The sequence below is a fragment of the Oryza glaberrima genome, chromosome 8, assembly GCF_000147395.1.
Source record: "Oryza glaberrima chromosome 8, OglaRS2, whole genome shotgun sequence".
Classification (NCBI taxonomy): Eukaryota; Viridiplantae; Streptophyta; class Magnoliopsida; order Poales; family Poaceae; genus Oryza; species Oryza glaberrima.
In genome coordinates this window covers 19,248,240-19,389,368 of record NC_068333.1, presented here as the reverse complement: position 1 = coordinate 19,389,368, position 141,129 = coordinate 19,248,240, and the positions used below count along the sequence as shown (strand labels likewise).

Here is a 141,129-nt window from a genome sequence, read left to right as displayed (position 1 = left end):
TATAGATATAGATAGGTTATAAACTGATAATAAAAAAAGGATTTGATGTCCTTAAATAAGGAGGCACCACAAGTTTAGCATAGATATTAGCACCTTAAGGTATCAAGAGCTACCGCAAATTAACATATTAAAAGCTATATATGGTAGCTTCTCATGGACCACAAAATCATTTCTTTTAGGTAAATAAACTCAAAAAATGTCCATTTAAGAATTTTCTGGCATGAAGAAAACTACCACTAAAAACTGTAAGATGGTTTTGTATGGCTTTACATGGACGATGTTATATTCACCAGGGATTGCATATGGTGGGACATGCAAGCAAGCACTTCGAATCTCTTTAAGGGCTTCTCGTTTCCCATGAGTCATTGTCAAAATTTAAATTTATGAATTAATTTTGAAGTTTATTTCAGAGTATTTTTCAACACTATTTTTTTAGCATTATTTTTAAGTAGTTAACAATAAATATATAAAAATTTTACTTTAAAATTGTTTTTAAGTAGCTAATAAGCCGTTACTGCTTATAATAATGTATTGCCAACCGATAAGGGCATAAACTCAATTCTCACATCATAAGATTTCTAGTTTTTTTTTTTACATTTTTTAGTTACTCGTTAAGAATCCAATTGAACAAGATGCCTTAAACGTGGTGGTGAATATGATGACGATGCACCCCTTTTTCACTCTTTTCCAAATAAAAATTTCACCGAGCAGTATGATATGCACAATGGACAAAAGCGTATTCTTTTGTTTTGCTTTTTTTAGTTACTCCCTCCGTTTAAAAAAAAGTCGGAGTTTGAATTTTACCTATAAAAAATCAACTTCTACCATTCTACGTACTCTCAACATGTAAAATGATAAGTTTTATTTTTTTCAATAACTTTTACGTATCTATCACTATTACTATTTTTTAAAATAATAAGGGGTATTTTGATTATTTTCACTATTCACTAATTTTGTATTGAGATGCTAGAGTTGGATTTTATATGGGACGGAGGGAGTATCTTTTTTGTTTAACTGTAGATTCCGTATCTATGATATATCGAGAGGGTCATTTCATTTCAGTCAGTCTAATCAGCGTGCATGTGCCTCCCTCTGCCCCCGACTCCCCTTTCCACGTGCACTTACAAAAATTCAAATCAAATTCAAAAGAGCTGCAGCGCCAACGTACGCCCTCCGTCCCTATTATGGATTTTGAGTTTTTTTTAGTCTGATCACTCGTTTTATTAAAAAAAAATTTATACAAATATAAAAATAAAAATTTGTGCTTAAAGTACTTTGGATAATAAAGTAAGTCAAATAAAATAAATAATAATTCTACTATTTTTTTAATAAGACGAGTGGTCAAACAGTGTAAGCAAAAACTCAAAATCTCTTATATTATGGGACGGAGGGAGTAGACAGGATCCATGAGGTCACCGTCGTGTCAGGCCTCCGACGTCCACCAGCATCGAGCGCCTCGAGATGCTTGACGACAACCACCGAAGGCCAGCAGCATTACCTCCGCAACTACCAGTCCGTCACCCCCGTCACTTGGAGAGGGTGGCAGAGCCGAAGCTTGCACGAAGGCAGCTGTGGTAGCAGTGAAGTAGCGAAGGCGGCGATGAACCCGACGTCGTCTCGAGCTCCCTCAGTGACATTTTCTCCCTTCACGCTACACAGACGACCGCCGCCTTCTCCACGCCGTCACCACTTTCTCTACCAGGACTACAACCATTGGCCTGGAGGAAAGGGGGTGTTAGAAAAAGGGAGGAGGGAAAACAGGATGGCCACGCGAATGGATCTGGTAGCATCTCGACCTCGCCCTCCTTCACCGCCACTGTCGTGCTTCATTGCCGAACTCCGCCGTTTCTCCCCATCCTCCCTGACCTCGGCGGCCTCTAATGCAGGGAAGCTGCAAAGCTCGCGCTCGAGGAGGCGGCTATCGATGTGCATCTCCTCCTCATCCTCCGGTGCAAGGATGTTGGGGCGTTTGAACTCGAGCTCAAGGAGGCAACCGCCAACACGCCTCCTCCTTGGTCTCCAACGCAAGGATGCGACAGGTAAGCACAAGCGGAGGGAGAGCGGCGTGCTTGTTGTGCTGAGGAAGAGGAGGAAGCCTAGCCAGTGAGTTCGACGGTCGGCCCCCGCCTCATTCTTTAGCAAGGGGAACCCGGGAGGAATCTGGGAGAAGAGAGAGGTAGAGGGGAGAGGGGAGAGATCTCACAGGACTGCCACGCATATACCACTAATTTTTAAAAAATATTTGTTGACTGGACTGTTATGCATATACCACATAGGACCAAAATTACTCCGAATTGAGTTAGGGGGTTAATTATTTGTTAGATTTTAATAGTTGAGAGTGTAAAAATATCTAGTTTTCAAATTTAGAGGGTAATTCGGTCGACAATAATAGTTCATGGGGTATTTTATACTTTTTCCATTAAAAGATAGTTTCAAGAACAAGAGAGAAAATAGAAAAAAAATACTGTACTTATAAAATTGAAAAATCGTGTGTATATGCTTTATATATAGAAATACATACATTATAAACTTTGTACCTATAAGCTTCTTTATGTATAAAAATATTATGTATGAAATATTTGAATCTGAATTCGAATTTGATCGAGTATGTAAACTTCCGTTATATAAAGTTGAGGCATATAATAATGTACTCTGAAAAAGAAAATAAAAACGATTGTTGTTGGGACCTACCGAGATTTTTTATTTTTGAACCTTTTTATTTTTTAAATTTTAAAATAAATATTTCCAAAACCTATTTCTAAAATCCGAACCTTTTAGCCCAGTCTAGCGTGGCAAAACAATACTAACATACCACATGTAACGAGCGTGATAGTTTTACCCTGTCACTGTGGCATGGTAAAATAATGTTGTCACGCTAGTCAGAGCGGCGTGGCCATATAACGTTGCCATGCCAGTCGGATCAGCATGAGCTGGTATGGCCAAAAGGTTCATATCTTAAAAATAAGTTTTGAAAGGATTTCTTATTAAAAAGAATTAATAAAAAAATCATCGATCGCTCATTATGCCATTCACAATGTGCTTAAAAATTAACTAGTAAAGGAGCTCTATTACATGATTCATCATGTAGTGGTATCATCTGGATAGTAGCTCTGCTGCCGGGCAATAAGCAATAAGTAAACATTAAAATTCTCTCCTCTCTTCTTCACCCATCCATTTCTCTTAAACATACTAAGGTGGTGTTTAAATCTTTTAAAGATGAAGATGAAAATAAAAATTAAGTGTTTCACGTAAAACGAGATAGCAATAATGTGTGATTAATTGAGTTTTAATTATTATAAATTTAAAAAAGGATTAATCTGATATTTTAGAACAACTTTCATATAAAAAGTTTTCACACGAAACACATTGTTTAGCGGTTTGAAAAGCATGCCACGAGAATCTAAAAGTTTATCTAATTTTTATTGGAGAAAAAAAATAAGGCCTAAAGATACATCCAACCTATTTCGATCGTTTCTCCCGGTGACTTTTTTTTTTGGGAATGCTAGGGGACGGGATACCGTCCCCCAACGGGATAGCTCCTCTTACACAACGCGATTTCTGCTCACTCGCTGCCGTCGCCGTCCCCCATCGCTGTCGCGCCCGTCCCCCGTCGCCTCCGTACGCCGCCGCCACCGCCGCCGCACCCATCCCCCACCGCCGCCGTTGCTGTCCCCCGCCGCCACCGCGCTTGTCCCCCATCGACACCGCCGCCGCCGCCACGCCCATCCCCCGCTGCCGTCATTGCTGTCCCCCGCCACCGCCGCGCCCGTCCCCCGCCTCCGCCGCCGCACCCGTCCCCCGCTACCACCGCCGTTGCCGTGCCCGTCCCCTGCCGCCGCCGTCGCCGTCCTCGTCTACAAGGGACGGCTGCAGGGGGCCAACCGCGCGGGTCGAGGTGCTCCTCCCCCAACGGGATGCCCAGCTATATCTAGTAGGAATCATCTGATACTTGGTAGTTATCATCCGATACCTCGCAAGTATCGCGCGATACATGGTAGAAATAGTCTGATACCTGACAAGTATCACATGATACCTTGCGAGTATCACGCGATACGTGATAGAAATCGTCTGATACATGACAGGTATCGCATGATACCTCGTGAGTATCACGCGATACGTGATTGAAATCGTCTTATACCTGACAGGTTTCACATGATACCTCGCGAGTATCACGCAATACGTGGTAGAAATAGCATGATACTTGCAAGTATCACCTGAAACGTGTGTAGAATCGTTTGATACCTGATACCTATTCGGGATCATCCTGTTGTGTCGAATCGTCTGATACCTGATAGGTATCACACCTGATACCTGATAGGTATCACACCTGATACCTATTCAGAATCATCCCGTTTTAAAACGGGATTCCGTTATATAGCTTGTTTGGTGTTACCTCTCCGTGACCGTGAGTGCCGCTTTCAGGTGGGCCACCAAGACCGACCACGATGATCTCGCTGTGCAGATGGACGATCGATCGAATCATGCAGCGAAGCAAATGCATACTTCACCAAACCAAACCACACTCCAGGAAAACAGCAACAATTTCGCTATATAGAGGGCTCGTTTTTTTCTCCAACAAGAGTTTGTTTGATGAAGATTAAAATTTTTATGGCATATTTTTCAAACTGCTAAACGGTGCGTTTCGTGTTAAAACTTTCTATATGAAAGTTGCTCTAAAATATCATATTAATCTATTTTTCAAGTTTGTAATAATTAAAACTCAATCAATCATACGTTAATACCATCTTGTTTTATGTGAAAATTTTAATCTTCATCTTTATCTTCGGGATGGGGATAAAAATGAAGATTAATTTTTTTTACGCAAAACGAGGTGGTGTTAACGTATGATTGATATAAACTTAAAAAATAGATTAATATAATATTTTAGAGCAACTTTTATATAAAAATTTTTTACACAAAACGTACCGTTTAGCAATTTAAAAAGCATGCCACAAAAATCTTAATCTTCATCCAAACTCTTCTTTACAGAAAAGAACAGAGAAAAAAAAAACACCACAAGAGTATTCCTGTCTCGCTCTCGTCACCCTCCCTCCCCATGTGGCACTAACCCACACATGCATACGCGCACATGTCACACCATCAACCGTGGAACCTTCTCGATCGCCGCGAAATTTGTACTCACAGCCGTTGTGATGATAGCAATAGAATACACCAGCACGATACGCCGCGCTGTGTCACCACCAGCACAGCAGCAGCAGCAACAGTAGCTCTGTAGCTGCATGTGTCCTGTTTCGGCGGCAACGGCTTTGCCGTTTTCTCCCGTAGCGCACGAAGCCGCGAATCGCCGAGACGAAGCGTCGACGAAGCGTGTGGGAGGCCAGGGACACACAGAGACGCGAACGGGCGGAGAGCGACGGACGGCGCGGGCGCCGGGCGCGACATGTGGTCCACCCGGGTTGAAGCAAGTACGAGTAGCCGTCCTGTCGTGTCGTGCCGTGGCCCGTGCTGTAGGCGAGGGCCTTGAGGCGAGCAGCGAGCTGAGCCGACCCGCAGCTACCACCCGCCGGCCGCCACCCGGTGACCCGGAGGCCGGAGATTGGACGGGGAGCCTTGGACCGGTGGATTCGGGGTGAGATCACGCGCGCGATTCGTACGCCCAGGGGTCCGACGAGGCGAGGCCGCGAGGGTGTCGCGGACTCGCGGGGTCGCTGTCGAGATGGCCGGGAGAACGGACGGTTTGGGCGCGTATAGCGTGATGGGAACAAGACGGCGACTCGACACGAAACGAGAGGGAAAAATGAATAGGTTAATTAATGGAGCTAGTTTTTCCACAAGGAAAAGTTAAAATAGGTTGATCAGGTCAAGCTTTGCAAGTCTGCTGTCTGCACATGTGTGCCAAGTGCCCAAGTGACAGATCTAAACAGTGTTTAGGAGTAGTAGTATTTTGTAATCACTGGTTTCCATGGAGCCATCTGGCTGTGTTGTTTTTTTAAGACCGACTAGGGCCTGTTCATTTTGATGTAATTTTCAACCATACCATTATTTTTGGTAAAGTTGCTAAAATTTTGGCTATGTTAGTTTGTTGTTAAATTTTATTAAGTACATACGAAATCTTGCCAAAATTTAGTAATCTTGCTAAAATTTTGGTAACTTTACTAAAATTTGACAACGTCAAAACTTGGTAAGATTGAAAATAGTAGCAAAGTGAACAAGCCCCGAGTCTTGAAGATCATTCACCACCTGGCTTACTCATCATAGGACAAACTCTTATAACTCTCTCGCTTCTTTTGCCAGGTAAAATTGACCGAATCCGAAAGACCAAAACTAAAGGTCAGGAGACAGACCGTTTTTTCAATCATTTTCTTTCTCCTTCCTGCATCTTACCCTCTGCTCATGCAGATGAGGTGAGTGCCGTGCCGATAATCATTATCGGTTAACTGAACTGATTGAATATACCGAAAATAACCCAATAGGGCAACAAATCCTACTACTACTCCCAGTCAGACCCCATGCACCCAATCACCACACACATACCCATACCCATGCGATTCTCGCAATCACCACAAATATCGCATCATGCTGACCGTTTACGCTGATAGCCGCACCGCTAGAGGTCCTGGCCGTTGAGCCCGCTCCACCGTCCTGCTGCACCGTCGTTATGGTGCATCCTCCACTCCAACGGTGGTAGCGACGATGAATTTGCGATGCCGCCTCCACGCTGGCGGTGGCCGATGGCAGCGAACGATCAAATAGTGGATATGATTTTTATTTTTAGATCCGCTAAAGTTTCTTGGTGATTTGTATGTTAATTTTGGGATCTTTATGAAATTTTGGTCATGACCGAGGCTCAAATTGTTCAGATATTGCAATTCCAGTTTTAGATTATTGGAATTTACTGAAAGACCAATGACCGAGACCGAGTTTGCTCTATTGTAAATTTTTAGATTTACAATAAAAATCCTCTACTTCTATTGTAGGAAAAATCCTCTTGTACGTTTCTAGGCACTACTCCTGCTATCCAAAAATAAAAGCATCAGTTGTATTCTAAGGCAATTTTAGTAGGGAGAGAAAATAACCAAAGTGTCGCTTATTAAAAAAATAGTATTGTTGGGTAGGTACGTAAAGAGTTTTGAATGATATACTTCTTGATTTATAGATCCTAAGTAGGTAAAATGATGTAAATTAACTTATTATATTTATAGAACAAAATTTAAACTTCAAAAATAATTTATTTTGAAATGGAGGAAATACTAGAAAACATAAAAATATGTCACATCGAATCGGTGGAGTAAAACCAAATCATTCTGATTGAAGTATGATAGGCAGAAATCAGGAATCATGTCGACGGTCAGTTGGTCGCTACACGAAAATGAAATGATTCCTCTGCATTATCCCTAAAAAGGAACGGAAGAAATTAGTTTGGTACACTACAGTACTACACTTATATTTTGGCTGATTGCTACTGCATATATCATTGGAACATCGATCATCTGGACGATAGGAACTTGACAGGAAATGTCCAAAGATATGCGCGTACCATGTAGAGAGAGTACGTCCAAGGCTACAGCTTATAGTTATACGTGCTGGTTTTTTTTTATAAGTACTGCTATACGCTCATGTACAAGAAACATCCAACCTAAATCAATCCAATGAGAGCATGTTCATATGGACTACCCTTTTATATCTGTTGATTAAATTCAATCGTACGTGAGTCGGACAGTTAGATCATATGCATATCAATTTTCTTTTTTTATATGACTTGTAACATTTATATAATATGGTATTTATTTGACTCAGCGTGGAAAGTATTTGTGTTGTAGCGTGACAGGAAATTATGGATGTGGAATTTTAACTCGAGAAATTAATACTCGATGTGCCGATAACGACTATGTTGGATTACATTAGAGCAATTAATAGAGATATACTCTACTGAAAGGAATCTATGTGTATGTGCTGAAATACATGTTTATACTTAATTCAAGGACCATCGTGATATAAAAGCTTGTTAGATTATAAATTTGTTTTAATATTAAATTAATATTTAAAGTATTAAAAGTTAAATTAAATCTTAAAATCCAATATTTATAGCTGTATAAAGTAGTCTTTAGTATATAACCATAGTTTGACTAACTTTAATCAACCTGACTCCTTAAAATTACGTAAATCAACACAGAGAGGAGTATAATTCTCTGTCAATGGCACTGTTGCCACCAGGGTACACAAAATTCCGACAAAAACCGGTCAAATTCCATAAAATTTCGAGGTTTTGATGAGGCTCGAAAGTAGAAATCGTATGAGATTTCAATGAGTTTCATCCAAATTCAAATTTGAATTGAGAAAAAAAGCAAAAAATCAAATAAAATCTTATAAATAGTATGATATTCATAAAACCTATTGGGATATAAATTTTCAAAAAAAAGATGTATTCCATGTATTTACTAAAATTTACAGTAGGAAAGAAAAGAATAACGAATTAAAAAAGGAAAACAATTTTAGTTTACCTCTTTTTCTAGTTACGGATTGAAATTTCGATGATTTCGCTCGGAATTTCGTCAAAGCCGACATGTTTTCGCAAGCTTATCGGTAAACTCAGGGAATTTGTATTCAAATTTTTGTTTATGAAATTTGTTCAGAATCTATCGGCTTTTCATCGGATTTCACGAAAACCATTATTCCGTGAGAACCCGAAACGGAAGGCCATCTCGGAATTGTAAATCTTGGTTGCCACTTGGGTTTTTGTCACTGTGCTTGTGCCACCGGAAAAGGTCTAATTGCATGTTTTTCTTGGCTCAAGTACGCGTGTTTGCCACTTTATACCGATACAAACCATGCTTGTTCAACGTGGTTGAACAAAAAAAAGGAAGACTACAGTCTACAAATCTACAATGTCCTCCTCAACGACAGGCCTGGAATCCGTGAAAAGCCGAAAGGTGGGAGAGAAAGCGCACACGCCAACACATCTCGTCTCCAACAAGGCAACAACAGATAAGCCGTAAACGAACCACCAGGCCCAACGAGGAAACAAAGTTGACACACACCACGGGCTCAACGGCCCATTACAACTTGAAACGGTCCACTTCGCCGGAATCAAACTGCTCAGTGCTCACGTACGGCTGTGTTCGGAGGTGGGTGTTGGGAACCCATCTCCTATGCACGGAAAACGGAGCAGTCCATTAGCACATGATTAATTAAGTGTTAGTTTTTATTCAAAAATGGATCAATATGATTTTTTTAAAATAACTTTTATATAGAAACTTTTTGTAAAAACGCACCATTTAACAGTATGAAAAACGTACGCGGGAAAAACAAGAGGGGAGTGTTGGAACTTGCTCTTACAAACACACCCTACTAGTCACGTTGTTTTTGCTGGGAATGAAGCGAGAAATCGGCAGCCGCGTCAGGAGCTCCCGCGCGGGCGTTGCTGCCGTTGCATGACAAGGAAACGAGAACGAACCAGCTCCCAAATTTAACCTGACTCCCTAAAATCTCTCTCCACCCTTGAATCCTCTGAATAAACAAGCTCTTCTCCCCCCTCACTCTCTCGCTCTCGCTCGATCCTCTCTCTCTCTGCCTTTGCCGATCGTGGTAAGGGCAGAGGGAGGGAGAGAGCGGCGGCGGCGACGCCGAAAACATTCTTCAGGCAGGGCGAGAAGGTCGTCGGCCATGTCGACGACCTTCTCGGACTTCGATCCGATCACTGAGCGCCGCCATGTCGAGAGGCAGAGGCAAGAGCGCAGGCGCGTCATGGTTGCAGCCGGCGCCGCGTCGGTCATTCTTATCATCATCGTCATGGGCGGCGCGGCCGTCGCCTACAACGCGAGCTTCGGTGATGGTGGCTCCTCTTCCTCCTCCGGTTCAGCGTCAGGTGGCGGCGCGCAGCCCAGCCTGCACGGCGTGTCCAAGATCATCAAGGCGATGTGCGCGCAGACGGACTACAAGGATGCCTGCGAGAAGAGCCTCGCCAAGGCCGCCGCGAACATCAGCGCGTCGTCGTCGTCGTCGCCCAAGGACGTCGTGCGCGTCTCCGTGGCCGTGATCGGCGACGCCATCGAGAAGGCGTTCGACAAGTCGAGCGCGATCGTCAGCGACGACCCGCGGGTCAAGGCCGCCGTCGCGGATTGCAAGGAGATCTACGAGAACGCGAAGGACGACCTCGACCGCACGCTCGCAGGCATCGACGCCGGCGGCGTGGACGGGCTCACCAAGGGCGGGTACCAGCTCCGCGTGTGGCTGAGCGCGGTGATCGCGCACCAGGAGACGTGCATCGACGGCTTCCCCGACGGCGACCTCAAGGACAAGATGAGGGACGCCATGGAGTCCGGCAAGGAGCTGACGAGCAACGCGCTGGCCCTCATCGGGAAGGCGTCCTCGTTCCTCGCCGCGCTCCACCTCCCAGCGTCTTCGGCGGCCAGCCACCGGCGGCTTCTCAGCTTCGCCTTCGATGAGGACGTCACAAAGCAGCCCGAAGTGAGCCGTTCGTCCGGGAACAGCCTCCGGCGACTTCTCAGCTTCGCCTTCGACGAGAACGCCCCAAAGCAGCCCAAAGGGAACGACGACGACGTCCTGGTCTGGGTGAACCGGCAGGAGAGGAGGTTGCTCAAGGCCAAGTTCCAGAACAAGCTCAAGCCCCACGTCGTCGTGGCCAAGGACGGCAGCGGCAAGTTCAAGACCATCAACGACGCGCTCGCCGCCATGCCCAAGAAGTACACCGGAAGGTGAATGCGCCTGCACGATCGACCTGAATGTTCAACATCTCTCATCAATTCTAGTACTACTAACCAAAGCTTTGGGCATGAATCGTGTTCTTCAGGTACGTAATCTACGTGAAGGAAGGGGTGTACGAGGAGTACGTGACGATCACCAAGAAGATGGCGAACGTGACCATGTACGGCGACGGCTCCAAGAAGACCATCATCACCGGCAACCGGAACTTCGTCGACGGCCTCACCACCTACAAGACGGCGACCTTCAGTAAGAGTCACCAGCACACGCATTGCACGCTAGCTTCTCCATCAATTTACATGGCCTGCACAGGCTGACGCGTGCACGCGCGTGCATGTACGTAGACGCGCAGGGCGACGGGTTCATGGGCGTCGCGCTGGGTTTCCGGAACACGGCCGGCGCGGCGAAGCACCAGGCGGTGGCGCTGCTGGTGCAGTCGGACAAGTCCATCTTCCTCAACTGCCGCATGGAGGGGCACCAGGACACGCTCTACGCGCACTCCAAGGCGCAGTTCTACCGCAACTGCGTCATCTCCGGCACCGTTGACTTCATCTTCGGCGACGCCGCGGCGGTGTTCCAGAACTGCGTCCTCGTGCTCCGCCGCCCGCTCGACAACCAGCAGAACATCGCCACGGCGCAGGGCCGCGCCGACCGCCGCGAGGCCACCGGCTTCGTGCTCCAGCACTGCCGCTTCGCCGCCGAGTCGGCGCTCGGCGACGCCTCCCGCCCCGCCGTCCGCAGCTACCTCGCACGCCCGTGGCGCGAGTACTCGCGCACGCTCATCATGAACTCCGACATCCCCGCCTTCGTCGACAAGGCCGGCTACCTCCCGTGGAGCGGCGACTTCGGGCTCAAGACGCTCTGGTACGCGGAGTACGGGAACAAGGGCGCCGGCGCCGCCACCGCCGGCCGCGTCAGCTGGCCGGGGTACAAGAAGGTGATCAGCAAGAAGGAGGCCACCAAGTTCACCGTGCAGAACTTCTTGCACGCCGAGCCATGGATCAAGCCGACCGGCACGCCGGTGAAGTACGGTATGTGGGCGTGAAAAATATTTGTGCAGACACCCGGGCACCTGCATGCGTGCGCCATGTACATATGCTTTCGAGAGGAGACGGTCCAATGTGAATATCTGATACCTGCCTGTTCCATGTACATTCTGTGTGATTTTTACTTGTGCGCCGTGCATGCATTTCAACCATTCGTTGTGCCAAAAACAGAGCACCACCACCAGAGAAGCATGGAACAAAAGCAAAAGGCAAACTTGTTCCATTAACCACCAATTAAACAGCTAAATAGCTCCCAGAATGCCATAATTCCTAAAGATTTTATACACCAGATCCTTAATTAAACCTCCCTCCAACGTAGTGTAAAGTGTAGTATGATCATGTGCTGTACTACTGTCGCACACAAGAAGCACGTACTCGATGGTGAATTGGTGATCAAGACGTGAGGCCGGCGGTGTACTTGACGCCGGTTGGCGGCAGCCACATGTTGCCCTCGATGAACTGAGCGACGGTGAAGTTGCCGGCCTGGGCGGGGCTCGTCATGACGTGGAACCCCGGCCACTTGACCCTGCCGCCGACGCCGGCGCCGGGCCCGGTGTTCATGTACTCGCCGTAGTAGAGCGTGTCGAGCGCGAACTGGCCGTCCCACGCGAGCCACCCCTCGGGGCGCACCACGGCGCCGATGTACGACTGCATGAACACCACCCTGGAGTACTGCTTCCACGGCCGGCCGAGGTACGTCTGCGTCGCCGCCGCCGCCGCCGCGGCGGAGCTCTGGTTGCCGCCGCCGGCGAGCGCGCGCTGGAGGTCGTCGTCGGCGGTGACGTTGCAGAACTGGAAGGCGAAGCCGGTGGTCATGTTGCCGTCGAGGCGGCCCTGCGCGGTGACGGAGTTCTTCTGGTCGGGGAGCGGGAGGCGCGCGGCGAGGGTGCAGTTCTGGAACACGGCGGCGGCGTTGCCGAAGACGAAGTCGACGGTGCCGGAGACGCGGCAGTCGCGGTAGAACTGGCGGAGCGAGTGCGCGTACAGCGTGTCCTGGTAGCCCTCGAAGCCGCAGCGGTAGAAGACGGAGAGGTCGGAGTCGCACCGGAGCGCCACCGCCTGGTGCTTCGACGGCCCCGCCGTGTTCTCGAACGTCACGTCCCGCGCCATGAACCCCTTCCCGTTCACAGCTGCAGAGGAGGTGGATGCAATCATGCAATGTCAGGCACTACTAGTAATTAACAGTCTGACATCATTAATTACTGCTGTTAAAAATGCAATCAAATGATTGAATCGAGTGAATGGTCAGAGGGATAGATGACTTCATGCATGTGATTTGCAACTGTTGCTTGAGTACATGCCGTGCAGGAGAGTGTGAGACAGGGAGGTGAGGTCTCGTGACTTGTTTAGGAAAACACAAGGGCCCGCAGATCATACCGCTACTTTAGTTGAAACTACAAGACTTTGTTAACAACCTCGTAAATGAGGGTGCAGGTGGCTGATGGAACCACGAGTTGGATCATTGTTTTGGCACACAAGTTGCGGACAAGCAGCGAAACAACGCGGTTTCATATATGGCACCCGGATATGACGAGATAAAAAAGATTAGCAGCATACTATGCAGCAGCTTTGAGACCAGAGCCGAAGATCATCTGCGTCAGTGATCTCTGTCCACTCCTACCTTTAGCTACAGTACTAATGGATGCATTTGGCTTGATAGTAGGTTAGGTTCCCTCACTTGTCAGTTGTCAGGACACGATATTTTTGTTTCCTGGCGGCACCAGCACCAACATTACTGTACCACTAATCCACTATACTTAGGGTCGTCGTTGCAAAGGGAAACTATTAAACGAAATCCCACACCGTGCACGGTGCACCACATGCACGAATTTTGTGGACCGGACCAGATGAAAAATGCACCGCAGCATGTGGCAAGTGGCATTGACATGTAGTAGTAAAAACAAAGAGGACTTTGTAGTTTGGGACAGCCGGCCCGGCGGCCCAGGCAGATCGCCGCTGGCTCAGCTCAGCTAGTTCATTGAATTCGTTGCTGGTGCACGGCAACCACTGGGGAGTTGCGTTAATGCAGCATGTGTGTATTTAAGGCTGGGAAGGTGGTAAACCGGTCGGACTTGAATGTACTTACGCGTCTAAGATGAAAGGAACAGTACCCCTTCTTCAGTTCTACTACTACTTCTCGGAGGCTTCCGAGTTCCGTCTACCATAGCAAGTCTGGTACATCCAAACATGAAACATGTTGGCATGTTGCTAGCTTGTCCATGTTTAATGCCATGTGCTCTGCTGCCCTTGGGGTTTTGGGTACGGTGTACTCCTATGTATCTCGCCCAGCAGAGCAAGATACGGACTGGACCCTACGTTGTCACGGCCCCACGGACCACAGTTCCAATGATGGTATATTGACCATCTTACGTAAGTACGCCCAGTGACACGACCGTCTCGTCGTGGTTCTGATGATGAGCTAATCCTAGGCATGAATCTTAGCTTGTCCAAGCCTCACGCATACAGGTACAACGCGAGGTGCAATGCAGCTACTAAAACTAGCATGCATGGCATTGACCCATGCACTTGAGAGCTCGTTGACCACATGATCTATACTCCTATAATAAGCACGCGACGACATTAGGATCGATCAAACCGTTTAAGTTTAATTAACCTAACTAATTAGCATACGTAATGAACTTCTAGTTCATGATCGAACTGGATGTTGGTGTAAGCTAGTTTGGAGGTGTGGATGCACTCACCGACGGTGGCGCTGCGGAAGGTGGTGTAGCCGTCGACGTAGTTCCGGTGGCCGGAGATGACGGTCACGCCCATGCCGTCGCCGACCAGCATCAGGTTCCACTTCTTCTTCTTGATGTCCACCGTCTCCTTGTACACGCCCTTCTTCACGTAGATCACGTACCGGCTCGCGCTCTCCGTCGGCGCCGCGTCCACGGCCGCGCTCACCGTCGTGTAGTTGCCGCTCCCGTCCTTGGCGACCACGGCGTCCACCGGCATGCCACCGGGGCCCACCGGCATCTGCAGCAGCCGGCGTTCCCGGGCTCCCAGCCAGTGCGGGGCGCCGCCGCCCTCGGCGAGGCCGCGGCGGGACGACGACCACGCGATCGAGGCCTCGCCGGCGGCCACCTGGCCGAGGCCGTCGGTGAGGAGCGACGTGACGGTCTGGAGGGCGGTGCCGACGAGCGAGCCGAGCACGGAGCCGGTGTCGTCGAGGCCCTCCTTGCAGGTGTCCTGGTTGCCCAGCGCGCCGCCCAGCCACGACCGGAGGTCGGAGCGAGCGTCACCGGTGCCGACGTGGGACGACGTGGCGGCGCCGGCGTTGGTGGGCTGGTAGGACGACGACGACGTGGTGGACATCGACCAGGACAGCTCGTCGGAGGACAGGTCGAGCAGGTCGAGGCAGTCGGCGATGGCGGAGGAGAGGCGGAGGTCGCCGCCACCGAGGATGCCGCCGATGGGGAACGACGAGATGATGGACGCGACGTTCTTGATCGCGTCCAGCGTCTCGCGCAGCGTGGAGACGAGCACCGGCGAAATGCCGGTCACCCCCTTCGCCGCCGTCGGAGGCGCGGCCGCCTTCCGCGGCGGCGATGGCGGGGCCATGGGATGCGCATTGGCGAGGAGGAAGACGGTCAGGGAGAGGAGGAGGATGAGCTGGGGTATCGAGCTCGAACACGTCGACGCCATGGCTTGCACAGTTGCACTTGCTAGCTTAGCTAGTGACAAAGTGTAGCTGTGTGCTTTGCTTTGGGCCGTGGACTGAAGGGTTTATATACAGAGAAGTTGATCGGTTTCACATGACACTCTTTTTGAACTCATGCACTGACAGTCATAATCAGGTTCGGGGAAAATTCTGAGGGGGGCCGACACCTTTTTGAATAACACATTTGTATTTTGAATGGCTTTTCAAATTTGATAAAATTCAAATAGTACCGGAACTTTTGGCCTGTAAAAAGAGTGTCTCAGGAGGGTCAGGGACATAGAGAGATCTCAGGGAGACTCTGATCTTTGGATGTGATAGAAGAAAGTGATGCGTGATGGCCTCTGCTTCTGTGGTGTCTATGGTAGGTACTGTGGAGTAAGTTGGTAACCACAGTTTGGTGCGTCTCGCTGCTAGATGGGTCAGGCAAGGTCAAGAGTTTGGACAGGAATGAAACTCACAACTCACAAAACATCTGCTTTTTCACGTGAGGCCGGGCGTCGGTTGCTGGCACTGCAGCTCCGTCCAGTTTGGGACAAGGAAATGACCGGCACTATACACAGATCCATCCTAGCTTTTGCAAACAGCATACCAGTAGACCAGAACTAATCAGGACATATTCTTCGAGAATCTCTGCCGCAGCAGGCAGGCATCCTATTGTGTGCGCATCAGCTAACACAAAGGGGTGTTTTAGATCAGGGTGTAAAGTTTTAGCGTGTCATATCGGATATTATATAAGATGCCGCATGTGGTGTTTAGGCACTAATAAAAAACTAATTACATGATCCGTCAGTAAACAACGAGATGAATTTATTAAGCTTAATTAATCCATTATTAGTAAATATTTACTGTAGCACCACGTTGTCAAATCATAGAGCAATTAGACTTAAAAGATTTGTCTCACAAATTAGTCACAATCTGTGCAATTAGTTATTTTTTAAGTCTATATTTAATATTTCATGCATGTGTTCAAACGTTTGATGTGACATGGTGTAAAATTTTTGTGTGGGAACGCCAAAGTGTTCTTGTATACAAAAGGGTTGTGGCTGCCATGTGCTACGAGTCGATACTAACGCGTTTTTGCTCTTTCTGAACGTTCTCATGTTCGATCTTAGCCATGAAGCATCGACCGATCGAGCACCGGGCCAAGCCAGCGACGCCGACGCGGCTCGTTGGACGCATATGCAAATTATGCATACGTGATAGCTGCGTTCTTAGTGTAAAGCACGGGAAGCTCGCTGCTTTCTGTGGTACACGCGCCTCGTGCTCAGGATTCTCTCCGACGGTGGACATGGACCAACTGGAGATCGATGCTCCTGGCTCAGGCTCACCTCACAGTTTCAGAATGCAGCTCATTGTCTCCAAGATGTTTCATTGTTTCGTCAGTTATTTTCGTGTTTATATTGGCGTTAGTTGTTTTGGAATATTCGTCAGGTAACCAAACGAAGATATATCCACCAGTGCAATTAGCTACTTCAACTTTGCATGGAACACACATACGCTGATCCACTCACATGAGTGTGAATTGACCAAATTAAACATCAGTAATGCACGTCATTGTTCGAGCTGGAGTAGATTGGATATAGTACAAGTTGTTCATGCCAGACCGACACTCACTCCCACAACCAAAACACTAAATGGATTAAATCTGCTTTTCCTGGTAGTCAAGGCAGTAATGGCAGCGGCATGGAATAATCGATTGAGGCCCATCGAAAGGTGTCCTTTATCCAAGTCAGGATCAGCAAGCCTGTGTGCCACCATGTGCTTCAAGTACTTATGCAAAAAGACTTTAAAGCGGAGAGCGCGCTATCAGAGTCTGTTTTCAGTAAAGCCCAGTTGCTTAGAGCATCCCCAGGAGCTCAGATCTTCCGAATACCCTTATAGATTATCATCCAAAAAAATTCATCATCCACATCCCTTCCAGCTCCAACAAATCATCCATATTACATCATCCTATATTTTAGTAATATCTTCCAACTAATCTTACATTTGTATTTTAAGGGATATATTTTGAACTGAGGGGCGGCGGGCGTGCAACTGAGGGGCGGCGGTGGCCAGGCGGGCGAGGTGCAGCGGCGGACGACGACCGGATAGGCGACTGGCAGTGAGGATGCACGCGGCGGCTGTGGAGGCGAGCAACTGGGCGGGCAAGGGCCGTGGATGGCCGGAGATGAGGCAGCCGCCGGCGGACGTGCGAGAGGCGGAGGACGCCTGTGGTGGCCGCGTGCATCGCGACAGCGCGGCGGAGGAGCAGCGGCACGGGTGGAGTCCCGATGGGGGCGGCACAGACGGCGGGGCCTCCTCTCCAGCGAACTCCAACGGCATACTCAGGGCTTATTTGGAATGGAGGAGAAACACAGGAAAAATGAAGGATTTTGGTTCCTATGGATTACTTTACTGTGGCATCATTCGGATCACAGGAAAACATTCGTAGGAAATACATAGGGAAAATTCCTGCGCTAGCCATACCACTGCAAGATCACAGGAAAAAAAAATCCACGCCGACCTCTTTTTTCTCTCCCTCCGCGTGGGAACGAGACAAATCATGCCATCAAGCAACTAAAGCATATTATTAGGTTGATTAATGTTGTTTAATTCACTAGTAGCATGTGATAATTTTGTAATAGTGCACCTATTTTCTTAAAGATTCCTATGTTTTTCCTTTACTCCATCCAAACACCTATTCACATGAAATTCCTATGTTTTCAAATCCTCTGTTTTACACTTGCATTCCTATCCTATTCCTACGTTTTTCCTGTTCCTATGTTTTTTCAATCCTGCATTTCGAATGAGCCCTCAGTATGTCCATCCTCTCCATTCCTCACGGTACAGTCTGGATGGTGCGTGAGTTCGTCAGAGGGAGGATAGCGTGAGAAGAGAGAAACACCAAATTTGGCATGGAGAGAGCTCGGTTTGGATGACATCTAAAGATGGTGTGTGTGATGGAGACTCTGGTGGACCTTGTTTTTTCACCTCCATACGCTAAATATAGGATGGATGGCCGGATGGAAGATCTGCTGGGCATGTTCTTAGTGCCGGCAGAATCCTTTTTCGAACCTTTTTAATTTTAATTTTAAAAACAAACCATTCCAAAACTCATTTCTAAAATCTGAATTTTTAGCACGCACAACTCGCTTAGCGTGACAAAATAACATTGACACACCACCCGCAACGGGTATGTCAGTTTTATCCTAATACATCAGCTACAATGATGTAATAAGACCACTACCATGCCAACTAGAAACAACGTGATTAATATTGCCACACTAGTTAGACCGGCGTGACAATATTGTTTTGACATGACTAAAAGCTTCAAAATTTTATTTAAGTTTTTAAAAAGTTTATTTTGAAATTTAAATAAAAAATTTCGTGCTAGCACACCCCTCGCCGAGTCGCATGACACATTAATGATGGAAGTATACACACATTTTGGCGCGATTAAAGCCTAAATTTATTCTAATTGAAAACCCATTTGTTTGGGCCGATCTACTTGTGATTTATTGCACTCACCAAACCTATCAAGAGGTTAAAAAAAGCTAAAGTTATGAAAAGTAACTATATTCGTTTCATATTATAAATCGTTTTGATTTTTTTCAAAGCCAAATTTCTTCAAGTTTAGAACCAAATTTAGAGGAAAATATAATAATATTTTCAACGTAACAAAGAGACTATTAAAATATATTCGGTATTAGATTTAATAACATAAAATTGATATTGTAAATGGTACTATATTTTTTTAAAATTTGATTAAACTTTTAAGAACTTTGATTTAAAAAAGGTTAAAAATCTATTATAATATGAAACAGATCTGGCACGTCATGGAGTATGTACGTGTACGGTGCACTGCAGCTTACCACCGACACGTGCGTACAGGCACAGCCGCACAGGCCCCTCGCGGTAGACAGCGATAAACACGCGACGCATATGGTTCGACGCCGACGCGACAGTTTGCATCTCTGCGGCGCACAGTGGCTCGTCCCCCGTGTCCGTCTAGCTCGTCTGGGCCGACGTCGCGATCGGAAGGGCGAGGAGAGAAGCACCGAAAAATCACGCGCCCGCGCATGTGCGCGTCGTGCATGTGATGTGTTGGGTGAGCCAATTAAAAGCTCCCCCCACCCAACTGTAACGGTAAGAGTAAGGATAATAGTGGGCTATAAGCAAGTTATATACTTACGTGGAAAAGAGAGATAAACAAAAGTGTAGAGTGTTGGCTCTCATACAAGAACTAATTGTACACAAACTCTAAGAAATATGCATTAAATTCATGGTGAGAGAAAGAGAGAGGATGAAGAAAATAAAGATAAACTTATAGTCAATCTACTATACATGTTAGTTTTAACATTGACTAATAATAAGTAGTGAGCTCTACTATTAAACTTGCTCTAAACTGCACAGGCGAGCGTGGCCGCCGACTCGTACTAGTGATTCCATTCGTCCACACGGTGCATGATATGTGCAGCTGACGAGCGGGCCAAGCCGCTCGATCATCTACCGCTCGCCGCGTGAAATAAATCCTGACCATTAATGCCATGTTCGGTCGCGCGCACCGCAGCCCAGCGTCGAGTTATCGAGTTGACCGAGCTAGGTTCGGATGCATGCATCGGTTGAGTATGCGCACCAACCAACTTCCTTTATGATTTAGGCCACGTTGGTCTGCTCGTCTAGGCCTTATTTAGTTGGTGAAATGAAAATTTTTAGGTGTTATATCGGACGTTTGATCGAATGTCGGAATGAGTTTTGGACACGAATGAAAAAACTAATTTCATAACTCGCCTGGAAACCGTAAGACGAATCTTTTGAGCCTAATTAATCCGTTATTAGCACATATATGTTATTGTAGCACTTATGACTAATCATAGACTAATTAGGCTCAAGAGATTCGTCTCGCGATTTACATGTAAACTGTACAATTAATTTTTCTTTTTATCTATACTAGAAAAAAATACCCATGCGTTGCAACGGGTCTTATTATCGTTATACGGTTTATTTAAGGTGAAATTTACCGTGGGAATTCGCTTGGATTTATTTTTTTTCTAGAAAATCATGAGCTGCAACCTGCAATTAGGAGCCCGATCATTTTAAGTTAGCATGTAATTTTTTTATTCAGATTTCTTATATGACTCCTTCTCTATTTTAAAAACGAATGAACTTAGAACCCAACTCAAATACGGATCTGTATTTCAAAAAACGAACAAATTTAAAAACCGACTCATACACGGATGACGTACCAAAGTACCGAAAAAACATCTTCAATTTTTATAATAGTAGAGATTTAATGCTTTATACATGTATCCAAAGATTCGATGTGATGTTTTTGGAAACTAAACAAGGCCTTAGTACTCAACGCAGCGAACGAATAAAAGATCAGGGTATTATTGGGCTCACACACACTGCCCAAACACATTGATTGTGTTTAGTTCCACGCTAAAATTAGAAGTTTGAAGAAATTAGAACGATGTGATGGAAAAGTTGGAAATTTGTGTGTAGGAACAGGTGTGTTTAGTTCACGTTAAAATTGGAACCTTGATTGAAATTGGAACGATGTGACGGAAAGTTGGAAGTTTGAGTGTAGAAAAGTTTTAATGTGATAGAAAAGTTGAAAGTTTGAAGAAAAAGTTAGGAACTGAACTAGGCCAAAGTTCGATATGACAAAAAAAAGTTAGAAGTTTGAAGTAAAAAATTTAGAATGTAGCCATTGTCTTCACGTGCATATCGGGGGGCAGCAGTCCTCACATGTGCAAGCTCCGGCCAGCTAATGCGTGGACAATGGTCAGCGTCTTCCCGCGCGCGTTCCGTGAATGCACCAGCCATCCTCTCGTGTCCAAACCACATATTTTCTATAGGAGCCTGCCCTTATCACTAGTGGAAAAACCATCTTTGGTCGATCGACTAAATTCCACAATAGTTCCGGTTGTAATAAAAACCGGGACTAAAGATTATCTTTAGTCTCTGTTGAAAAGGTTAGAGCTACTTTTTGATCTTTAGTCACCAACCGGGACTAAAGATCATTTTTAGCCTCGGTTCAAAAAAGGATAGGTGATGTCAGACCCCTCTAATATCTTTAGTCCCGGTTAGTGGATCTTTAGTCCTGTTGGTAACACCAATCGGGAAAAAAGATCGCCATGCGCGGAGAGATCGAGGCGTACGTGTGAATCGGATCGAGATAAATATCTCCTCCTCCCTCCCGGTTCTATCTCCTCCTCTCCTCACACCCTATCTATTCTTCTCCTCTCCTCCAATCCTCTTCTCCTCGCCATCTTACGCGTCGAGGATCCTCTCCTTCTCTCCTCTCCTCCTCCCCAACCCTCCGGCGGGCGGCGACGGAAGCAGCGGCGGGCGCGGGGCGGCGGGATGGAGGCCGGCCTGTGGCGGCCCAGCGCGAGGTGGCGGGATGAGAGGCCGGCGGGGCGCGGGGCGGCGGAATGGAGTCCGGCCGGCGGCGACCCGGCACGGGGCAGCGAGATGGGAGGCCGGCGGGGCAAGGGCGGTAGGATGGAGGCCGGCCTCGCCCTCCCCTCCTAGGCCCAGGTCTGTGGATGATTTTTTTTTTCTTTTCTTTTTTTGATGATTTGTGGATGTTGATTTCTATATGTTGATTTGTGAATGTGTTTGCGAATGTTTATGTGAATGGTTCTGTGAATGTATATGTTATAAATGAATATGTGTGAATGTATTTGTGATGTTGTGAATGAATATGTTTATTGTGAATAAATCGATATGAACGAAGGAAAAAACTGAAAAAAAAATAAAAGAGAAAGAACCGAAGGAGGAAAAAAAAGTCTTTAGTCCCGGTTGGTAAGATCAACCGAGACTAAAGATGCATGCGTCAGTCACGTGGCTCAACCATCTTTAGTCCCGATTGGTAACACCAACCGGGATTAAAGATGAATTTTTAGTCCCGGTTATTTCACCCGAGACTAAAGATGGGTATCTTTAGTCCCGGATTCGTAGTTCCGGTTGTATAACCGGGACTATAGGGGATTCACAACCGGGAGTAAAGCCCCTTTCTCCACCAGTGTATATACTCATATAGAGTCCTATGTACGGGATCGATCTGCCAATCCTTGCCGCTTTGGGTAAGAATATGGAACGGGCGTGTTTAGTTCACGCTAAAATTAAAAATTTAATTGAAATTGAAACTATGTGATGGAAAAGTTAAAAGTTTAAGTGTATAAAAAAGTTTCGATGTGATGGAAAAAGTTAACAGTTTAAAGAAAAAGCTCGAAACTAAACCAGGCCTACGTGTAGTAGTAGCAGATTAAGCAACGCAGGCATCCAGCAAAGGCGGCAAGCCGTCAACCAGTGGGCGCATCCGCTCCCACGTTGGCCACGTACGTGGTGCAGCCGAGCAGCTTGGCTCGCACCGCGCGCAAGGCCACAGATCGCGCGGTCACCGAGCGCATCACGACACGGGGGCGTGTATTTATGCACTTCTGAACAATCATCATCGCGCTCATCGATCTCGTGTGAGAAAGCTAATCCGCGACCAGACGCGTGTCGTGGAGAGGGGGGCGGCGACGGCACGTGATTTTTTTTGGAGCAGTTTCTTTTTTTTTCTGTTTTTCTTTCCGTATCTGTAGTTTGCGATTTTATTTTCTTTTTCTGTTTTTTCTTTCCGTAGTTTACGGTTGTTGCTTTTCTGTTTTTTCTTTCCGTATCATTATTACCTTTTTTCTTTTTTAATACGTTATACATGTATAAATACAAACTTTGTATACGCATATACAAACTTTACATACGCGTATACAAACTTTATATACACGTATGTAAAGTTTGCATACGCGTATATAAAGTTTGTATAAGTATATTTTTTAAGTTTTATACGTATATACACAAATTTAGTATACATGTATACAAAGTTTGTATATATATAATATATATATATATTATATATATATATATATATATATATATATATATATATATATATATATATATATATATTGTTTTCTATACATAAGCACACAAACTTTATATACATGTGTATATTTTTTATACAATAAAGTGTATATATATAAAAAAATTTATATATATACACGTGTATATATATACTATATAAATATGCGTATAAACTTTGTATACATAAATATAAAGTTTATATGTATGTATATATAGTATATATATAATACATATATGCATAGTACTCCTGTATAGGAGTAGAGACTAGAGAGGGGGGCGCTGATCGCGCGCGTGCGCGGCGCGCGACTAGTCGCCATCAGCACCCCCCGAACTCGTGCCCTCCTTTAGGACGGACGCGGTGAAACTTATCTTAGTCCGGGTTTAGTTTCTAAATTTTTCTTTAAATTTCTAATTTTTTTTATCACATCAAAATTTTTCTACACACATAAACTTTCAACGTTTTTCTTCAAACTTTCAATTTTAGTCAAACTTTTAATTTTAGTGTGGAACTAAACACACCCTTAGTAACACATTTGGATTTAGGGTGGATAGAATATATGCGATTCGCTACATCAAGCTAGGGCTGTAAAAAAAATCAAGGCTCGCAAATAGCTCGAGTTTGGCTCGTTCTAGACTCGATTCGAGCTCGGCTCGAGCTCCAAACGAGCCGAACTTGAGCCTGAGCAAAAGCTCACGAGCTTTACCGAGCCGAGCTCGAGCTTCTACCGAGTTTGACTGTATATAGATATTGCATGTTCACCTTATTGATATAATAAACTAATAGATAAATATATATATTAGTATCTATTTACACAATAAATTATCATTAAAATATATATTATACTACTTATAGTTGAGCTCGGTAGCCGAGCTCGACCTCGAATGAGTTCGAACCGAGCTTTGCCTAAAAGCTTGAAGGTGTAACAGGCTCGGCACGAGCTTGGACAGACTAGCCCGCTCGAGCCCGGCTCGTTGACAGCCCTACATCGAGCGCCAGACACTATGTCGTTTCAATCGGCAAAACGGCAGATCGTCATAACGTGTCCGTTGTCTTTGGATTATTAAATGAAACGGTCAACAGATTATATGCTTTGGCCTTAACTTCAATTGAAAGGGCCAAGGGTCTTCTGGTTGGCTCCACAAGGTAGTGGGCTAGCTGATAGGTTCGATGTCTCACCCTTCTATTAATCTGATATCATGTCTTTTCTTAATATTCGTGTTTTTTTTCTTCAACTCCAAACTTTAATTTATTCATTTTCTATTAGCACGCTTTTCAAATTGTTAAATGATGCTTTTTTTTTCAAAAAACATTCTTTATAGAAGTTGTTAAAAAATCAAATATATATTTTTTAAAAATTTATTATACTTAATTTAATGTGCTAGTTACCTTTTGGGAGTAGCTATATTTATGACGTCATATTTTAAGAAAAATAGTTAGCATGTATTTATATTGTAAGTCACAAAATTACATATATAATTTTAATATATTTACCATATAAGTCCCGTAATTTCACTAAATTACATATATAACTTTAGCGTAACTTACATTTATAATTACTATATATTTATAGTATAATTATATTTAATGTATCTTTGCCTAAAAAATTGTCGCCATGTTTAAAAGCTAACTGGAAGATCGGTGGATACAGCTGCCGCAGCATTTGCAAACATATCCAACGGACAGGAACCGATTGAGATTAGTGAAAAAACATATTGCCATCTTTATAGCAATTCCGTTACCTTTCTCGTTTTGCGTGTGCTAAAAATTTTCCTTAATTTGGACGGAACGAAGATATAAGTGTAATTGTGGGTTTTCGTGTCCTAAATAAGAAGAATATCAAATGTTTGTGAAAAATCAACAACGTGGGCTCTGTTTTGAATTATAACGAGGGGATAATAACCTGTGATTAATTGACTTTTAATTATTACAAACTTGAAAAATGGATTAATCTAATATTTTAGAACAACTTACGTATAGAAAATTTTCGCACAAAACACACCGTTTAGCAGTTTGAAAAGCGTGCCACAAGAATCCTAAACTTTATATCTCCTCAGTTGGGTTCTCTAACAGGACCGTGATATATTAAAATAAGTGAATATTTAAGTAGGGAATCATTTTAGTACACGATGTCACTAAGAGCAGGTACACGGTACAAACACATTTCCAGAAGATAAAAGATAAAAAAGAAAAACAGCGAGCTATAAATTTAGGCCATTTTTAACCTGAGACACTAGACATAGTTTTCATAAACTCCACATTATCAAGAAACTAGTACTAGATACTACTCTTCCAATGCAAACACCGTTATTCTATACTTAAATTTAATGCTACTTATCTCACATGATGTCTTGGATGTTACGTAGAAACGATGTCTTGTTTCCTTCTCTTTCCTCATTTATTCGCTTGCCACATCAGTTTTTATCGTAGGTGGCAGCTTATCTAATGCTATGGACACTATCCTCCGTTTTTTTTGATAAATTGATCCTTTTCAAAAACTTATTTTGAAACTAGACCTTGCAAAAAACTTCAACCAAAAATAGGCCATCGACTCAGCGCCACGGACATTGGCGCTGATCTATAACGTCTTAGCGCCAACGACATTGGTGCTAAGCTCTAATCCGAGGTGGCATGGATTTGCTGAGTCATCATAGCTCAAGATAGCTTGGTGGTTGAAGTCTTCAATTGAGAGCCCTAAGGTGCTAGGTTTGAATCCTGCTATCCCTCCTTTTTTTTTTCCTTTTCTCTTTCTCCTTGCATACTTTCCTATCATTCTTTTCAAATTAAAATGTTCTACTTATAAATTTATTTTAATTTTAAATTTACATGGCAGATTTTAAAACTTAAATTATATAATATTTAGATTACTATCTATTAAGATCTATATAATATTAGGAGAGTAAGACAAAATAAGTTTTTCTCTTGACTACTCACTCTTATTCTTTACAAAATGACTGTTTTGTTTGTTAATTTGTTTTATTTTGAATTTGGTTTTGAGTGCCAATATGAAAGAAGTATATGCTCCTTTCAAATTTCTATAATTTGTTTTATTTTAAATTTGATTTGAAATTTTGGTTTAAGTTCCCATTTGCCATATAATATACCACTTTAATACTTTTTCCAAATTAAAAAAAGTTACAAATAAAACATATCTTTTGAAGATAATATTACGAGAGAAAAAAGAAAAAATATAGCTAAAGAGAGAGAAAAGAAAACTAGATAACCGAAAAGAGAAAAACATATAAATAAATAAAGAGAGAGAAGAGAAATGGGAAAAAATATAGATAAAGAGAGAGAAAAGAGAAAGGTGTAAACTAGGATTGATGGGAATCGAACCTTCATCTTTGGGGGTATAACTAAAGCTTTCTACCATTGTGTTATTGGTGGTTCATTGATATGAATGCCTTTACATCAATTTAAATCGCTAGGACTTCAGCGTCAAATAGCTTGGCACTGGGCTATGATGACTCAACAAATCTATGCCATCTTGGATTAGAGCTTAGCGCCAACAACGTTATAAATCAACGCCAATGTCCATGGCGCTGAGTCGACGTCCTATTTTTGGTTGAAGTTTTTTACAAGGACTAGTTTCAAAATAAGTTTTTGAAAAGGACCAATTTATTAAAAATAAAGGCACTATTCTAGTCATTGGCTTGGGAATGGTCTTATAGTTAGCTGCAACACGGACTCCAAAATATATATGTGTATGATTGGTGGGACCAGATATTAATTATGTAGGGCTTGTTTGGTTTAGTACCCTACCAATATGTTGGTAGTGCCAAACTCTAGGTAAGTTTTGGTACTACCAATATTTTGGTAGGGTTGAATTGTAAATAAATGCATTTGGATTTATACCAATTGAGAGCTAAATTTCAAATTGCGGTGAAGAATATTCTAGAATTGTGCCAAATTAAGTATTGGCATTACCAAACATTTGGCTTCAAACCAAATCATCACATTTGCTATTTAAACCACCAAAAAATTGGTATGGCAATATTTTGGTATCAAACCAAAACGCCCCGTAGTATATGTTTGTAGATAATTATTGTAGTATATGTGAGTATAAATTAGCTATTAAATTAATTATAGATGATTTGGAGCTAGCTAATTAAACTTAGGGGGTGTTTGGGAGAGATGGGCTAAAGTCCCAAACACCCCCTTAAACTTGCTCTAGCAGCTTAAAAAGAAGTGTGTGGAGCGAGTGGTCCTGCGGCCACCGAGCCAGTGAGCCACCGACAGGCGACAGCCATGCGGCCACGCGTGGGCCGTGGGGTGGATGGTCCCCACACTGTAGCATGCTTACTTCACTTAAATTTACTAGTTTACCCTTAGGTCAACTGCTTCACTTCATATGTGAGCTGGGGCCTTTTCGGTAGTACGTGTATTTCCCTTTACACTGATGAGGTGGGACTTTTAATATTCTGTACAACTTTTAATATTCCTTTCTTCCCCATCCGTTCTCTCAGTATAATAATAAATAATAAATAAATAAATAAAAATAAACAATGAAAAAAAACGCGTGACGCACCGGATCGGCGGTTCCTATTCCATTTCCAACGCCGCTCGTATCGTCGAATGCGGTTTCTCTCTATACGTGAAAGCCTCGTCTACTCTTCTCCGTGTTATTAGTTACTTCTATATTTATCACCCATCTCTATCTCTTATCTCCAAAATCGATTCCCCAACCCTACCCCTTCCGTCCTCAACCACGGCGCCGCCTGGCGGCGCGATCTGACATTATCCGGCGAGGCTTGAGCATCCCGGGCCGAGCTCCGTCGCCTCCGTCGTCGGTGCACGGACGAAGGAAGCTGAGGCTTTAGTAGGGGCCATGGAGAGGAACGGCGGGCAGTCGTCGTCCCTTTTCTGTCAGAAAGGCGAACGTTATGGTTCGCCGCCGGACTTCGTCGGCTAAAATCATGGCGCCGCCGTGGCTGATGCCACCTGTGTTCGGCCGGAAGGGGTCCGGCACATCGCGAGCGTCGATATATGGGGGAAAATAGCTTTTGCTCGCCTGGTTACTGAGGTTAGCCAATATACTTGTTTCTACATGTAGCTTTTCAGATCTGACAGGATCTGACATACCGCTCTTTCACATAAGTTGTCATCGCATCGCGGCGTTGTGGCACGGCGTTTGGGTTTCTTGTGATGGTTTGACGATCTGCTTTTTCCGTGCCCTAATGGATGATCTGACAAGGAGGAACGCTATCCCTATGGCCGGTGAAATTTTTGGGGTTCGTATCTGCAGTTTTACTTATACGGTGAGTTTCGATGCGATTATAATTAAATCTGTTTGAATTTTTTCTCTCCGTATAGCAGGCCTTTTAGCCGCGAGGAGTTGGTACACGAAGATTGAATTCTGTCAGATCTTGTAGCAGCGGGGACTACCGAGGAGTTGATACGGGACGATTGAATCCATTTTTTTTAAATTGTTCATCAGATCCTGTAGATCTGAAGCAGTGAGGACAACTGAGTTGATACGAAAAGATTGAATTCATTTTTCTTGATAGTTCATGAGATCTTTTAGAAGTGAGGGCTGCTTAGGAGTTGATCGGGAAGATTGAATTCACTTTTCATCTCTACAAGAAGCCTCCCTCTCTTTTTTTTTTTGAGACATCGACAACTTCAGTTTTTATTTTCTTAGTGTTGGCCTAATCTTACCTTTGGAGTTCATGAGAAAAAAATGATTATGCTGCTGATTTATTTGGCTCTTGCCTATTCGGAGTTCATGAAAAAAAACCATTATTCTGCTCATTTGCGGCTTGCTTATTCATAAGGTGATGGCTCAAATCAGTTATGCTATACCCCTTGGAGGTGCCTCTCACTTTTATCAGTGCTTTGGAAGTGTGAGCGAGAGCGCTTGGAGGTCCCTCGGTTTGGCGTACCCTTGAACAGTGCTTTGGAAAGCGCGAGATAAACTAGATGGAAACTGTGGGGGAAGCACGAAAGGTAAACGATTCTTCTGTAGGGACATGTTGGCTGTACTTCCCATGCCCATAGATGAAGTTATCCATATTGGTTCTGGTATTTTATTGGATTATGTTATTCTGTTATGTGTATGGCACAAGCTTGTTGCCATCTTCAAGTACCCATTTCCGAACTGTCTCAGGCATTTGTTGTAGCCATCGTGATTTAGAGTTTATCTCAGCTTTCATGCATGTGTTGGACTTGAAACAATGTGCCTTGGAAACTGATAGGAACTGATCAATTGCTTTAGGCTTTGTTTAGTTCCAAACTTTTTCTTCAAACCTCCAACTTTTCCATCACATCAAACACTTTCCTACACACAAACTTCCAACTTTTCCATCACATCGTTCTAATTTCAACTAAACTTCCAATTTTAGTGTGAACTAAACCCAGCCTTACAGTGTTAGTTGCCTGTTAATTAGGAATTTCTGGTGGTACTGTAGCTGCAGTTGTTTCTTGCTTAGTTTTCACTGAATCCAGATTGGCTTGTTCTGGTTTGGGTATTAATCAAAAGCAAGGTAATCTGTGCACACCATGATCTTTCAAACAAGGCAATGGAAATAAACGATCGCAAATCTTGCTAGACAAGACTAGGCAACAGTGGGTAATGAACCTTCATTTTGTTCGATAAAATCTCATTGCATACATTTAATAGAACTGGGTAGTTCCCTCTACTGTAGTAAAAGTATCACAAACATTATGTCTATGCATCTTGAGTGTCAAGGCAGCTATTACTTTATTACATGCTCTTGACATTAGAACATCCTTTCTGGTCTAGGCTCCTTCGTACCTGCCATAAGAAACTATGATTAAAGAGCACTGATAAGAAAATATTATTAAAGAAGAAATATAAGAAAAAATAATTAGGAAAGTAGTGAAAACTTCATTTTAATTCGTTTCCCTAGTTCTACACTGATTCACAGATAATTGTATCAGTTCTTTTCGTGTTTGATACTATTTGGATGCAGGTTCCCTTGTTTTGCTTCTTAACCTGGAGATTTTAGAATTCTTATCAACATGTGTTTTTTCGATGGAATCTTTGGCGTCACTCTGAGTGATAGTAATACTTTTTAGAGGTAATTTTCATGCTCTCTTCAATCTTCATTTAAAATATTTCTTGATGCTGTTTACTTAGTTTGAGTTGGTAATATTAGAACAATTGATTTGAACACAGAACATTCTTGCAGCTGATACCGATATTCTTATTTCAATCTATCTTAATGTATTGTTACTATCTGATCTTTAGTTGGTTTCTTAATGTTGTGACAATATGTGCAGTAAATACAATGTCAAACATCCTAAAAGCACACAAACGATATTTTGGACTGCCATGTACCACAAATGGAGCTAAAATTCTCCTTAACTAACCTAAATAATGCTAAAAACATGTTTAGTTTGTCCCTAGGCATGGTAGAAAAGATGCATTAGCCTTTTCTTTCCATTTTATTTTTATATGAATATGTTTGCTTGGAACCCTGACCTATGGTATCAAATGATATTCCTATTCCCTGTATAAGTATCTGATTACCTCTGGTTTTTTTTTACCAAAGTACTTTTTAGAAAGAAAAAGAACTAATGGATGCACATTAAAATTTTCCTTTTTCCTCATGTTCTGTAGGAATAGATAGTAGGAGAAAAAGCAAGCAGAATTAAAATTTTGGCTGGTTAAAAAATATTGGTGAGTTATCTCTTCAAATTTGCATGGGCCTATTAATTTATTTGTTATTTAAATGCGTATTATGGGGTTGTTAGAGTCCAAGCAATCAACAGTAGTACCCCCTATGAAACACCAATCAATTGGTAAGCACAAAGCAAAACCATCTTAACGAGCCAAGCTTGAGCTCGTGACAAACTCAAGTCAAGTCTTACGAGTGGAAGACTAGCTTGAGCTCGTCATGAGCAAAGTTCATATCCAAGCTTGATAACACAATAACACTCTACGAATCCATCTAGAATAGGACTATTGTCTTAGCTTATAAACCCTTTTTCCTTGAATAGCTCAATCAATTTCATGTTCACCCAGGCACATACATACTTGGCGACAAGATTAACAGTACACCCTTAATCATTCAGCAGGCCAAACAAGCAAATCCCTTTACGCAAAGAAAACACACAACTGGAAAGAGACATCAAGACAGAAGTCGATTGCACCAAATAACTAGGTGCCTAGATAGATGTTGCCTCATCCATACAACATGAGGACATGCAGATATTTAACGCATTTTCTGGGGCATTGGGTCAAGGGCCGAGGCCTATGACTCTATTGGAGGGGCTTGCGCTGCATTGTTTCTTTGTGGCAAGGGGTTTTATTTATGTAGGGATTTTATTTCATTTGATTAATTTGTTTGTTTAATATATTTGATTTGATTTGATTGTATTGATCAGCCTATAAGAAGGTATTAGGTGAGTATTGGATAAAGTTAATCTCTTCCCAATACTCTTCATGCTGGTCATAGATATCCCCCTAAATGACCGATGCCACTTTTGTATCTTTTGCTGTGTTTGCCTGGTTATCTTAACATGACACTTTATCGACAGCTCGCTTCACCTTCCCCTCCGGCTTAACTCTTGACCTTAGGTTTACCACTTTGGTGACACATTGTCAGCTCCCCCTTCTCTGATGCACCATGGTGCTCCACATCTCTCCATCAACTTCATCTCCATCGCTGGCTCTTTTGCTCACTAGCTGTTGTAGATCCCCTTCACAAAACCTCCCTAACTGTGCTCCCCTCCTCTCTCCTCATATCTCGTTGTGTCTGCATCTCCCTTTTTTGTGCTGTGTGGCCCACCGCCTCCTTCCCTATTGGTCGTCTTCTCTGAATGGTAATGCGGAGTCCAGACCCAGATGCCACTGCTTCTGGCTGCAGTTGTGTCCTTTATTTTCGTTTCCCAAGCTACTCCATTGATACCCTCTTTTATTCTGTGAAGTTCAAGGTTGTGAGCAGGAAGAAGCAGTTCCACACTTGGCTCAAATGGCTTTGAGTCTTATCTATAATTAATCATTAATCATGGATACTGCTCTGAATGCTCTTCGCTATGTTTATCCTATTTCTTGACTGTAAGTGAAGGCTTTGTTTCTTATCTGCTAGGTTATAAATTTGATGAAGTGCAGACGTGCAGCAATTGTCTCTTTTAAAAACGACATGATACAAATTATTTACTATCATGCAACATATTCTAGTAAGGTATTGTTTTTCTAGGGTTAGTGTAACAGTAAATCTTAGGTTTATGCATTTAAAAAATGGTACTATCAAATCCGATGTTAGATTTATCTTTAAAAATAGTTTCACTTTGCTATTCTTTTGTAGTCTTCATACTAGTAATTGATAATCAAACAAATATTTGATTCAACCTCCATATCTACGTATTTCGATTCACCTTTTATAGGTTTTATATTATACCATTACAAGGTAATGAGTCTATATAAACTTATGAAATCGTGAGCCATATATGTATCAAGTGCAGGAAAGGAAGGAATGGCAAATTGGTCATTTCGTAGCCTTTGGAAGGAAAAAGTCACATCAATGGTATTTCCCAAGTCCCAACTCATTTTCTTTGCGATGGTACGGATCAGCTTTGGTTCTATGTGATTATATTTTCAACTATCATTTCTTTACAGTAGATCAGTTAAGAGTTATATTGAGCAAATGATCTTATTCAAGATATATTTCTTAGCAGGTTATCCTATTTCTGTATGGTGATTTCTCATCCTGATGGAAATACAATTTGCAGTTGCACAATGGCATGTGGCAGATCAGTTAAGAGTTTACATAAATTTTGAAATGATTCCTTGCAGGTATAATCCTAACATACCATGTCTGTCAGTCATGCGATGCAATGAGAGATCTATTTGAGCAGATTATGCTAGTATTATGTTCCTTTTTTTTTTGGGAATACGCAAGGAGCGCATCTTTGTATTAAGAGAAGTAAAGTTTATTTACAGTGTAGCCTTTAAATGAAAAAAGGGGAGGGGGACAGGATACAGGGTCGGACCTAGAGAACTAAGGCCTAATCTCCCACTAGATTTTGTGACCGCCAAGCCATGCTAGGCAGAGGTAGATCAGGCACTGCCACATTTGCTGCTAGTATTATGTTAGATTGACTAAATTCGTATTTCATTGAAACGATCATCAGCAAAACTTAAAAGTTAACCGAATGCATTATTAAGAGGGAAATAATTCCTCATACCTCTTGAATCCTTTTTTCCATACTGTCAATTGGATTCCTTGTTGCGAATCAATTCAAAGGACATGTAACTGGTTAGTAGAATTGTTGAACTAACTGATTGATTTCTCTACACAGTTCAATCCGCACCTTCTTAAGAGTCTCTTTTCGCTTCTCTCTCTTCTTTTTTGCAGTCACGAACTTGCGAGTTGTATTGCAATTATGTTCACCTTTCTCCCTTTGAGTCCCAAACTCACCCTCGCATGAGGCACAAGTGATGGGTGGTTTCTTGTCTTTTTTCGGCATGCTGCAATAACATGATAATTACATTAGAAAGCAACTAGACATAACATGATAATTACATTGGAGAGCAACTAAACAAAATAGAGCAGTCAACCCTAAATGCTAGAGTTTTTCGGCATGCTGCAGTACCATATAATTGACACTGGAGAGCAATTAGTCAAAATAGAGCAGTTTAATCAAAATAGATTCAATCAAAACTGAATCGAGGGACAATATCGCAGAATCGGAGGAATCGGATGGACAAAATAACGCAGAATTGGAGCAATGGGGGGACAAGATAACGCAGAATCGGGGGGACAAAATATCGCAGGAGGGAGGGCTTACGCTGGCGGCGGCTGCGGCGGCTCGCAGTATCGGAGGGAGGGCTTACGGTGGCGGCGGCGGCGGCTCGATGTGGAATCGCTTCCCTGCGGCGGCGGCTCCTGCTCGTTCGGGAGACTGGGGGGTGGGATGGTGAAGTGGGTTGGGCCGGGCCGGAGACTGGGGGTTGGGCTGATGAAATGGGTTGGGCTGGGGGGGTGGGATGATGAAGTGGGTTGGGCCGGAGACTGTGGGGTGGGATGATGAAATGGGTTGGGCCGGACCTAAATAATGGCCCAGGGATCCTAGTCGTATCAATTCAATTTGCGATTTTTGACGGCTGCACGTCTCTTTAATAATAATGTGTTGGAAAAAAAACATAACTACTCTAAAAACATAACTACTCTAAATTACCTGTTGCTGTTACTACTATTATTATTACTATTTTACTAATAGCTGGCCCATGCTAACGCTATGGAGGTATTTGCAGATGCAAATTATACCCATTGACATCGGTATTTTTTTTTCATTGTTTCTAGTACAAAATGTTACGAACATAAAGGTTCACGTTCATTTGCATATCCGCGGAGTCGCGCTGCAAACAAGAACACTTTCACCGAGCTCTAAACAGTATAACAATACGAAAAAAAAAAACCCACAATAATGTTGGTATCCACTGAACTTCATTCTCTAAATCCAATTTCAATTTTATGTTCGGCTAAAAGTGTTAGTATATGGATAGGATCGTATTGTATCCGGTTTGTTATGGTAGGATAAGATTAGTTTTTATCTCTATCTCTCTGAGTTTACTTTAGATCCAATCCATGTAACCTATATATACCAGCCTCTGAGGCTTATTGATCCAAGTCACACAGTATTCCTCTCCTCTCTATACTATCGAACAAAAAGAACCTAATAAAAATACATTAAGTTTCAAAACGCTAAAAGAACATGACATAAGTGCACATGTTTCAGATTATGTTCACTCCATTATGCACCCCGTTGTGATCTTCATGGAATGCCTTGCTTCACTTGTGCTGCAGAAAGAGAAACCAAAATCTTAAAAATAGAAAGGGCGGTTTCAATACAAGGAAAAAGGCTAGGCCTTGATCAACATCAATCAGTTCACTTGAATTTAGCATCGTCAATGTTTTCCAAGGATGAGAGAGCATGAGCACCTACAATAAATAAACAATATCATATCTTAAGGGGGACTATGTTTCCACTTCAAGCGCGGAACGATTCAATGATCAACAGTGCTGCAAAGTTGGGTAGCACACAATCATGCAAATCATGAGCTACGAATCGGTCAGAAATTGCTCTGATTATATAAGAAGAGACTATCATTAAATTGGTCGTGTGGCTAATACTGAAACTGAAATATAATGTGTTACTTCGTTATATTTAAGCACATCGTACGTCAGGTAACTTGTTTGTAGCAGATGCTTAATGAAAGTTGATTTCACACCCTAGAATATTGACCGAAGAGCGTAACCATCGAAATCATTGCTTGCGGGGCATTTACAAATTTCCCACCGTTTTTTTCAATATTGCAAGGACGTCACTCAAATGACAGTTCTAGTGGTATTTTTACAATTTTTTAGTGACAGTATTACAATAACGATTCAAAGTAGTGGTAAATTTACAATTGCCCCTTTTTAATGATGACAAGTTAGTATTGGAAAATAACTAAATTAGCAAAATAACATTAGTCAATGGAGTAAAACGATGGAATCGCTATGCAATCCCCAAAGGCTTCTGGTTTCTACACACAATCCTTTTAAGCTATCAATTACGAAGGTAAGAGCAGTCAGAGGCACCTGAATCTGCATATCAAACAAAAAGGTATGAAACCATTGAATTGTTGAACTGCATACTGCAGTGCACCACTAACATCATTCACCAGGTACCCGGGAGCAGATTTCTTACCATTTTCTTCTGGTTTACTCCCTTGGACTCTGCCTTTGATCTATCAAACTGAAGCATATCCGTTGCAACATCACAGTAAGATGTTTTTTTTAACGACTCGCACGAGACGATGCGAAGTTCTATTGATAAAGCAGGAAAAAATTATAAAATTACAACTCTGGAGGGTCATAAACAGGAAAAAAGAAAAAAAATATACCACCACCCACACACCGATAGCGCCAACACACAAGATCACGAAAAGGCTAACACCGGACCGGCCACCGCTAAACGTGACCGACCGCCGCTAGACCGACAAAGGAACACAGACGAGATTGCCTAAAAGAACCTCCTCATAATCAATGCAAAGCCAACTTCTAGAACGTGCTTGCACCAATCGATCAAGGGGCTTCGGCTAGGGGATGCCAAAACGACGTCTTCAAGAAGAGAAGCGACGGAAAACCGCCGCCGCCGTCCGTCAGGGCTCGAAGGAACCAAGATTGGGCTTTCGCCCGGCAACCACCCTAAAGGGATGAGATAGCGCGACAACGCCCTTGGGAGGGGGAATTAACCATCGTTGTTGATCCGGCCAAGGCTGGGCTGAGTTTTCACTCGCTGCTCACCACCTGCGAAACCAAGGCTGACGCACCGATGCTCCACCACCATTCAACCTTTGTCGACATGTGGGACCACTGCACCGGCGCCCCCGCCAGCCAGCCTTCGTGCGCCGAAGACCGCGCCACATCAACCGGTAGCTCCTCCTCGCACTGAGGTCGCCTCCTCCACCACCGGCCGCGCCTCCGTGCTTCGCTGGCCTCCTCCACCGGACGCGTCTCTCGCGCCAATCCGGCCTTCCTCCATCGGCCGCGCCTTTTGCGCCAAGCTGGCCTCCATCTCCGCCGCCCACGCCTCTCACGCCGAGCCGGTCTCCGCTGCCATCGGCTGCGCCTCTCTGCGCCAAGCCGGTCTCTGACCCCTCCTCCAAATGCTGTTGCGCCGGCCAGATGCAGTCGTCTGCCACACCCTCAGCTAGCCGTCCGAGGCCACCATGCCTCCTCCCACCTTAGCCACGGTCGCCACCATCATGCCTTCTCCACCACCGCCTACCGCTTCAGCCGCCGCAGCCGCCAGCTGCTGCCTCCGCCGTCGTCGGCAGCACCATCCCCCACTACTGCCGGCCCCCACTCCGCACCCGTCGCCGTCGGCCCGGCAGCACGGGGAGCCGTGGCCTCCTCCACCGCCGCTGCCGCTCCATCACCAATCCCGCCGCCGTGAAGAAGGCCGCCCACGCAACTTACTCCGGATCCGGCGCCAACGTCCACACGCTGCCCACTCACACCAGCGACCTGCCTCGAGCCGCCGGCCACAACAGCAGCTCCTCCGAGCCTGCCGCGGCCGCCCGCGCCTACGCTGCTGTCGTGCCTACCGCCACTTGCCGCGGCCGCCCACGCCTGCGCTGCCTCTCGCGCCTGCCGTTGCCTGCCGCGGCTGCCCGTGCCTGCGCCGCCGTCGCAGCCGCTTGCGCCCACGTCTCGCCGACGCCGTGTCCGCGCCGCCGCAGCCGGATCCAGCTGTGGGGGCGCCAGATCCGACGGTGGCGACGCCGGATCCGCCGCCATGCGCCTCGACGCAAGCACCGCTCCGGTCGGCCACCTCCTTTGCGTCCGCCTGCGCCAGGAAATCGGGAGTTGGCCGCCGCGAGGCTCGCTGCCGCCGTCCTCGCGAGCCGCAGGCTTTGCTGGCCGCTCGCTCAGGCGGCGGCGAGGCAGAGGAAGGGTGGCAGCGGCGGCTAGGGTTCCACCGCCCGAGTCGCCTGACGCGGGGATTGGTTCCACAATAAGATGTTGAAATCCATTAGAACTGCACCAAAGCTGTAGATTGTTAAACTTACAGCAAGTAGTTTGTCAAGACATTCGATCACAGCCGGAACCAAGCTACTTAGGTATACAAAACACCAGAAAGTTAAATGTCCACACAAACACACTCATACAGACATGAAACCCAATCTCACACAAGAAACCTGCAAGAAAAACAACCTTCGCGCTTCAAACTCTCATGGGACACGAGCTGTGGTTTGCCTTCTGCAACAGCAAAAAAAAAAAAAAAAAAAAAAAATCAAAACACGCAGCTGCATCCTTTTTAATCAGCAAATAATAATACATAACTGAATGAAATTGATACAAGAAAAGGTTTACATGACTCACCTTGGAGAGAGCGGAGAGCAGGTCAAACATGATGGAGAGCGATGGTAATGGGAAGGTAGAATTTTACTTTGAAATAAATTTAGCACGGTATCTACCTAAATGAAATGAAACCAAATCAGCGAGAGAGTTTAAAAACTAAATAAAATACTGCTGATCTCCTAAATGATGCAGTAATCACACTTATAGCAAAACAAACTTCATTCGGTTTGAATGTTTCATCAGCAACTTCACAACTCTGACACTACAATGTACAGGACACCTGGTGATATGCACATCAGTAGTACCTCTCCCAAAATTCAAGGCCGAACCAGAATTGGAAACGATAATTAAAAATTTATGTCTTCATTGGATTGACTCATAGCACATACAAAGGTTAGGCCCCGCAATTTAGTAGAAATTGATTGTTCCTGGAAAGCAATGCATTTTTTTTCCAGATGGTCATTTTAAAAAACATGCCTACAAAAAAAAATTTCTTTGTTCAGAGATCGTAGTACACAAGTTGATCTACAATGAAAATGCAGAAAAAGGGATTAGATGGTAGGCGATAGTGTTAAACTGACCAGATGCATCTCTAATATTTCTATTACAACCTAACCATGTAAGTGGGGTGATAATTCTGCAACCACCATTAAATCTAATTGTCATTATCATTAAGGTGAGTCAGTGTAGGTGCTGTTCAAGACTCATGTTGCTGATTGGCCATTGTACTACATTGAACGGCAACAAGATTGAGTTTCGTGTCCGTAAAAGAAAAAAGATTGAGTTTCGTGAGCATAAGATGGTAAAATAGCCCAAAAAATGGATCACAGCTTACCCAAATTCTATGGGAATATAGTACTGACCAAATGTAAATCTCACTCCAATACCACAAACGGTTACATTTATACAAAAGTTTGATTGTTTTATACTCACTATGTGTATTCCGATTTCATATTGCAAGCTATCATTGTCAGGCAATAACAAGCAGCCAAACTCATAAGAAACTATCTGGAAAATCTTAGTATACAGTAAGCAATGTCAGAACTTTTTTTTTTTCCAGATGGTAAATTTCAGAAACGTTAGTCCCCCTTGAAAAAAAAAAATCAGAAACACGGTTGTCCAAGGATATAAAAATTCAGATAGTGCAATTCAGCTTAGCTGCCATTTATAATGGCCATGATGAAAGGATAATTCATCAGCTGCAAAGATTGTATCAAGTTACACACTTCATGGGCACACTGTTCCTCATCGTGATATTACACACTGTTCATCGTTTGAGAGATGAGATACATAACGCACGAAATTGACACAAGAGAAGGTTTTCGTGACTCACCATGGAGATAGTGGGAAGCAGGTTGATCATGATGGAGAGCGGCAGTGAAGGGGAAGGTAGAATTTTGCTTTGGACTAAATTTATCTACCTTAATGAAATGAAACCAAATCAGGGAGAGAGTTTTAAAAATAAATTGTATATATCAGTAATAACCATATTTCTCTTCAATTGTATGTATCAACGTCAGGCCCTGCAATTTAGTAGCAATTGACTATTGATTATAGAAAGCAATGTTTGAACTTTTTTCCAGATGGTCAATTTCAGAACCATGGTCCCCCTTCAAAAAATTTCTTTGTTCAGAGATCATAGTACAAAAGTTGAGTGCCGTAATTAATTGAACAGAAATGGTCCATCTACAATGAAAATGCAGAACAAGGGATAAATAGTAGGCAGTAGTGTTATATTGACCAGATGCATCTATGATATTTGTCACAACCTGACCATGTAAGTGGGGTGATAATTCTGCAACCACCATTAAATCTAATTGTTATTTTCATTAAGGAGAGTCGGTGTAGGCAACGCCGCACGGAGTTCCTCTCCATCACCGATGAATTGCCTGCTCATGTGGATTCTAGGTGCTTCTTGAACTCTGAAAGCAGTGATGGAATTTTAACCCTTTTTAACTCTGAATGCAGTAGTGATAATTTACTTCTTTTTTTTTCAATGGCCAATAATTTCATTATGATCGTTAAGGTGCACAATTACTAAACATCTGAATCTGATGCTTCCAATGTGCGTCAATTACTGAACATCATTGATACATATCATCTCATAGAGCAAGCATGATTGTACGCATCATAGAGCAACCATGAATTGTGTACCTTGGCAATACCACTGCCACGGCTTCGAATGGATGCCACCATCTTGATCACGAAAAGATAGGGAATGTTATGCACAGATGACAGATAAACAAGAAAAACTGAAAAAGCGTCGTAAAGCCTATAAGAACAAAAAATTGTTAAGTACAGATGAAGCAAAACCGGCAAGTTCTAAGGCACATTATGCAAATTTGACACCTGAGCCAAGGTGAGCATACATAAGTAGAACAGTTGTATATTATAGTCAGAAAATTATAAAGAACAGCATCATCTTTCTCTAATTGAATTAAAAATAACAACAATTAATTAAGAGAAGGGACATATGTTTAGGATGAGCCCAGAGAAGGGACACGAAGGCTGAGCGAGGAGGACGGCAGGAGATGGTTTCGTAGAGTTGGAGGTTGGGAGGGGACGGGATGGAAGAGGCCGACGGCCTATTTGTACCAAAGGAAACGACCAGCCCACCACGGATTGTGTGCAAGGAAAACAGACAACCAGTTGCTTTCAGCCACCATAGTCCTGCAAAACAAAAAGGTGTTAATTACATGAAAAGCTCCGGATACATTAAATCAGTTGGAGTTGAAGTGATTATGTTGAAAATAGCGAGTGAATTGTAAATATTATCCAACAATCGGTCCGTTTTGCCTGTCCAAATTCACAAACTCAAGTTATTAAAAAGAAAATAGCACTCAAGCAGTGGGCATTCAAGTATACTAGATTATTAAGTCGCGCATTCGCGTGACTATAATCTCCCTCTATTAAATTTTTTTGGACGTTATTTGTATAACCTACTTTATAGGAAACATTACAATAAATAATTTATCATACACTTACTGACGAATTTTTAGTTAGGCAAAATTTGTTACAGGACATCGAAAGATTACGGTTTTTCTATGAGACACCCGAAGATCGTAAATCTTTTCGTGGACATTGTAAAAAAGTGGTAATTAACTGGCGGACACTGGCCGCATTATTTTATTATTTCCGGTGGACACGGAGAGAGAAACTTTAGTTAAAGACAAGTTTAACCATGGGCCCACTTGTTAACATCTCTTTATCTGTTCTTCTTCCTCTCGTGTCATGGTGCCCACCCGCGTCGCCATGGCGCACAGCCTCGTCGACGTCTACGGCATGCTCGGCGACATGCGCCACCTCCGCATGAGACCCGCCACGGAGGCGGAGATCCGCCGCTTCCACTTGCCGGAGTACGTCGACCTCATCCGCGACCTCACCCCGAAGAGCTACGCCAATGACGTCGTGCTTCGGCAGAAGGGGGAGGATGACCACGGCATCGGTTTACTCGGCGGCGACAATTATTGCCCCACCTTTGACCGCCTCTGGAAGTATTGCCGTGGCTATGCTGGTGGGTCGCTCGCTGCGGCGCGCGCACTCATCGACGGTGCCTCCGGAGCTCGCCGCCGCCGCATCGTGATGTTCCCGTTCCCGTTCTGCAGCCACATCGCCCCGATGCTCCAGCTCGCCGAGCTCCTCCGCGACCGCGGCCTCGCCGTCAACGTCGTCCACACCACCTCCCCCGACTGTTAGATAAACTAGAATTATCTTGTCATCTCATATATGGATATGCCTGGATGGTTTGTTAGTTCAGATACATGGAAGATAGGATTAGTCTAATCCTTGTAATTAGGATCCTGAACCAACGCCACCGCATGCATATATATGTGTAAACAGCGCGTTTTGGCGCATCTCAATTAACACGAAACCCGCGTACACTGTTGACGGTCCTTAAATCATAATATTTGACCGGCAATATCTGCATATAATGAAATAAAACATGGTATCCAACTTAGTGGTAGGTATTATTACTAATTATTTTCACTAGTGTTGGTGAAATATGTGTATGCAGGTAATTTGAGGAGAAAACACATCCGTCATGTGACAAAATGCACCTCCGCATATTCAAGACGCGTTTACATAGATTAGAGGCCCAATAAGTCAATAAAAACCATTTATAATTGGCCAAAACATAGCCTAGGTTATTGGGGGCTCATTAAGCAACCTAGCGGCCAAAGGAGAGGCCGGGAGGACACCTTTTGGGTTGTTCTGTGGCCGTTCGCCATCTGGTTCTACGTGGACGGCTTGGATTCCTTCCCAGAGGCGGTTGTAGGGTGTTTTGGACATTTCCCATACCCCTAACCGTCATTTGGAGCCTATATAAGAGGTCTTCATCTCATTCTAACACACACAACTTTGAGCTAAATTACAAGAGACTCTATTGTATCTTTTATACATTAGAATAAGGTAGAGAGTGAGGGGAAGCTCTGGAGGAGTGCCCGGAAGTTTAGCGCTCATCCGACTTCTACCTCGACGAGTGTAGCTTCCTAGGAGGAATTCTGGAGGAGTACCGGAGCTGTCGGTACACTCTGCTCCGGATTCGAAGAACCTTCTTCTATAATGTAAGCATTCGTGTTCCTTTCTTATGTTATTTAATTACTTTGTTTAAGTAAGATAGATTTCCATCTTTGCGTGTTCATTGTTTAGTTTTTATACTAAGTGCTCTAGTAATAGGACGCTGGATAAAGAAGGAAGTTCCTGCGCAAGTATTAGAGTAGTAATTAATAACTTGGACGTGGTGTCTAGGTTAAAGATTACCTTTGTTTGTTGTGTATCCCACGGATTTGTCAGAGGTAGGCAGCAGGTGGTGACAGCCCTGAATCCCGTCCTAGTAATCCTCCACGTTCGGATACATCATAGAGCTATAGCCGGAACCACGCTGGCAGACCAGCAGGAGTCGGTGCCCGAAGCAACAGATAGGAAATTGCCTTTGCTTAGCGTAGATAATTAAAACAAATAGAAAGTCCTCTCTAGCCTAGCCTACCTATCATCAGTTGTTGTCCTTGGATAGTCTTAGCCTTAGGTAGATTACACACGTTCCCGAGTTCGATATCCTTTTGGGGTCACCCGAAGGTGAAGTGCTACAGCGGTATTCCGTGCGCTTGCGGATTTATCTGTGGTCGTAAGAAATACCAACATCGACCGTGACGCTTTCCTGCTCGCTTCTGTTTTTTATACCGACGCCACGTGCCACCCGGAGCTCACCTTCGTGCCCATGCACGAGCGCCTCCCCGATGCCGTCACTGACGCCGCGCTGACCTGGTCGAGCAGATGCTGGCGCTCAACGCCGCCTGCAAGGCGCCGTTCCGCGAGGCGCTCCGGTGGGTGGTGCGGCGTGGCGGCGGCCAGGCCGGGGGTGGAGCGAGGTGGTGTGCGCGGTCATCGACGGGCAGTGGTACGCGCCGCCATGCTCCACTGCATGCTCAGCTACTCGCGCCTCCGCTCCCGGGCACCGACACCATCAACGAAATCCGTGAGGGCGTTGGCAAGCACTACAGCGTGAACGTGCCGCTGAACGCCGGCTGCTAAGCGGCAAAGGCGAGTTCTTCCCGAGCACCGTGCGTCGGGATGCCACGGTGCGTCGTTGCCGTCGGTGGTGAACCTCGGTGATGCGCCGCCGCCGCCGCCCCGTCCCGGCTCTGATCGGCCGCGTTAGCGTCTGCTCGGCTCAGCAGCACGCACGAGGAAGAAGAAGGGGAAAATAAAAGAAAGAGAGCAGGGGCATTTTGGTACTTACACAACTTTTTCTCTCTCCATTTGGAATTGAAATAATAAAATAATGGGAGGAGTGTCCAGCAGCTAATTACCACTTTTTACAGTGTCCACGAAAATATTCACGATCTTCGGATGTCTCATAGCAAAGGCCGCAGTCTTTCGATGTCCTGTAGCAAATTTTGCCTTTTAGTTATGTTATTTATAGTAATAATATTATAAGTAGGATTCTTGAAATGCCTGGCCCATATTTCGGCTGACAAAACAGTTTGGCTAGAGTTAGGGTTTTTATTTACTAGCAAACATACCTATGCGTTGCAACGGGTGAAAAAACGTAATATCATACATAACCATGTCGATGACAATCAAAAAATCAGAAAATTGGAACATCTTAAATGTAATGGCCCAATCTCGATGATGGCAACCTTACTATGTTTGCTATACCTAAAATAATTGGATTATTCATATGATAACATGCATGTAATTTAAAATAATCTTTTAATCTCATTCTTGCAGCCAATCAAATCCTACACTGTCTTTTATGGTCAAGTCTACACAAAATAGAGTCATTGTGCACTCTTCTCTAAATAACAATTAAAATATGTTTATTTTCTAATATTATTTCCATATAATATGTTATCAAGAATAATAGCTACACTTCACAAAAAAAGTCTGATAATTGCCTACAAAGATGTGCAGGGTGTCCAATACAGGAGAATAGATGACAAAACACAAGTCGTGTAGGTGATGGAAAATAAATCGATGGATCCTATCCGACCAAGTGTCCATCAATTTAGCGTTTTTTTCTTACAGTTTTTTCCTTGAATGATTATTTTTGCTTTTTTTACATACGATGGAAATATTTTTTCTCGCGTGTTTTTTTAAGGACTACGGAACTTTTTTTCTATTGCGTTTTATTTTGCGCTTTTTTCTGATATTTTTCCTCACGCGTTTTTAAACCGTATTTATTTTCTCGCGCATTTTTTTCTTTTTTTATATACGGTAGAAACTTCTTTTTTTTTAAATAGTTAGACTAGATTAGATTAGAGATAAAGAAGAGGTATAAACGGACTACTAAAATGATGAATAGAAATTAGATTTTTTTGCCGCGCTTCTTTCTGCCCTTTTTATTTTTTTTCTCATGCATTTTTTTACAAACGGTTTTTTCGCCACTTTTGTCGGACCTTTATATATAGATATAATAGGATTCGATTTTTTTACCACGTCACATATAATTCCTTTTTCTTTAGAATCGAACAATTTTTTTTTTATTTTTTTCGCCCTTTTTTTTACTGCATCAACGGAGTCGGAGTCGGATTCGTTTCGATTTTTTTCCTTTTTTTTGCCCCGCTTTTTTGGGACAGTTTGCTTTTTTTTTTCCCGGTTTTTTTCACCCCGTTTTTTTATTGGACTTTTTTTTTCTTTTTTTGGTTCCCTTTTTTTCGCCCAGTCGTTTTTTTACCGCGTCACATAAAATTTCTTTTTCTGTGGAATCAGACAATTTTTTTTTAATTTTTTTCACCTTTTTTTTACCGCCTCGACGGAGTCGGATTCGTTTCGATTTTTTCCCTTTTTTCCACCTTTTTTTGGATGACACAGATTTGTTTTTTCACCCGGTTTTTTTTTCGCCCAGTTTTTTTGATCGGACTTTTTTTTGCCCGGTTTTTTTGCTCGGTTTTTTTCATTGGTTTTTTTGACGGACGATGGAAGCAAGTAGTAGAGATCTTCTCCTTCATTTCCTTTTCCCTATCTTTGGTAATATAACCACCCCTCTTCGTTTGCTGCTTGAGTCATCACCTTGCCACCATGTCCTCCTCTAGTGCATGTGTCTCTTATCCTCCTCTTGTATTCCGTTTATCCTCCGCTATTTACAAATTTAATTTAATTTAATTTTTCATATTTAAACACCTGTTTTTGTGAAACATATGTTGATTTTACCTTGATTTGTCATAAATAAATATTAACATGACAACAGATAAATTTGTCACATTAAACACGAATTATAGAATTTTACTATGAATATGTATATTGTTGTCCTACCAAATACTATGTGTAAAATGAAACCATATTAACCTACAAAGGAATTAACGTGATGACTTTGCTAACTTTAAATATGAGAATAATGCATGTTCAATAATAGTTGACGGAACATGGCCAAGATCTGCAACATATATACGCTATTCAGACAGAAAGAAATAAAAAAAAAACCACAAATACTATGCATCAGTACGTATTAAGGAGATTGATCTACCACAAAATAAAAATGATATTATGGTTATGGACGCTAGTTTTAATTTTAATATGCATGTGTTATAGCATTTTTTACCTGTCTCTGGAAATTCTAATTCTAAGAGTTTACAACTCATCTCAAATATATTTTTATAAAAAAGTTAGAAAACGATAATTTACTATAGTAAATTTACTGAAAGTGTCGGGTGTAGGTTTAATCTGACATGTGCCTAAGTAATTTGTTGATATAAATTAAATCAATAGCACCCATATATTTTGTACATATATACAATTTCAAGTATTGTTATAGGGCTTCTTTGAATTGAGAGATTTTCATGGGAATTTTGGAGGATTCAAATCCTAGCTAATGTTAGTCTTTTGGTGTAAATATTCGAGGAATAACTGTGTTCTTGCTTGCTACTTGAGCTGCCGCCTTCCAACCCATATGTGCTGCTGCGTGACCCCTCGTTACTTGGATTTAAGAAACAGCATAAGAACTTTATGTAGGATCGTAAAGGGCCTTTCCCACCCCAAAAGCTAGTTATTGAGGTGAGGGGCTCTCCCACTTATATCTTAGGTGTTTTGCCCTTCCACAACCAATATGAGACTCTATTTAACAATCTCCCCCTTCACACATTGGTGTCACTCAGCCTCTTCACCGCCTCTTCATCGCCCCTTCACCGTATCTGGGCCCCACCACCCACGGTCCAAGCCATTGAGGTGAGGGGCTCCCTCACTTATATCTTAGGTCTTTTGCCCTTCCACAACCAATGTGGGACTATTCAACAATCTCCCCCTTCACACATTGGTGTCCCTCAGCCTCTTCACTGCCCCTTCACCGTATCTGGGCCCCACCACCCACGGTTCATCAGGTCTTCACACACCGTGTCCATCGGGCCACGGTCCATCAGGCCTTCATACACCGTGTCCATCGGGCCAGAGATGTTAACCTAGCCATCAACACCAGGCTTTGATACCAATTGTAGGATCGTAAAGGGCCTTTCCCACCCCAAAAGCTAGTCATCGAGGTGAGGGGCTCCCCCACTTATATCTTAGATCTTTTACCCTTCCACAATCAATATGGGACTATTCAACACTTTACCATTACAGGTAACAGTGGTGCCTAGGTATATGATCGGATAATTTTACGTGGCTTTAAAAGCTTAAATAAAACTCAACTTTTTATTCTTTCTATAAAGATAATGCTCACTAAACACCTAAAGCTCAACATACAAAGATAGTAATATTTATTAGCACCTAAAAAACCTACATGCAAGCATACCACATCAATCCAAGCACACAAAGCTCAACATGCAGTCATTTAATAATTATATCTACAATTTATTTCATACATAAGCTAAATGATCATTTTCAAATCATTTTCAAAATATTTCAATCTAAATCACTTCATCATTATCTAATTTATATCCCGCAGCAAAGCGCGGGACATCATCTAGTTTATGCTAATCTCATCATAATTATGTTCTATTAAAAATTATCAACATTTTCTTCTTTATTATATTGTGCTCATTATAATAGTTTCTTGTATTATACTTAAGTGAATCTAGTTAATTTAAATCAGGTAAAATTTAAAAGCACACTGCTATTTCTCAAAGTCTTGTCCATGTGGGTAAATAAGCCATCGATCCATTTCTAAATAGCATGGTGAAAAAAGTGACTCATGAAATTGAGGGATTACTTGTAAAAATTGATTTAAACTGTAAAATTATATTGTCATCCTGATCCATATCCTCAACGCCATTTTTGGCCGTTCGTCTATCTCCTCCATAGGTCAGCATATCCGTTTCTCTCTTTATCGCTTATATCAGTTCCTGCTCGAGATCCGTGGACACTCGTTTCGCACTCTCCGGCTCTTCGCTCCACAACCGAGGTCGACCAGACAATATAATAATATATTATATATATGCTGTCCTCCTCCTTTCTGGCCGTCCTTTCCTGTCCCTCCGACCCCTCACCTAGACACGACGACCACCCTCGCGTGTTCTCCTTTCCGTCCAGGACTTCTCTCTCGCCTCGACGGCGTCCAGGAGCTTCAATTCTCCACACCCATCACTCCTCTTTGATCTTTCCTTCTCTCTCGTTGACGGACACCCTTCTTCGAGCTCTCCATTCTGGCCACATGGGCGATTAAAATTGGGAGGGTCACAGTGGGGATTTATATATAGGAGGTGTAGACCCCGGTGACGGCGGTGATGCTGTCGTCGTCGGCAAGTTCACATGGTGACGAATTGACGCAAGTTCACCAGCTTGAAGCAGCAAGCCGCTGTGTTAGGACTTAGGAGTACCTATTTTCAATTTTTTTTCTTTTCCTTTCTCGCGTCTTTTCAGATCTGGTTTCTCTCTGAATCATGAAGAAGCTCGAAGATTCCTATGCACATTTTAATTATCGCCTCTGCATGATTGTATCCAACGGTATATGTTCTTTTACTGTCATCATCGGACGGTTAATACTTTTGTGCTTACGTGGCTTATCCTCGTTGCATCGTGGGATTAAGTTTTCACTTGATAAGATAAGATAAGATAAGGTATACACAAATTCAGGTGATCCATCTCTGATGTCTCCTTTCGTACTCATACTTTCATGGTGTGGGGAGAGCGACTCGAGGCCGGGGCTGGGCGGTCCTGGACCTGAGGCGGGTGGCTCGTCGAGTTACATGTGCCCCGCGCGCGGGGGCGGAAATTTCCGCTGGCTGACGATGACGCCGACGACACCGCCGGTCACTCGCGGCGGCGGGCGCCTCTTCTAGACGACGAGCACATACTCCAGCGAGCGCAGTGGTGGTGGTACGTGGTGCGCATGCTACCACTGCCACCATCTCCTCCACCCCCTCAACCATAATGCTCCGATGAGGCGGTGGCAACGGAGGGTGATGGTTGAAGACCTCGATCTGACGACAACGGCGGTAGCTCCGACAGTGGTTGCGCAGATGACAGGGATTTAATGGAGGTTAGGGTTTATGGAGGGGGTGGCGCGATGGAGAGGGAGGGGAGGCTCGAAGATGAGCGAGGGAGGAGTTGGCATCGAAGATGATGGAGGGAGAAGTCGGCGGGCGCGAAGGAGAGAGAGGAGTCGTCGGCGGCTCGAAGATGAGTGAGGGGGCATGAGGTGAGCGTGGATTCTAAGCTCTCGAGGGGACATCCCCTCGTCGGCTTCTCGTCTATTGCAAACTATCCAAATAGTCATAAAAATATGAAAAAAATTGTGAAGATAGATTAATATGTGATACTCCCTCCATCTATCTTTGATAATCATATTTTATCTGCCATTGATAATCATATTTCATCTTGGCAGATAGACTAAGGATAAGTAATTTTACTTATCATCCATTTAAATATGCTACTAGTTATTCCTCGTAAACAAGCGACTCATTAATATTTACATTTCTCGATGCCCATGTAGCCAATCTTGTGTGGAAGAATGGAGAGTCACGCATCAAATCCGAGAAAGTCATTAAGAGGATAGGTTGTTGGATTGAAATATGCTTATCAAAAATAAATTTTTCAGATTTGCAAATATGCCTATCAAAAGTAGATGAAAGGAGTATATCATTACACAAACATGCAAGTTAAAATATGACTTCTACAATCCATAACAAAAATAACAAATTAAACTGTGAATAGTATACACATACTCACAATCATATATTTGTTATTTTTGCTATGGATTGTAGAAGTCATATTTTAACTTGCATGTTTGTGTAGTGATATACTCCCTCCATCTACTTTTGATAGGCATATTTACAAATATTAATCTATCTTCACAAGATTGGCTACATCACATGTTAATCTATCTTTAAAATTTTTTTCATATTTTTTTGATGACTATTTGGATAGCATGCAATAGACGAGGGGACGTCCCCTCGAGAGTTTAAAACAGTTTCCGGGCGTGAGGTTGGTGGTTCACGCCCGCGCTGTCTTCCTCTTCCGCTGACCGCGATTCTACAACTTCGTCGCCGGACCAGCCACCCTGTCGCTCTTTGTCATCTAGAAGGCGTGCGTAGGCGAAGCTCATCGACAACCGCAACTCCAGCATGAGCATCATGGAGATGAGCCACCGTGTGAGGCCTTGTTCGGTTACTAGGGATTAAATCCCCAAGGGGAAGCAAACCAGGGAGGGATTGAGTGAATCCCTCCCATGACACTCAAACCCAATGGGGATTAAATCCCTTGTTTCTTCCAATACCTCTCGTAGAAACCCTGTGTTCGTTTTGACAGGGAATATACTGGCCATTGGCAGGGAATATAGCAGCGTATTGCTAGCTCTCTTTATGATCTATTAGTATTACTACTATTAGTACATTTAGTTACCACTGTTTACCTGAAAGCAGTAGTGCTAGTACCCTGTGACAGCAGCACAGGAGCAAGATCAAAAGTACCATCGGTCCATTTCAGAGAAAACTAGAAAACATATACATGCTTGTTACAACTTCCTGGATCAAGAAAGTTGATGCCAATGTAGTGCCAGCCAAAAGTACAGGAGATGTTTATACAGTATAATAAGAAGATTGTTCTGATTCCATTCCCTTACACTCAGCAAGTTGAATCCATCTGCCGACGACTTGGATGATTAATTAGTCCAAATGCACAACAAAATCCAAACTTCTCCCAACATCCCCAAAATGACACATCAGTAGACCATTCATTGGATGGTTAATTAGTCTAAATGACACCATCAGAAAACTGCTACCATCAAAGAAATTCTATGGAACATCCTACCAGTCAATTTAGAGGAGCCAACAAGGAAAATCAGTTAGTAGACATCAGTTTACCTATCTCAGAAATAGAGAAGAAACAAAACTACAACCATCCAATTATTCTTTTTTCTTCTACCAAACATAATGCAATGAACATTATAATGCGCAAAGTTCCAGACTCAAGTGTATAGCAGATGTGAATCTTGAGTTGCCTGAATTTTAAAAGGATGCAGAAATCATATATAGTGGATAGACTGATATATGGTGAATGTAGAAAAGGATGACCACCTCAACCTTCTTCTAGTTTCTCTCTCTGAAAATTAGAATGTGTGGAAGCACAATTTAGCCTTGACAACAAAGTAATAATGAAGCACATAGCTAGAGCCACATGGTACCTCAAAAAACATTCTTTCATCAGGTTCATCACCTATCGAAACATCCATAAAGACAATTGGGTTCTTTTTCTTTGCCATCTTCCTAGAGCACAACACTATCCCAGGAAGGAGAGGGTACAGGGTCCCAGGAAGGAGGAGTTTGGTCTTCTCCAACTCTAATGGGTGCACGTGCAATCTACAAAACAAGCACAATTTATACACATCACTGACAATTCAAATTTAGCATCCAAGATTATATATCCGGAACTAGAGCTAGAGTTACATAAAACCCAGAACTAGAGCTAGCTAGCATCAAAGTAGGAGCTGTTGTTTTTCAATCAAATAGAAGGATCTCATCATCAAATACAGTATAACATGGGTACAGAATTAATCACCCAATCAGCTCATTTAACACTAGACATATTAGTGCTTGAATAGCTACGATAAACATGCTTTATACAAGTATCATGTTGAGGAAAACAAATCTGTTAGTCTAATGAGACTAAAAGCTACTGTTGTTAGTTTAAAATAAATCAGTTTAAGTATACATTACTGTATATACCACTTCATTTTGTTGCTAGTTTGCTTGTGAAACAATGAAGACAGAATTAGTTTACAATTCAGAAATGTTAAACTAATTACAGAGTACCTCCATCGCTCTACAATCCTCAAAATCAGGACACCCAACCCTTGTAATTTCCAAACAGAAATATAACCAACCACCACATGTTGGGACTCCGGAAACACCAAGAACCGAGTACTTCACTGTAAAAACTTGTAAGTCAATTTTACAAGACATGCTCAGGCAAGCATCACATCATCAGTCACACTAAGCAAAACTAATCAAGGCAAGCATGTTTCCATAGCCATCGTACAACTCTCGCTCTCGCCATCTGCTGCCTCAAAGCCACCGTGAATCAAGAACTCAAATCAAGAACCAGAGTTGGGCGGTGCGGCGGCGGCGGCAAATCAAGAACTCATCCCCACCCAACCAAGAAAAAAAAGCTCCACGCCCAAATCAAGAACTCACCAGATCGAGCAGGATACAAGGAGGACGAAGATGAATCGCTGAGCGCTCACACACCAGATCGAATCACGGCGAGACGAGAGATGGCGGCGACGACGGGAAATGGAGAAGAGAAGAAAACCCTAACCCTAGCTTTGGAAGAGGAGGCGAGAGGGAGAAAGGCAGCGTGCTCACCGGAGAGAAGATGGCGGCCGGAGGAGAGCGCCGTGCCGTCGCGCCGCGTGCCGCCCCCGCCGTCGCGTCTTCGCTGCACCGCCGCCTCCTCGAGGAAAATTTCCACGCCGCCTGAGGAGATGACTTATTCCCGGGCCTGGAGAAGAGGGAAACCCCGTGGTGGGCCGGGCTAAAATCCACGGCCGGGCTTAACCGAACGCATAATTTCGCATGGGTCGGGATTTTTTCCTCGCCGGGGTGATCCACGGGGATTGGGCCCCGATCCCGGCCGGGAACGGCCCAACCGAACAAGGCCTGAAGGAGTTTGATGCCTCTATTAATAAGCCTGATGAGGCTGATCATCGCTCACTCCTCGCCGTGCCCTACACCCACGAGGTGCTCTTCCTCCAGGACGGCGCCACCTCCTAGTTAGCGGCCATGTCGCTCAACCTTTTTGTGTCCCCCTCCGACCCTACCGACTTCGTCTTTCCGGCTCGTGCACAGTGACGGACGTAGGATTAAAATAATGATGGGACGAAGATGCTCGTCTCAATAAGAACAACTAAATGCAAAAAATATCATATTTATGTTGTAATCATATAAACATATAGAATAATCAATAAATTAAGGCAAACAAAAAAAACAAAAATGATATTAAAATAAAGTAATAATTTTTGCGCCATACATAATTCATCATACATAAAAAGATAGATATTAAAATCGTAGACGGATGACAAAGTCAGTGGCATATAATGAATTCTCTAAAAAAGATACTAGTAAACATATCAATTTGCAAATATGAGTCAATTCATAAAGAATGGTTGATAGATATCTTTTAAAAAATAAATATATGAGAAGATATCACATACCCAGAATAAGATGATTATTATTTTGCTTAGAAGGGAGAGAGAGAGAAAAACATTAGGCACCTATAGTAGGGGACGGGGGTGAGCAGTGTCGAGGAATTGACTCAATAAAGCACCACATACGCAGGATTAAAATTGGACACTTGGACTGCTTATTTATTGGCCAATTGTGAATTGGATGTGGTGGTAGGCGGCCCAAGAAGAATATGGAGGGTTGGGGCGGCACGGGCTGTAGCTGGGCCGGCCGCCCAACCCTGACTAATGGGTGGTACCGACCCTGCTCGTGGAGCAACAAGGCTTTCAAGCAATCCAAGAAGTCCTCCGCCGCCTGGTTCGGCAAGGACGACATTTTGGCCTTTGTTTCCGGACGGCCTTTAGAATCGGACTTTTTCGGTCTTTTTTTTATCACTAGAAAAAAATACCCGCGTATTGTAACGGATGAAGTCTATTTTAATCTTATTATTATTACTAGCAATAGTGCCCGTGCGTTGCAACGGGAAAAACACCGTTTGAAAATGTGACACATTGAAAACCTTAAATCGGTAAAAATCAAGTCTAATTTGATATATTAACAAATAGGTAGAACCGAGTCTAATTTGATGAATTAGCATAGGATTTAGGATTTAGTTTTAGATTTATTTTTTGGAGCCTACTTAGGAGTTTATCCAACGGACTTTAATTTAAAAAAATTAAGCCATATTGTTTGATCAAATTTGCTTTCGGCCTAGGTTTTCCCAAGCCGGCCCAAACTTAGGTTGGCCCATCTTCGGCAAACCGAGTCAATTCGACGGCCCGCAAGCCGAGCAGCTGAGCGCGGCCCACTTATGCGGGGACAGTCCGATGCACTTCCGCGGCCCATTGGGCGCAGCGTAATCGGCAGCGGCGGCCCGACGTTGCTGATATTTGAGCCGTCCGATCTAATGGACGTCTCCGACATTCCCCGGGCCGGATGAAGTGCCGACCGGGAGAGAGGGGCAAAACCCTAGTTCCCAAATCCCTCTCTCCCGATCCCGTTTCTCTCCCGCGACGAGCGAGTGGAACGACGACGAAGGCAGCGACGACGGTCCGGCTAGGCGGTCGCGCAAACGGCGACGAGGGCCGAGCGGCCTAGACCTTGTCGGCGGGAGGGGCGACGCCAAGGACAGTGGAGGGGTGCTCTAGGATAGCCTGCGCACAGGGAACCCAACGCAACTGTGAGAAGGTGAAGGTGCAGTGGTGCCGCTTCCCGGGAAGCTCCGGTGAGCTTAGGGGCTTCAAGTCTGTTAAGTAACGCGAACCCTTAGCTTAATTGATTTGGATTTTAACTCTTAGAGTTGTTACCCTAAATTAGGGTTCTTCGAATTTAGGGAATTTCATCGGGAAATTTCAATCTATTTTATGCCCTCTTTTCAAGTTAGGGGAGTTTTAATATCATTTATCCTCTTTTAATTTTGGTAACTTCAATCTAGTTTATACCCTTGCTCAATTTCGGGGTTTTTTTTTTGCTTTGGCCGGCGTTTCATCGCGCGGGCGGGGACGGAGGGCGCCGCTCAGCCCCCTTGGAAAGATTGAGATTAAGATAAGATAAGATTTTCACGGACGACGGAAGTAAATTGAATCGGACTTTCTTTTTTTTTTGTTTTAATTTTTTTTCGCCTTTTTTTGTTATTACTTATTAAGGACGACGTAAACGTTTTCAATTTTGTAAGTAGTACAAATAGAGATATATAGTATTGTGTCACATATAATAGGATTCTTTTTTTACCGCATCACATATAATTCTATTTTTTTTGGAATCAGACAGATTCGTTTTTATTTTTTTTTCGCTCATTCTTTTACCACGTCCACAGAATGGGATTCTTGTTTTTTGCCCGGTTTTTTTCGCCCGATTCCCTTTTTTTTCAATTGGACAAATTTCAATCTATTTTATTTTTATTTTTTTTGCTTTGGCCGGCGTTTCATCGCGTGGGCGGGGACGAAGGGCGCCGCTCGGTCCCCTCGGAAAGATTGAGATTAAGACAAGATAAGATTTTTACGGACGACGGAAGTAGATTGAATCGGACTTTCTTTTTTTTAATGTTTTTTCGCCTTTTTCGTTATTACTTATTATGGACGATGTAAACGTTTTCAATTTTGTAAGTAGGAGAGATAGAGGTAGAGAAGATAGAGATATAGCATAGTGTCACATATAATAGGATTTGATTTTTTTTACCGCGTCATATATAATTCTTTTTTTTGAATAAGATAGATTCGTTTTTTTTCGCCCTTCTTTTACCGCGTCCATAGAATCGGATTTATTTTTTTGCCCGGTTTTTTTCACCCAATTTTTAAGCCCGGTTTTTTCGCCCGATTTCTTTTTTTTTTGAAATTGGACCGATTTTTTTTATTTTTTCACCCTTTTTTACACGAAATCGGATTTTTTTCGCCCGATTTTTTTGCTCAGTTTATTTAGCCCGATTCTTTTTTTAATCGGACCGATTATTATTATTATTATTATTATTATTATTATTATTATTATTTTCGCCTTTTTTTTGCACGGAATCGGAATTTTTTCGCCCTTTTTTTTTGATCGGACAGTTACGGTTTTTCGCCCGTTTTTTTTCTCGCTAGCCGGTTTTTTTGTCGCCCTTTTTTTTCAGGGAATCGGATTATTTTTTTCGCCCTTTTTTTTTGATCGGACGGTTACGGTTTTTTTTGCCCTTTTTTTTTCTCGCTCGTCCGGTTTTTTCACCGGTTTTTTTTATGGACGATGGAAGCAGCTCTTATTTTTTAGGGAAAATTGAAACCATGCCATTATAATTTTGTAAAATTTGAGATATGCTATCCTGACCCACATGTCATTGACTCATGTGGGTCTTACATGTCATTGAGATACCGATGGCATATCTCAAACTTTGCAAAATTATAATGGCATGGTTCCAATTTACCCTATTTTTTAAGTAGTAGAGATAGAGATAGAGATAGAGATTATATGGTTTAGTTGAGATAAAATTCACTGTGGGAGTTCGCTTGGATATATATATTTTTATAAAATCATGAGCTGTACTTAGGAGTCCGATCGTCTTAAGTTAGCATACGAGTTTTTTTAAAATAGAATTCTTATATGATTCCTTCTGTATTATCAAAAGTGAACGATCTTAAAAACCGATTCAAATATGGATATGTATTTCTAAAAGCAAACGAACTTACAAACCGACTCATACACGGATGACGTACCAAAATACCAGCAAAAATATCTTCAATTTTTATAATAGTAGAGAAGAGATAGATATACAGATGACGAAAACTTTTTCGTCTTTTAAAGAAAGTAAAGATATTGCCAGTTTATCAAATGGATCTCAGTCGATTTGTAGACCAAATATACACAATTACTTTTGTAAGCATTAGCATGATCGACAATTGGATACATTATTGGAGAAGTGATTTTTAGATGAAAACTTTTTCATCTTTTTAAATAGTCGAGATGTTGCCAGATTTTCAAATGGATCTCAGTCGATTTGTAGACCAAATATACACAATTACTTTTGTAAGCATTAAAGTGATTGACAATTGGATACAATACTGGAGAAGTGATTTTTAGTCGGTTTGTAACTCCCTTTAGTATGCAAGATTTGAACTCAAGATCTCTCACCTCATCTTCACGCGTGTTACCATCTCTCCTACCATACATATTTGACTTGGATAGATATGCTTTATTTTTTAACTAAACCCTGGAGACATCTTTATTCCCGGTTGGTAACACCACTAAAGATAAAGATCCTCCATCTTTAGTCCTGTTTGGTGTTACCAACCGGGACTAAAAATGTTTCTAGGACTTTGGACTTTTACAACCGGTACTAAACCCACTACCGGTTCTTAAACCAATCGGGATATTTGTGTTTTTGGTACCCGACGAAAGATAGCTTCTCCAGTAATGAGACTATGAAAATTCAGAGTTCATGAAATATTTTGGTTACGAATTATCCCCTCAAAGACTCAAGTAGAAACTTTTTAGATCAAAAGGGTTAAGTAGAAAATTTACATATGTACGTAAACTTTGGAGATTGTCCCTGTTTCAAATAAGTTGATTACTCATCAGCGGATCAGCTTGTAGCTTGGGCACAAACCACACACAGTTCATTGGTTCTTTAGCACCATAGAATGTTGGGCTGTACTTCTTGGTCTCCATATCATAAAAAACTGCTTGTTTTCCATCTTCACTGAACCTCGGGAAATAAAGCCTATTACCATGTCCAGCCTCAGAAGATGTCATGGCCATAGACGCCCTGTAATCCAAAAAGAGAGTTCCTCCACCGATGTCCTCAGTCTCTATCCATAACATCTTGGACTCATCAAGTTTGAGCACTCGTGGGGGCTCATTGGTGTTACGGTGGAACACAGCTATCAGTTCCCCTCTCAGCTCAACTAGATAGCAGGCTTCACTGCCCTCATCGAAAGGAGTCAGATTGGCGAGGATGGGCTCCGGTTTGTCAAGAATTCTCCACTCGTTGTTGCCTGGGTTGAAGATGGCAAGGTTGCCCTTCTGCCCGAGAAAGTAAAACTCTTGTCGGAAATAGACTGGATTGTTGCGTGCCACTGGGAATAGCACGTCATCGTTGTCGAAAAAAAATTCTCTCCAGTATACCCCATCTTCCTCATCCTCGGACTCGTCTTCCTCATCCTCAGACTCGTTCTCTTCTACCTCTGGCTCTTTCTCCTTATCCTCGGACTCATCCTCTATTGAATCTCTTTTGTTGGGCTTACATATTGAGACCCTGATACTATCACCTTTGGGAGAGCCACCCACTCCAAGGAAGACACAGTCTGGCGAAGTTGGTACAGTCGAGAATGAGATACCATTGAAGAGGTACCACTTGTCAAACATGGGGAGCTTCACAATCTCTTCTGTGAATGGGTTTATGACGATGATGTTGTTGTCGCCATGGGATACTATCACCCACCCGTCTTTGGAGAAGCGGAAAGCTTGCCACTCGTCAGCATCAAATGGACCAACCTCCATAGCGTACTCCATGCTACGTAAAGTGTCGAACATCTTGGAAGTGCCGTCTTGCTTGATGCAGTGCATGAGCCATGGCCAGACTTTTGCTTGTGCAACGGGGTTGGAAACTGAGCTCCACTCCTTGCAAACTGATGGAAATCGTAGTCGATCAACCAAAGAGAGGTTTGAAACTATTAACTCTAGCATCTCTATTGGAAGGTTTTGCCATGGTGCTATGGGGGTAACGTGTTCGGCCTCATCGTTGTAGAAATTGTTCAATACAGAAACCTGTGAGGAGATGCAGCTGATCATAGTTAGCCTCTTTTTTTTCATCAATTTCGTGAGATGGTGTTTTACAGCTATATCTGAACGATTCTTTTTCAAGGAAATGCTAAACTAATAAGTGGGTATATGTGTACAAAAATACTAAAATTTTCTCGCCATTGTATTTAATTTGCTCTTAATAAATACAATATGGTGTGGAGAAGATTACATATCAACTAAATACTTATGAACAAATTTTTAAAAAAATTGATAAGATATATTAATATGTAATACATCATTGCACAACACATGCATGATTAAATTCAACTTCTACAAATTATAATAAAAATAAAAAATTAAACTTTAACTAATATACGCATATTCAGAGTTAAATATGTTATTTTGTTACAACTTGTAGAAGTCAAATTTGAACTTTGTTTGTGGAGTGATATATTACATATTAATCTATCTTCTCATTTTTTTCAAAATTTGTTTTAACCATTCAATTAAAATGTAATAAATGGGTGGACATCCACCCGGATGCTTAAAAGTGTTTCCAATAGGGGGTGTGGGGGAGAAGATTTTAATCACCCGGGTGTACATTCACCCATTTATTACATATGAACTAAATAGTTATGAAAATTTTTAACAAATTTGATAAGATTAATTAATTTGTAATATATACAAGATTAAATTCGATTTATACAAATTGTAACAAAAGAAACAAATTAAACTTAAAACATATACGTATATTCATAGTAAAATTTGTTATTTTTGTTACAACTTGTAAAAGTCGAATTTGAACTATTATCATAATTATTTTAATAAGTAGAAGTGATTTATGAGTTCTAGTATCAACAGAGACAATTATAAACTTTCAATTCTATTGTGAAATTATGGTGTAAATATAAATAAATATTGTTTATGGAAAAAAAAAGATGGAAACTCCAAATTAATTATATCACTTAGCATAGAGCAGCATAAAAATTATATAAATTATACGAACCTCTATATCACGACGGATTGATGGGGATGATTCTTTGAACTCCTTAGCTCGAATCCTATAATTTAAGACATGAAACTTGTTTAGCTAACATAATCCAACATGCACACGTGACCACCACAAAGTTAAATAAAGCACGAAATATGGAACAACCATAAGCGTGGGTTAACGCGAAATACGTTTGTTGAGTAAACTCACCCTGTAGGAACTGACCAAAATCCCCGCTGCAAATCCTTCGTGGGTTGAGGAAGGATCGGCTGTACGCTGATCGTCATATCATCCAAGCAAAACTTGTAAATAATCTCGCAATCGTGGCCCGACCACACAATGTAGACGCAGTTGCCTTGGACCTGGCCTTTCACTGCGACGCACGAGAAGCCATAGTGACCAGAGATGAGGAAGGCGCGGTCGGCGCCGATGCCATCCACCTTCTTGAGCGTTGACTCGGCTTGATCCAGCTGATACACCGAAACTCCATTGAGCGGGCAGTCATAGGGACACCCGTATAACGATGCTGCCACTAAGAACAAATCACCACCCGACTCAACGAGGTAGGGCACATACGAGGGATCACATGTGCTCTCCCACTCAAAATCCATCTGAGCTTGAATGGCGGCGCCGTCGATGACATCGAGGGTGACTAGGCACCCAAAGGTAGAGAAAGAGTAAAGCTGTCCTGCGCAGTTGACAAGGTTGCCGGACAATCTGTGGGAATCGAGTTGTATTATCAACTTGGTCCACTCCTTGTCGCCGGGGTGGCAATAGAGCAGGAAGCTCTCTTCTGGTTCAGCTGTACTGCTAATCACCACGGCGTTGTCACGGTTAACCAGTGATGACCCCAAAACTAGGCATGCTCCAAGGTCTACTAGTGGCTCCCGCAACGGTGGCAGCGAGATCTTGGACGAGTTTGAGAGACAAAAAAGGAAGCAGTCGCTGGTCGTCTCATCCACCATGAGCAGCCAGTCGCCATCGTGGATGCAGCCCAAGCACACTTTGCATTGCAGCTCAGGAATAGTCCTCACGTGCAAGCTCCTATCCGATATGTCGACGAATGACAGTGCCTCTGTTCCCTGAGCTTGAACCAGCCATGGCTTCTCGCCGAAGCCCAACGGCAGCGACGACCAGCCATCTCTTTCGATGCCGCTAGAATTCTCCATGTGTAGTATGATAGGATTAGGCGTACTTTACTATATAAGAAGTTACCCTCAAATCAATGGAGATCTCGACGTAGTCAATCTAATTGCAGCGGTTTGATCGCACCTTTATTGACGAGACTCTTGAAAGTAGATCAACTTTATTGCATCAATACATGTTTACAAAGCACATCTAAAGCACTGCTCTCTCAAATCACGAACTAGGATTGAAACTAAAAATATCCTAGCTTTTTTCTTGTAAAATTTCTAACGTCAACCCTTCGTCTATTTATAAAAAAAAACTTTCTACACAGAGGAGTAGAACTCCAAATTCCTCTACGACTCGATAGAGCAGCCTCAACCGGCCAGAATCCCAGTCGCAGACGGACTCCTTCGTCCTTCGCGGCATCGTACACATCCTCCTCGCAGCCGGCCTCTCGCGTGTAACGTGGTTTTGGTTCTGTCTTGTTTTAACGGCCCATGTTGTGATTTGGGCCGGCATCAAAAATTAATTTCCTGGGCTATGTCTGTTAGGATGTGGGGCTGCTTGTTCCAGTTGATCCCATAGGAAATTAGAAGGGAGCGGATGATAGATCGATAGAAAAAGAGCAGATCCGGGAGTATTGATCGGAAAAACATCAATTGCACAAATCTCTTGTACCGAATTCTGGGCCAATTCTCGAACGGTTAATCTTGACACGTGGCACTTCCGGATTCATAGATTTAGTTGCCAACACGTATAACGTGCGACTCGCCTCCACGGGCTCGTGCCTACACGTTGACTAGGGAGGTGACGGCCCAATCTGATATCTGAAACGGATGGCTGGGCCTACAACCATCCAAACAAATACAAAGTCTAAACAAAAAAAATATATACTCTGTTTTATACTTAGTAATAGATTTGTTATATCAATATACATGAAAATTGTACCATTTTAAAACGAAAAACGTACAAATGGATAGCAAACAAGGAGCCATTTCTTTAAAAATAAAAGCAAAAGAAGATTTAAACACCATATATAGAGGCCTCCACACTTTGCTAGATTACCAGTCACAAATCCCAACGTAATTTTTTTTAATTTACACGGCGGACGCACAGGCACACACATCACTACAGATGCTAGGGATGGCAATGGGTTGGGTTGGGCACGGGTAGAGCAGAACCATGCCCGACCTGACACCCGACTTTGCCCACCCGAACTCTACCAATAGGGTTAGCGGGCAAAACTTCGTGCCTGTACCCATGCCTAACGGGCACGGGTATGCCTGGTGGATACCTAGTGGGCACGCCTTCCGCTCGCTGTCCATGGCTCGCCGCCCTTGGCCGTTGTTGTTGTTGCCTGTCATCGCTAGCTCGCTGCCCTCGGTCACTGTCATTGTCGTGTGCCGTCGGCTCACCGTCGCCGGCTCAGCACCCTCGGCCGTTGTCGCCGCTAGCTCACCGTCCTCGTTGTTGCCCTGAGCCACCGCCGTATACATCATGCTAAGACGTCGTCGTCACCATCGTGGCCCTGAGCCGCCATCACAATGGTGAGAAGGGAGCGGAGGGGCAGCAATAGTGCGATGGAGGAGGCGAGGAGCGGTGACGCTCTCTCGCCAGATCTAGCAACAGTGACCACCGGATTCGGCTAGGTGAGCCGCAGTGGCGACGAAGACGACGGCTGTGCGCGATGGAGATGATGAAGCCATCGCTGCCTACCATCGCGACCACCTGTTAACAGCGAAATTCAAATTTTAATGTTAACACCACCGCCATCGCCGCTTGTTCCCTTGTTGTTGCTGCCTGCATGCGCCGCCGCCGCTGCCACCTCCGCCTGCACGCGCCACTGCCGAACTAGGTAGAGAGGCAGCCGGGATAGGTGGGGTGGGGAATTAGGTTAGGGTTTTAGTGAGTGAGTTTATATGTGTCTCTGTTAATGGGCTAAATGGGCAAACAAGAAGGGTATAGGAATTAAGGTATGAGCCAAAAATAGCTAATATATATGTATTGGGTCGGGCATGGCTTATCCACGGGTAAAATTCAAAACTCGGTTGTTGCCCACTATAACTTCGGGTATCGAGCGGGCATGCCCATGGGTAAAATGTTACACCCATGCCCGTGCCCATCGGGTCAGGTATCCGCGGGTACTCGGACCCGTGGGTAAAATTGCCATCCCTAACAGACACAACACCACACTCACATCCCCGCGAATACATCCCCTAACACATACTCTAAGAGATGGAAATCAGTAGTGCATCCCTGATCTCACTAAAATCCTGTTGAAAGTCCACTTGCATATACGTAATATTCATGGCACTAGTATTTGAACTATGGCGGATAAAGTTATTCACTCACACCGTAAAATTTGGAATAAATAAAACATTAGGTGACTTTTATTTCCTTCAAAATTGTAACATTACAAGTAGTTAATTGAACCAACGGGAAATATTTATTGGTAAAAAAAGGGCTACTCAATGAAGAAAAAACCAGATCAACTGACCGTACAAAAGAAATCAAATCACAAATCAATATAGAAATATATTTTTTTATTATTTCGACAGATGATGGTGTGCTCTACGAGCTTTATTATCAAATATTGGTGCTGCAGATAATTGAACCAACCGAAAAGATTTGTCGATACAAAAATGCTACTAGAATAAATAATGAAAAAAAAAATCAAATGACAATACAGACGAAATTTAATCACAAATCAATAAAGAAATCAAAATAGAATGACAGTCTTGTAATTTACAAAGATGGTTGTGTGCTCTATGAGCTGATCCAAGCCTTTGCACGTTCTCAAATTTCTGACATGCCCTAAACGATGTTGACAAAAACAATGGATTTATAATTTGTAGGATCACACAAGACCAAACAAACCTACCGGGGGTGAATGGTAGGGAAGACCAAAAACCCAAAAATCTTTTGCGGAATTAAAGATTACCCTCGAACGGAGTAGACGTCGAAGCCCTGTCGCCGCCGGTCGAACCGCCCTCCTGCCGCCGGTCAAACCGCCGAAGCCTCGCCGGTCAGACTGCCTGATATCCCACCAGTCAGACCGCGTGCATGCCTGCGGTTAGACTGTCGGGACCCAGAAACACCGGTAGATGACAAACTCGAAGATGTAGATTGAAACTTTTCGACTTTATATGCATATTAAGGGGATCAGGGGTGATTCCTTCTCGAGGAAAACGGCGCTTCCAATCATAGCGCTAGAGAGAGCGACGTGCATTCGGGACCGAGGGAATCAGTCCTTATTGTTAGGTCCGCGTGGGCTTGGGGTGGGCCAAGCCCATTAGCGTAATTCTCTGACTCGATGGCTAGAGATCAATCTAACATTCTCCCACTTGATCTTTGAGACTAACGAGTCCAGTCTTAGTAAAATAGTAAACCAAAGCAATGTGTCATAGCAGTCAACATAACGCTACTATGACAACAGTACCTATAGTCACCATAATACCTTGATAGGAATCAACTTACTCTTATTGGGTGTTGATTGATTCTTATGCCCCTATATCTAGGATCTTGTCAAAGGCATTATTTTTCATATGCACTGGCCAGCAACATAATAATAGTTAAACTTAAGTCATAAGCCTTTGTTGTGTGGATCCACGAGCATAAACTTAATACTAATTGAAAGATCTATGCACTAGAGTTGCCTTGAAAGGGGAGATTGGGATATCTATGATACTAATAGTGCGGTGATTGTTTTGGTGATTAATGACAACCCATTATTGGAACTAACTATTTCCATGAGTTGGTGAGATTAGGTTAAGTTCCGGCATCAAGTTAAAAGATTGAAGCTAGAAGATGGACATTCTACCTTGATGGGGAGCAAGTGAAGACATTGATGATGCGGGGTATGAAGTGGCTATCTATGGCAAAACGGTGAAGGGCAAGCAAGGCTCGGCTACAATGGACCATGCGGGGGTGAAGAGCAAGAAAGAGGCTTGGCGCCGATGGACCAAATCCGGTGGTGAAGGGCGAGTGAAGGCTTTGTCGTGATGGACCGTGCGAGGCCATTTGAAGCTATGAGTAATCCATATCAATTATTAGAAGACCGCAAGATGGAATGCCGAAGATCAAGAGGATGTGGTTCTCCAATGAACATCAAGTCAAAAGCCAAAGTGGGTATTGATCAAGGCAAAGGTATAATTGATTTGGGATTAATATGCTTAATGAGTGTAGGTTGCTTAGGAGTGGGCTAGGATGCTTGGAGACCCCCCAAAACATCAAAATCAAAGCGGCGAGAAGACTCAGAGCCAAGTTAGACTAGTTTACCTTTTCTCTTTGAGTTTAGGAAAAACCGTACTATTAAGAGGGGTTCCAAGTGTGGTTCTGAGATAACACAAGTGCTCTTAGTGGTGTCCAAGTGTTGAAATATTTTTAGGAGCTATTTTTGAAAATGGCTCTACCCGGGACAGAGAGTCCCACTCGGAGGTTCTGTCCGGAACTTCCTAGCGCCGAGGTGAGGTTGAAAAATTTCCTAAGTGTTGCCCGGAAGTTCTTGGCACCCAGGCCCGGAACCTCCTGGCAACCCTCCAGTTCAAATATGTGAGTAACGGCTAGATGACGTCACATAACCGTTATATATATGGATCTCGTCCCCAGGCCACCCTTTGGCCATTCCACTTTAGTTCTTGTGTTCCCTAGCTTGTTCTAGCCTCTCCCAATGTGATTTTGCTTTCTCCACCCAAATCTTGTGTATTTCTTGAGTGAGAGAGTGATTTTGAGGGTGGTGGTGAGGATTGGAGAAGGTTTTGAAGGCTAGGATGACTTGAGCACTTGGGGTATCTCGTTGGGCTGTCATTTGGAGCTTGTTACTCTTGGAGGGTGACCTCCTAGACTGTTAGGTGTCGCCCGCGAGTTTCCAACAAGGTTGTGGATTGACCCGGGCAAGTTTGTGAGGGCGTCATTCCACCTCCGAAAGGAAACGGAATACACGGTGAGTGAATTCCGAGCTGAGGTTTAGGAGGTCGTCTTGGTAGAGCAAGCCTCACTTGTGGTGTTCTCTTGGTGTTCAAGTTGGGGATCTTAGTGGTCACTTGAAACCAAAGAGAAGTACCTAGGGGTGTTGGCTTGAATACCGGAGACCTCTTCCTAGGCCTTTGCTTGGTGAGGCAAGGGGTTAATCAAGACCCGGCTCTTTGGAGCTCCTCAACGGAGACGTAGGATTCTCGGTGGAGAATCCGAACTTCGGGAAACAAATCTTTTGTCTCCTCTCACTATTTTTATCTTTGTGATTGTGATGCTTATATCCTTATTTGCCTAGTTGTGCTATCATGTCTCCCATTGTATGATCACTTGTGCTATCTTGTGTATTTTCATGTGTATCACTCTTGTTTGAGATATGTTGTACCTCTCTATGGTTTAGGCTTCCTTGTGATTTAATTTACTTGTTGTGAGATGCTTGAAATCGCAATTCACAACTGCCCGGGAGTTTCTAGGAAGAACCCCGGAAGTTCCGGGCAGCTTTCTCTGCTTGGGAGAAAAAGCTGCTAGGAAGTTCCGGACCTTTTTGCTAGGAAGTTCCGGGCCCTAATTTTAACCGCTGCGATTTGAAGTAAATTTTAGGAACGCCTATTCACACCCCCTCTAGGCGACATCAAGGCCCTTTCACTAATATGCTCATTTAGTAGTTTGATCCTAGGACTTATCTTTCACAACATGATGTCAATGTATTTGGCAGAAACAGAGATGTTGTTACTCGAATAGTAAACTGCAAACCATAATTTTGCACAATCTCATTATCACAGTACATTGAGTGGTTTAGAAAACTGTCTGCCATTCTAAGTTCCGGGAATATACTCTTAAGTCGTACTCCTGCTCATTAACATTGTCACAACTTAGTCTGCATTGTCGACTATGCAGTATAATAACATTTGGAGCCATTAACCATGGATTTTGCTCCTTGTATGAGAACATAACTTAATGTGGATATCATCCACATACCCTTAAAATTAATACCTGAATAACTCAACTGAAAAGTCATCAGGATTTTCTTATTGTGAACATGTCATCTTCGAATGTCTTACAAATGATGCAAGACATCCTAATACATTAACATATACTCTTATTCTGAACTTAATTTGCCAAAGTTCCCGATGCATAATGTAAAGCCTGTATGCATCCAGACTTACGCTTATTTTGCTCCTGACAGCTGAAGCATCGGGAATTAGTTTAACTTTATTTGGTCAAATAATTCCCCTTAATTAGAGCAGGTGTGACGGAACAACCTCACATTATATCCCAAAATTTCCATCACTGTATGAAAGTAAATAAATCCAGTACTCCATTAGACTTAAACTTAGACATAGATCCCATAACTGATACACGTCTTACTTTTGTGCCTACTAATGGGTTATTAGACATAGAGTACTAGTCAGGTTAATCTCCACCCTTAGGCAATTATCTACCTCACTCAACTTAAGCTTGAATTTATTGATGACCTTATGGGATTTTAAGGTACCATTATGATATCCATAGATGAATTTCATAAGACTGCAATGCTTATGTGACCTGCCTTCCACAACCAATTTCTTGGTCATGCTGTGTACACAAATTAACTTATGCAAGTCAACATAACAATTGCAATTTAAATATCCATCTATCGAAACAATTAGTATCATAAAAACTTAACTAGTCATTCTTAAGGCCAAGAAAATTTTACTTAGTTTCCTTTTCCTTGTGAAAGACCATTCTACGAGCTTAATCCCAAATATTTGATTATCCTTTTTAGAGTCATACTTATTTGTGGACGTATCTACACATTATTTAACCCTTTCAGGAATTTCCAATTAATTCAGGACATAGCTGATACTCGTAGATAAACACTTTATGTCATAGACCACTTAAATGCATTACAAGGTAGATAATTTCTCATGATGAAGCTCTTAATATTAAGCTCCCACAAATTAGAGCATCGTTCTTAAGCTCCCACAGATTTCATTAATCTCAACCCCGATCTGAGTCCCCTCCTTCTAATTGCTGCCCAAGACATAAACTGAGTAGGGATAGCAATCAAAACATAAAACTTAGTCTAATATCGATCAACAGAACATGAATTATACCACACTTGACCCCGTACATGAATTGTAAAACCTGCAACTTACTGTAGCAGTCTAGCAGAGATCATGTAAAAACAGGTAAAAACCATATTTGTGGAGCAATACGCGATTGAGGCAGATAGATGTACTCGTGGTTCCATATTTGACAATTTGCAAAAAAAGAAAAAAAAGAAGCACTATATGCTCAATTACACACGCTTGGGTCAATCTTCGGATGTTGATTCATTTTTGTGCAGATTAGGCACAACCCACGCACAGTTCAATGGCTCAATGTGACCATAAAATGATGGGTAGTACATCTTGTTATCCATATCATAGAACACTGGTTTTCTATCCACGGAATATCTAGGGAAGTATATCCTATTTCCATGACCACCATCGGGAGATCCAACACCATACGATGTCCTGTGATCAAGAAACAAGGCACCACCACCAATGTCCTCTACTTCAACCCAGGACATTTTTGTCAAATCAAGTTTGAACACTCGAGGCGCCTCACTGGCATTATGCAAGAGTACAGATATCAGTTCTCCTTCTAAATCAACCAAGTAGCAGAACTCTCTTCCCCTATGATCATTTTCTAAGAGATCCATCTCAGCATGGATCGGCTCTGGCTTGTCAAGAATCTCCCAAGTATTGCTTGTTGGATCAAAGGCACCAAGGTTGCCCTTCCTTCCGAGGCAGTAGAACTTCCCACAAAACATGACGGGGTTATTGTAACCTACTGGGAATGGCACATCGTACTCAAAAGTGTTGCTCGATCCATTCAGTTTCTTCATGCCGCCACGTATGAATGTTGAGAAACTTCCCGCTGAGACTACTGTTGATCCCAAAAAAATAACAGTTTGGGCAAATTGGATTTGGTGAAGAAAAGGATACACCGTTGTAGTGGTATCTACGTTCGAACATAGGAGGCTCCACAATATCCTCAGTGAAAGGATTTATGATGAATATATCGTGACCATAGATCCCAGCTGATGCGAACACCCAACCATCTTTGGAGGAGCGAAAAATGTGTCGATCTTCATTAGTGTCAAATATTGAGACTTGCATGTTGTACTCCTCACCGCGTAGAGGGTCAAACAACCTACACATCCCATCTTGCTTAGAGATGTGCATTAGCCAAGGCCAAACTTTTGCTTGCTCTATTGGATTCGACACCTTGCTCCATGCCTTGCAAACAGTTGGAAATCGTATGCGGTCTACCAAGGATAAGTTTGAGACAATTAACTCTAGCAAGTCTACGGGTAGATGTTCCCATAGACATAAAGAATTCCCCGGTCCATCCTCTATGTGCTCATCAAGGTCATTGAGTAGAATATCCTTTGACAGCTAAAAAGAAGAAAAAAAAGAAGAGTTTTAGTTACTATTTACTAGTATAAAGGGAATTAGTTTTTCACTGCAACATACTTGCACGGATTTACAAACCTTTGTCGATAGAAGACTATTTGGCTTGGCTGATATTTCCATGGGCAAGATTGATTGGATGCTGTAGTTGCATATTAACAATAGTCATACATGATTCAGTAAAATGTGGTCTTTTTGGAAAAAAAAAAACTATTGCGGACAATGCTAAAAAATAGTCGTGTGTGCTGAATCAATTCACCTTGCTGGAACAGTCCAAAATGCTCTACACCAGGGTTTTGTAGGTTGAGGAAGAATCTGTTGGAAGCTAATAGTCATGTCGTCCAAGCAGAACTTATAAAGCCTCTCACTGTCGCAGCTTGACCATACAAGATAAACACAGTTTCCTTGCAATACACCTTCTATTGAAGGACATGAGAAAGTGTAATGTTCAGAGATAAGAAAGGTACGGTCGCTGCCAATGCTCTCCACCCTCTCCCATGACATCAACTCAAGATCCAAGCAAAAAACATCAATGGCGGTGAGCAATCCATCGTTCCCAAAGCACCCGAGCTCTTCTATCCACAAGAGAAACAACTTTCCACATGACTCGACAACATGGTAACAACCACTTCCACGGGCATATTTTTCTTCATCCTTGATGGTACCCACTCGCTGTAGTTGTATCTTACCATCCACCATATCTATCACTACGAGATTAGAACAAGCAGAATAGATCTTTCCTTCGTAGTTGCACATAAAAGCAGAGAGATGGATGTCATTGAACGGGGAAACCAGTTTGGTCCACTCGTCTTCACCGGGGCGGCAGTATAGAAGGTAGCTCTCTTCTTCCACCTCCGGTGAGCTGGCAATAAAGATGGTGCACTTCGGGCTATCCGGTGACTCGAGCATCTTGATTGTTGATAGAAAATTCAGAGGCTGATGCAACGGCGGCAACCGAATCTTGGTCCGTGGATTGGTGCTGATGCGTAGGAGGAAGCAATCGGCAGTAGACTCGTCCAGCATCAGCAGCCAGTCACCGTGCATGCAGCCCAAGCACGTCTTCCCTCGAACCTCAGGAACAACGGTCTCGTGCAGGCTGAGGTCTGACACATCGACGAAAGTCAGCGTGTCGCCGCGTGATCCCTGCACCAGCCATGGCCTCGTGCCGAAGCCCGGTGGCAGCGAATTGTCGTCGGATTTCATGGCCATATGTGTTTGTTTTTCAGGTTTTCTTTTACTATCCAGGTGTATTGATCCTTCTGTCTTGGTGGTTGGCTGGTTGCGTTTTATGCAGCAGGGAGCCAAGAGATCTAGCAATCGCTAGTCCCTTTCAGTTTCAGGAATCAGAGTCGTGGTCTATCTTGATTGCGCTTTATACAGCAGGGATTTCGCTTGATCTGGAAACGGATTTGATTCAGAAATCAGAGTTGGTTTCGTCCGTTTGCTGATCAGAAGCGTGTGCTGGCCGGAGGCTTTGATCGAGCGCTGGGACTGGGTGGGACGGCGGCTGACGTCCACGTCGTCGCCTCAGATCGCAAAGAGCGCTTCATGGGTTCCCTTACATTTTCGTTTAACAACTCACATTTTGCTCGCTTAGTTGCATCCCTTACATTACTGTGTTATTTTTTTTTTTGGTGTCAACGTTTTGCAAAGTACATAGCGTTGCGTTGCAGTGAAGGGTGTTTTGATTCCAAAATGCAGAGGGCGAGGCAGAGCATAAACACCCTGGCAAACTACTACGATATACTCTCAGCACAAAAGTTGCTGCTGCAAGGAGATCATATCACTAAACAACCTAAACCATCTAATTAACAAGTTGTCAACCTGCTAAGGGTGCAACCTTAGCAGAGAGATCATCCGCAGAACGTACAAAACATCATTTTCTCTCTTTCAGGAGCAAGAGCAAATCCAACCAAGGTAGAAAAATGAATACATATCTTAAAATACAGATCCTTAATGTTCTAATTTGACAATTTACAAATGAAAAAAGGACAAATGTGAAAGTAAATATCACATGTTGTTATATGTGGTTTATTAATCCTCGGATGTTGATTCATTCTTGCGCAAATTAGGCACAACCCACACGTAGTTAAGTGGCTCTATGACACCATAGAAAGATGATGGAGAGTACGTCTTCTTGTTCATATCATAGAACACAGGCTTTCCATCCTTCGAATATCTAGGAAAGTATATCCTATTTCCATTGCCACCATCTGGCGATGCTACACCATATGATGATCTGTAATCAAGAAACAAGGCACCACCACCAATGTCCTCTACTTCAACCCATGAAATCTTTGTACGGTTAAGTTTGAACACTCGAGGCAACTCATTAGCATTACGCAAGAATACAGGTATCAACTCCCCATCCATATCAACCAAATAGCAGAACTCTCTTCCTATGTGGTCTTGTTCAAAGAGATCCATCTCGACATGGATAGGCTCTGGCTTGTCAAGAATTCTCCAAGTATTGCTTGTTGGATCGAAGACACCAAGGTTGCCCTTCCTCCCGAGACAATAGAACTTCCCATCGAACATGATAGGATTATTGTACCCTACTGGGAACGACACATTGTACTCGAACTCTTGCTCAATCCAATGAGGCTTTCCATGCTGCCATGTAAAAGTACTGAGAAATTCACCACTGTCACTGCTGTTGATTCCAAAAAAAGGCACAATCTAAACACATTGGATTTGACGATGAGAATGACACACCGTTGTAGTTATATAAAAACGCAAGCATAGGGGGCTCCACAATCTCCTCTGTGAAAAGATTTATGATGAATATATCGTTGCCATAGATCCCAGCTGATGCTAGTACCCAACCATCCTTGGAGGAGCGAAAAATGTATCGATCTTCATTTGTGTCAAATATTGTGACTTGTATGTTGTAATTCTCACTGCGTAGAGGATCGAACAACTTGCATGTCCCATCCTGCCTTGAGATGTGCATTAGCCAAGGCTAAACTTTTGCTTGCTCTATTGGGTTCAACACCTCACTCCATGCCTTACAAACAGTTGGAAATCGTATGCGATCTACCAAGGATAAGTTTGAGACAATTAACTCTAGCAATTCCACAGGGAGGTGATCCCATGGCCACGGAGAATTTTCTTGTCCGTCCTCTTTGTGCTCATCAAAATCATTGGGTGGATTATCCTTTGATGGCTAGAAAAGAAGTAAAAACAAGAGGTTTAATTACAATTTGCTAGCTAGTACAACGTGAATAATATTTTGGATTGTAACATGTTTTGCATGGGTTTACAAACCTTTCTCCATAGAAGATTATTAGGAATGGTTGATTCTTGTGGCATTGAAATTGATTGGGTGCTGTAATTGGACATCAGGAACAATTATACATGAATCAGTAAAGCATGGTTCGCTGGAAACAAAAATTAACTACTGCAAGCTTGAATGCTAAAAATTAGCAATGTGAGCATAGATTGGAAATAAAATTAGCGATGCAAGCATATATTAGAAATATAGCTCACCTTGCCGGAATAGCCCAAAATGCTCGGGACCAGGATTTTGTAGGTTGAGGGAGAATTTGATGGAAGCTAATGGTCCTGTCATCCAAGCAGAACTTATAAGGCTTCTCACTGTCGCAGCTAGACCATACAAGATAAACACAGTTTCCTTTCAATACACCTTCTATTGAAGGACATGAGAAGGCATAAGTTCCAGAGATGAGAAATGCACGATCGTTGCCAATACCCTCCACCCTCTCCCATGACAATGTCTCAAGATTCAAGCAAAACACACGGATGGCGGTGAGTAAGCCGTCATCATAAAAGCACCCGAGATCATCTATCCACAATAGAAATAACTTTCCACAGGACTCGATGATATGGTGACGACCACATCTAGGCTATCTTCTTCTTCGTCCTTGATGGTACCCAACTGTTGTAGCTCGATCTTGCCACCAATCACGTCTATCGCTATGAGATTAGAAGCGAAATCATAAATCTTTCCTCCATAGTTGCGCATAAGAGATGAGAAACTGATGTCGTCATACGGGGACACAGATTTGGTCCACATCTCATCGCCAGGGTGGCAGTGAAGAAGGTAGCATTCTTCTTCTGCCTCTGTCGAGCTGGCAACTAGTACTGTGCAGCTCGCGCTCTCCGGAGACTCGAGCATCTCGTATGTTGATAGGAATTCCAGAGGCTGACGCAACGGCGGCAACTGAATCTTGCTCCGTGGATTGGAGCTGATGCGGAGGAGGAAGCAGTCGGCGGTAGGCTCGTCCAGCATCAGCAGCCAGTCGCCGTGCATGCAGCCCAAGCATGTCTTCCCTCGAACCTCAGGAACAACGGTCTCGTGCAGGCTCAGGTCTGACACATCGACGAAAGTCAGCGTGTCGCCGCGTGATCCCTGCACCAGCCATGGCCTCGTGCCGAAGCCCGGCGGCAGCGAGTGGTTGTCGGATTTCGCACCCATGTGTTTGTAATTCCCTCCCCTGCCCCTCTCTCGCGATCCTGGTTTTCTTTTTCTCTCCAGGTGTATTGATCGTTCTGTCTTGTGATTGCGTTTTATGCAGCAGGGAGCCAGCTGGGGGATGTAGCAATCGGTAGAGTCCTTTCCGGTTTCAGGAATCAGAGTAGTTGTCGTTGGTGATCAGAAGCTTGTGCTGGCGGTCGGAGGCTTGATCTGGCGATGGTAGTGGCTGGGATGGCCGTTTCTCCGCATGGGGCGCCGTCTCTGCCGGTCATCTTCACCGCCTGAAGCGCTGCCCTCCGTCCTTGCCCCTGGTTGCCCAACGTCGGCCGCCTTTTCCACCACCGCCTGGAGCGCCACGCACTGCGGTATAGATGGCCATAAGGCCCACCTGGCATGGCTAGACACGACCCACCAGCCATCGGTCCGGCACGGGCCGACCCATGGGCTGCACCTCTAGTCCAGGAACGGCCCACCAGCCGTGTCGGCCCGAAGGCACGGGTAGCCCATCGTGTCTTTTTTAAGTAAATCTATTTTCCCTCCCTCTTCTTTGGGCTTTGACATAGGAAAAAGTACACCGAAGGTCCCTCAACTTGTCATCGAGTTACAAAATCGTCCCCGAACCGCAAAACCGGATACAACGCATCCCCCAACTTACAAAACCAGTGTAAACTAGGTCCCTCAGCGGTTTTGACCACGGTTTTGTGCCACGTGGCGGTTGAGTAAGCGTGGGACCCACGTGAGCCCCACATGGCAGGGTGTCCCCGTCAGCACCTGCTCTCTTTCCTTTCTTCTCTTTCTTTGTTTTTCTCCTCCTTTCCTCCATCTTGCTCTCTGCTCTCGCACAGGCGGGGGCGTGCGCGGCCGGCAACGGCAGCTCCCGATGGCGGCGCGCGAGCTCAGGGCGGCGCGAGCTCGCCGACCTACCTGCCCCCCTCGTGTGGTCGGCGATGGCGGCGTGCGGCCATGGCCATCATCACCGAGATCGACTCGACGACTCCGCCATCAGTCGCTGGCGGGGCGCGGCTGCGGCCGGCAGGGGAGGCGGAAAAGGTACGCGCGGACACCTCGTCCTCGCCGTCGACGTCGCTCAGTCGCTGCTTGGCCGGCCGGCCATGTACTACTGCCTCGCCGCGCTGCCGGCCGCTGTGGCATCGGCAGCGCCAGCGGCGAAATGCGTGTCCCCTTTCCTTTTTGCGGTGTCAGTCCTTCCTCCGACCGCGGTCCCGGGAGCTGCATTTCGCTATATGGGGAAGAGTGAGGGGAGGCGTCGTGTCTAGCTCGCACATCTCGTCGTCGTCGACGCTCTCCACCTCGGTCCGGTCGATGCACCGTCTGGCGACGTCCTCCCACCTCGGTCCTCCCTCCCAGCGAGCCGACGAGCGACGAGGACCCTCTGTCCCTCTCCCGTCCCCTCCTCCTCCTCCCAAAAATCCCCATCCCCTTCACAACCCTAACCCCATATGCAGGCGCAGCATCTGCACGACCTGGCCGCCGCCTCCTCCATGCCGCTGCCGCCGCCCCGACCGTGCCACTCCCCACCTCCTACAAGTACTCCGGCCTTCCCGCCAACCGCGACCGCGACAGGGCAGACGAGCAGATAGAGCACCGTACCCGTGTCATCGGCGGCACCACGTCATCGCCTCGTTGCCGCCACCGCCGGTGGACTCCCACCTTCCCCACTAGCCTCCTCCCCACCCGCCGCCAGTGAGAGAAAATAAGAGGAGAGAGGAAGGGAATAAGAGGATGACATGTGGGACCCACGCTGAGTCAGCTGCCACGTTGGATAAAACTAGAGTCAAAACCGCCGAGGGACACTTTGCACTGGTTTTGTAAGGATGCGTTGTATCCGATTTTGCGGTTTGAGGACGATTTTGTAACTCGATGACAAGTTAAGGGACCTTCGGTGTACTTTTTCCTGTGACATATATAGCTAAAGTAAGTCTATTTTCCCTCCCTCCACTTTGGGTTGACATATATATAGCTAAAATAAGTCTATTTTGTATCCCTATTTTTTGAACTATAACATATAATATGTCTATTTTTTCCCTTTTTTTGCATCGGGCCTGGCCTGCCGGCCCATCATGCCTTGCTGGCCCGGTCATACCGGGCTGACCCAACGTGCCGGTGGGCGGGGCCAGACACGGCCCGGTGGTCGGGCCGGGCCGGCACGGACCCGACCCTGTTGGGCCGTGCCGTACTTGAGCCAGGCCAAAATGCCGTTCTGTGGACCGGGCCGTCGGGCCTCATGCCTTTTTGCCGCGCGGACTCTGCGGCCGGCTGCGCGACCAGGGAGGCACGGACATGTGACGCCACCACCAACAGGTCGGTTGTTCTCTTTCTTCCAAAGTCTGAATAATTCATCCTCAAGTGTCTAGCTTATTGAGATATCTCGTTTGGGAGTCCGAATTAAGTGGAGTAGAATTGTACCTCTCTTTTGTCTGGATGGCTGCGGCTTCACTGTTCCGTTGTTATGTTTCTATCCATGTTCCGTACCACGTGGAGGGTATCCGTTTGTCGATTCTTTTTGTGTGGCCCCACCATGAACGGAGATTACAGGATTATTCTCTCCGTCAGTCACCAGATTACGTAGTTAGCGATTAATCCTAATTAGCGTGGCCCTCCAGGGAAACAAAGGCGCCAAATAGAAGGCGCCAAATAAAAATTAAGGCGCCAAACCATCAGACAATTTTTCATAAAATAGATTAAGCTTTACATATGACACATTATTATCGGATCACAATCATCTTCTTCGCAACAACAATGGCCACTCTATCTAATCTTCCAAGGTCAATCGAGGTCACCGATTCACTGCATGAACAAGTGACAACCATGCCGACGGAACCAGCTGCCTCTGCTGGAACGTCTGTACTGCATCATCCAGGGACAAGCTTTCATGGTAACCTGGAAGGGGAATTAGAGACGGTAAGACTTCATAATGTTTTCACTTTCTTTTATTAGTAATCATTGAGACTTGATCACTACAAGCACATCATATCTCCGTTCAGTAAACCTCATAGAAGTTTTGCTTCTTTTCTATTAGCCCTTTTCTTTCTGTAAGTTTCATGAAAGTTTTTCTTCTTTTCTAATTTGTCTCAAATAAAAAACTGGTATATTAATCAGGATCCTAGTAAAATTGAAGCTACTCCACAAGCAGATCCCTCCAAAGAGAAGGCACCAATCATCGGTATGAAATTCAACAGTGAACAAGAGGCATATGATTTCTATAATGCCTATGCTCGAGACATGGGTTTTAGCATTCGAAGAAGCAGTTACCATTATGTGAAAGATTCCACCATAATAAAGAATCGGACATTTTGTTGTTCTCGTGCAGGTACTAGTTCCAACTTATATTTACAAAGTTCAGTGTTCATATAGAATTCATATACTGAGTTAGTTTTATTTAACAATAGGTACTCGTGGTCATAATAAAAGAGAAGACCAAATTTCAAATTACGGTCAGTGTTTTAGTAGGCCAGAAACATGATGTATGTGCCGAGCATGCATGAAGATAAGTCTTAGCGATGATGGATTGTATTGCATATATGAATTCTTGCACGAGCATAACCACATTCTTGCTACTGGAAGTCAGGCCCTCTACTTAAGATCTCAAAGGAAAATAACTGAAGCACAGATGGCAAGTGCTGAAAATGCAAAATCAGTAGGCATTTCTAATAAGGCTACTATTGATTTAATGGCAAAAGAAGCGGGTGGATATGAGAATCTTGGATTTACTCGTGAAGACATGAAGAATAGATTATATTCAAAGAGGTCACTGAAGGTAAACGAAGGTGACACAGGGGGAGTCTTGGAATATATGGAGAAAAAATCATCGGAAGATGTTAATTTTTTCTATTCTATTCAGGTTGATGAGGATGACTTGATAACAAATATTTTCTGGACTGATTCTAAAATGATTGCTGATTATGAAGTTTTTGGTGATGTTCTTTGTTTTGACACAACATATAGAAAACTAAATGATGGTCGTCCATTTGGTTTGCTTGTTGGTGTGGATAATCATAAGAAAAGCGTTGTTTTTGGTGCTGCACTTTTGTATGATGAAACTGTTGATAGTTTTGTTTGGCTTTTCAAGAAATTTTTAAAAGCCATGTCTGGAAAGAAGCCACAGACTATATTGACCGATGAAGACGCAGCAATGGCCAAAGCAATCAAGTTAGTCATGCCAGAAAGTCATCATAGAATTTGTGTTTGGCATATGACCCAGAATGCCTGCAAACACCTTGCTGGAGTTGTGAAGGAGTACAATAAATTCAATGCAGATTTTCATAATTGTATTTATGACAAAGAGGAGGAAGATGAATTTATAAATGCATGGAATAGAGTGCTTGAAAAGTATGATCTGCAGGAGAACAAATGGCTTGAGAGGCTATTTCAGAAAAAAGAGCAATGGGCATTAGTGTATGGGAGAAACACATTTTCTGCTGATATGAGTGGAACACAAAGAAGTGAGAGCATGAACAATGAATTGAAGGGCTATATCAGTGTGAAATATGACATACTTACCTTCTTGGAACACTTTGACAGGTTGTTGTCAGACAAAAGATATGAGGAAGTCAAAAATGACTTTAAGACAACACAATGTACACCATGGCCGAAAGCAGATTTGACAATATTAAGGCAAGCAACAAGAATTTATACTGCAGCAATATTTTAAGTGTTTCAGGAACAAGTGTTGCAAACATTGAACTGTGACCTATACTACTGTGGTGATATTGATGCTGAAATGGTGTACAAATTAAAAGTTCACGGTAAGCTCCATGAGCATGTTGTAAAATTTTCTCCAACAGAAGGTAAAGTCAGGTGCAGCTGCAAGAAGTTTGAATTTCTCGGAATCCTATGTTGCCATGCATTGAAGATACTTGATGTTAACAATATAAAAGAAATTCCTAAGCAATACATACTACAAACATGGACCATTGATGCAAAATCTCTACATATAAAGAGCAACTGCAGTACTCATGAAGATCCTAAAATAAAGTTATCAACACGCAGGAGAGACTTGTGCAGAATGTTTGTTAAAACATACTTAATGGCTGCCAACAATGCACAAAAGTTAGCAGAAGATGTGGAGAAATACTTGAGTATAAGGCCTGATCCAGATTTGGATAAATCAGGTTTGTATCCTACTCTGAGTTAAATAGTACTTATGCTAGTGACTACTATGTTATAATCTAAATTAGCTATCTCAAAAATATTTTATCATAGGCACAGAGGAAAATGTTGGCCCGAGTAAAGCAAGAGGCATAAAGGTTAAGGAGAAAGCCATTCGTGGGTCGAGGAGACCAATTGGTGGTTTTGACAAGGCAACACAACGGAGTAAAAAGAAAAAGAGTGATTCAAACACATCAAAGTTTCCAGTACAAGCAGAGGTGGTAACACCATCCCTACCATACACCATGACGACTCTCTTATTAGTGGTACTGATTATTATTTGCCTTATACAGATTCAGGGTCGTTCAGAGATTCCCACTAACTACAATCACATGCAAATGCCAGACTACTATCATGTTGAAGGTGCTTCATTACTTCAGTCATCTGGTTATTTCAAAACTTCTGAACAAAGTCAAGGGATGCAGCATGAAGAGACTGCACAGACATTTGATACATATCCCTATAGCATGTTTGCCCATTTAAATTAAAATCCCCACCTTTTTTTCATATTAATTAGCACCTTTACCAATTTCCAATCACATTACAACTTGTAAGTTGGATCTTAATCTAAATTCCCATGTCGATTCAAGCTGTCAAATCGTACTAGTACTTTCTCTTGTATTAGCATCAAATATATGGTTCCCCACCAAACATGTTGTTTGGCTCATGTGAAAAAAATCCTAATAATTTAGAAGCATCAAAACACAAGAGGTGTTTGCAAAAATGAACTTACCAAATAAAACTACCTTAATGCAGCTGTATTGGTGAAAAAAGTTTCGATCTTCAATTCTTCACTTCTTCACCATAGCAAACAGTAGTTGCCAGCAGAAAGGAGTTCCACATTTGGTACTGACCATTGAACTACACCAAGCCGACGAGTATGCGGAGTGCAGACCACGCCAAGCTGGTGAGCCCGGCCGCCGACAACGCGAGAGCAACCATGGTTGCGTGCGGCCAAGAGGAAGATGAGGAGAGCAGCAGAACTTCAGATGAACTCTCTGATTTGGGGACAAGAGATAAGGATGCAGTGGTTTTCCAAGTTGTGCAGCGCGGAGTGAAAAGTACTAGTACCCGGTTTGTTTTGACGGAGTAGTGACGGCGTCATATACTGCACGGCAGAAAGAAGCCGAGCCCACCACCAAAAAGAATCGACAAACCGATGGCCTCCACGTGGTACGGAACACGGATGGAAACACAACAACAAAACAGTGAAGCCGCAGCCTGTCTGGACTGAATCGGGAGTCTAATCAGGATTTGTGCACAAAATTTGGATGCTTAAATTTAAGTCTAGTAAACTTTCTTTTGTCCAATCAGAATTATATCTTTTTTTGCTACTATCTCTGTTTTAGGTTATAAGACTTTCTAGTATTACCCACATTCATATATATGTTAATGAATCTAGACTATATATTATTATGGGCAATGCTAGAAAGTCTTACAACCTAAAACGGAGGATTAGCTCCCTCCCCCCTCCCCCTCTACGCCTCAATTCGCGGGTAGCACGTGTCTTTCATAGCACGCGCTCCAGGCCTGCCACCTCCTCTCGACTCATGGAGGCGTAATTTGGGTGTGTTCGGATGCCCCTTTTCCCAACCCCTCCCTATCGTTTTCCGCACGCACGTTCTTTAAACTGCTAAACGGTGTGTTTTTTGCAAAAAGTTTCTATACGAAAGTTGCTTAAAAAATCAAACTAATCTATTTTTAAAAAAATAGTAGCTAATATTTAATTAATCACGCGCTAATGGATCGCTCCGTTTTCCATGTGGGAGGGTAAGGTTTCCAACCATGGCACACTGCACCTTGCTACTCTCAAGGGCTCATCCGTCATGCTTGTCAACTCGAGCCTAGCTTGAGCATCTCCAACAGTCTCTTCAAATCGAACTCTCCAAACACTCATATAGCCATCTCTCCATCTGATTTAACTAGTCAAACTAGATACTCACTCCAACATACTCTCTATTAATCCTCTCTAAAATAAAATCGGACCCACATGTCAGCCTCTCTACACCCTCTTCTCTCTCTCTCTCCCTCTCCCTTCTTTCTCTTCCTACCTTTCCCCTTTCCTTCTTCCTGTCGAGGCGTCGGTGGGAGAGGCACGCGGTGGTTTGGAGGCGCTGGGAGGCGGACGGCTGTGCGGGGAGACGGGAGGCGGCGCTGGGAGACGCGAGGCGGCGCGAGACGGTGCTGGGAGGCGGAGGCAGCGCGGGGAGGCGAGAGGCGGAGGTGGCTCTGGGAGGCGGAGGCAGCGGGGGAGGCGGGAGGCGGGAGGCGGCGCTGGGAGGCGGACGGCGGTCCACCAACGTCAACGCTCGCCGAGGGATGGGGACGACGACCTCGATGATGACGACCCCGACGATGACCTCGACAACGACGACGGCGGCGTCCCCGACGACCTTGACGATGACCTCGCAAGGAGTACAGCAGCCGTGCCGATGGGTCGTTGCGTTGGCGAGCCGTTTTGGCTGGCCAAATCTAGCCAGTTGGGGAGCGAGTTTGGCCAGCCAAATGGCTTGGCCATCCAGTTGGCCAGTCTGTTAGACCTCTTTTTTATGCTTGAATGGCTAAAATTTAGCTTGGAGAGGCTAATAGAGAGGCCGTTGGAGATGCTCTTAGCCTTTGCATGCAGCTGGGAGGCAGCTGCACTCAAGAGGCAAATCCCCAGGCTGGATGGGGAGAAGCAGCAGTATGATTCTCTGCTGCTTACATGCATGCTGTACTCATTGTTCGCACTAATCTGTCTATACAATTTGGAGTATTTTGGAGCTTAAGAACTGCCCAATAGAATGTCTCTTAAGGTTATGAGAACTCCAAAGTTTTCTGAGATTGGTATTTTTGTTATTAGTAATTTTAGATGCAGAAACTTCCTCCCTAAGTTGGATTTCTTATTATAGTTACAAATGAAAACATTTTAGATTTGACAAATATTCCTGAGTCCATGGTCAATCAACTAAATCGATATGAGTATATGATTAATGCTTAATTTATCTCGCCTGCCATATTCGAAATTCAAATTACTATGCAAAAAGCTAACTTTACATCTTCAGTGTTTTATGTGTACCACCTGAATCAGATTTTTACATTATATGCTCAAAATTGCATAATTTGTTTTGTTATAATAAGACAATTAAATGCTTGATTTGTAACCAATGTAAATTTATTAAATATCATCTGCTTGATTACAACTTTTTCAATATCTAGGCATTTGAGGGACGAGTTTAGTGTTGTCTATATCAGAGGTTTATGAGGCTGCGTAACATATACAGTATATAATATATATATATATATATATATATATATATATATATATATATATATATATATATATATATATATATATACACACACACACACACAACACATGGGGTGCGTTGTATTAAAACACAACCCAACCCTCTACCCCCTACCCCTGCCCGCAGCACCCCCCCCCCCCCCCCCCCCCCCCACACCATCACCCACCTACCTCCCTCAGTGCTCCGCACTATGAAGACGGCATGGCTAGTAGTAAACAGATTACTTTTCGTTGTGATGACATGTTTCTAGTAATGTAGTTACCGCACGATGACCCAGTATATATAGATTTTTTATCCTCTGGAAATAGTTATTCCTGAAATTTTTTCCACCAATCTTATCCGATTTTTTTGGATTTGGCAACGGGTTGGCAGTTTGGTGACGGCGGCGATTTTTCGAGGAGGACCGGCACATCCATGGAGGCGATGGGCAGATCCTCACCGGCGCAGCGCCCAATCACATCCTCGTAGGCGCGAGTGAAGGAGCGCATCCTCCATTGCCGCACGGTGCAGGCGAAAGCGGAAGGCAGCAGGCTCATCCGGCGTGCGGCGGCTCTAGAGGATGGGCGACGATGTGGATTGTGGCCGTGGATGGGGAGCCCTTCTTCGACTCGACGTTGGGGAGGAACGACGGTCGAGGAGGATAGCTTCGCCGTTGTTGTTGTCCACGTCGATCTGCTCCTCATCCCCTTCCTCCCAGTAATATGTGGATCGAGGGTGGTGGGGCATCCCGTCCGGCGGTGATGGCGGCGTCACCGGCGAATCGGGGTGGCCTTCCGCAGCATTGTCTGATGAGGGGTGGTAGCGGATCTAGAGGTCCCATACCGTCCTCCCGCCGCCGTGATGCAGAGCATCCTCGTCCCCACCACCGTGGCCCCGGCCGGCACCCCGATGGGGGGGGCGTCTCGTTCTCCGTCCGCGCGTCCGACGCGGTGGCGCCGGCGGCTGGGTCTGACGCCGTGGGGGATGGAGGCGGCCGCCATGCCGGAGGAGCTGCGTTGCAAGCGCTCCGATGGTGGCTATGCTTTCCCATCTCCTGCAAACTCTTGTTCTCAACTACTCTGATCCCCTCCGGATTGGAGCCTCCCTCATCCACCAGCGAGACGGCAGGGCGACGGGCAACAGTGGTCGTCGACGCCACTGCCTGGTACCTTGACTTCTTTGCCGCCGCTTAGGGATCCACATCATCAACTATCGGTGTGAGCTCCTCTGCCTTTACTTGTTGCTGTTTGTTGTGCATGTACTGCATCATCTAAGCAATTCCGAACTTATTTGCATCCAGAATTTTGTCAATGTGTGGAAGAACCAAGAAAGGATGAGGCTTCTGCTTCTAATTGCAGCGATTCTTGATTTGTTGCAGTATACAATTTGTGGTTTTCTCTATGGAAACTCAACTTATCAATTGGAGTAAATCCCTTGTATACCCATGAAAACTTGCCCAATCTCCTCTATACCCCTCAATTTTACTCGATCCTCTCTGTACCCCTGAATTTTCGCTTTGGTCCCTTCCATGCCCCTCCCGTTAGGTTTTCTTCATTTCCCAGTTATGTGTGATTGCAAATATCGATAATACCCTTGTAGATGGAGGAGCAACAGCAGGTACTAGGTAGATTGAAAAAAAATTGAAAAATGTTGACTGCACAGTATGTGTATTTATGAGACTAATAATGAGTTTAGAACTTTTATTGTGGTATTGGAAAAAATGCAATACATGAAACTTTTCGTTTTGAAAAAAATAATAGGGTTGGAAAATCAAAAAATTTCCTCAGTACAAAAAATTTGGTACAGTCAACAGGAAGCGGAACTTATTGCGGACAAAGGAGAAAATCCATTGCAAAAAATTTGGAGCATCTATACAAAAATATTAGCACCATTAATAGCAGGAAGGTAATGAAAAGAGTATCCATATAGAAATTTGTGAAACAAAATAATCCGGATCAGTAAGAGCATCAAGAGCATACATCATCAATCAAAACAGTAGCAACCATACAAAGCACTTTATCAATTTTATTTTCATCATCCATACAGAGCACTTCATATCAATCTCATTTCCATCATCCATACAGGACAGTTCATATCATACTCAATAGTGTAGGAACCAAACCAACTTTGCACTCCATACACAAATGTTGCAAATGACAGATCAAGTTAACTGGGCAGTACATCATGATTATAATGTCATAAGATCCATAACAGTACATCACTGCATCATGAGAAGGGGATGGTGGCCTCAACTGTTTCGCTTACCGACACCAATGAACAACCCACTCCTTTGAACAAGAAATCAATCACTCATCAACTGCAAATGTTAAATACGCAAGAAGAAATTTACATTGCTGCTACTCGTACCAATAGGGCGGTGTTGGGTCGCGCAACGATGATAGGGTGGTGGACTTTGGCTGCACGACGGCAGGACGTTGGACAGCGGCGCCCGCGACGGGAGGGCGGCCGGCGCGACGGGAGGGCGGCCGGCGGCGGCCTACTGCGTGACGGGACGGGTGGTGGCCAGTGGCGTCCCACCGCGCGACTGGAGGGCGGGGGCCGGCGGTGCCCCTACCGCGCGACGGGAGGATGGGGGCCGGCGGCGCCCCACCACGCGACGGGAGAGCTTTGGACGCCGGTGCACGCGATGGGAGGCCGGTGGCCGGCGGCGCGCTCAACGGGAGGGCGGTGGCCGGCGGCGCGCGCGACAGGAGGGCGGTGGCCGGCGGCGCGCGCGACGGGAGGGCGGTGGCTGGCGGCGGCGCTCGCGATTGGAGACCGGCGGCGCGGCCTGCGCGTGGAGAGGATAGGGGAGAAGAGAAGGTACTGGATCTATTTAGCTAGGGTTCACACTGCCAGGGGTATTTTGGTATTTTTTGAAAATACTGACAATGTAACACACAGGTTACGTTACAAATCAAATGGAAACCTAACGGGAGGGGTATGGAAGGGATCAAAGCGAAAATTTGGGGGTACAGAGGGGATCGAGTAAAATTGGGAGGTATAGAGGAGATTAGGGAAGTTTTCATAGGTACACAAGGGATTTACTCCATCAATTGAGCAGGCCAGCTACTAGAGGGTCTCTGTGCTGACGTTGTAGGCGTTGCCACGATGGGGGAGGCGGCACTTGAACTAGTGGCTTATTGTTTTCTTGTTGCTATTCTAATTCGTGTTCTCTGGTCATGCTAATGCTAACACTATGGAGGTTCTTCTTTACTATGGCCACAAGCTGCACGCAACTGCAGGGATCCCGTTGTCATGGAGATGTCGTTGCCATAGGATGGTGCTGCTGGTGGAGTACAGAGTTTGGCTGCAAGGCTCTAGCAAGAGCAACGAAGAATTGCAGCAGAAGCCGGGCAAGGTAAAAAATCCCAATTTTACATCCTGTACTCTACAACCCTAAATATTTTCTGCTTGATCGATGCATTGTTGTTTATAGGATTAAAGCTTTAATATGTTGGTTAGCAAACATATAGAAGGACTAGGGAGCTTTTGTTTTTTCATTTTTCAGCTACAACAGTGGTAATTGAGTGCTATCTACTTGATAAGAGAGTGATCGCTGCATGTTAGACTAATTTTTATTCTACTGGTTTAAAAAATGTCTCATTTCATATCTGAATGTAAAATAAAAGATTTGCCATTACAAATTTTATATATAGATACATATTCTAGATATCATGCTTGGAAACCATGGCAGTTTTTCAGTTTGTTGGCTGATTGCTAATGCTTGAATCTTTGAAATGGAAGAAGGCACTTGCCGATGTTGCTGTTGTTTGAAAGGTGGTTAGATTGTAACCATGGCTGATGGCAGAGCTAATGTTGCTTTTTGTCATCTCGCTGCCGCTGGGCCAGACCCCCGTCGGATATTGGAAATCTGCACATCGCTATCACTCTTTCGCACTGTCATAAATGTGTACTTAGACATAATCTTATTTGTTTATATTGATCATATGTGATACTTAGATGCAATCTTATTTATATCCAAGTGGCTCTGGATGGCTATCCAGACTGCCGTGGTTGATAAATATTTCCCTACAGGGAGGACTTAAGGCAATTTGCAGTGCTTCATGGTCTTGATGCCGTTTGTGACGCTGGCGTCGTCCTGCATGCCAAATTCGTGTGAATGCATCAATAAGCATGCTTATCGTTGGCTGTGATCTGCATCGCCATACTAGTCATGGCATCATTCTAATTTTTTATTAGTTCTCTGTATTCTACGGATGTATCGCATTGAGTGTATGATTAGATTATGGATGTAATACTAAAACCGGTAGAAAATATGCTATGTTGAGAATCATCGGTGTAATTTAGTTAGTAAGAGATAAAATATTGAGAACCATCAATGTAACAGTAACTCGTTTATTATGATAAATTTTGTGGCAAGATCAATATGTTATGTTGAGAACCATCAGTGTAATAGTAATTTATTTACTAAGAGAAATCTCGTGGCGATACCAAATTCTAAGTAATTTATTTACTACGAGAAAGTGTACGAACCTATTGTGGAGTACTACTATCATAATTAATTTATTTACTAAGAAGAGCTGAGAACGACCTAAAAGTAATTCATTTACTGAGAGGATGATCCAAATTGAGAATAACTGAAAATAATCTGGTAGTAATCCATTTACTGAGAGAAGGAATCAATTTTGGTAGTGCGAGAGTGGTAGTAACTCATTTACTTATGGGCTGATAGACTCAGTAAACTTGTTACTAATTGGCCAATCACGAAAGAAGTGCGGGAGGAATGAAAAAAAGGTGCGGGCTAATTATATGGGGAACCTTTGAATATAGTAACTCATTTACTTATTGAACTAAAACCATTAATAGTAACTGATTTACTTAACGAAATAATTTTTTTTTGAGAGAGAGGGATGGGGGAGTTTGTGCGGGATGGATGTTGGGGGGTGGGTGGGGGGGGGAGGGGATGCTGTGAGGGGAGTAGTTTAGTTATAACGCACCCTGGGTGCGGTTTAGCGCATCCCTATATATATATATATATAATGAGATAAAATGATGTCCTTTAGTGTGCATTGTAACGTACAAGTATTTGGCTAGGAGTATTAATCAGACTGTAACTTAGGCACAAACCAAACACAGTTCATTGGTTCTTTAGCTTCGTAGAACATCGGGCTATACTTCTTGGCCTCCATATCATAGAAAATTGCTTGCTTTCCATCTTCACTAAACTTTGGGAAATAAATCCTATTACCATGTCCAGCTTCAGATGATGGCAAGGCAATAGATGCCCTGTAATCCAAAAACAAAGCTCCTCCACCAATGTCCTCAATTTCAACCCATTCCATCTTAGACTCATCGAGTTTGAGCACTCGTGGGGACTCATTAGCGTTACGATGGAACACGGCTATCAGTTCTCCTCTTAGCTCAACCATGTAGCAAGCTTCCTTGCCCTCATCGTAGGGAGTTAGATCAGCGTGGATGGGCTCCGGTTTATCGAGTATTCTCCACTCGTTGTTGCCTGGGTTGAAGACTGAAAGGTTGCCCCTCTGCTCAAGGAAGTAGAACTCCCCTCGGAAATAGACCGGATTATTGCATGCCACTGGGAACATGACTTCGTCGTTCTCAAAATCAAACTCACTCCAATAATCCTCCTCGGTCTCACTCTCCTCATCCTCAGCCTCTTCATCGTAGTTTATCTCATTCTCCTCGGCCTCTTTCTCCTCATCCTGATCAGCCTCTTCCTCGTAGTTTATCTCATTCTCCTCGGAGTCTCTCTCCTCATCCTCAGTCTCTTCCTCGTAGTATATCTCATTATCCTCGATCTCTTCCTCGTTGGGCCGACATGTCCACACTTTGATCCCATCGCCTTTGGGAGAGCTACACACACCTAGGAATACACAATCTGGTGAAGTAGGCACCGACGAGAATGAGATGCCAGTGAATCTGTACCAGCCGCCGGCCATAGAGAGCTTCACAATCTCTTTCGTGAATGGGTTTATGACGAAGATACTGTCGTCACCCTGGGTGACGATCACCCACCCGTCTTTGGAGAAGCGGAAGGCATGTCGCTCGTTGGCATCAAATGGACCAACCTTCATAGTATACTCGACGCCGCATAGAGGATCAAACATCTTGCAAGCACCATCTTGCCTGACACAGTGCATGAGCCATGGCCAAACCTTTGCTTGTGCAACTGGGTTGGAAACCGAGCTCCACTGCTTGCAAACTGATGGAAATCGTAGTCGATCGACCAATGATAGATTTGAAACTGTTAACTCTAGCATCTCTATTGGAAGGTCTTGCCATGATGCCTTGATGGTAGCTTGTGCATCCTCATGCTTGTTGAAATTGTTCAATACATTAACCTGTGAGGAGATGCGGCCCATAGTTAGCTTACAATTTTGTAAGCAAGTATAAGTACGATATATAGTACTTAAATTTTCTCAAGAGGTGTATTTAGTCTACTCCAGGATTCTTCTCGAAATAAGGATAAATAAATAAATATGGTGGATGCGATTTAAACCATTCATTTATGAGTTCTAATACTAGTAGAAGCAATTATACACTTTATGTTCTACTATTAAGAATTATGGTGGTAAGTATAAACCTATATGGTTTATTAGGATGAGAAAAGATAGAAAGCCTATATTGGTTATATCACTTATAGTAGACATCACCATATAAAAATATTGGAGATAAAGTATACGAACCTCTGCGTCACGATGAATTGATGGGGCTGATTGTACTAATTTCGTAGCTTCGATCCTGTAATTAAAACATATAGCTTGTTTAGAGACCATAAGCCAACATATACACATTGTTCATAACGAAGCTAATCAAAGCATAGCATGGGTATGAAAGGTATTTAGTGTAACTCACCCTGCAGGAACCGACCAAAATCCCCTTCGCAAATCTTCAGTGGGGTGAGGAAGGATCGGCTGTAAGCTGATCGTCATATCATCCAAGCAGAACATGTAAATCCTCTCGCAGTCGCAGCCTGACCACACGATGTAGACGCAGTTGCCTTGCACTAGCCCTTCCATGGCGGCGCACGAGAAGCCATAGTGACCTGAGATGAGGAAGGCACGATCGGTGCCAATGCCGTCCACCCTCCTAAGCATTGACTCGGCTTGATCTAGACGATACACGGAAACCCCATTAAGCGGGCAGTTGTAGGGATACCCGTATAACGATGCTAGGACAACGAACAGTTCGCCGCACGACTCGACGAGGTATGGTTCAAAATTGTGACCGCATGAACTCTCCCACTCAATATTCAATATTCAATATCTTAGGGTGGAGAGCATCATCGATCACATCTATGGTGAGCAATTTCCTAAAGGAAGAGAGAGAGTATAACTGTCCTGAGCAGTTGACGAGTTTGCCGAACAACCTGTCAGAGCGGAGTGGTACCATCAGCTTGGTCCACTCCTCGTCGCCCGGGTGGCAATGGAGCAAGAAGCTCTCTTCCGGTTCAGGTAGACTGGTAATCACCACTGTGCAGTCACGGTTCAACGGCGATGACCCCAACACCACGCATGCTCCCATGTCTCCTAAAGGCTCCCGCAACGGTGGCAGCGAGACCTTGGACGAGTTTGAGAGACAGAAAAGGAAGCAGCCGCCGGTGATCTCGTCCACCATGAGCAGCCAGTCGCCGCCGTGGACACATCCCAAGCACAGCTTGCCTTGCAGATCAGGAACAACTCTCACGTGCAAGCTTCTGTCCAATATGTCGACGAAGGACAACGTCTCAGTTCCCTGCGCTTGAACCAACCATGGCTTCTTGCCAAAGCCCGACGGCAGCAATCCTACTGCGCCGCCGAAATTGTTGTTGATCTCCATCCTGTGGTATGGCCTAGTTGGTTTGTTCCGCACCGTCGAGTTGATTTGCCTCCTCTCTTATATAGGAGTAACGCGCCGTAGCCGAGTCGGAGTAATAAGCGAGGATTAGTCGTAATTTTTGAGTCAAAATAAACAAAATTTCGTTTTTTTATTTTTGGGCTCGTCCCGTGGCTCCCCCTATCCGTGTCCGTCTCGTTCCTGGGAGGGGAGCCGGTTTTCCTCAAATTTATAGTTTTGGGGAGGGATCCGGTTTTCTTTGGGAGGTCTAGCTAGAATGGTTTTCTTGCGGAGATCGATCAGAGGAAAAGAGGAGGCTTGGGGGTGGGGTGGGGGGGGGAGCGGGAAGGCTCGTGCCGGTGGCGCCGCTAGATTGGGGGAAGGAAAGACGGACGGGAGAGGCGCGTGGGCCGCCTGGTGCCGATCCGTAATTTCGTTCGTCCGTTGCGAAAAAGGTACACTGAAGGTCCCTCAACTTGTCATCGAGGTACAAAATCGTCCCCCAACCACAAATCCAAATATATATTATCCCTCAACTTACAAAACTGTTCATTCTCCGATGGTTTTGATCCCGGTTTTGTCCAACGTAACAGCTAAATCAGCGTGGGACCCACGTGGACCCCCCACATGGCAGGGTGGCCATGTCATCATCCTCTGTTTCCCCTATTCTCTTCCTTTCTCCTCTCTCACTCTTCTCTAGGCAGGAGAGGATGAGGGCGGTGGGGCCAAGCGGGAGAGGACGAAGGGCGCCGCGGCGGTTGCAGAGGCCGCAGGCATGGGTGAAGCGGAGGAGGGCGTCAGGCGGCGGCGCTGAGGAGGGCGGCGGGTGGCAGCCGATGAAGGGTGTCGCGGTGGATGCAGAGGCCATAGAAGTAGGCGCGCGGAGGAGGGCGTCGGGCGGTGGCCGGCGAAGGGCGCCAGGGCGGTTGCGAGAACTCCAAAGCTTTTTGAGATTGGTACTTCTGTTATTAATAATTTAGATGCAGAAACTTCCTCCCTAAGTTATATTTCTTATTATAGTTACAAATGAAAACATTTTAGATTTGACAAATATTCCTGTGTCCATAGTCAATCAACTAAATCGATATGAGTATATGATCATGCTTAATTTATCTCGCCTGCCATATTCGAATTTCAAATTACTATGCAAAAAGCTAACTTTACATCTTCAGTATTTTGTGTGTACCACCTGAATCAGATTTTTTACATTATATGCTCAAAATTGCATAATTTGTTTTTTTTATAATAAGACAATTAAATGCTTGATTTGTAGCCAATGTAAATTTATTAAATACCATCTTCTTGATTACAACTTTTTCAATATCTAGGCATTTGAGATAAGAGTTTAGTGTTGTCTACATCAGAGGTTTAGGAGGTTGCATAACATGTACAGTACTTGGCTAGGAGTATACTCCTACAAATGTACAGAGGTTTCTAGTATATCACTACTACAAAAAGTCTTTTTTTTTCTCGCAGGCTAAACGGGTTTTCACAGGCGGACAATTGGTCCTCCTACAAATGAACACTTGAGAAAATAGTTGATTTTCACAGGCTGACAACTGGTCCGCCTGCGAAAATAGCTCCCAGCATTAAAAAAAAAAAGGACAGCCACCGCCCACCGCCGTTTCGGCCAGTAACAGCAGCTTCCCATTCTCCTCCCATTCCCCCATCTAGATTCACCATCAAACCAAATCAAATTCACAAAACCAGCCCCGAAATCGACATTGGTAGCTAAATACGGAAGAAACGCCATAGGAGATCTAAACATGATGATGACACCAATGCACGATATTTGGTAACGGAGTTCAGCCGTAGCCTACATCTCCGGGGCACGAATTACGGGTGCTCCTCCCCAATCCAGCATATACAGCGTATCAGAGTTACAACGACTCACGGCCGGTCGCCGCTGGCAGCCGCTCCCTCTCGCTATGCTAAGTCGCCATGCGATTACAATAGGCACGCCTTTCTAATTAAGAGAGATCCTAGGATAGAGTCCGATTTATACTCTAGTCCTAATACCTATTACAACTCCAAGTCCTAAACTGTAAACGACTTTGTACACATATTAGACACAAACTCTAACAAACTCCATCTTGGCGAATATGCCACGCCAACCTGAATTTGCACCATGCGTGAACCTCCGTGTACCTGGACTTGAGTTGTTCCTTTTTTTCACCGCTCACGCCGAGTTGCCCCGAGGAACCTTCATCATGCTCACCGTAAAGAAGAGACTCCGCTATCTCTGTAACTTCTTCATCTTGACTTCACCTTCTCTCATATCACCAGAGTCGTCTTGCCAAGCAATGGATTCCTCTAGTTATCATGTCATAGACTCCCCGAAGACCATGTTCATATCCATCTTCTGTCTTTGATTTGATTAGATTCAATCCATGGCCAGATAACCCATGTCATCACCAAGTAGATAAATCAAACTCACTGGACATGAAGAGAACACTTTCTTCCTTGTCGTCTTATGAACCAAGCTAATAAATCCAACATCCACGCTTTCAGCATCCATAGATTGAATACCCGATAATTGAGAAAATCACCATTGCCTTGAATCACCCGAAGAAATTAACACCATAGCACTTGCTCTTCCTCTTCAGTGACGCAGATTCTATATATCCCATCATGCAATTCCCGTAGATCCTGAATATATCTTGTACTGCTAAACAGCTCATTGACACTCCCAATGATTTTCACCCGCTATTTCCGCTCGGAAATATATCGATTTTCCCTGTTCAGAACCAACTCCACCTTGCGCCAATGTCCCTCCCTGGACATTACATGCAGGATGCGCGGTGTGGGGCACCTCCATCGCGCCTCTATCCATGGACCTCCCGCAGACTCTGATACCACTTATTATAAAACCAGTCTCGAAATCAACATCGGTAGCTAAACACGGAAGAAACGCCATAGGAGATCCAAACATGATGATGACACCAATGCACGATATGTGGTAATGGAGTTCAGCCGTAGGCTATATGTCCGGGGCACGGATTACGGGTGCTCCTCCCCGATCCAGCATATACAGCGTATCAGAGTTACAACGAGTCATGACCGGTCGCCGCCAGCAGCCGCTCCCTCTCGCAATGCTAAGTCGCCATGCGGTTACAATAGGCACGCCTCTCTATTTAAGAGAGATCCTAGGATAGAGTCCGACTCATACTCTAGTTCTAATACCTATTACAACTCCAAGTCCTAAACTATAACCAATTTTGTAGACATATTCGACACAAACTCTAACGGTCAGATCAGCGTGGATGGGCTCCGGTTTGTCGAGGATTCTCCAATCGTTGTTGTCCGGGTTGAAGACGGAAAGGTTGCTCCTCTGCCCAAGGAAGTAGAATTCCCCTCGGAAATAGACCAGATTATTGCGTGCCACTGGAAACATGACTTCGTCATTCTCAAAATCAAACTCACTCCAGTAATCCTCCTCGGTCTCACTCTCCTCATCCTCGGCCTCTTCATCATAGTTTATCTCATTCTCCACGGCCTCTCTCTCCTCATCCTGACCAACCTCTTCCTCGTAGTTTATCTCTTTCTCCTCGGAGTCTCTCTCCTCATCCTCAGCCTCTTCCTCGTAGTATATCTCATTATCCTTCATTGGGCCGACATGTCCACACCGTGATCCCATCGCCTTTGGGAGAGCTACACACACCCAGGAATACACAATCTGGTGAAGTAGGCACCGACGAGAACGAGATGTTAGTGAATCTGTACCAGCTGCCGGCCATAGAGAGCTCCACAATCTCTTTCGTGAATGGGTTTATGATGAAGATGTTGTTGTCACTTTGGGTGGCGATCACCCAACCATCTTTGGAGAAGCGGAAGGCCCGTCGCTCGTTGGCATCAAATAGACCAATCTTCATAGTATACTCGACGCCGCATAAATGATCGGACATCTTGCAAGCACCATCTTGCTTGAGACAGTGCATGAGCCATGGCTAGACCTTTGCTTGGGTTGAAAACCGAGCTCCACTGCTTGCAAACGGATGGAAATGGTAGTCGATTGACCAATGGTTGGTTTGAAACTATTAACTCTAGCATCTCTATTGGAAGGTCCTATTATTCAAAGCAATGACTATTATTATTTATTATTCTGTATTTACACACTCTCAATAAAAAGAATCAATAAGGTATCTATCTAATGAAAACAATACAAAATTAAGATGTGGTGAAATGATGGAACAAAAACACCCATCTAAAGCCACATACAATTTTTTTTTCCTTTTGATGAAGAGATCCTTTTTGCAAAAATCGATCCTGCCACGTACGAAAAATCCATCACCTGGATGGCGTCCTGTCCAAGTACCGAAGCTGCAGCGACACCTGCCGCTCCATCTGTATGTGCTTGTAGAAGTTGGCGATGAACAGCTCGGCGCGCCGGTCGATGTCGTCGTCGCCGCCGCCGGGCGACGACGACGACGACCACGTCCTCAGCAGCTCCGACGACGCCGCGCTGCTCGTCCGCGTCACGGTCCTCGTAGGCGACGGCCCCAGGCTCGCCGTCCTGGACGGCGCCCCCGACCTGGCCGGCGGCGACACGATGGCGCTGCCCTCGTAGTCGAGCAGGCTAGGCGGCCGCGCCGCCGGGCCGAAGCTGACGCGGCGCCGCGGCGCGGCGCGCGAGCCGACGATGGAGGAGAGGATCCACCGCGTCGCGCTGAAGGAGAGCAGGAATCGGACCTTCTTGACAGCCGTCCGAAAGCTGCCGAGGAGCGACGACGTCGTCGTCGTGGACGATCGCCTCTCCGGCGACGCCATCTCGATCGATCGGTGGAGACGTTGACCACCGGCGAAGACGACTTGGCGTGCGCGCCTGCACGAAGCTTAGCCGCGCTTACTTTGTCCTCCTCTTTGTCGTTGAGGCTTTCGAGTCGTGACAAGCAACCGAACGCGAGCCGAGCGAGAGAGAGACGAACGAACGATGCGTTTGGTTAACGCCCGAAAGGTGGTGGTGGAAAGTTTGTGGAGAGCAAGAGGCGTTCCCTTGTGTGTGCATCCGCGTTTATATAGCGGAGAGACGCTTGGAAATGTCAGCCCTGATGTATGTTGGCGTGTGCAGTAAATAAGTTACTCGGTGTAAAGAAACTGCACGGAATGTAGCGTACGTCGGTACATGCATACACGTCGTGCGTGCACGAGTACTTGGTCATTACGTCATTAACTAGTAGTGCTACTCTACTAGTAGAGTATTGCTGTCTCCGCTATTACCTGGCAATCAAGCAGCTGCTAGCAAGGCAATCATTGCTGACGGCGTCCAAACGAATCGCAACTGACGGGACCAACAAACCAGCGGCCAGTCGTTGGACCGCTGCTCCATCCAGCAAACGATTGTGACTTGTGTGTTGCGCGCGGTCGTGCTGCTGGATAGTGGATACTGCGCGTACAGCTCGATCCAGCGGGAGGGTCGATCGATGGATGCGGCGCCGGGGGACGACAGGTACGCGGTCGCGGGGGTCAAAGATTGCCGCTCGCGATCGGCAACGCGATCACGGCACGGCACGGCGCCCACACGGTCCAGCACTCCAGCGCGTCTAGCTTATCACTTGGGTACAAAGATGCTTCGAGGCCAAGCGAAGGTCCGGTGAGAAATTGCGCCGGCAAAACACAGCCGGCGCCGCTCGGCTGCACGAGCAAGCTAGCTAAGCTAATCTATTTTAAACGTTTCACTTTTACTCAGTCGCCAGCTACTGCAGTGCTACCATTTTATTAAACCTTAACACCAGTAATTTTTTTTTTTTAAAAAAAAAAGATAAACCTTGCCTAGAATTCTAAAGTTTTGAATTAAAGAATGTCGCATGATCTATATGATATTGTTCCATTTTCGTTAACCACTACTCTATTATAAGTCGTTTTGATATTCTTTTGATTAATCTTTTTTAGTTTAACTAAATTTATAGAAAAATATAGCATTGTTTTTAACACAAAACAAACGTATTATTAAAATATATTTAATGTTGCATTTAACAAAAACTAATTTGGTGTTGTGATGTTGTCATTTTTTCTATAAAATTAGTGAAATATAAAAACGTTTGACTAGAAAAATAGTCAAAGTGACTTATAATATAAAATGGAAGAAGTAACTCGCAATGAAAAAATAATAAACAATAAAAAAGTTATTTATAGGTAAAACTTTTAATATATGTGCTGGTTTAAAAGTTAATATTGAAAAATAAAACTATGATTAAATAACTCTAATTATTTTAAAATTAAGTTTTTTAAATTACATTTGGGCAGCAGATCAAAATGATAAGCAAATGAGCAAGTGATGAGTGTGTATGGTAATAAATACTCTCTCCGTACTTGTAAAGGAAGTCGTTTAGGACAATGTTTAAGTCAAACTTTGGGAATATAAATCATAAATAACTCTCAAGTTGTTGAGTTTGAAAATGTAACTTACAATTCTACATACTGTTGCTTGTCCATGAGCACAACGTGTCTTATGTTAATCGGGAAAAAGACGTGTCTTACGTATGTTGCCGTGGAACCAGTAAAAATCAGCTTGTTCTCCTCGGATCTTAATCAAAGAATGGGTTTACAATTCGTAAGTTAGCATCAATTATCTGCTAACCTTAATAATTAATTCTGAATTATGGAATATTATAACGAAGTGTGTGAGAATTAGTGTCGAACACGTCAACTTAATCATGTACTAGAGTAGAATTGTAGATCAATCAAGGTGCGTGCAGCTCTGAATTAGTTAGGTCAGACTGACAGATTGACATATATATATATAGACTCCCGTTTTTTCCTCCTTGAGAAGTTGAGATAATCGGATATGCACAGTAACCAGTTGGCCACGTGATAGTAAAATTGCTCTTTTTTGGCTCCAGAGTTGACTGGTGTTTGTTCTTTCGCCACACTCTCTTTTTTTTTTTTTTTTTTTTTTTTTTTGCGGGGAACCGGAGAACTTTATCGATCAACTAAAAGTAGGATTACAATGGCAAGCCAACAGCTCAGAAACACACTCCGGAGCTTGCTCACGCCAAACCATAGACTGTTTCGTTCTCCTAGCTAGCTGAGCGAGACCATGCGCCACCGCATTTGCCTCTCTGCAGATTACCTCAACGCGGAAAGAAGGAACAATGGGGATAGCAGACCGAACCTCCCTCAACACGAGCCAGAGACGGGATCTGTCGTTTTCATTCAGTGCTATAGAATAAGCAACATTTGCGCAGTCCGTTTCAAGAATCAATGGCTGTGTTTAGTTGGATCGAAAGTTTAAATTTTGGTTGAAATTAGAAATGATGTAACTGGAAAGTTGTGTGTATGACAGGTTGATGTGATGAAAAAGGACTAAAGTTTAGATCTAAACACAGCCATTGGTTGTTTCACTGACTGCGGCGGCCCGCCCCGCGTCCCGCACTGTCCGCATAGAAGTTTGAGGCATCTTCCCACAAGTATACCCGCTGGGCACCTTATGGGTTTCCGCCAGAACCCGTAGTCAGTCCACATATCCACACGTGCGCAGTTAAGGCCGAAAAGGCTTAAGGGTGAGTTTAAGGAGGAGGAGATTGGGAAGATGCGTAAAACGAGGTGAGTCATTAGTGTATGATTAATTGAGTATTAACTATTTTAAATTTTAAAAATGGATTAATATGATTTTTTAAAGCAACTTTTCTATAGAAATTTTTTGCAAAATACATACCGTTTAATAGTTTGGGAAGCGTGCGCGCAGAAAACGAGTTGTTTTCTCACCCTATCTCACACCAACGAAGTGTGGATGCATTGATGCAAGCTCTGCCGCTGGAAGCAGGTGCTGCAGCTAGCACTGATGAACTGCTAAATATCACAGCGTTTGTTGACATGCGTGTTAGCGGAGCAGTCACACAATCAACGAAATCGGCCGACACTGTGCCACACACAGGACGACACCACTATCAACGAAATCGGCTGTATCGAATTGCAACTTGTTTCTCTATATGATGTCCTTGAATGCAAGAGCTCGACCGTCACTCCGTTTCCGCTAGGACTGGAACTCTGGAAGGTTGCCGTCTTCCTAGTGCTGTCAAGTGTTCGATGTAGTTCTTGATCGCCTCAGTGAGATTCCATCCACGGTATATACTATTTCACGTTGCCCATTCATTCCATTTTTGTGCTTGGTATCGCTGATGAAGGTTATGCAAACTTAGCCGGTCTACCGGTATCATCTTCTTGCTTTCCGGGGTGACATGCTCCAGGTAGGGATTTTATGTTTCCTTCGGCTTGGTGCTCGTCTAGCTGAACAATCCGCGTCACATCGTGTCCCATGATCTACAGACCAAAATCCCTCAATCCCCAAGTTGAATCGAGCAAAAATACATACGTGGATGATGATGTTTCTTCTAAGTAGCTACCTGCTATGGCTGGCCGCCATGGCCATGGGTTGATGCAGCTGTCGTTTCAAAAATGTTTCTAGCAATGAATGTTGCAAAAGCCAATGAGGACGGTTTGCGCGGTAGCTGCGATGAAGCAGGAAGGACGATGGCGCTCTCGGCGAGGGCAAGCGTTCCGCCTAGCGTCGCGGGGCGGGTGACGGCGCCGCTGGGCAAAGCGGGTCGCCCGCATCAACCAACCTCTTTGAAAGCGGGTTAGCATATGTGGGTCAGTGGGCTAGTGGGGCGGGCCAACCCAGCGGGTTAGCGGCACAGCCCGCCCCACTTACACCCTTAGTACTTTCACCCATTCTGCCACCAGCCGGATTCCATCTATACACGCAAGAGCTTCTGCCTGACTGCCTCTTCTGCGGACTGGCAGTTCCTGATTGTATTCCAAGAAGAATCCAAGAAGAAAGGATCACAAAAGCCCGTTCCTGACGATAATGCCCGTTCCTGCTTCCCCTGTCGCAGGCAAAAGCACCATCAATATTCACTTTTGCAACACTGAATGACAATCGGCCGTAAAAGCCACGTGTCATACACATGTATCTCCACTGTTCGGAAAAGATCACTTTACATCCCTCATCTAATGGTTCGGTTTCAATTACGTCTCTTAACGGCAAAACCAGTGTAAATATAATTCTAAGAATATATTGAGACTGATTTTAACTAACGTGACGGTGGGACTTCTTCTTCTACCCTCCTTCCCTCTTCTCTTCTTCCTCATGTTTCTTCCCTAATCACCATCTCTCTCAATCAGTTATCTCATGGTGGCGCCCGGTGGAAGAGGCCCTTGCCGCCCATCTTGCCGACGGAATAGGACCCACATGTTAGTGAGTAAAACAATAAAAATAAATATCGGCCCCATGTGTCAGCTACCCTTTCTCCTCCTTCTTTACCCTTTCTCTCTCAGGTGGATAGCGCCGACAGGCCCTCCCCCCCCCCCCCCCCCCCCGGTCTCCCCGACAGCCGTCGCCGCAGCTGACATAGATGGGTTTGCCTGTGTGGCCTCCGCCTCGTCCCTCAAGATCCCCTCCTCCCCCCTCTTGGATGACGCCCCGCCGTCCTCCCAACTACTCTACGTGCTCGAGTCAGGATGTCATAGGAGATCGACGAGGGTGTCGGCCGTCACCATGCCGAAGAGCTCCTCCTCACGTGCGGTGCAGCCGGCTGGCTGCCAAGCTCCTCCCTCGTGATGATGGAAGGTGAGAGAAGAGGAAGATATAAAAGAGAGAGTGGGGAGAGGTGAGGGAGAGAGAATATGGCATGAGGTGGAGGCCATTGATAAAGTGGGTCCCATTTGATGACTCAGCAAGTCAGCTGCCACGTCGGACGAAACTGCTTGGGGATTTGCAATGGTTTTAGGAGTTAGGGGACAGGTTATACCCGGTTCTACGGTTGAGGGATGCGACTCAAATAGGGGCATGAGTTGAGGGAGGTAAAATAGACATATAAAAAACAAGTGAGAAGATTCGAGCTCATTGTTTCATGCGCAGGCCTAAACTCGACCCAAACACATTTAACTCTAGGCCACATTGCTGCCAGCATTGCAGCCCAAACCAAAATGTGTGTGGATAAATGAACCTGTCCGTTCAAAAATAAAGAGAAGCAACGAGCATGCTTCTCCTTCCGACAGGATCTCCGTAATTGATTCATATAATGACCCTAAATTTTAAAACCAGATATCCAATCCATAAAATTTATAATACTGTTTATATTGCCTCTAAAGTGGTTTTGGACCTTAGTTGTACGAATTTTAAAGTTTAATCGGGCGATTTTGAAAATACTAACATAGTATACTTACATATCATAATCATTGGCCCTTACATATCATAAAGTTTAGTACTCTGTAGTGATGTTATATGCTAGTATTCTTTATATAAGTGTGAGATAAGGGGATAAAACGGACATTTAAGTGAAGATTTAACATGTACTATGTTCAATGTGCATATCACATAGTAAAACTCATCCAACATATATGCAACCAACATTGTATGCAAAATATATAGACATATTTTGTAAAATCACCATAAAGGATTACAGAAACGATATTATAAAGTTTAGGTGTTATATGTCCGGTTTTAAAATTCAAGGTGTTTGTTGAACTTCTATCTAAAGTTTAGGGTTATATCATGGACTTTTTCCATCGAACAACGAAAATGTGTGTCAAGGCAATATTACTGTGCGCGTGGAACTATAGCACGGTCAATCTCAAAACTACCTCTGATTGGACGGCTGAGATTCAAGCAATATCCCTCGTGTTCCCACTCCCTTCCTCCTGTCCTGCCTGCCGAATTCGGAAAAGAAAAATTAACCATACTAGAGGGTATATGGCAGTGTTTAGTTCCCTTTAAACTTCTAAAAATTCCACCACATCAAATATTTGAAGTTTTGGGCACATACATAAAGTATTAAATGTGGACGAAAAAAAACCAACTACACAGTTTACATGTAAATTGCGAGACGAATATTTTGAGTCTACGATTTGACAATGTGATGCTACAGTAGACATTTACTAATGATAAATTAATTAGGCTTAATAAATTCGTCTTGCAGTTTAGAGACGGAATCTATAATTTGTTTTGTTATTAGTCTACGGTTAATATTTCAAATATGTGTTCGTATACTTTAAAAAAAAATTGGTAAACGAAATAAACACGGCCATAGAAAGGAAAAACCAAAGTGGGTTGGTAGCCATGTGAAAGTCTGAGCGACGCCACACCCCAGTTCGGACGGACACGATTTGCCAATACCACCCCCCCAAATATCCGACGGCTACGACCAGCTTCCCACCAGCACCGTACCAACCAACTACCACAGCAACGCCCGCGAGCAAGTCCAAACTGCAGAAAGTTGTCGTCAAACTCGTCACCCACATCGACCGGAGCCGGCCGCCTCAACGCACTCACAAGTCACAAACCCGCACACCACACACCAACCCGAGACCGGCCAGACCGCGCTACTGGACGCTTAGCCCGTGGAGGCCACAGGACCGTGGATGCTTCCGACTTCCCACGCACGCACGGTTGGTGAGGACTTGGCTGACCGGGGGCGGTGTCGCGCGTCGGCGCGTGTGTGTGGTGCGGTGTGGGGGGATTGGTGGTGCCGTGGTGGTAGTAGCTCGGCTCCAGATGCTCGGTCAAACGGCCACCAACCATAACTCCATTTTGGACTGGTCCCGTTTAATGGAAGTATGGAACCGGGCAAACGACGCAGAGCAGGGGCGTTTCGCTTCGCACATGATACTACTACACTATGCACGCATGGAACGCGTGGTTGGCATTTGGCAATGCGTACAGCGTAGTGAGGAGTGACCCGGTGAGCACTCAGCCACTGTGCACTGAACCGTTCAGGTGGATTTTTTTTTTTTTTTGCTTGTAAGAACACGTTCGTGTGGATTTAGTTAGCAAAGGGTGTGTTGAGTTCCACGCCAAAATTAGAAATTTGAAGAAATTGTGATGATGTGACGGAAAAGTTGAAAGTTTTTGTGTGTAGAAAAGTTCGGTGTGACGGAAAAGTTGAAAGTTTGAAGAAAAAAGTTGGAATCTAAACAGCGCCAAAGTGTACTGCACAGATGGTTTCTTGACTGTAGTAGTTTTTTGTTTTTTGGGTGTGTTTAGTTCACACCAAAATTAAAAGTTTGGTTGAAATTGAAACGATGTGACGGAAAAGTTGGAAATTTATGTGTGTAGGAAAGTTTTGATGTGATGAAAAAGTTGAAAGTTCGAAGGAAAAGTTTTAAACTAAACTCAGCCTATGTTGAGCTTATCAAGCCCCATCGTCTCATCGGATGGTGAAGAGCTCTGATTACAAGCCAAAACGATTTATTAGTGCACAAGAAATAATTTGTAGGTAATTGTATTATATATGTCGTTAGCGATTTAAAAACAAATTAAATTATTTTAAAAATTAAAATTTTTGCAATAAATAATTCTTTTTATGGCAAATGATGAGGTTCTATATGAGAATATCTGATTTACGTGGAACCATACTATTTTCATGAAAATCCACACATAGGTACAATGATTTTTCTTCCAAAAATAAGTCTTTAGGCGATGCTTCACTTGGCCTAGTTTTTTAGTGATGTGATCAGGTTTTGTATTATACTACCTCCATCCCATATTGCTTGTCGCTTTGAGTTTTATTTTAATGTTTAATCATTCGTCTTATTCAAAATATTTTAAAATTATTATTTATTTTGTTTGTGACTTGTTTTATGATCAAAAGTATTACTTATCATGTTTTATATTTGCACTAGTTTTTAAAATAAAACGAATGGTCAAACGTTACAAGAAAAAGTCAAAGCGACATCTATTATAGAACGGAGTTAGTAACCTCTTTCCATCTGGACTCAAGCTTGCTAATGGATAAAGTGCATGACATAAATGGGTACTCAAGCTTGCTAACGGAGTGCTTCTTTGTTTCTAAATATGTATTGTGTGGATGTGCTAAATCTAAAGAAGATTTTATTGAGAAAAAACAATAGTTACCAGCCTATTGAATGACACACAATGTGGTACAGGGACGCGTAGAGTGGATGAGCATTGGAGTGGAGTAGATGTGGACCTGTTTAGCAGGACTACTCCATCTAAAAAAGAACAGAGAGGATTAAAATGATGTAAAACAAATAAATTAAAGAGGTGAAGCGGTGTTGGGTTACTTCATAATTTCACTTCAGACTTCGCTCTTAGAGTTATTTATAGGAGTGAAAATCATACCAAACATACTAGTACTACGTGTCCATGTCGTGGTTACTGTAACATATACAAGTCACCATGTTGAATCCAAATTGATTTTACATCTTCCTTTTAAGAATTAAGTTTAGACAAATACTTTACTTGTGTTATTAGCAATCATAAAAACAGACCCAACAGCCAAGCACTGAAACCTACGAAGGTAATCCCTAAACTTAACCATAAAATTGAATTCCAAAATCTAAAATCAGATCCTTTTTTTTTCTTTGGCGAGTACAAGTAGATTCTGATCCACAAGCTGAGCAAAAGATGCGTTCACGCTCAGGTGCACGTTTTGTACAGTGTGAAATGTATTGTTCATGTTGCCCAATTGCTGGATTAGTTTAGAGTAAATAAAATTCTTATTTTAACTTAGCCACTGTCCTAGCACAGCAGCGACCACTCTCTTTGGACATGGACCGGCGATCTGGGGTGTGTTGGGAATCCTGTTCCTAATACTAAGTGCTCGCACGGAAAACGTAGTAGCGATTAGCGGGTAATTAATTAAGTATTTACTATTTTTTAAAAAAATATATATTAATTTAATTTTTAAATAATTTTCGTATATAAACTTTTTAAAAAATACACCATTTAATTAATTGAAAAGTGTGCGTGTGTAAAATGAGGAAGATGGGTTGGGAAGAAGGACTTGTGATCTGGTCTTCATCCTCCTCAAGAAGTCAAAAACACAACCATTCCGAGCTCCCCCACCAAACACCATTTGCCTCCACTATAAATCCGAGCTCTCCAGCTGCTTCCACTCCTCAGGAATCGGTAGTTGTCATCACGCGCACTTCCATTCCGCTCACCTACCCACCGGAGAAGAGGTAGTCGCCGCCGCCGCCGCTGTCGCCGTCGCCGGAGAAGAAGAATGGGTTCGTTGCCGGAGCAGTTCGTCTTCCGCTCGAGGCTCCCCGACATCGCCATCCCGGACCACCTCCCGCTGCACGACTACGTGTTCGAGTGCCTCGCCGACCGCCGCGACCGGGCATGCCTTATCGATGGCGCCACGGGGGAGACGCTCTCGTTCGGCGACGTCGACGCGCTGTCGCGCCGCGTGGCGGCTGGGTTGAGCTCGATTGGTGTTTGCCATGGTAGTACCGTGATGCTGCTGCTGCCGAACTCCGTCGAGTTCGCGGTGGCGTTCCTCGCGTCGTCACGGCTCGGGGCGGTCACCACCACGGCCAACCCGCTGCACACCCCGCCGGAGATCGCCAAGCAGGTGGCGGCGTCCGGCGCGACGGTGGTGGTCACCGAGCCGGCGTTCGTCGCCAAGGTGAGCGGCCTCGCGGGCGTGACCGTCGTCGCCACCGGGGGCGGCGCCGAGAGGTGCGCGTCGTTCGCGGGCCTCGCCGCCGCCGACGGCTCGGCGCTGCCGGAGGTCGCCATCGACGTCGCCAACGACGCCGTGGCGCTGCCCTACTCGTCGGGCACGACGGGGCTCCCCAAGGGGGTGATGCTGTCGCACCGCGGGCTGGTGACCAGCGTGGCGCAGCTCGTCGACGGCGAGAACCCGAACCTCCACCTCCGGGAGGACGACGTGGTGCTCTGCGTGCTCCCCATGTTCCACGTCTACTCCCTCCACTCCATCCTCCTCTGCGGGATGCGCGCCGGCGCCGCCATCGTGGTCATGAAGCGGTTCGACACCGTCAAGATGCTGCAGCTGGTGGAGCGCCACGGCGTCACCATCGCGCCGCTCGTCCCTCCCATCGTCGTCGAGATGGCCAAGAGCGACGCCCTCGACCGCCATGACCTCTCCTCCATCCGCATGGTCATCTCCGGCGCCGCCCCCATGGGCAAGGAGCTTCAGGACATCGTCCACGCCAAGCTCCCCAACGCCGTCCTCGGACAGGTATAACCCAAACTAGACGAACACAAGGACCAAATCAAACAATAAAAACAACAACAACATCCAAGTGGAAATTTGATGTGAATTTGATCGAGCAGGGGTACGGGATGACGGAGGCAGGGCCGGTGCTGTCAATGTGCATGGCGTTCGCGAAGGAGCCGACGCCGGTGAAGTCCGGCGCGTGCGGCACGGTGGTGCGGAACGCCGAGCTGAAGATCGTCGACCCGGACACCGGCTTGTCACTCCCGCGCAACCAGCCGGGGGAGATTTGCATCAGGGGAAAACAAATCATGAAAGGTACACATGCCCAAATTCATTCACAATTTTTTGAGTTTACTTTCATTCGAAAAAAAACGGAGCAAATTTTGACTGGGTCGAAGCTGACTCGTCGCCGGTTCTTGGCGCGTTGCGTGTGCGTACGTGCAGGATACCTGAACAACCCGGAGGCGACCGAGAAGACGATCGACAAGGACGGGTGGCTGCACACTGGCGACATCGGCTTCGTCGACGACGACGACGAGATCTTCATCGTGGACCGGCTCAAGGAGCTCATCAAGTACAAGGGCTTCCAGGTCGCCCCCGCCGAGCTCGAGGCCATGCTCATCGCCCACGCCGCCGTCGCCGACGCCGCCGTCGTCCCGTAAGTATCCGGACTCCGGCATGATCAACCTCGCCACGCGCGCATTTGGCATTCGCAATTTCAGGCTCTGAACATCGGCTTGACGACTGAATGTCTGAATTTTTCTCAACGATGCAGAATGAAGGACGATTCCTGCGGCGAGATCCCAGTGGCGTTCGTCGTCGCACGCGACGGCTCGGGGATCACCGAGGACGAGATCAAGCAGTACGTCGCAAAGCAGGTGAGAGATCATGATCGATCAAGAATATTGGTTCTGCAAACTAACTATTAACCTTAGCATCGAGGTGAACTGAACGCTGGGTTTATCTCTGAATAATCAGGTGGTGTTCTACAAGAGGCTGCACAAGATCTTCTTCGTGGACGCAATCCCGAAGGCGCCGTCGGGAAAGATTTTGAGGAAGGATCTGAGAGCAAAGTTGGCTGCTGGAATTCCGGCGTGCTGATGAAACTGGCATGAGCTAGCTTGCCTGAGATATCCAGCTATTGTTTGGTTTTTGTTTTGATCATACTTAAAAAGATATAGTGAAATGTAAACATGATGTAGTCAGCAATGTAAAAGGAACACGCCCTCTGGATATACATGAAAGTTTGAGAGGTGATCTCATCGGTCATCAGTAACACAAATTTGTCGCAAAGATTTTTATTTTTTGTTGTTGCACCCGTGTAAAAGTGAATTGATGCCATTTTATTTGTTGGAGAATTGAGACTTGAGAGTACTATTACATTCAGTAGAACAGTTACAAAATTACTGAATTGCATACAGCCTGACAGAAGATTATTCTTCCTAGTTGGAACTGTAGGATTAATACGTTGTGGTAGAGGAAAATGTGCAGTACCTGAGCCAAATGAACAGGACTGGCTTGCTCTATGTACAAACCAGGATGGAAGGGTAACTGGTTGGTTAATTTAAACAATTAAAAGAAAACGAACTCCAATAATGAAAGGCGTTGATGGTGAAGTAGGTCAGCCGCCTGAATGACATGCTGGTAATGTTGTAAATTGCCCATCTTTGAAAGCATGAATGAACTGCTGGGGTAAGGAATGCTCGGCCTGAAAATATTAAAAAGAGATGACTCAGGCCTCACATTGTTTGCCTTTCACTTTATAAGCCGTCGCCAAAATTTGAATTCAAAACTTAATTTTCGAATTTTGCTAAGGACACGGATATAATTTTTCTACTCACAAATTATATTTTTGTTGCTGATAAGCTGTTTTACGCCTTATCAGCTACAGGCAGAATTGGCACGCATTATGGTACAATATGAAGACAAAAATTCCACATTTCTAGAAATCCAACTTTTCAAGTGTCAAGTAAAGTGGTTGACCTTGGCTCAATTGGTAGGATATTGTGGGTGTACCTCCCCATAGGTTAAGACTGAGTGGCTCTGATTTGGGTACCTTTCTACGACTCTTTTCTTAAGGAGAAAAAGTTCCTGCTTTCTTTCTCTAAGACTAAGTACAGTATAATTATTATTATGCAGAAAGAGAGAAAATAAGGTTTAGAAACCTTGAATCTTGAGAGTCATGAAACGAATAATAAAACCAAAAATATATAAATAGCTACTTATACTTGCTTCACACGATCTAACTATAGTCCAAATTTAAATAGAAGAGAATCAAATGGTGAATGAAAAGAATTTAGAGAAGTACTCACCCAATCGCCGTCGCTGTTTGCATCTGGAACAAGAGCATTGATTTCACTAGATTTAGCAGTTGTTATAGATGTCTCTAAAGATTCCTTGCTTAAATAAAGTTGGCAGCCAGAAGTGTTATCAATCGATATAGTTGGTACAGAGCCCTGCATAATTAAGTAAATTACATATGAGGCTATTTTCATCGATGAGACCAAATCCAAACTACTCCATTCAACAAAATATTGGATATCAAGAAAGCAGATCTCATCTACCTCACATTGGACCTCTATACTGTTGCAGTTCACAATTTCACAAGCAGCGACAACACCCTGAATTATATGAAGAGAATTAGTAAAGAAATCAATATGCATTAGAGATGCTTTACTTTTTTTGAAATATACCTTGAACAATAATCCCATTTTGCTACACTTATCAATAGTTATGTTGTTCACTTTTCCTGCAAAACAATACAGAGAAGCATGCTTAATCAGTTCGTGTCAACAATAATGCATCTCATGTAAGTTCTTTAAGTAGATTGACGCCGAAATACCTTTGACCTGTAGCACAGAATCCTTGCATCCAAATACATATATGGATTGCTTGGTATCACAATCTTCAATTACTAAGTTCTTGTTGCCAACATGATGTTCAACAATCCATCTGATAGACAATGGCGTAAATGATGTGAGATTACTTTCATTCATTTTGATATTTCTGGACACAATAATTCAAAAAGGGAAACTGCAGTTACTTGCGACCCATTTGGAGCTCCAATTTAGAAGGTAATTTGGTTGAACTAGAGGAGGGTTTCTTATGAGCTTCTTTTCCTTCAGCAGCTACAACACCAGTTCTATCCGTTCTATTCTTGCTCTTCATGTCAGCTGTCACCGTCCTAAGACCTGTAGAAGATGAAGCACTACTCATCACATAGAGTACATAAATTGAGAATGAAAAATGTGGTCAATGAAATCCAACACGAAAATGTATTGACCTTGTGTCATTGATTTCCCAGAGCTGATTTCAGCGAAGACTGCGGACATTCCAGTTTTTGGTTGTGATGATTGAGCTGAAGAACTGAAAAGAGATGCAGAAGGAGGGCAGGGAGCAGAAGGTGCTTTGCTTGTTGAACTCCCAGGAGGTTGCCACACAGGGCCCAAAGGGTAGAATGTCTTCACATAGTCACGCAAACTAGGCACGAAGAGCTCTTTTAGAGCTTTTGCCCACTCTACATGATCAGGGTCCTTGCTTTTGTACTCCACAAGCACCTGAAGGTAATTTCATTTGATATTAGTAAGATTAAGCCTATTCAAGATTTTTCGCCGGGCTGAAACACACTGGACAACCAAGGAGGAACTAACTAAGAAGAAAGTGTGAGCGTGTCAAGAGTCGTACATGGGACCACGAGGTTGAAGCCGCACACCCCTACCACTACACTAGATATTGGATCTTGGCTATTCAAGACTTTAAAAATGTAATTTTAATTTCCCACAATAAGTAATCCGTATAAATACGCCCGTCATCGATTAAGTATGAAGCAGGAATCAATGCACACTTGCATAGTATCCTCATGTTTTCATCAAAAGGTTTTGTCAATGTTTTATTTCTCAAGTCTTGAACAAAGGAAGTGCCTATGCCGTGTTACTGTAATTCTGCTTTTCACTCTAGGAAAAAAATAAAAAGGACTGCTCAGTTTCTTGGTTCTTTTAAATCTCTGAACAAAGGAAAAATCATGGGCATTAACCGAATGTCTGTTCTTGATCTATAATGTTGTTTCAAACTGACATCAATCCTCTTCTTTATGTTAAAAACAGTAATACTACACCATTGTAATTTGCCTCCAATTTGAAGCACCTTACCACCTTACCAGAACCAGACCACGACGAGCTGTGTACCGCTATTTTACTTCAGAACTTGTAGTTGAAGTTACTGACCTTATTGCTGTAGAACTCTGCCATTTGCCAACTCTCTTCTACATGAGCAATAGGAAGGGGCATACCTGAAAAAATAAATCCACAAACCAATTAACCCCCACACTATCAAACCACTTACTGAGGAAAAACATCAGTTTGCAGGATTGAACTTGAACATGTATTGTCGCAATGGCGCATGCATGTTTGAAGTTTTCTGACTACCAAGTACTTAGCCTACCGAAAGGTTGGAACTAGACACTAACCGCAACCTTTGCCGGTGTACCCAATCCACGCCAGAGCGGCCAGGCTACCGGCGGCTGCTTTCAGATGGTTGCCATGGCTCGATCTTGTCCCCTCTGCCAATGAATTTGCCTCCAATATTGTTTCATTCAGAGGCCCCATGAATACTGCGATGGAATCCACGGTTGGCTTCTGCGTGTCAAAGCGATCGAACACATTAAACGCAATCAATCACAACAATGCCAATGTATCCTCAAATGCGTGAACAAATAGGTGCGATTTGCGACGAATTCGATGTGAATCTGCAATCTATTAAAAGAACGAAAGAAAGAAATATGGCAATTTTTTACACCTGAGTTTGCTTGGTCCTGACAAGAAGGTCCTTCCCAACCAAGAACGCCTTCTCCAGCACCCTGGTCACCTCCGCGACCTCCGCCCCGATCTTGCCGGCCGCCGCCGACACCCTCCCGACGGCGCCGGCGACGAGCTCGTCGAACGCCAGGATCGCTGGGTCATGCGCCGACGCGTGGTCGACCTGGCCGCCGTAGCCGCCTCTCGCCGTGGCACCGGCGGCGCCATTGAGAGCTTCGAGCCGGGACACCGCGGCCTCCAGCCTGCCCACCAGGGCTTCGTCCATGGCGTCCGTCCGTGCGTGCGTGCGCTGCGGATCGCTAAGGCATTTGAGAAGAGAGAAATGGCGAGGCGAGCGAGAGAAAATGGCGGAAGTTGATCCGGTGCCGGGAGAGCCGGGCACGTGGACATGTGTGCGTACCTGAGCCAACAGAAGTTGCAAGCATTTCTCCCTGAAAATGCTTATCATCGAAGAAGGAAAAATGGGACACCCCAACCAACCCAAAGGAGTAGTAGTGGCGTGACAAGTGCATGCAGCAAATAGAGTGTTTATGCAAGTCAGATGGATTCAAAATTTAAATGATATTTTCTCTTAAACTATTTATCTGAATTATGAACTAATTATACCATTGGATTTGTTATAATTAACTCTTTATAACAAAATCTCATATGACAATATTCCGATGGTTTTTATGACATAATGTTATTCCAATGTTTCAATAAGTGTTACTCATATTTCATTAATTCAGGTATAATGTTGCATGTGGTCTTTTTATATGCTTAAGTAAATATATTGTGTTTCAAAAAATACAACTTGACGTTTCAAGAGTCATATAAAATTTTAACAAAATAAAGTATTTGCAAATATGTTGCATCATATATATTTTTATGTTTTCCTAGGTAGGACCTAATGTTTCATGTAATGATGGTTATTGTTGCAGCCAATAATTTTTATATAGTTATTGTTGCACGTGATCTATTTATATGTTTCAACAAATAATTTTTTTATATTTCAAAAATTGCATGTTAATGTTTTAAGAATGATATAAAATTTTAACAAATCAATATTTGCAAATATGTTGCATCATATTTTTTTTTATGTTTCAGTAGTTGGGACCTAGTGTTTCATGTGACGGTGGTTATTGTTGCATTTAGTAATTTTTATAAGTTACATATCTCTGAAACATTTTCTAAAGTAGGTTGAGTTATCCGTACAAGTGATAAAACAAAGGTTGATTTTTCTAAAACACATATAGTTGCATGGCGTTATTCCGATGTTTCAATAAATATTTTTCTGATGTTTCACAAGTTTATTTGTGAATGTTGCACGTGGTATTATTGGATGTTCTAGTAAGTATTTTCTAATATTTCACTAACTCATTTATAAATATTGCACGTGTTGCTTGGGATGTTGCAATGAATATTTTCTGATCTTTGAATAATTATAACTCGTTGTTTCTCGTATAATATATAAATGTTTCAATTAGTAATATAATCATATTTATAAATTTTATCAGAAATATAGCCAAGTGAGACCTTATTGTAAAGATTTAATTGTAACGAACACAATGGTGAAATCGGATGGTACATCGGATAAGTAATTTAGAAGGAAAAATAGTTTAAAGGTTTATTGGTAGAGAAGATGAATAGAGAGACATGCATGAGAGTAGGGTATAGGCTTGGAGCATAGCAGCTTAACTATGATGGTTTTTCTTTCTTTCTTTTTTTTTTTGCATGCAGTCAAATAGTAGTATGTGGGTGAACAACGTCCGATCCTTTGCTAAATATCGGACGTCCAATGTGTAGCAACCTCTATTTCTCCCCCTAAGTTTTTATTTTGTTTCCATGTCAGCATTTCTTATGCTCTGTCCCCAATTGCCCCTTCCGGAATATCGATTTGAATTCCTGAATTTGTCATAGTTTTAAATAACAAGCTATAAGTAGCTTTTGTTATCATATATTCGGTGTTATGAGTGTAACTAGAGAGTAGAGATTGAAGCGTCCCATATGATATGATAGATGGGCTGATCAACCTTGCCATTGATAATAAACACCCTTACCCTCTCTTTTTTTCCATGACATGAGAGAAGCCAAGATAACCTCCGCGTTGCAAGCCTGACATGAGAGAAGTCAAGATAAGCTCCGCATTGCAAGCCGAGTTAGGATAAGGGCTCCTTTGATTCAAAGGATCGGTATAGGATTTTTTCCATAGGATTCACAATCCTATGGATTATTTCCTATGGAGGCCTTTAATTCATAGGAAATGAAAGAAAACATTCCTAAGGATTGCATCCCTTTAGTTCATTTTCACAGGAAAAAAAGAAAGAGGTCTGACCTCTTTGGAAGAGAAATCATGTGTTTTTTCCTATAGCACTATCAAAGGGCACATTTCATCTTTTCCTGTGTTTTTTATTCCCACGGGGTTGAAGAATCATACTACTTTAATTCCTACGTTTTTTCTATTTCTATGTTTTTCCTATCCTATGAATTAAAGGGGCTCTAAATTCCTGCATATATATTTGGTGGATGATGTAGTCGTTGTATTTTTTCAACACATGATTAATTCAACCATCGTGAGAAAGAGCTCCTATTCGATGCTTGAATTCAAGCTCCTAGTAGTGCACAAGCTGTGCACGGCCTTCGAGCCGACCGAGTGTATCTTAGATTTGCAATCGGCAGATCGCCTTTGAGCTCTCCCACGGTGTCAAGTGTGAACTCCTCACCGTCGACCGCAAGCACCATCATGCGAGCTTTGCTAAAAAAAACATGAGTGAGGACAAAATATACAGAAAAGATTTATATTGATTTGTGAGGACAGTCTATAACCTATAAAAGCTGTCAGATATAAGTGGACCCGGCCTCGGAGAGGCGGGACGTTACAAAGTGGTATCAGAGCCGACTCTCGCGGTTTCACGGGCACGTGTGTCGCAGTTGCACAGGCATGGTACGCATGGCTGGTGTGGGCCCGGAGTGGTCACACAGCATGGCACATGCGCTGGCACTGGGCCTGGGGTTGATCGACGTCCGTCGATCTCTCTTAAGGGGGTGAGGATGTGGCATCCCGACTCAGGGCTTAATAGGATTAATAGAATACTCATATCAACAAGTTGCAACTTCTTTTCCGGAAGTCGATCTCTAAAGAACTCTGAGGTTAAGCATGCTTAGCCAATTTAGGGATGGGTGACCAATTGGGAAATTCACAAGACTTATGTTGGTTTGTGAGGGCAGTCTATGACCTATGAAAGCTGCCAGATGTAAACAAGCGTGCGCATGAGTGAGAACAAACGGGCCCGGCCTCGGAGAGGTGGGACGTTATATAAAATGTCAAAATTCCATTATATAGTGGACGGAGGGAGTACTTAATAACTAAAACTATAGTTAGTCTTTTAATCTCTTGCTTAATAAGTTAATATGTCTTTAACTAATTAAAACTATACTTATTTAAGAACAGAGGGAGTATATGTCATTCCTTTTGGTAATTCTTGTAACTTTAATATAAATGTTTCATGTGTTTGACCCATGCTCAGCCATTGAGTGTTATATTCTTAATTGTTTGCAGGTAACACTAATAATATTGTGTACATTTCGTTGTTTGCTATTCTGAACTATAGTCTAGTATAGTAAACCGATTCTTTGATGTTTGTTAGGCTTATGTGTCTAACTAATTGAGGATCACACGAGAAAGGGTCGTCATTGAACACAAGCCGAATTGGCTCTCCCTCGTAAGCTACCCTTTTCTTATCTTTTCGTGTTATCTTATCCTTAATAGCAAGATTTTCTTAATGGTACCAAACAACTAACCTTGCCAAGTTAGGCTAGGCTTGCTCTAGCCTTATATCCAAAAAAAAAAAACTACTCAACAGCATCCCGTACACATAGGATAACTACTACAAGTAAAAATCTAGCACCTTATCCTCTTATTTGTCGCTTCCCATTCCCTCTCCCTCTCTCTCTCTCACTACCACCCTCATGAGCACGGAGGCGATGATGGCGGCTAGCTGTGCAGGGTGGCGCGTTGGGCGTGGAGGACGCTCGGCCCGCTCTCCTTTGCCAGATCAGGAACGCGTGGCGTGTTAGCTCTCGCGCTGCCGTGCCCCCGCCGACGAGGACCCCGAGCTCCTCAGTCCCCACGCGGCAGTGCTGCACCGCCGCCGCTCCCCTCCGTCCATCTGCCTCCCCAAGCGGCGGTGCTGCTTGCATCCCTTCCTTCGATACTTGCACGTACCCCTCGCACTTCATTCCACTTCGGTTGATTCCTTCACCACCCCCCGATGGCAGTGCTTCACTGCTGCTTGCATCCCTTCCCCATGTGTGTTTTTCTTTTTTTTTTCCTTGATGATTTCCTTGTTGATTTTTTTTCTTCGGCTTATATGGATAATATCGATTCCCATGTCCCATTCTCTTAAATCTCTCCAATTTCACAAGTACCAGGTACCACACTATGTAGTTGGTACCATACTATACCAAGTACCAGCCTGTGCTGTGCTGTGCTGCTTCGGCTGCAGAGGAGCGACGCCGGTGACGAGGTATCGTGCACGCGATACCGAGGAGGAATCGGATAGGTATTGCGCCTCTGTTACGTGGTACTAGGTACCAGGAGGAAGCACATGTGGAATCTCACCTATAAAAAGAAAGCAAAGGATGAGTCACTAAAAGTATCCCGTAGCAACGGAATCCCGTTGTGTAGCTGCTCTCTATATCTAAACATACTCTAACATACATTCCAAATAATAAAGAACAGTACATTGATTTTTCCATTAGTAATGGAAACAAATGGTACTAGGATATAAGATATTTTAAGAAATTATTAATACATTTTAGTCCCAAATGAGTTATACTGTATCATGTTTGAAAAGAAACAAACCATAACAATATGCTTTAAGCATAGCAAAGCTTAATAGCTGGACTGGATCCGAGCTAACTTAAAAACTTAAATTAAAAACAAGCTTGAAGACTCAAACGAGCTCGTTTATGGTTGACCAATCATAAATATAATCACTATATGATATACTGAAGAATTATATTTATAAGCTAATAAGATGAAAAATTGCAGGTAGATTAAATTGACACAAAATTCGTAAACTCTTGCCGTTGCAACGAGTGTGGCAGCAACTTGGAGAGAACTTCGGTAGTTAGCAAGGGTGTATTTAGTTCACGCTAAAATTAGAAGTTTGGTTGAAATTGAAACGATGTGACGGAAAAGTTTGAAGTTTTAAAAAAAAAATTTAGAACTAAACTCGGCCTAATTTAGCCTTCAGAGACCGGTAATTTTTCTTCAGGTTCACCGGCGAGAGCAGAGCAGCGGAGACAGAGCTCATCACAAGGATCAGCAGAGCAACCAACCCACCTGGAGTCTGGAGACGAGACCCCCCAACCGCCCAAGCCCTAACACACCACGCCGCCCGCGCGGAAGCGCGAGATCTGAATTTCCGAAGTCCGGAACGCCGCGGCCGCCGCCGATGGAGATCCCCACCGACGCCATCCACCGCCTCCGCTCCTCCCTACGCGAGCCCTCCTCCGCCCCCGCCTCCGCCTCCGCGACGCCGCCCTTCCCCTCCGTCGCGGACGCCGTGGCCGCCTTCGACTCCCGCGTGGGAGTGGGCGCCGCGGGGGCCACCCCCCGGTGCGGCCGCTGCGGGGCCGCGGGGGGGCTCCTCCGCGGTGAGGGGTCCGCCGTGTGCGCCTACTGCGGGTGCCCCAGGCGGGAGGGGTGCGGCGGTGTCGCCGCCTTCCGCGGCAGTGTGGCGTACCGGTGGCTGCTCGGCTCGCTCGGGCTGGATGGATCCGTGAGCTTTTTCTTCTCCTCCTCCTTTCCTCATTTGAACTGGTTGATCTGCTCTTGTTGAATACTTGAATTATTGGTGAATCGAGTGGGATGTGTTTTTTTTTTCATTCCATTGAACTAGATAATTTATTAGAAACCTAATCTCAAGCAAATGCTGAATGCAAATCGAAGACTAGGCTTTTGTTCTAAATGAAGAAAATTTAAGGTAGAAACTTTAGCAAAATTTTGTGCTGAACAGTAGTTGGGCAATACCTAGAGTTCTTTCCAAAAGGCTATTAAAATGAGAAATTCATTAATTTGCAAATGTTCTGTATCACGAATACAGAAACATGGTTTGGAATCCCGGAAATTTGGATTGTTCAATAGCATGTCCTAAAAAAAATTATTGGCTACAACGAGCGTCGAGCGAGCTAAATAACAATAGAAGGACCCCATTATGCTATCTGCTGCAGCACATTTACTATCAAGTGTAGTCCATGGGAACTTTTCTTAGTTTTCAATGCCATATAATTGATTTTTTTCCCACTCAAGCTTATGATTAATGAAATCTTTGGATGCAACCTGATTACCTGAATATTGGGAATTTTAAGAGATTGGTACTGTACAGAACACATTGGAAAGGTAATATGCATTATTGGATAATGAAACATCTATTACTACAACATTGCTTTTATAGTGAACTTAAGAGGAAGAACAAAGATTTGATATCAGTATTTGATGTTATCTCCGATTTGTTGGATGCGACACTTGAATGGCGAGAGGGCATGCTGTAGGTATCTATAATTATGAAACACTTAATTTAATTTGTATACTATATCATAGTTTTCATGCTTATTCACTCTATGCATGATTTGGACCTACTTACATAAAGAACATGTATAATGCATAGCATGCAAATGAATCTCCCAAAACAAATATATAGACCATCAGAAGAAGTGGAAATTAAGGCGTCTCTATCTTTATCTTTGCTTCAACTGTGTTTATGATTTTCATTATAATTACAAGCTTAAAGATTTCTTTAAATGCAAAAAATATCCATGTTCAAGTTTCTTGTTTTGCCCCTTTTCCCATCCAGGAGCCTGTAGAATTTGACAACGAGTCTACTGATTCAAGTAAAACCAAAGAAGCACTGAAGAACGGGATGGTCTTATCTGATCTGCTGGACCTTAAACTTTCCTTCCCCCCTGAGAATAAGGAAACATCTGGAAGTACCGAAAACAATGAACAGTCATCTGCTGAACATATGCTAAAATTATCTGGTGTTAACCTAGACTCATTTTTCGCTGCAAGAATGGAGAACACAACCACCGCTGCAGTTCCTACTCAAAAACATACTGTGGTGCAGGAAAAACAAAGCACAGATAGTCATGGTTCTTCCAGTTTGGAGATGCGTGCTACATACTTAACTGGAACGAAAACAAGTTCTCAAAACACAAATCAAATAGAAGTTACTCCAGCATTTGCAAATTGGGATGCTGACTTTCAGTCTGCTAGCTCAGAAAGTGTCACCGAGGACTCCAAGAAATCTGACCTATTTAACAGCGCCTCGAATGTCAAGGCTTCTAGTTTTCCAGCACATGTAACTGCCATCAGCCCAGTTGTACCTAGTGGAAATGAAACATATATGAGAAGTACCAAGCTAGAAGATTCAAAAGATTTGGCTTCAGCAAGTGGCATGCTAGTTAAAGATGAAAGTAACAGTGGAATCTTTCCTGAGAACAATATTGCTGAGTTCACCGAGTCCTCCCTTAGCAAGAGTTCAGCGCATAGTGATCAATTGCCTGCAAGGGGTGATACTGGAGTCGGTATAGATGAAGCTTTTGATGACTGGCAAGAGTTTACTGGTGGAAATCAGGGAAGCCTGTCAAATGCAGGAGAACATATGGAGGGGCCTATAGAGAGCAACCCCTCCGAAATAAAAACCGTAGATACCTGGCCTGTTAGTAGCATGGAATCATCCAATAATGTTACTGACAACTCTGTTGATGATTGGCAAGCTTTTACTTCCAGCTCTGGTCAAGGAGGAAATTCGGTGAAGCCAATAGAAGGGTCAGCTGCTAGTCAAGGAGGAGATGTGGTGAAACCAGTTGGACAAACAGCAAGCATCTCATTTGAACATTTTTCAGAAGCTAATTCTGTTGAGTTATGGCCTGTGGGCAATATTAATGAGCTTCATAATACAAAAGTAGTAAACGAAACTAATGATTCTTTTGATGATTGGCAAGATTTTACAACCTCTGGTCAAGGTCAAGGTGCACCATCTAATCAAGTTGGAGGCATGATTGAAGTCTCACGTATCACTCAGAAAGAAACAAGTGATGACTCATGGTTCACAACAGATGTTAAGGAAGAAATAAATAAAGATTTAGTGAATACAACTAATGCCATGTTGGACGATTTTCAAAGTTTTTCTGGTTCAGATCTAGCACCACAAAGTTCATCGTTTGTAAGTGGAGAAATGATGAATCCTTCATTTGGGCAACATGAAGGAACTGATACTGTGCAATCATGGTTGGGTGGCAGCAATAATATGGGTACAAACATGGCCACAACAAATAGTGAAGACAATTCATTTGATATTTGGCAAGATTTTACAACGTCGGGTCATCAAAAAGAAAACATTTCTATTTTTGAGAGAAAAACAACTAGCACATCATCAGAGCGAGCTAAAGAAACTGATCCAATGGATTTGTGGTTAACCAGCAATGCCCAGGAATCTAATAGCAGCAAAGATGCTAATAGAATTAATGACTCATCTGGTGGATGGCAGGATTTTGCTAATTTTGGTCAAAAAGAAAGTATGAAAATTCCTGGGGTAGGGCACTCTGCGAAAGATTCTTCAAGCAATTCAGCTGAACTTAAGAACCATGAACAGATAAATGAAGATAGTGACCCATTTGATGACTGGCAGGATTTCAAGAACTCACATCCACTGGATACAAGCTTACAAGTTCCATCAAATTCTTCATTTGATAACTCTTTAGTACGGATGCCTGATGCACTAGAAGGACTGGAGTTTGGGAGCTTTGCACAGTCTGTTCCATCCCAAAGCCAAAGAGATAATAAGGAGAATTCTAACGAAACAAATACGGTTTCATCCAATCATAACTTAGAAAGGTTGGTGGTTTTTATACAGTGTTAGATTTTTCACATTAAAATGCATTTTAATTCATATCTGTGTGCCTATTCCCCATTTGATGCTTGTGCATTTGATATCTAGCACTAGTTACCTGGCAATATTTATTGGTTGGAAGATGATTATACTAATCTATGTGGTGAAAGAAAGATAATTTATTGGACTAACCTGAGATTTATGTTGTTTTTCAATTGTAAACAATTGAAACTCATGGCACCAGCAAGCTCTAGCAGTTTAGACAATCATGACATTTCAATGTTCATCCCTGATCACCTAACGTGCCTTTTAGTACTCTTTGTTACTCTTACCTCTATTGGTCATTTTGTTGTTATACTCATCAGATTTGCTGAAATACCTGAGTGTTTGTAAGATATTTGCAGTTCATGTTGCACAGCAATTCCATTGTTAATACATTCTTCATCACGTTAGTAATATAACATGTTTCCATCATGTCCAGGATGGTTGGAAGGCAGCAGACAGGCGATTTGGGTTCACTGTCTACCATTTGGCCAACTACAAGTCATGACACCCAATCTGTTTCAAAACCGGAATCTGCTGATGCAAATGTAGAGAGACTGCTGTCGCAGATGCACGACTTATCCTTTATGCTCAAAGATGAACTGTCGATCCCTGATAAACCTGTAGGTCATTCTAAGCCTTGAAACCATGTGTGCTTTGCTACGTTCTCCCAAGGTTCGCTTATGTTGGAGTTCCAGCCTTTTGATTGTGGGACCTAACATGGGAAAATGGGAAATAGCTCGCTGATGTAAGTGCAGACAACCTTGTTCTCCCTTTTACAGCAGCCTTTTTTTTTTCTGAGAGCTACATCAGTGCATTGATCAGCGGAGATTTATACTGGTATTCTCTGTTGCTTGCCTTGGCTAGCAGAGAGCTGCAGCACCTTGCTCCTCGCTTCAGTTTCAGATTCAGATGCTTTCATTGATTACTGCTTCATTGAGGCGAGCCACGAATTCTGTTTCTGCAATGTGTATGTACCAATTCACGGCCTGTATAAATTGTGTATGGAACGCAAAAAATGAGTTGTTCAATTCTTTTTTTCCCCTCTGTTGTGAGATTGTTGAGGATTGAGATTTACTTTTGACGACCTCGTTACACCCTTTGTCTTAAAACATAATGTTTGTAGCGGACATCTTTGCACCTTAACTGCATCATCCTCCTAAGAAAACCATGCTACTGGCCTATTTGGCTGGGAGAGGACTCGGTTCGAAGGATATCCAAAAATAGCGTGTGTGATGGAGAATCCGCTAGAGTATGATTTTTCACCTCCATTCGCTAAACAAAGATGGATGGCCGGATAGAAGCCAGCATGCTCTTACCTCCTGTATGCACAGAGATTTTGTTAAAAAAATGGTTTGTAAATAATACACAATTTGTAACACAACAGAACACTTTTATACCCATGTTTTAAGTTGAATTAATTAGTGCCCAATCAGGCGTGTGCTTGCTGTCGCAGGACAGGGTGTAAGCGACGTTCACAGGGTGTACGAAGAGCCATGTTAGGTTGGGGGGGACCAAGAGGAGCAGAACAGCAGCAAAAATGGGGGAACCGAATTGATTCCAGTTTATCTTTTCTTTTAGGTGTTAGCTAGAACATCGTTATCTAGTTTGGACTCATGCTTTTTGCTCAACTATGTCCAAGTCAAAGTAAGACGACATTATATGAAGACCATGTTGAGAATTTCTATCTGCGGTCAGGCGGCAAATATTCTCCCTTTGGCATAAAGGGTTGGCAAATATTCCAACCGAGTTTTACAAACTGGTTTCAGGATCAGGAATAAGATTGAGTCTTAGTTTTTAGGAAAAAATACGAATTACCCCCCAGCAGAACTATCGTGGTCGTCCGAATTACCCCTCTGAACCACAAAACCGAAGCAACTCCAATAGAATGGCCAAATGGCTGGCCAAGCTAAATTTTAGCAAGTATAAAGAAAAAAATACCCTCCAACAGCCTCTCCATCCTGTTAGCTAAGCCATCTGGATGGCCAAATCGCACCCCTCACTAGCTAAACTTGGAGAGTCACTCTGCCTGGCTATTCATGGGCCCCACCACTCCCCCTCCCACCACATCTCTCTCCATCGCACCCCTCACTAGCAAGAAGGCAGCGACGGTAGGAACCGCACGACGGTGACGGCACAGAGGAGTGAGGGGCCGGAGCCAGCCACGCCGTCCCCAGCCGCGCCCGCCGCCGTCGTCCGCGCCATTTGCCGCTGCCGCCGCCGCCCACGCCGTCCATCGCCGCTTGCGCCCGCCGCCGCCGCCCGCGCCGTCCACCGCCACCGCCGTCCCCAGCCGCACTCGCCGCCGCCGTCCACCCCACCGCCGTCCCCAGCCGCACTCGCCGCCGCCGTCCCCCGCCGTCTCACGAGTGCTAACGGGAAGAGGTAGAGGGAGAGAGAGAGAGGAAGAGTGGGAGAAAGATGAGGAAGAATGGGTATAGAGGCTGACGCATGGGTCCCGCTGTCATAGACTCAAAATAGAAAGGATAGATGGAGAAGCTATTGGAGTAAACAACGAATTTGACTTGACAAATGAGATGGAGAGTTGACCAAATAGACATTTGGAGAGTCGAATTTAGAGAGACTGTTGGAGATGCTCTTAGCTAGAACATCGTTATCTAGTTCGAACTCATGCTTTTTGCTCAACTACGTCCAAGTCAAAGTAAGACGACATTATATGAAGGCCATGTTGAGAATTTCTATCTGAGGTCAGGCGGCAAATATTCTCCCTTTGACATAAAGAGTTGGCAAATATTCCAACCGAGTTTTACTAACTGGTTTCAGGATCAGGAATAAGATTGAGTCATAGTTTTTAAGGAAAAAATACGAATTACCCCCCGAACTATCGTGGTCGTCTGAATTACCCCTCTGAACCACAAAACTGGATATTCTTCACCTCCAGCTATGCAAACCGGACGAATTACCCCCTCGACCCAATCCACGGTGTTTTGGTCTACGTGGCATACACGTGGCATCACAGTCAGCGTTTTTTTAATAAAAAATGGTGGGACCTGCCTGTCATACTCTTCCACTTTCCCCTCTCTCTCACTCTTCCTCTCTTCTCTCTCTCACTCTTCGTCTATCTCTCTCATGGATCGGCGGCGGACGGCGGTGTCGCGGTGACGGGCGAGCGGAGACGACTGCGGGCATGGCGCACGGGGGCAGACGGCGGCTACAGGCATGGCACACGGTGGGCGGACGGGGGTGTCGCGGCGACGGCCAAGCGGAGGTGACTGCGGCAGCGGTTGCCGACGCTGCTGGGGAGCAGTGGCGGGCGCGGCTGGACGAGCGGAGGCAGCAGCGGCGGCGGGCTCGACTTGGCGCCAACGCCGCCTCGTGCCCCGCCGTGCCCGTGGTGCCCATGGCGCGCGTGCAGCTAGAGCTTCTCCCGGTGGTGTGCGAGGGCGACGCCGCCCGCCGCCCGCAGTGGATTTCCGGCCGTCGGACGCCGCCCGCCTCTCCACCACGCCCCCGCTGCGCCTAGCGCCGGCCACCAACTCGCCGGCCACATCTGAGACAGAGAGAGAGAGAGAGAGAGAGAGAGATTGAGAGAAAAGTGGGGAAGAGAGAGAGGTGGGAGAGTATGATAGGCGGGTCCCACCATTTTTTTATTAAAAAAACGCTGACTGGGATGCCACGTGTATGCCACATAGACCAAAACCACCGTGGATTGTGTCGAGGGGGGTAATTCGTTCGGTTTGCATAGTTGGGGGGGGTGAAGAATGTCCGGTTTTGTGGTTCATGGGGGTAATTTGGACGACCGCGATAGTTCGGGGGTAATTCGTACTGTTTCCTAGTTTTTACTTTTTAATAAAAAGGTAAATTAGATCCGTGCAATTGCAAGTGTGCACAATTAGATAAATATTATTATAATTCGTCTATTCGCAGCCGTGCCACTAGAATTTTATAAAATTGGGACCATGCTACTACCGTCACGTTTTCCATCCACATCTCCTTCCTTTTCTGTCTTCATTCTTCTCTCTTCCCCAAGAATGGTGGCGCCGCCGCACCCACACCTGAACCCGCTGCCGAAGTAGCAGGCATGAAGACAGCGGCAGCCATTCTGTTGGTGGCGGCACTGGTGGCGTCGCACTGCATGGAGATGGCGTAAGCGATCGACACTTGCCATGAACAGATCCTCGTGGCCATCCACTCCACCGTGAACGCGCAAATCAGCGGCGACATCATGGAGCTCACCGCTAGAGCCGCCATGGTCGTGCCCGGCGCGGCAATGCTGATAGCGAGGCTCCACAAGGAGATCCATGCGCCGCCTTCCCCAGTGGCGGCAGCGGCGATACTAGCAGCAGAGAGCCCGAGAAGGACATATCGCCCTTCGTTTCCGTCTCAAGAGAGTCGCACTCGGCACCGTAACACTACAAATTCTCCTAGCGCTGTCGTGACGGCCACAACCGTCTTCATACATGCTGCTCCGACGACTGGTTCGGGTGCGGTGGCACCACTGTTCTTGAGGAAGAGAGAAGGAAGAAGACGGAAAATGAATGAGATGGATGAAAAATGTGATGTCAGTGGCACGGTCCCAATTTTATAAAATTCCAGTAACACGGCAATAATAGATGAATTGTAATGCATTTATGTAAATAAGCACATTTACCCTTGACAAAAGAAAAATGGAAAGCACAACTTATCTCTACTACTATAAGAGTGGGGTCCTCCTTCTACCCCTCCTATCGTTCTTAGCGCGTCCATGCGCTCCGCGTGAGTAACAATCGTATTCAATATTTTATTCTCGGTCACTTTTCTATCCCATCTATAATTATATGGGATTGACATGTGATAGTACGTAATGAGACACAGTCACAGTCATGTTTTTAGTTTCAAATTTAAAAAAAAAGCTCAAAATAATACGATGCAATAATGTCACCACATTTTAGAAAAAAAAATGCAAGCTTGACCAAGCATGAGTGCATGACTATAGCTTTTATCTATAAAATAAAAAAGGACTGTAGCTTATTGCGCTTTTATTACAAAGTCAGTTTCTATATAAAATTTGCATAAAAATATTCGATTTAAAGCTGCATACAACAGATGGCAACCGTGACAACCGACAAGGAACCCAACATGCGGTGTGCCTCATGCTAGCAAAAGTTGGTTTTTTTTTTTTAAAAAAAAACTCATGCTAGCAAAAGTTGATGCAACAGAACAAACACGCGTTCAACTCCAACGGTTGTATTACTTGTATGTGAGCTAAACTCAAAATATAGTTGGGCCTGACTACAATGCCATCTCAAGTCAACAAATGATATGAATTTCTTTTTAGAACTCATCATCATTTTAGTGAGAAAAAAAAACAGACCTGGTATTCTGGTGGTTGTACATTATTCGTCACAACCTCTAAGCCTACCAAAATATATATCAGTGTATAATTCGTTAGATAGTTTTATATTGATGATGAAAAAGCGTGATTTTTCTTAAAGACAGACGGAACGTAGATAAATTTGACCAATTTCTCAACAGATGATCCAAACCATTCTTTTCTTTTAGATTCGGTAACATTACATCCCTACCTTAAAAAAAGGAGAATGTATATTTTCCTTCGGCTAACAAAACAACTACTTCCTTCGTTTCACAATATAAGACTTTCTAACATTGCCCATATTCATTTAAATGTTAATGAATCTAGACATATCTATGTGTTAAATGAATCTAGACATATGTATGTGTTTAGATTCATTAACATCTATATGTATATGGGCAATGCTAGAAAGTCTTGCATTATGAAATAAAGGGAGTATGTAACAGTATCTCGGTCAAACGGAATGATACGTAACGGTATCTGGTTCGAACGGGATTACTGTAGCATGAAAAAAAAAAAAGAAAAAAGAAGAAGCATACTTTTCCCTTCCAAATTGTTTTTTTTTTCCCTTCGTCACCGTCATCGCACAGTACAATCATTGTCATCTTCCCTGCTCATCCCGAAGCTTCTCTCCTCCTCAGACCTCACCTCCACGTTCTCTCAGGCAAGCGAGCCCCCCCTACCTTGCCTCCGAAGTAACCGCCGCCGCCGCCGCCGCCGCGGCAGCTAGGTCACCGAGCCCGGGCCCACCCTCCCCTCCCCTCCCCCACGCCGGATGATCGCCGCCGGCGCCGCCTCGATGGGCCGCGCCACCGCCACTCCAGCCCACGGGGCCCATTCGCGGTGGCCCCGCGCCGTCGCGCGCCTCCGCCTCGCGTTCCGCTCCCCGGCGCCCGCGGCCAGCGGCGGCGCGCGGTGGATAGGCTGCTTCCGCCCGGCGCCACCGGCGGCGGTGAAGGAGGCGAAGGGGAAGCGGCCGGAGGTGGAGAAGGAGCCTGCGCGGGGCGGAGGGGAGGACGTGTGGAGCGCGCAGGCGGAGGCCGAGGTGGCGCAGGGCGGGGGTTTCCCCGAGCACCTCGTCGTCATGGTCAATGGCCTCGTCGGGAGGTGGTGGATCCGTGTTACTGTTTGTTTTTGGTTCATCGCTTTGCTTGTCAGCTCTGATGCAACCTGCTGGCATTTGGCTTGCAGTCGTAAAATTAGCCCGGTTGGTTTTTTTTTTTTTTTGCAGCGCGGATGACTGGAAATTCGCGGCGGAGCAGTTCGTGAGGCGGATGCCGGAAAAAGTGATCGTGCACCGTGAGTACCCCCAATCGATCCACAGGCAAATCTATCTCTTGCGGAGTTCAGTTGCTCTCTGAATTGTGGATTGTAAAGCAAAGTAAGATCTTTTCGTTTGTGTGCCTATTCGCATGTCTTGGGGGTGATATCAGGGAAAATTAGAATGTTGGGAAAGTTTTGACCTCTCGGCATAAAAACCGTGTTTTGGTAATCTATATAGCGTAGTCCCACTTTGTGGAAGAAATCGAGTTTTCGTAATCAACATGCTAGAGTGCAGGCTACGCTGAAGAAATATGGTTTGAGCATGCAGGATGGCAACATGAACATGCCATTGAGACCCAGTCATTTAGGAAAAACATATTAACCACTTGTGCCAACTTGCTAATAATTGTCTAGTTGGGCCTGACTAAAATTAATTTTCTAATTGTGTGAGACCGTGGGAGAATCGGTAGTTCACAAATTTTAATCATACTTATACTTAAGTTACTATATGAGAGAGAAACATAATGGTAGATCCACCAACCAGTGTGACCAAATACATTTGATTCTGTTGAAATATAATTACATCCATGGATTACATAACTTGGAGTGGGGATGAAGTAACAGAACCTGCCAAAAGACCACCATAAAGAACAGTAAGGATTTATATGACAAAGGTTGCATTGACCAAGTTAGCGCCATCAGCTAGTTGCAGCCAAATCTTAACAATATACTGCTGTTTGTGTGTGATATCTATCATTTAGAATTTCATTCTTGTTGTTCCAGAATTATCAGTTTACATGACCTGGTTCTAGATAGTTCCATTCAAAGAAACTCTTCAAGCCAATCATCTTGCTCCTCTTTTTTAGATTGTGCAGAGGTAAAAGTCTTTTAGATTTCAGGATGATGGATATGATGATACATCATTTATCATTCCTTCTCTAGTTATGGTTGTTTCAGTCACTATCTTGTTTTCCTGTAATAAGATTTAGATTGCCACTTTGCATGCAGGAAGCCAGTGCAATTCGGCTACACAAACATTTGACGGAGTTGACCTGATGGGTGAAAGGTTGGCAAATGAGGTACCTAATGACTTATTGCTCAAACTAAATTTTGTCCTCTGTACAAACCTTTGTAGTTGTTTGATCGATTTTTTGTGTGCACTTGACTATTTATCTTGTCATTGCATATGCCCTATGGTTCTTGTTGAAGCTATTTATTATAATTTTCTTAGTTTGCATCTGGTAGATGAAATGACGTCTGTTCTAAGCTGATTGATAGAAAAGTAGATATAGTTATTAGGGAAAAAAAGGTGATAAAATGGTGAAGTTGTTACTTTTTAAATCTTATTCTACAGAATTTATAACTATCCTTCGGATGAAAGCGTAAAATCAAAATTGATCTACATTGATCCATGGGAGTTTGTTTTCATAGTTCAAACTTGTAAGTCTTGTGTATTCAGCTACATCATTTCATATTGGAAGCTAACTAAATTATTATAGGTTTTATCAGTTGTAGAACAAAGAAGAGGTGTGAAGAAGATCTCATTTGTGGCACACTCTCTAGGTGGCCTTGTTGCTAGATATGCTATAGGGAGGCTTTATGAACCAAATAACAAAACTAAATCTTCTTCGGAGAAGAGCAGAGATGAAGGTGAGCGCTTGGAGGGTTTCATTGCTGGCTTAGAACCTATGAATTTTATAACCTTTGCCTCACCGCATCTTGGTTCAAGTGGAAACAAACAGGTAAGACTAATATCCTTTATTGTTTATAAACTAGACAGATCAGTTAACCATCTCTTTCTCTTTTTTTAACTTTGCATAACTACCCACTTAAGTTGCCTCTCCAAGAACAGGTTAATTGGTAGCTCCTGTTAATTGCTACTCTTATTTAATTACAATTATTGAAAGTACATATGAGGTTCAAATTTTGAAGTACTTTTGGAGACAAAAAATTCTGGAAATTGTTATTCATCAAGCAACTTCATAAAGATTAATATTATGGATTTTACTTTTGTTGCTTTCAGCTTTCCTATAGATTGCTTGCAAATATGTAGGTGCCTTTGTTTAACAACATTTAAATTCTTCAGTAATGTCAGTCTCATATGGTTTCAGTTTTATGAGATGGCATACTTTTGTAGAAAAATATTTCTGAAGTAGTTAATTAGTCCAACAACTCGATAATGACTAATATTTTTGATTTTGCTTGTTTTACTTTTTGATTCTCTAGAGTTTGCAAATATGTAATCAGTTAATCACCTTGATTTAACCTGAAGTAGAACAAAACATTTAAATTCTTCAGTAATGTTAGTCTCATGTTCAGATTCTTCCACCAGCTCCCTTTCTTATGTGGCCTGCCTTTCCTGGAAAGAAGAGCTTCGGAAACTGCACATTTGCTTGTTGGGAGAACAGGAAAGCATTTATTCCTTACAGACAATGATGATGGCAGACGCCCACTCCTCCTTCAAATGGTTGATGACTGTGATGATATAAAATTCAGGTTATTTTCTGTATGATTTATGTTGTCTTATGTGTTTAAAATGGTTGGTGAATGTAAATGTACAGAAATGAAGTTCATTTTCTGTATGTTTACCTTCAGTTTCCCAAAGTAGTCCAAAAATGTTTGGGTATCATTTCTGAGCACAATATGTTCTGTTATGCAGATCAGCGTTGCGCTCTTTCAAACGACGTGTGGCATATGCTAATGCAAACTTCGACCGTATCCTTTAACAATTAACTGCTTCGCTGTTTACTCTGAATTTTCTAGCTAGCTTCTTACAAGATATGCACTTAACTAAATAAAAAGATATGGTTGGGTGGAGAACGTCATCAATCCGTCGCCAACATGAGCTACCAAAAGTATGTCTTAGAACTATATTCATGCCTAAAGAAACCTATGGAATTATTACATATTTCTTTTCTGTTCTCTTTAAATTGTTGGTTTACCTTTCTTCTGCGGTTCTGCCTCTTCTCAGCATCGACTTCTTGTTCGTGATGAGAAATATCCTCATATTGTCCATGTTGATAAAGGAGCAACGAACAGTAATGAAGCAGAAGCTCGTTCTGATCTTTATGACCCAGAAGGTATATTTTTCTGTTTGTTAGTTATCCCGAACTGTCAAAGTTGATTGTTCATCAATAGATGACAAAAATCCCTTCTATTTGCAGAGGAGATGATTAGAGGCCTTACACAAGTACCGTGGGAACGTGTTGATGTGAGCTTCCAGAAAAGTAGTCAAAGATTGGTTGCGCATAACACCATCCAGGTGTGAACTTATTACTTTTCCAACCTGCAGTATATATTTTGAGCAAAGTCGTCTTCTTTTCTACTGGTGCCTGAAATTTTGAATAGATAATTGCGGAGTGGCATCTTAACTGTGATTATTCTAAGGAAGTTGGGGTATGCAGTAGAATTTAAGATCTTATGTGCTTTTCTGTGAGTTGCATCTAGTGAAGTATTCTATGATAAGATTTCACAAAAAGTACTTTGCATGGAATGACCTACATGCAAGAATGTGAGAAGTTCCTTATTATCCTTCAAACCTTCAATCTGGATGGAATTGACAGCCACATTGTTACATCTTCCACACTATCAAAGTATAAAAATTTGTGGGGGCGTATCTTCTTTGCTGCAAAGATATCTTAAAGTAATGTATTGTAGTGTGTTCCTACAAGCCCATCAGTATTACCAACTCTTTTCTGTCTTGAAGCATCGACATTCTTGTCCACAAGATGCCATCCATTTAACCATGAAAATGCCATGGTCTTTCTCAACTGTTATTTCTCCGTATTGTTGTTAACTGATCCATTATTTTATATTGCAAAAGCCAGAGATGCAGATGCACAACTTCTCAAATCTGACCATACTTTTCTGTACTCTGACTGCTGTTCCAGGTGAAGAGCTATTGGCTAAACTCAGACGGCGCGGACGTTATCAATCACATGATGGATAATTTTATCGTCTAGTCCCTGAACTCTACGTGCTGCACTGTACCAATATTCAGAGAATTTTAGCGATTGGCAATTCAATTTTGCTTAGGTATTTTTTTTCCCTTGTAGGTTACAGTTCTCATAGATAATGTGATTCAATTATTTAGGTTTCACTCTAAATGTTTCTGATCCCCATTCTTCCCCATTAACTTAGTTATCACATCCAAAGTGTATCATAACCTGTACCCTCTACTGTATCAGAGTACAATGAAGCTAATAGATATTTCCTGTTGAATTGTATTTATATGTGCAAACTATTACAATAATCAAACTTATGTATTGGAGACTGTGATTCGGCTAAAAGGATAAGTGAAAAAAAGATCATCTTTGCTCCCTCTTATTTATCCCAAAATAAGATCATCTTTTTAACAACCATTACATTAGAGTTGATGAAATTAGAGAACAAATACATTAGAACTAAAAGTGGGAAGCAATGCATTGGGATTTAATAAAATGTGGATTTTTCAATCTTTTTTTCTATTGGTATGTATGGGACGAGTGAAAAAGTTATTTTGGGATGGAGGTAGCATTCAACAACCTTCTTGTGTTAAATCCGAACCATTAAGAACTTAAGATGCCGATTCTCACTAATCTTGGATAAATTGGCACATTTTGAGTAATTTCCAGTAAATTGAACGAATTCGAGATGACGATTAATTGACACATTTTGAGTTATTTTCGATAAATTGAAGTCAGCTCTAGATAATCAAAACTTATCAAGATTGTAAACCATGCTTGGCACAGCTCCAGCAGAGCTGGAGTTACTGCTTCATAATTTCACTCCAGAACCAACTCAGAGTTAAATTTAGGAGTTAGACACTACCAAACAAGCCCTACTCATTAGGAGTTAGACACTACCAAACAAGCCCTACTCATTACTGTACTTCTAAGGAGACGACTCTCGGTTGGGCGCCCGATTGGAAGGGGGAAAAATCGGGCTGACGTCAGCGCCCGATTTATGTACAAAATTACTTTAAACTGATTTTTCTCTTAAATTATTTATCCAAATCATGATCCGATTGTACCATTAAATTTGTTGCAATTAAATCTTCAAAACAAGACCACACATGGATATATTCCGACGAAAAAAAATTAGCTTATTATTGAATTTTTTTTAAATGTTGCACGATGTTCCACCAGGTATATCGGAATTGTTTCATTAAGTAGATCGAAAATGTTTCACTCGTTTAAATCGGGCGTTGTTTTACCTTATATGAAAACAATGTTTCAGCAAATAGCGAAAGAATGTTTCAGTTCGCTGCAACATTATATCTATACATAGTAAAACACTGTGAGTACTCTAGGTGAAACATTTTTCGGTGGAACAAAAAATAAATAAAATTCCCTTAATAGGGGGTTTCCAAAATATGTGGGTGTTTTTTGTTGTAATGGAGTATTTCAGTTCACTGCAACATTAGATCTATACATAGTGAAACATTGTGAATATACTAGATGAAACATTTTTGGTGGAAAAAAATAAACCAAATTATCTTAATAGATGGTTTCAAAAATATATGGGTTTTTTATTGCAATAGAGTTATTTGTGTGTGAACACGTGATGGGCCAGGTGGAGCGCAGGCATGCGCGCGCGACCACGACTTTTCCTCCCCTCACCCGGTCGCCCGAGCGTAATCGTTATCGTACTTCTAATTTTCTCTTTCAAGAATATGCTGATGTGTCAATTTCCTCAGGACCTTTCCTGAACTCGCGTAGCGATGGCTTCTTTCCAAACTGCCCGGCCCATCTGGCCCGCGCTAAGCCCAAATCATTTCCAGACAACCCCAAAAAATCCAGCACCTTCTCGCACCGCCGCCGCCGTTCACCGGAGTCTCCCTAATTAACTAAACCCAAACCCCGAACTCGCCACCGCCTGTCCGCCTCCAGAGTCCCAACCGCCGCCCTCGCCGTCGTCTCGTCTCGTCTCGCCCGCCTCCATGGCGACCTCCGCCTCCGCCTCCACCTCCAGCCCCTTCCCGTTCCCCGCCCGCCGCCCGCCGGACGACACCCTCTTCTACGCCGTCTACCCGCTCCCCCTCCCCACCGCCCTCCCGCCGCCGGACCTCCACGCCGCGCTCCGGTCCCTCCACCTCTCCCTCTCCTCCCACCTCGCCCCCTTCCTCGCCTCCCACCTCTTCCACCGCGACGCCTTCGCGCTCACCATCCCGCCGCCCGACCACACCGCCGCCACCTCCCCCTGCGCGCTCTGCGCCTCCCCCCCCGTCCCGCACCTCCACGGCGCGCTCCGCTTCGGCGACTCCCTCGCCGACGAGTGGCTCGGTGTCTCCCTCCTCTTCGAGCTCACCCGCGCGTTCCCGAGCCTGGCCGCGCGCGCGTGGGACTCCGACGGGGAGTTCCTCCTCATCGAGGCCGCCTTCGCGCTCCCGCGGTGGCTCGACCCGGACACCGCCCCGAACCGCGTCTTCATCTTCCGCGGCGAGCTCCACATCCTGCCGCCGTCGCTCTTCTCCGGGACGCCCTCCCTCGACGCCGCGCTCGCCGCCGTCCATGATGACGCCGTCGACACCCGCGCCCCCGACGCCGTCCAGGCCGCCATACAGCGCCGCATCGCCGGGCTGCCTGAGAAGGCCTCGGAGAACCTCCACACCGCGCGCGTCATTGTCCCGGTGCCCGTGGCGAAGGTGCTGAAGGAGGAGCCTTGCTTGATCGCCCGCGCCGTCGAGGGGTTCTATGACCGGGACATAGACACCATGAAACACGCGGCGAGGATGGAGAAATTCCTCAGGGGACCTGGCGGAGAGGGGGTTGAGATGGTGAGGACATCGGTGCGCATGACGCGGGCAATGTACGCGCAGCTCGTGCAGCAGAACTTTCAGGCACCGAGGGGTTACCCCATGCCGAGGAGGGAGGAGGGGCCGGAGAAGTGGATGGAGGCAGAGTTGGGGATGAAAATTGCTTGTGGGTTTGAGATGATGTATCAGGAGAGGCGGCGGGAGGGGGAGGAAGGGAAGGGGAGCACATGGGAGGTTTACAGGAAGAGCTTGGAGGCGACAGGGTGCTTCAATGGTCTGCTTCCTGGGTCAAAAGAGTACAAGAGGGTTATGGAGGATGCAATGCAGTATTACAAAAGCTCGAGTTTGTTTTCACGAACAAGGTAATTTTGGTATATCTTTTTTAATCTTGTGAAATTAGTTCTCTAGTACTAGTAAATTGTCATGTGCGAGCATAGTTGGCAACCAGTTCAAACAGAATTAATTTGCTTTCAGTTCTCAACTTTCAAACTTGAAAAAACCATGTATAATTGATGCCTTGATGGTCAGTTGTTAATTTCTGTGAGGTACAATGTTACAATCAACAATTTAACCTGCTCACCATTAGGGATGATTGTTCAATTCTACCAGTAGTCAGTAACCATGTCCATGTGAAATGTTAGTTCTAGGAGTGTTCTAATAATGTCATGTGAAATTAGCTGTCTAGTAGTAAATTGTCATGTTAGAGCATAGTTTGCAACCATTTCAAACACTAGCTGAATGTCCGCGTGTTGCAACGGAAATTTTAAAAAGAATATCTTATTATACACATTTTAGAAGCCCCAAACAAATTATCTCTATCCTTTTTCTCTAATCATCTAAGCTGCTTTTGCCCACTTTCATATGGGAATTTGGAAGGCACATACACCCTGACAACAAGGACCCCCACTTGTCAAGGGGTTAGTGGTGGTGGATGGCAGATTCACCACTCACCACCACCATTGTAGTCTTTTAAAATTGTATAGATATAAATATAGATGTATAGATAAATAATTTGCTTTCAGTTCTCAACTTTCAAACTTGCCTTGATGATCAGTTGTTAATTTCTGTGTGAAGTACAATGTTAAAATCAACAATTTAACTTGCTCTCAATTCTTTCAGTAGTCAGTAACTATGTCATGTGAAATGTTAATTCTAGGAGTGTTCTAATAATGTTTGTGGTATGCTAGGGAGATACTAAGTGCTCCTGTGCGTCGAATTGATGAAATCCTTGCCATGCCATACTCGGCTGAGGAATTTGAAGGCAGTGACCTTCCTCCGAGCGACGATGACTCTTGGTTGTATAATGGGGAGGATGAGTTAGCTGCGGAACTCTGTGCAAGGCAGCAGGAAATGGAAGAGTATGAAACTGCAAAACAATACAGAAAAAGTCAAAGGAAAAATGTCTCAGGCAGTTCTAGCTCGCAGTCAAACGAGTTTAATCTTGGAGAGATTACAGAGTCCATGCAAGAATTTGTTCACAAAATGTCAAGCTTTGAGGGAGCTGAAGTTCCTGCAAACAGGTTTTCTTCTAGACTTATTTAATGCCTCTGTTTCATGTGCAGTTTTTCTTCTATTCTGTTAAATCGAGGATTGTCTACATCAGTGATTCAGCTTTAATTGTCCGTTGGTCTTGTTCTTAGATAATTTAACATAAGTGACACATTTTTTTCTAATATTTTCCATTATGGATAATTTTCCTTTTGCACTTCAATTCGAACACAAGTCGAAAAAGTCTAAACCACCATCAGAGTAAGGATAGGTATGTGATGAAGTCTGCTTAACATGAAGTGTTCACGTTCATTTGTCAACAATCAAGATGCACTAATATAACTTATCAAGTCCTATAATCATGAATCTAAACTGGCTATACCATGTAATGGTGTATGATACCTGGAAAGTGGAAGCCTAAAACTTCTGTAATTCTCTTACTCCAATTTTAGAGCACCTTTATAACTTAGATTTTGTCCTTGTTCAACTGATTGAGTGAATTACCTTATTGCTATTTGTATCTGAATTTTTTTCCCTGTTTGGAACCTCCTTCACGTTTTTGTATGCTGGTTGTATTGGATGCATTTCTTATATACAAATTTTCAGAGCTTGCACCTGAGGATTGACATTTGACTTTATCACACAATGTTAGCCTAGGATCTGCCTGTGCTAACAGTAACCCGCATTTTGTGGTCCATCTCTAGTTTAAACAGTTGCAGCTTTCCATCTTGGGTTTTGTATAGCATGTTTCTTATGGAATCTCAGTTACCTGAGCATTTTAGTAAAGGAAAAAATAGAAGGAAAAATACATACTCGAACATTGGCTACTTCAGGGATGGCAATAGGACTTTGTTGTGTAAAAGAATTCCGCACAATAACACTTTATGTGACTATCTTGTGATACACCTGAGACATGTCCTACTGAGATGTCTGCGTCTTTGAATACTCATAAGTCATTTTTGTTCATGTAGGAAAGACATGGAATCAGTGGATCTGGATGTCAACCAGTTCTTCAAGGCCATGGAATCTGTGCTAGGTCGTTCAAAAGATGAACCTGGCAATGAAGCCGGGTTTGATGGAAAATCTTCATCATCTGACATAGACCTTGGTATTTCTTTTCTTCATGTCATGCAAATGCTATTTCATTTTACTGCAGTTTTCTGCTAGGTGCTAACTCACATGGTCAGCTATTTAGTATTGGTTCGCCCGATACTACCTCATGAACGAAGTGTACTTTTTTTGTTCATCTTTCTTGGGGGTTTATTTTTTGGGCCGTGAGCTGTGAGTTCATATGATTCAAGGAGTATGACTGATTTCAAGAACTGAAGCAATAGATATTAACATCATTATTTTCCTTTATTTTCTTGGTTGGGGTTTCCTGGTTGGAGATCATTATGAGGCGCATTGAAATCTTCTGCTTCTTCATTGCACATTTCGTACCAAATACTCTGGTCAAATCGATCTCATTCTAATCCTATGTCTTTTTGCTCGACTATATGGCTGGTAACTGGACAAATGTTTATGCCCTTAACTGTGTGTAAAGGGTGATGTAGTAATCTGTGGTCTGTTTGGCATGGGTGGAGCCTCTTTGAGATGCAGTAGTATGAATAGTTCTCTTGAAACATCAATATACATAAATTCACAAATTCCTTCACCGTATTAGCCAGTCATTTCGTATTCTGGTTTGGTGTGAACTGGATCTTACTAATTAAGAATGCTTTTAACTGTGCAGAAGACGATTCTGATTATGGGAGTGATTTCGGCGAAGAATCTGGTGAGAAGGGTATGGATAATGCTTTTATGGAATCATATTCTGATGCACTGAATAAAGAACTCAGTATGACCACTATAGAGAAAAGTTTCGCTCGTGCACCGCACCCTGATACCAGCAATGAGGTAATTCTGTCCCATTCTATCTCATGGTTATGTTTAGCACAGATCGCTTGTGTACTTCTCAAACTATGAATATGAATATTGTTGTGATTCCTGAAATTTCATAGTAAGTTAAGAAAACATACTTGGAAGTGCATGGAATGCACATACTCTTTTGGTTTAAAATCAGTCATGGATGATTGTTTATTACTTCCTGAAACTCTATTAATATTGAAGCAGTAATGACCCACAATCTTCATTTTTTATTTCCTTGTGGGTAGTAAAAACATGTAAACTTGCTACTGGCGATAAATCAGTTCACATGAGTTAATGAGTAGTTATGGTCAATTAGTTGTCCAAACTGAAGTCTATCAGTAATCTTTCTTCCATTGTAAACAAGTTGGGATAATGGGTTTTGTATCAGATTCCTGAAAGAAACTTGGTTACGATTTTTCGTAGCACACTTGTTCAATTTGACTGATCCTACTCTAAGAAAATTTTGGTATATTTTGATTTCAGGGTCCATCAGGTGCTGCAGATACTGATGGGAAGATGACCCCAGTTGATGTGGACCTGAACCTTGTTGAGAGCTTCCTTAACTCTTACTCCTCTCAACAGGGTCTCCCAGGCCCAGCTTCCAATCTGCTGGGACTTATGGGTGTAAAAGTACCTCCTGATGGTAAAAAGCCGTGATCTTTTTGTTTGTACCCATGCACATCAAATTTCTGGAACCATAGCAAGAACATACATATGATATTTATTGCAAAACATAGGAGATCATGGTCCAAGTAGTTTTCTTGTATGTTCAAACCTCAAAGAAAGGAACTGGAAGTAGGACTTGTGACTTTGTGAGAGCTCAAGCGGTCAGCTTGGTCTCTCAACCGGCATCATTTGGATAAGTAAAATTTTGGCCTGACAAGCATGTTCCGTTCCTGTATTCCCTGTACTGCTCCGGTATCATTGGAAGACGTAGGGCTCACTCAACACAGGCCATGGGTGTGGGACAACTATGTACTATGAGTCTATGAGACAACTATAGTCAAAGCAGCTAGCATTTATATGTGGTAGTAGCTAATACTGTTGTATTATGCAATTCTGTAACATGTCTTTTGAGATCTGACATGTATAGCAAGCAGTTGTTTATGCAGTTCTTGGAGTAGCATATTTGTTCTGAGGCATGAACAAACTTCAGCTACCTAACAAAAACTGTTCTGTACTCGTACCTACTCGTGCTGTTTGTCCAGTACAGATCTGGAGTGTGTTGATCTCACATTGCAGACGGTGCATTCATCTCACACGGTGGAAAATACAGCTATCAAACAAGCAAGTTTAACCTCATGGGGGGAAAAATTAATCATCTCACCGTAGAAGCCTGTTTGGAGGGCTTAAGATTCTGATAAGGAGCTGGTTGGTAACTAGTTTTTGAGAATCTGAAAAGGCTGGGTTTTTCAGCTTCTAGCTTCTAGTTCATTTTCTGAATTCTACAATTACAACTTCTCAGAATCTGGACTAGAAGCTAGATTGTTTGCGAGAGTTTCTGATTCTGGAAGAAGCTAGACTGTTTGCTAGAAGCTTCCCAAACAGGCCCTGTAACTACAACCTAGAAGTAACAGGTACATATCGGTCAGCGAAAGGCATCCTTTCACGCATTAGAAAACAACATTTTTGCACTTACTCGAGGAACAAGTCAATTACACGTGCAAAAAACTGCCAGAGCTTTGGACTAGGAGTAGTGTTCAATGCACAAAATCTTTCTGAAATGATCTCGTCAGACAAAGGAGATGGGAAACAGCTTCAGCTAGCTCCCTGCCTCTTGGACGTGTCAAAAGGATGCAGCCCATCCCAATTTTCTGCAGCAGCCGGAACCAGAGTGACATCTTGCTTCGTTATCAATTAAATAAAAACCACTTTTTTAACCGTAAGTCCAACATGGCAGCTATGGAAAGCTGAAAGCTCCATGGAAATCAGGGCATCTCAAGTCAAGAAAATTACGAGTCACCTTCTCCAGTACTACCAGTCCGTGTATACGTCCTCATCAGATCAGATATTCGCACTGATTCCTGTCGTCATGTACGCGGCCACAGGCAAGTGCATTTCCCTTGGACAAACAATTGACATTTGACAGCGCTTCAACTCTTTTTTTTTCTTTAAATAAAAACCACAAACTTAATGCTCATAAGACTTGTATACTCAACCCTATAAACTCACAAATAGACATCCTACCATATAAACAAATCTCAGAAGATTAAGTTGATATATCTTATCTCGTTGTTGATATACCTACGAGCACCTCGGAAGACTGGGTTGAGGCACCTCATAAGATTGGGTAAGGGCACCTCAGAAGACTGGGTTGGTATATCCTGTCTCGTTGTTGATGTATCTATGAGCACCTCAGAAGACTGTTATATCTTGGCTCTGTCAATGTACCTATGAGCACATCGGAAGATTGGGTTGGTATATTTTGTCTCGTTATCGACGGGTACGTCATCTATCACTGAAAGAACAATTAGCCGTATATGCGAGCACCCATATCAAGTCTATTACTTTAACCCGTGTGGCTATTACTTTAACCCGGATGGATTGATTCCACTAAAAAAACTTAACCGGTTAAGTTATACTTCGCTACAACGCTTCAGCTCTTTGATTTAACTGTAGAAACAACGTCTGGGTGGATATGTAAAGCAAATCGAACCCCATTCAATCTATCTAGTTTATTTTTTTAATCACTCTTACCAACTTCACTTTCTTTGTGGATATAATTGGAACCGTTTAATTGAACTTCGGCTCCAAGAGAAATGAAACCAGAGTTGGAGCACTGTCAAACATGCTCTACATATATAATTAGACAAGAGTACCGTACATACCAAAACAACGTATAGGACTAGATTAGTCAGGAATGATGTATGCTCCTTTGTACTCATTGCGTATTATACACACCACCAAACCAAACTAATCAATCAAATGATCCATTCATCCATCATCCTTTGCCCTAAAAAACAAACTTAGAAGAGAATATCCATTTTGTAACTTTCTTTGCATCCTATCATATCCATCGTCCGTGCTGGTGAATGGTGATGCCTCCCAAGTGCCATTGTTGGATGGGGTTACGTCAACCTCACAGGTGAATCTGACAATACAATATTACCTTTTGTATATGTATATTCAGTATATTTACTAAACTGCAAAAGCTGACTTTGCAACTCCTACACTGATATATATCTTAGATATCTATAGGAGTATTCTTTACCCTTATATGAGTACTAACCATGATTAAAGAAATTAATTAGTAACCCAACTACGGAGCAGGGAAGAATATATTTTCAAAAACTAATGAACTGTTCTAGGGATTAAGTTTGATGGCGAGCATGCTGAGTTGCCAAATCCGTATGAATAGATTTAGATCAGTTAAATAGCTCAATTAATACTTTAATAAAGTGTTTAGAGTAGCCTTAAAAAATAACAGTTAGATGTAGACATACTACACTACTACCACTAGTAGTAGAAGGCAGAAGGTCCTAGACATCAACCTCCTTCGAAAGTTCAAATTACGGCGGTAGACCACCTACATCAGTATGGCCACCTGTGGAACATGATACAATGAGTGCGCCCCACTGACTGAACAAAGGGACTCCATTACCTAGAAGCCAACGACTAGTGGAATCTACTCGGCCAAATCCGCATATAGATTACAATTCATCGGTGCAACAAGAACTATATACATTAGAGCATCTGGAAATATTGAGCCCCACCTAAATGCAAGTTCTTCTCTTGACTAATAGTCCAAAACAGAGTCTGGATAGCAGATCGACTACAAAAGAGGGGGTGGGCAAACCAGCTCCTCTATCCTCTTTGCCGCACTTCGGATGATTCAGCTTTACACCTTCTAGCAAAGTGTAGACCATCCAAAAGCATCTGGGTGGAGGTGCCAAGATGGGAAAAAACATATCTCAAACTGTAATAATGGGAGGATTGCACATCGATGGAGGACTTGTGATACAAAATTACGCATGCGGCCCACAGCCCGAAGAAAGCCTTGAAATCAGCTTTGGTCGTGTTTAGTTCCATTTCGTGTTTAGTTCCATTTCTAGTATACGGACACATATTTGAAGTATTAAACGTAGACTAATAACACAACAAATTACAGGTTTTGCCTGTAAACTGCGAAACGAATCTATTAAGCCTAATTAATCCGTCATTAGCAAATGTTTACTGTAGCACTATATTGCCAAATCATGACGTAATTAGGCTCAAAAGATTCGTCTCGCAATTTACATGCAAACTGTGCAATTGATTTTTTTCCACATTTAATGCTCCATACATATGTCCAAACATTTGATGTGACGGAAAAGTTGGAAGTTTGAAGGAAACTAAACACAGCCTTTGCTAGTTTTACTCTTTCTCTATTCTCTATCAATATACAAAGTGGTAAAGCTTTTGCCCCTCCTTAAAAACAAAAAAGGACTGTAAAAACCAAAAGAAAAGAGTACGAATTAGCCCCCCGAACTATCGCGGTCGTCCGAATTACCCTCCCCCCACCGAACCACAAAACCGGACATTCTTCACCCCCAACTATAAATACCGGACGAATTACCCCCCTCGACCCAATCCACGGTGGTTTTGGTCTACGTGGCGTACACGTGGCAGTCTAGTCAGCATTCTCTTTATAAAATAATTGTAGGACCCACCTATCATACACTACTCTCTCTTCTCTCTCTCACTCTCTCTCTCTCTTCTCTCTCTCACTCAAGAGGCGCGGCTTCCCCCCCTCCTGTCAGCCACGAGGTGCGGCTTCCCCCCCTCCCTCGACTACGGCGGGGGATGAGGAGCTCGCCGCCGCTCGCGCCTGCCTCTGCGCCAGCTTGCCCCGCCTCCTCCGCCACCGAGAGAAGAGAGAGAGAGTGTGTGTGTGTGCGTGTGAGAGAGAGAGAGATGACGACCGCGTGATGACGACCCAGCCGCTGACCAGCCGTCGGAGAGGGAGGCCGACGCCGACGAGCGGCGCCTCCGCCGGAAGATCTTCAACCGGGAGTCTGCGCGCCGGTCCCACGCGCGCAAGCAGCGGCACCTCGACGAGCTCCACGCGCGCGCAGGGCAGGGGTGGGGGTAGGGGCGGAGGCGGCTGGGGGCGGCGGGCGCCGAGTCCAGGGCTAGCGGGCGCGGAGGAGAGGCCGGAGGCGGGCGCCGAGGCCACGGCTGGCGGGTGCGGAGGCGAGGCCGGCGGCGGGCGCCGAGGCCTCGGATGGCGGGTGCGGAGGCGAGGCCGGCGGTGGGCGCGGAGGCAAGGCCAGCTACAGGACACCCGGTTCAGCTCCTCCGCCACCGGTCGCCCGGTAGCGCGGGCAAGCTCCGCCTCAACAGTCGGACGCTCGGGCGAGCTCCACCTCTGCCGCCGGCCGTCGAGCGCATGTGCTGCCTCCTCGGCAGTTGACCGTCCGAGCGCGTGAGCGTGAGAGAGAGAGCGCCCGTTGCCGCCACCACTCCTACCGCCATCGCCAACTGCCACCGCCGTCGTCAACTCGGTTCGGAGAGAGATAGAGCTCAACACCTTCCCCACCTCAACACCTCTTGGATCTTGGAGGTGGAGGGATCGATGAGCGCGCTGCGGGCAGCTCAACCTCTCCGAGCTCGGGGACAAGCGGTGGCTCGTCGTCGTCACCCTCATCCCCTGCCGCCGCCGCCTACCGCCGTGCGCGTGAGAGAGACTAAGAGAGTGAGGATGAGTGAGAGAGAGAGAGTGAGTGAGAGAGAGAGAGGGGGGAATAGTGGAATATGAGTATGACAGGTGGGTCCCATAATTTTTTTATAAAGAGAATGCTGACTGGACTGCCACGTGTACGGCACGTAGATCAAAACTACCGCGGATTAGGTCGAGGGAGGTAATTTGTTCAGTATTCATAGTTGGGGGTGAAGAATATCCGGTTTTATGGTTCGGGGGGGGGGGGGAATTCGGACGACCGTGATAATTCGGGGGAGGGAAGTTATTCGTACTTTTTCCAAACCGAAAACCGGGGTACACTATTCAGATCTCCCCTGTCGCTTTTCCCCCCGGCTGCTCCTGCACCTGCACCTGCACGGACGGAACCACGTTTCCGCATGCGCACCGACGACTTTTCGCCGCATGAAAACCCCTTCTCAGGCTACCAGGCAATGGGAGAAATCGCCTCCCAACAATAGGAGGAAAGCAA

General features: G+C 43.9%; 9 protein-coding genes, 2 long non-coding RNA genes and 3 pseudogenes across 30 annotated transcripts; 6 read left to right on the top strand and 8 right to left on the bottom strand.

The window, feature by feature from the left end:
* The first annotated feature begins 9,464 nt into the window (after positions 1 to 9,464).
* LOC127782541 (putative pectinesterase/pectinesterase inhibitor 45) lies at positions 9,465 to 11,835 on the top strand. Its single transcript, XM_052309799.1, has 3 exons — positions 9,465 to 10,676; positions 10,772 to 10,932; positions 11,028 to 11,835. Exons 1-3 carry the CDS (start codon positions 9,625 to 9,627, stop codon positions 11,726 to 11,728), a joined length of 1,914 nt encoding a protein of 637 aa, XP_052165759.1. The 5' UTR covers positions 9,465 to 9,624; the 3' UTR covers positions 11,729 to 11,835.
* A 99-nt stretch (positions 11,836 to 11,934) lies between these two features.
* Positions 11,935 to 15,535, bottom strand: LOC127782542 (pectinesterase/pectinesterase inhibitor PPE8B-like). Its single transcript, XM_052309801.1, has 2 exons — positions 14,432 to 15,535; positions 11,935 to 12,859 (listed from the first exon to the last, which is right to left on the bottom strand). Exons 1-2 carry the CDS (start codon positions 15,375 to 15,377, stop codon positions 12,123 to 12,125), a joined length of 1,683 nt encoding a protein of 560 aa, XP_052165761.1. The 5' UTR covers positions 15,378 to 15,535; the 3' UTR covers positions 11,935 to 12,122.
* A 12,317-nt stretch (positions 15,536 to 27,852) lies between these two features.
* Positions 27,853 to 34,109, top strand: LOC127781833 (uncharacterized). Of its 17 annotated transcripts, none has more exons than XR_008019082.1 (5): positions 27,854 to 28,310; positions 28,386 to 28,518; positions 28,601 to 32,436; positions 32,717 to 32,778; positions 32,927 to 34,107. It is a non-coding gene; the product is annotated as an uncharacterized LOC127781833 (long non-coding RNA). The 17 variants fall into 17 exon arrangements; XR_008019086.1 differs by having other exon boundaries at positions 27,859 to 28,310; positions 28,601 to 30,327; positions 30,870 to 30,929; positions 31,275 to 34,107; XR_008019090.1 differs by having other exon boundaries at positions 27,859 to 28,310; positions 28,601 to 30,327; positions 32,717 to 32,814; positions 32,927 to 34,101.
* Positions 34,110 to 51,025: 16,916 nt separating this feature from the next.
* Positions 51,026 to 52,614, bottom strand: LOC127781523 (uncharacterized). Of its 2 annotated transcripts, XR_008019017.1 has the most exons (3): positions 52,341 to 52,488; positions 51,161 to 51,335; positions 51,026 to 51,078 (listed from the first exon to the last, which is right to left on the bottom strand). It is a non-coding gene; the product is annotated as an uncharacterized LOC127781523 (long non-coding RNA). The 2 variants fall into 2 exon arrangements; XR_008019016.1 differs by having other exon boundaries at positions 51,026 to 51,335; positions 52,341 to 52,614.
* Positions 52,615 to 57,218: 4,604 nt separating this feature from the next.
* Positions 57,219 to 60,566, bottom strand: LOC127783104 (uncharacterized). Its single transcript, XM_052310364.1, has 3 exons — positions 59,608 to 60,566; positions 59,413 to 59,467; positions 57,219 to 58,430 (listed from the first exon to the last, which is right to left on the bottom strand). The coding sequence occupies exons 1-3, from the start codon at positions 60,564 to 60,566 to the stop codon at positions 57,219 to 57,221; spliced, it is 2,226 nt and encodes a 741-aa protein (XP_052166324.1).
* A 7,226-nt stretch (positions 60,567 to 67,792) lies between these two features.
* Positions 67,793 to 70,145, bottom strand: LOC127782880 (uncharacterized; annotated as a pseudogene).
* Positions 70,146 to 70,970: 825 nt separating this feature from the next.
* On the bottom strand, positions 70,971 to 73,374 carry LOC127782879 (uncharacterized; annotated as a pseudogene).
* Positions 73,375 to 86,866: 13,492 nt separating this feature from the next.
* On the bottom strand, positions 86,867 to 89,615 carry LOC127782878 (uncharacterized; annotated as a pseudogene).
* Positions 89,616 to 93,608: 3,993 nt separating this feature from the next.
* Positions 93,609 to 94,580, bottom strand: LOC127782315 (uncharacterized). Of its 2 annotated transcripts, XM_052309468.1 has the most exons (2): positions 93,904 to 94,580; positions 93,609 to 93,677 (listed from the first exon to the last, which is right to left on the bottom strand). In XM_052309468.1, exons 1-2 carry the CDS (start codon positions 94,377 to 94,379, stop codon positions 93,665 to 93,667), a joined length of 489 nt encoding a protein of 162 aa, XP_052165428.1. In that variant the 5' UTR covers positions 94,380 to 94,580; the 3' UTR covers positions 93,609 to 93,664. The 2 variants fall into 2 exon arrangements, with proteins under 2 accessions (XP_052165428.1, XP_052165429.1); XM_052309469.1 differs by lacking the exon at positions 93,609 to 93,677 and having other exon boundaries at positions 93,681 to 94,580.
* An 8,914-nt stretch (positions 94,581 to 103,494) lies between these two features.
* LOC127782312 (4-coumarate--CoA ligase 5) lies at positions 103,495 to 105,821 on the top strand. The gene is made up of 5 exons (XM_052309465.1): positions 103,495 to 104,560; positions 104,656 to 104,854; positions 104,984 to 105,197; positions 105,315 to 105,417; positions 105,518 to 105,821. The coding sequence occupies exons 1-5, from the start codon at positions 103,580 to 103,582 to the stop codon at positions 105,638 to 105,640; spliced, it is 1,620 nt and encodes a 539-aa protein (XP_052165425.1). The 5' UTR covers positions 103,495 to 103,579; the 3' UTR covers positions 105,641 to 105,821.
* Positions 105,822 to 105,832: 11 nt separating this feature from the next.
* On the bottom strand, positions 105,833 to 109,696 carry LOC127782313 (cyclase-associated protein 1-like). 2 transcript variants are annotated; one of them, XM_052309467.1, is made up of 10 exons: positions 109,334 to 109,696; positions 109,005 to 109,170; positions 108,763 to 108,827; positions 107,823 to 108,096; positions 107,583 to 107,730; positions 107,382 to 107,491; positions 107,233 to 107,288; positions 107,104 to 107,160; positions 106,852 to 106,995; positions 105,833 to 106,247 (listed from the first exon to the last, which is right to left on the bottom strand). In XM_052309467.1, exons 1-10 carry the CDS (start codon positions 109,616 to 109,618, stop codon positions 106,161 to 106,163), a joined length of 1,392 nt encoding a protein of 463 aa, XP_052165427.1. In that variant the 5' UTR covers positions 109,619 to 109,696; the 3' UTR covers positions 105,833 to 106,160. The 2 variants fall into 2 exon arrangements, with proteins under 2 accessions (XP_052165427.1, XP_052165426.1); XM_052309466.1 differs by having other exon boundaries at positions 109,005 to 109,173; positions 109,334 to 109,695.
* Positions 109,697 to 114,626: 4,930 nt separating this feature from the next.
* Positions 114,627 to 119,318, top strand: LOC127782493 (uncharacterized). Its single transcript, XM_052309698.1, has 3 exons — positions 114,627 to 115,118; positions 116,193 to 118,234; positions 118,711 to 119,318. The coding sequence occupies exons 1-3, from the start codon at positions 114,792 to 114,794 to the stop codon at positions 118,913 to 118,915; spliced, it is 2,574 nt and encodes an 857-aa protein (XP_052165658.1). The 5' UTR covers positions 114,627 to 114,791; the 3' UTR covers positions 118,916 to 119,318.
* A 4,877-nt stretch (positions 119,319 to 124,195) lies between these two features.
* Positions 124,196 to 129,074, top strand: LOC127782606 (uncharacterized). The gene is made up of 10 exons (XM_052309875.1): positions 124,196 to 124,692; positions 124,817 to 124,884; positions 125,857 to 125,927; positions 126,348 to 126,590; positions 127,181 to 127,344; positions 127,508 to 127,563; positions 127,651 to 127,703; positions 127,820 to 127,928; positions 128,013 to 128,110; positions 128,739 to 129,074. Exons 1-10 carry the CDS (start codon positions 124,361 to 124,363, stop codon positions 128,808 to 128,810), a joined length of 1,266 nt encoding a protein of 421 aa, XP_052165835.1. The 5' UTR covers positions 124,196 to 124,360; the 3' UTR covers positions 128,811 to 129,074.
* A 1,545-nt stretch (positions 129,075 to 130,619) lies between these two features.
* Positions 130,620 to 136,478, top strand: LOC127783323 (protein ecdysoneless homolog). Its single transcript, XM_052310580.1, has 5 exons — positions 130,620 to 131,946; positions 132,772 to 133,104; positions 134,044 to 134,180; positions 134,805 to 134,968; positions 135,464 to 136,478. The coding sequence occupies exons 1-5, from the start codon at positions 130,769 to 130,771 to the stop codon at positions 135,635 to 135,637; spliced, it is 1,986 nt and encodes a 661-aa protein (XP_052166540.1). The 5' UTR covers positions 130,620 to 130,768; the 3' UTR covers positions 135,638 to 136,478.
* The last annotated feature ends 4,651 nt before the right edge of the window (positions 136,479 to 141,129 follow it).

Coding starts and splice junctions, on each gene's coding strand:
- LOC127782541 (XM_052309799.1), top strand. CDS start 9,625: ATGTCGACGACCTTCTCGGACTTCGATCCGATCACTGAGCGCCGCCAT. Junction 10,677..10,771: donor CCCAAGAAGTACACCGGAAG/GTGAATGCGCCT, acceptor CGTGTTCTTCAG/GTACGTAATCTACGTGAAGG. Junction 10,933..11,027: donor CTACAAGACGGCGACCTTCA/GTAAGAGTCACC, acceptor GCATGTACGTAG/ACGCGCAGGGCGACGGGTTC.
- LOC127782542 (XM_052309801.1), bottom strand. CDS start 15,377: ATGGCGTCGACGTGTTCGAGCTCGATACCCCAGCTCATCCTCCTCCTC. Junction 12,860..14,431: donor CTTCCGCAGCGCCACCGTCG/GTGAGTGCATCC, acceptor CCTCCTCTGCAG/CTGTGAACGGGAAGGGGTTC.
- LOC127783104 (XM_052310364.1), bottom strand. CDS start 60,566: ATGGAGAATTCTAGCGGCATCGAAAGAGATGGCTGGTCGTCGCTGCCG. Junction 59,468..59,607: donor TTTTGGTCAGTTCCTACAGG/GTGAGTTTACTC, acceptor CTTAAATTATAG/GATTCGAGCTAAGGAGTTCA. Junction 58,431..59,412: donor CAATCCGTCGTGATATAGAG/GTTCGTATAATT, acceptor ATCTCCTCACAG/GTTTCTGTATTGAACAATTT.
- LOC127782315 (XM_052309468.1), bottom strand. CDS start 94,379: ATGGCGTCGCCGGAGAGGCGATCGTCCACGACGACGACGTCGTCGCTC.
- LOC127782312 (XM_052309465.1), top strand. CDS start 103,580: ATGGGTTCGTTGCCGGAGCAGTTCGTCTTCCGCTCGAGGCTCCCCGAC. Junction 104,855..104,983: donor GGGAAAACAAATCATGAAAG/GTACACATGCCC, acceptor GCGTACGTGCAG/GATACCTGAACAACCCGGAG. Junction 105,418..105,517: donor AGCAGTACGTCGCAAAGCAG/GTGAGAGATCAT, acceptor CTGAATAATCAG/GTGGTGTTCTACAAGAGGCT.
- LOC127782313 (XM_052309466.1), bottom strand. CDS start 109,618: ATGGACGAAGCCCTGGTGGGCAGGCTGGAGGCCGCGGTGTCCCGGCTC. Junction 107,161..107,232: donor AAATGGGATTATTGTTCAAG/GTATATTTCAAA, acceptor CATATAATTCAG/GGTGTTGTCGCTGCTTGTGA. Junction 106,248..106,851: donor CAAACAGCGACGGCGATTGG/GTGAGTACTTCT, acceptor TAATATTTTCAG/GCCGAGCATTCCTTACCCCA.
- LOC127782493 (XM_052309698.1), top strand. CDS start 114,792: ATGGAGATCCCCACCGACGCCATCCACCGCCTCCGCTCCTCCCTACGC. Junction 115,119..116,192: donor CGCTCGGGCTGGATGGATCC/GTGAGCTTTTTC, acceptor TTTCCCATCCAG/GAGCCTGTAGAATTTGACAA. Junction 118,235..118,710: donor TCCAATCATAACTTAGAAAG/GTTGGTGGTTTT, acceptor CATCATGTCCAG/GATGGTTGGAAGGCAGCAGA.
- LOC127782606 (XM_052309875.1), top strand. CDS start 124,361: ATGATCGCCGCCGGCGCCGCCTCGATGGGCCGCGCCACCGCCACTCCA. Junction 125,928..126,347: donor GTGAAAGGTTGGCAAATGAG/GTACCTAATGAC, acceptor AAATTATTATAG/GTTTTATCAGTTGTAGAACA. Junction 127,564..127,650: donor TGCTAATGCAAACTTCGACC/GTATCCTTTAAC, acceptor CTAAATAAAAAG/ATATGGTTGGGTGGAGAACG.
- LOC127783323 (XM_052310580.1), top strand. CDS start 130,769: ATGGCGACCTCCGCCTCCGCCTCCACCTCCAGCCCCTTCCCGTTCCCC. Junction 131,947..132,771: donor AGTTTGTTTTCACGAACAAG/GTAATTTTGGTA, acceptor GTGGTATGCTAG/GGAGATACTAAGTGCTCCTG. Junction 134,969..135,463: donor ACCCTGATACCAGCAATGAG/GTAATTCTGTCC, acceptor TTTTGATTTCAG/GGTCCATCAGGTGCTGCAGA.